Raw genomic sequence first — 144179 nt, forward strand, 5'->3', positions numbered from 1 at the left:
GTAAAATGCCGAATCCGCTTATTGAGATGCTCCACATATGTTAGGAAAGAAAGGAATGATTTTGGACAGTGGTGCTCTCCAAACTTGGGCTTGCTTTGGGCTATAAAAATGTCCACTCACCATTTCAAAATGACTAGTGTTCAAACTTATTGCTAACGACTCACTCTGTTGGTCCTGAAAGACCTCACTAAAGCGCCACTTCAGCCTGTGAGCTGCGCAGCTTGTCTCCATTACGGGATAAAGCTGGGATTCTCTTGACAACTGACTCCGGGCCAGATCACAGGAATAACTGTAGTCAGTGTTTAGTAATGAATGAGTCACACCACCGCGCTGCTGCCGCTGAGGAGGACGGAGGCGTGCGGCCAACTGTAGCTCTCCACACACACCGCGCGCGCTCTCCTCTCCTCTCCTCCTGCTGCCTCTCCGGCCTCCAGCGCAAAGGGAGGGGGGGGGGACTGGAATCTGCGGCTCCGCTCCTCCGCGCGTCGTGTCTTTCCCCGTGGAGGCGTACAACTCACCGGCCAGCCTCTCCCGCCCCACGCCTCCCTCCCCCGCTCAATCTCCCGAGTGTTTACCCATTCGCGACGGCGTTGTGCCTTTTGGTCCATCTGTGCGTGCGCGCGACTGCCTCCTTCCATTGGACTGACTGCAGCAGCGGCGGCGGCGGCCACAACGCACGACCTCGCTTCGAAGCTGGATGAGAAACTTCTACGGCATGCCATCCGTCTCGACTGGGGAGATCGCGTCGCGGACAGACAGACGAGCAGCTGCGTGACTTTGGGTGGAAGAAGTTGCAGCAATGGAGAGGACGCGGAGCGGCGACGCCGGAGTCACGTATTTGGGGAAAGCGGATGAAATAGACGGAGTTTACGATTTGGAACATCTGGAGCATCTGCCGCCGCTGCTGGAGGATGAGGTGGGTGAAAACATTGACTTTTTGGTTCATGAGCTAAGCGAGGAATGTGTTCGTTTTGCTGCGCTGTGTGTAAGTGGGGCAACTGAGTCTTAGAGCGCCCTGGGTTTGCTGTCACCGCCGATGAATTTGTGCTAAGTTCAACTGTGGCAAAACAGGGAGAGAAAAGCTGGATCATCTTTTTCGACAGCGATTAACCCCTTGACTCCCACCTGAACCGAGCACATTTTCTACAGCTTTACCCCAATCCAAAAGCTTCTGGGAAAAAGGCGAGAAAATGGCAACAAAACTGAGACGAAAAGGATGAAAATGTGAAAAAAGTGAGGAAAAATTGACAAAAAAAGTACTAAAAAATTTACCAAAAAAATGGACAAAAAATGACAAAAAAATTAGAAAAAAATGACTTAAAATTGAGGAAAAAATGGACAAAAAAGTTATAGGAATTTGACAAAAACAATCGAAAAATTTGACGAAAAAGTGATAAAAAATTTACAAAAAAATTACAAAAAACGACAAAAATGGACAAAAATTTGACAAAAAAATTAGAAAAAAATGACTTAAAATTGAGGAAAAAATTGACAAAAAAGTGATAAGAATTTGACAAAAAAAATATCGAAAAATTTGACAAAAAAGTGCCAAAAAATCAACAAAAAAATTACAAAAAATGACAAAAATTGACAAAAAATTGACAAAAAAGTCAGAAAAATTTGACAAAAATTTAGAAAAAATGGACAAAAAATGGACAAAAAAGTAAGAAAAATTTGACGAAAAATTTAGAAAAAAACTGACAAAAAAGTGATAAGAATTTGACAAGAAAAATCGAAAAATTTGACAAAAAACGGAGAAAAGTTTGACGAAACGTTTAGACAAAATGGACAAAAAAATGTTAAGAATTTGCAAAAAAAAAAAAAAAAGGAAAATTTGACAAAAAAGTCACGAAAATTTGACAAAAATGAGATGACTGCCCAACAAAAAAAGGGATGGAAAAAAAATCTGATGATGTGAGGGAAAAGATCAATTTAGTTTTGTAGGTCTTAGCTTTCAAATGAGGTGTTGCACTGGCCTACGGGATTTTGGGGTAAAGCCGAACTGGAGAAAATGCTCTCGGTTCAGGCTCTCGGTTCAGGCGGGAGTTAAGAGGTTAAACATAGAAAACAAAGTGCATTTCACCCTCTGCATTCGACCCATCTGTCAGTCAGGAAACCCTGTCAGGAGCAGTGGGGCCAGATCTGGAGCCAGGATCCTTGTCTAGGAGTAACTGGCTGGAGGAGTTTATACTTCAGAGAACCTGTTGGACACCCATCAGATACCCATGCAAACGTTTGCCACCGTGCTGTAATGCATCGGTCCACTCAGTATTCGTAAGTAACTAGGACAGCTGAGAAAAGCCTTGGGCAAATCCATTTCAATTGCAAAGCAGCCTCAACAAAAATATTTTCAGAGTTATGTCAATGTAGGGTTTGCAGTCATTGGCTGCCACTGTAACCAAGACCAGATGGACAAATGCACAGATGTTTGTGCATGGTATCAATGGTTAAGAATGTGTACCATTAACATAGCCTATCAACTAGACCAGGGGTAGGCAAGTTTTCTTAACGGAGGGACAGTTTTTTTCATTGTATAAAGACCAAGGGCCGAAATGAGATAAATGACTTAAAATTGCTTGAATAAAATGTTCTTTATGTTGAATTTGAGTCTGTTTGGACAAATCTAAGATAAAGATACAAATGCTGATGCCAATGAACCAAGCATTTCACTTGAAATTATACAATATAATCTGAATTAAGAGAATAATGACTTGTTCCATTGGTGATAAGATGTTTTATCTAATCTAAGACCAGACCAAATCTACTCGTACTTTAGATTGAATCTCTTAATTCGAGTAGGTTTCTGTCATTTCTTCCTTAAAATTATTTTCATTTTAAAGGAATAGGCCACCGTTTTTACATACTGAGATATGTTCTTACCTTAGCTTTGACGAGTTCTTTAGGACCTGTCTGATCTTCCCCCGTGCCTTCAGTCACGTAAACACAGTGCAGACGGCGTTAGCATTTAGCCTCTCCCTCTCTCCACTATAGCTCCAAAACAGGTCAAGATAGAAGCTACCAAGCTCCTCCACGTTTTCCCTATTTAAAGCAGTACTAAGTAACGTGTTTACCTTAATAAATCCTTTCCGTAGTCCCTGTGGGGGTAATACAAGTGTTTATGGGATGATTGGAGGGTCTTTCATCTCCCCCTGGTGTCTCTGACCAGAAAACCATGTTTGCAACTTGACTGCCACCGGTCCGGAGAAAGCAATACACACTAATGAAATCACGAAGAAGAAGCTAACATGCTAACGGGCAAAGCTAACTGCGGGCTAGCGTCACTTTAAACAGTATTTACAGCAAAGTTTGAGTGAAAAAAAATATTTCCATTGTATAATTGGATGCACAGTAACCCTCTCTCCCTTCGCCTTTCCTGTCGGCGTAGTATTTACTCTCCAAGACAATTAATAAGTTAAAAAATCGTAACTTGCTACTACACCTGCAGTTGCGCTTATGGCCTCTAGGGGGAAGAGTTACTTAGTACTACTTTAAGAATTTGTACCATTAACATAGCCTATCAACTAGACCGGGGTAGGCAAGTTTTCTTAACGGAGGGCCAATTTTTTTCATTGTATAAAGACCAAGGGCCGAAATGAGATAAATGACTTAAAATTGCTTGAATAAAAGGTATGTTGAATTTTAGTCTGTTTGGACCAATCTAAGATAAAGATAAAGATAAAGATAAAGATAAAGATACAAATGCTGATGCCAATGGAACAAGCATAAAACCCACTTTGAAATCAGACAAATTAACTTTTACCTTTAAAAAGATTTGTTTTTCACTTATTATTAATTATACAATATAATCTGAATTAAGAGAATAATGACTTGTTCCATTGGTGATAAGATGTTTTATCTAATCTAAGACCAGACCAAATCTACTCGTACTTTAGATTGAATCTCTTAATTCGAGTAGGTTTCTGTCATTTCTTCCTTAAAATTATTTTTATATTAAAAGAATAGGCCACCGTTTTTACATACTGAGATAAGTTCTTACCTTAGCTTTGACGAGTTCTTTAGGACTAGCATTTAGCCTCTCCCTCTCTCCTCTATAGCTCCAAAACAGGTCAAGATAGAAGCTACCAAGCTCTTCCATGTTTTCCCTATTTAAATATGGTTACGTGAAGTGTTACACTACAAAGTATAATTACACAAAATTAAACAATGTGGATTTTCTAAGCGGATAAAAGGGGGGACTATATTGTAAGGCGTAATAATACCAGGAGTAATTTGGCATCCGCGCAGTAAAGTGAAGATTACTGCGCAGTAAAGTGAAGATAACTGCGCGGATTTCGAACTACATATCTCAGTATGTAAAAACGGTGGCCTATTCCTTTAAGTTGTACATAATATGACCTAATTGGGTGTATTAACAGTATTTCTCCCATTTAACCCTAAAATGTTAAAGTACTTTCTGATTAGTGTCATAATGTTTCTCAAAATCACCTTGAGGGCCAGAGGTTCTGTACTGGAGGGCCGGATTTGGCCCTCGGGCCTGACGTTGCCTACCCCTTAACTAGACCTATACTGTTGTCGGCCGGCAGCCTGGACAAGCCATTGCCAACACAGTCGAATTCAAAGATATTAGAGGCCTAAAACGATGTGGTCAAGATTGAAAGTTTTATGAATGGATTTGTAATGCCCCCTTTGGACTCTTAAACTTTCACAACCAGACATGAAACAGAACTTCTTGGACCTCGTTGAAAGAGTTTCTGACTAACAATTAACCTTCGTCAGAAATGAAAAACAAGGGGAAGTTCTTTGTGATAACCGGCCAGAGGGGAAAAACAGTCAGATTATATAATTGGATTGGGGTTTTATAATTATTACGTTTACTCTTTTGGGTCTACAAACTGAAAGTGACTCACATGCACTCTGTACTTTTTTTTCTTTCTTTCTATTGAACTGTAGTACAGCGAGTGATGTAATTTCATACCAAGCTAGTAATTGAAAACAGTACCAGAATTATGCTAAACAAATGCTTTCAATTAGATCAAATTCCAGCACAGTAACTCTGAGAACTAACTTGGATATCAACAAACATGACAGCACAAGGTTCTCATGTCTGCTCCCCTGCTCTGGATCCAATTTTGAGCTCGTCTCGATCATACCAGCCACACCACAGAGTCATTTCTCTCATCATAACTTTACTGTACAATTGTGGCGAGTCTAACAGAGCACAAAGGGAGCAAGCTGTAGTTTATTTTGTTTACAGGTTATGAATGGACTTGTGGCCCTAATGAGCCAGTGTAATGCTGCCTTATTTGCATATGTGAGGCTAGGCGTATTTAGCATCCAATAATTAAGACTGGACTGGATCTGGAGAAGGTCATTGAAAGTACACCCAAGCATTGGAACATTGGAAACTATTTTCAGCCTTATTCTCTTGAGCCGTATGTCCACTCAGCAAATCCACTTGTCAGAAAATAATACACTGCATGGCCCCCCCAAAAAAAACAAAGGTCACGGACTCTTATATTTTGTAGTACCGCCTTTAGCTTCGATTACAACACACATTCGCTGTGGCGGTGTTTCAAGAAGCTTCTGCAATGTCAAACGATCCAGTGTTGCATTAATCTTTCACCAAGATCTTGTATTGATGATTCCCGCCAGAGAGTGACCTGCTTTTGCGCTGTGTGTGGTTAATACCAACTGTCCTCCATTCATTCTCAATGGTAAATATGGATGCAGTACACTTTTTGACCACCAGCGTCAAATTGGGGGCGCTGTTTCACTCCTTTCACAAAGGTAAGGAAAAATGGTTGTGGTGTCTTGGTGTTTATCAGTCACAGAGCGTTGTAGCAGCAACTTTCACAGTTTTCCCAACTTCTATTGCAAAGGTTGTTGACATCAACAACAGTATATGTTAAAAACTGACTTATAAAAGAATTGATGCTGAACTGACACTTTCAAAATGATCTAATGTGGCATTTTCTTTGAGCAAACAAATGAGGTAAAGTTACTGTAGGTGCTGTCGATACAGGTGTTTTCTCTTTTTTTTTGTACTAAATTGCTACAATGGTTGATTTTGTTCTACTAAAACTAGGCTTTTGCCAGAGTAACCATTTGTTTTAATATAGCATGTTAATTGCATAGATAGAAACAAATGCAAATGTAGGCTATCGAAAACATTAAAAGTAAATAAAATAAAGTAGCTTTATAATTTGCAGTTATGTGTGTTTTTCGTGCTTGACACCGCCGTGTTTGGCCCGCGACTCACAGGCACTTTTTCATTTTGGCCCTCGGAGACAAAAAGTTTGGGCACCCCTGCTCTATGGGGTTACGTTCTGGACTCTGCGGTGTCCATGTGATGATAATGATGCCTCATGCTCCTCCAAAAACAGTACCACCCTCCCCTCCTGTAGCTCGGACTTTGCGGACAAACTTATGTAGGGCAGCGCATTAAAGTTGTGGGGGGTTGGAGACTTTTAGCTTTCCTCTGCACTGTTCTCGAGGGAAGGCATCTATTTCTGGGGCGACTTCTCTTTTTGCCTGTAGTGGCATTTTTTTCTCCCCCCCTGTAATTGAATCGTATTCTACGCTACCACATTGGGGCGATTTGTTTCTGCTGCGGCCTTGCGCTAGCGCCAAGTAATGAGAGATGCAAAACAAGGGCAGGTGCAGTTATGCCGCATTGCATTGCTGTTAGTATTGGTAATTTGTGAAGTGGGAAATCTAAGAAGTTTAAGATGGAGACTGAGTGACTGTTGGAGGCTGAAGCCAATTTACAATTTGATCAGAAGTCCTGGTAGATGGCAGGGGCCTAAACAACTGTGGGTGATTCACAGTTCATGAAAGAAATATTCAATCTTCTGATCGTCTTCTTTACTAATAACTAATAAATGCGCTGTTTACTCATTTCTTTGTGTAAATAATATCAAGGCAAGTTTATTTGTAGACCACAATTCATACACAAGGCAATTCAAAGTGCTTCATAGCATATCATTACAGGAAAACAGATACAAATCAATAAAAACATCTACATAACATTTATTAACCTCTTAACTCCCACCTGAACCGAGAGCATTTTCTCCAGTTCGGCTTTACCCAAATCCCGTAGGCCAGTGTAACACCTCATTTGAAAGCTAAGACCTACAAAACTAAATTGATCTTTTTCCTCACACCATCAGATTTTTTTTCATCACTTTCTTTGTTGGGCAGTCATCTCATTTTAGTCAAATTTTCGTGACTTTTTTGTCACTTTTTCGTCAATTTTTTCTCACTTATTTGTCAATTTTTTGTCAATTTTTGTCATTTTTTTGTACATTTTTTGTCAATTTCTCGCCAATGTTTTCTCACTTTTTTCACATTTTCATCCTTGTTTTCGTCTCAGTTTTGTTGCTATTTTCACACCTTTTTTCCAGAAGCTTTTGGATTGGGGTAAAGCTGGAGAAAATGTGCTTGGTTCAGGTGGGAGTTAAGGAGTTAATTACAGTAAAAGGCAACAGTGCAGATACAATTTTTTGAGTCATATGCACGGGCAAAAAGAACTGTTTTCAGCCTGGATATGAACATGGTCAGCGTTGAGGCCTGTCTCACATCCTCGTGAAGACTGTTCCAGATTTTAGCTGCATGAAACTGAAACGCAGCCTCACCGTGTTTATTATTGACTCTGGGAACCACCAGGAGGCCCCTCCCTGAAGTTCTCAGGGCCCGAGATGGTTCATACGGCTCTAACATGTCAGAGATGGACTTCGGAGCGAAACCATGAAAACTTGTACACACGCAGAGCTGTTTTAATTTCTATTCTCTGAGTGACAGGAAGCCAGTGCGGAGACCGGAGCACTGGACTAATATGGTTGTGGTTCTTGTCAAGACTCGAGCAGCAGCGTTTTGGATGTTCTGCAGCTCTGACAGTGAGCAGCCGTTACAGTCGTCTAACCTGCTGGAGACAAATGCATGGATAAGTCTCTCTAAGTCTGGTTTTGACACTATTCCTCTGATCTTAGCAATGTTTTTCAGATGGTTAAAACATTGTTAGCGCTTCACTCTGTGACGTGAAGGAGTGTCATGGGGATGTTGTTCTGTGACGCTAGAAGTGTGGAGTTTGTTTTTGCTGATAAGTTAGCTGCAGTTTTCAGTTTGGCCGCAGCATCTGTTTACATGCTCGTCCAGGAAAGACCACATTCATTGTTTTTTTCTTCTAAACAAAAATATTGAAGATCGATCAATATGGGGAAAATAATAGTGATTTTTTTTTTTTTTCATAATCGCCCAGCCTTAGATGATAACCATTCTAGGTCAACAATCCACATTTCCACAAGTTAAGCTCTTAACTCCCACCTGAACGGATCCCATTTTCTCCAGTTTGGCTTTACCCTAATCAAAAAGCTTCTTGGGAAAAAAAGCACCAAAACAGCCACAAAAAATGAGAAGAAAACAAGGATGTTAACGCAACCAAAAAGTGACAAAAACTCAACAAAAATGTGACCAAAATCCAACAAAAATGTGACAAAAATTCAACCAAAAAGTGAAAAAAATTAAACAAAAATGTGACAAAAACTCAACCAAAAAGTGACAAAAAAGAAAAGAAAAAAACATAAAAAAGGTAACACAATACAGCAACAACACAAGGAAAAAGATCAGTTTTGTGGGTCTTAGCTTTCAAATGAGGTGTTACACAGACCTATATAATGGCCAAAGAGGACAGAATGCATTTGGTTCAGGCGGGTGGTAAGAGGTTAAATAACAAATTTCCCCGTACAATTCTGACTCTCAGACCACCTTGATATTAAACTACAGAATGCTATGTTGTCACTTGAATGCAAACTGTGAGGCAGCTCAATGATTACACAGAGGACCAAGTGCCAGTCATCATAATACTGTCTACATACTAGAATCAATATCATTATACACAAGTTTTGAGTGTTAGAAAATTCATTAAAAATTCATCAGTATTTCTCAACTGTTGACTTGGGACCCTTGAAACTAACAAATACATTGTTAGCTTTATCATCAGTATTTTACAAACTAAATCTAACTAATATTTTTATTTGGGTCAGGGCTTGCCTGAAGGTTGAGAAGCACTATTCAATGCCATTTCAGATTGTGCATGTGGCAGACAATTCAACATGGATGTCAGAACTATTTGGATACCTTTGAGGCTGTAGCACAGAAATCTCCCCGTTAAAGTTGAGCTGACTTGGACTTGACTTGTCCTTACAAATCCTATTGACAGCTTTAAGTAAGGGATAATGTATAGAACGCTGGTCATTATCGGGAAAATAAGCACCGACAGGGCGAACCGGACCCCGACGCGAAGCGGAGGGGTCTTGTTTCGCCCTGAAGGTGCTTATTTTCACGATAATGACCAGCGTTCTATACATTATCCCGCTTATTATACGGCCATTTGCCAACTGAACACACACAACATTAACTTCGTACACTTTTATGAAGGTCGAAAGGTTTATTTAATGACTTCCGCGACAAATAGTTCCCAAAAGTTTGCGCGTTGCGCTGCAGCGTTTGGCTAGGCTGGAAGAAGCAAGGCTAGCCGCTAGCCCAGCTACTTAGTTGAAGGCGCAGTTGGAGGAATGGTGGTGAATCTTTGGGTAAATTGAAAGTCAGACTCACGCTAACTTCACGAGCGACTCCCCGACTTCTCTCTCAGTGACGGGGACAGAGAGTGTCCGCTACTACGTACGCGCGGAGTGATATGAAAGCACGAACTCCGTTGCCATGGGCAGCGGTCATTATTTTTTTCAGAGGTCCTTTATCAGAAAATAATGACCGGTAGAACGTTGGGAAATCCCATTCAAATCAACGGAGCTTCTACTTACGTTGTGAAGAGCCGTATAATAAAAGGGCAATAAAGTGAACCGTGGACATGGGGAGGTTTGCCAAACAAGCCAGTCCAAAGAGTAAATCAATTTTAGCTCCATCAAAACAATTTGATAATCTCTTTATGAGTGGTAGGTCAGCTAAGGGGGGACCTCAAGGGCCAAACGGTGGGAACATATCCAGGATTTCTCCTTTTTTGAGACACGTATAACTATGCATTATCGATTATTTAAGATTACAGTATATGCAATGATTTCATTTATATGTTAAAGCATTGCGATTTGGTGTTCTAGAATAGTGCTGTCATGATAGTTATTAAATCGACTTGTCGTTCAATAAATAACAGATAAACCATACAGTTTGGGCTCAATATGATGCGTCAGTACATTTATTTGCATTTTCCCCAATTTTTCTAGTGCAATGCTTAACTTTTTAGCCATAAGCTAACTCATTGTATTTACAACAATATAACTAAGCAGCAACCTCCCTTTCTCTTGATACTGCTGCGTTGTTTTGTCCTTTTGTGCAAGCTGTGTTTTTTCTTTTACATTTCTGTGTACCACATTGTTTCACTGGATGCTTTTGTATGGTCCCGAAGACGTAAAGGTAAACAAACAGCTAGCTTATGAGCTAAAGATGTTTGAGACCTACACATTTTCTTCTTCTGAAACACTGAGGAGTCACCAAGAGCCCCCCACACCTGCAGCACAGTGGAGGCATCACAAGAGGCGCAGACAGGAAACAAACAAGGGACAAACGAGGAGGTATGCGGGCGAGACTCACAGCTATGCCACACCTGCTAGTGTTCTGGCTCATGGAGGTTCACTTGAGAATAAAACAGATGAACTGCTAAGCTCTGTCCAGAAGATTGTAAAAGAGTGTTGTGGAGCGGAGGGAGCTGCGAGCTGACCAGTGCAGGGCACCATGCTCTGAAACAGGGACAAACCCAGGAGGCGGTGCAGGGTCTTAAAAGATCAGAAGAGCACTGAATGCAGCCACCCAGGTTTCCTCCGGGTGCTACGGTTTCCCCTACCTCCAAAAACATGCTGGTCCGGACTAACAGCTGAACACAATTTCGTTGTACGATTGTACAATGACAAAAAAAGTACTTACTTATTTCATGTTCATTATGGGATATTTTAAGTTTAAGTATCTTTCAAACAGAAATGGTCAATAATATTGTTTAGATTTTGTTGTCGTGACAGGTCTAGTTCTGCAACTACCGAGCTATCTGCTATGTGCAATTGCTGGAATAAGCTTCATAAACAGCATTTTTTTGGTACATAACGTGTCTGGAGGCACAAAAGTTGTCTTGTTGGAATCCTGGAAAACACTGCCATGGTTGTGACACATCCACTGAAATATATGCCTGATTAATATTCATTACTGGCACAAGAACATTGGAAATAGCACAGGAGCCTCCTTGGTGTACTGTGTAGCTAATACAAATCAAACTAAAAATAAACCATCAACGGAAATGATTACAGGCTAACACTAATGGCAGCTGTGCATAATCCGTAACAATCACTGCTTTGTGCTGGTCCACTCCCACCACGACCTCAGTCTGCACTGCCTTTGTCTCACTCCCAAACTCCACTGAAGATGCTGTCATTATCAGAACAGAACATTACACTGGTCTCTCCATGGAAGCTCTGAGATCACTGCACTGCTGGATAAATGGGGCTATAGTAAATCACAGATGTACTGTGCTCTAGTGGGGCGTATGGATAACGGAACATGCTGTAATGTTGGTGTTAACAATTACTCCAAACTAAAGGCTTTACTAGAAGACAAGGTCTTAGTGTTTTGAAGTGTGCAGTTGTCTGCTCCTCTCAGTATGGCTGTACTGGACGTAACTTTGTCTTGTTGTTGTGAAGACTTTCTCACTAATGCAACCATGATGCAGGACCTGTGATTGATGCTGACAATACTATCAGAGAAAATCAAGCCACTATTTCAATTTAGGTCACCAAAAACTTAAAAGCATTTTGTTTTGTTCTTTAAGTTAAGTTTTACTTAATTAATCCTTGTGGGGATAGTCATTCTCTGTATTTGACCCATCCTCAATGTCCACTGGGGCAACCTGTAGGAGCAGTGAGAAAGACTGGTCAGAAAGACCTGGCTTGAGAATTATTGTACATGTTTTTAGTGGAAGGGGAAACCAGAGTATCCGGAGTTAACCTACACATAAACAATACTTGGTTTACGATACCAGTACCTGAATAACACTTTTGTTTGACACCCATACATATTGTCATCTAGAACCAGAAAACAGAAGAATAATATTAATGTTCTCCATAAAAGACAATAAAAAAGATATACATATAATTTATTTGAGCTGAAACCACCAAGTAACTTCCTTTAAAGGAGCTATCCTTGATTTTTTTAATTTTCTGTATTGGTATAAAATTTGTTTTGTCCTTTAGTATATGGTGAAAGCAGACATCTATCCAAAAAACACTGGTTTTAAAGGCTTTTAAACAGTCATAAAATGTCAGGCTAGTAGGCATTTTTTACAGCGAAGTGACAGTTTTCCTCCCTGAAAGTTGTGAAACCTGGTTTAAACTCAGTCCCTGTGACAAATGTTAATGTTGTAAATGCATTAGGAAAGTTTGAGATGAGTTTGGACCAGAAAATAGCAATTTGAAATTTGAGTGACCCTGTTTCTTTTTACAATCAGGTATAACTCCTTCAATGCTGTCCCTGAACCCCACAGTCATTAAAAACTTGATCTCTAAAGATATAATATTATTCCCAGTAACTGCTTTCGTTTATTTTTTATATACCATACTGGTAACGTTTAACAGTACCAGCCCTAGACATGAGATGCTGTGGCAAAATCCTCTCATCTGTAGATTGAGGCTTGTAAAACTACCACAGAGCTACTTCAAGCAATTGCTTCAAATAACGTATTTTTTTATTTATTTATTTATTTTCTCGGGTAGGCATACGGAGAATTATGCTGTTTTTGCATCAAGTCAAATAGGTTCTGATTTCTGAGCCGCAGCTGTTGTGTCTTGGCACTCTCTGCACAAACCAGTGGCAATCACATCGGGCCATGGCACTAGACGCGAGCAGCCTGGTTTCTTTGATGCTTGTAATACATATATACATGATCTCCTTCATCGCACTCCAGAGGTCTGCGCTGGGGATTCGGCTCTGGAAATTTGGCCGCGTCGCATGTATCTTTCCAACTGCTGCATGTTTTGAAAAGAATATAAGAACGTTCCTGTGGCTCGACGCGATAATTTCTGTCATGTGTCAGTGTTGTGAAAGACTGTTTCACTCACAATGTATTTTCACGGCTAATTGTGCATGACAGGCTCCAAACACCGAAAATAAAGGTGTTTACATTGCTCGCAGGCAAACTTTTCTTGCCAGTGCTTCTCAACTGCAATAGATAACGTAGACGCCGCAATAACGGTGTTGTATTGATTCTTGCTCGTCAGTAGTTTGATAAATCAGAGGCGTGGCGGTGACATTCAGGCCTCGTTTTGTTTTTGTCTTTCTTGTGTTTGTCAGGCTTTATGCTTTGTTCGATAGGTCAGTCTTTCGCCTACTGTTTTCCATAATCAATTCACTCTTGATACACTGTCCCATTGTGGTAATTCTGCTGTGGCCTTCTGTTCTTCCTGAATTCAACCTCATGAAAGGATATTTTAACCGCCAGTTTCGGATCAGAGTTACGGTTGGCAATTATTTATTCCAAAGCATATTGACAGGAGAACATTTAGCCGATATGCCAGTGTGATACTTCATTTAAAAGCCAAGACCTTCAGGTTTCTAAAAATGTGTGTAAGATGTGTGTGAGTGAAACACAACTTACATCACATGTGCTGTTCCTAACCCTACTCTAACCTCTGACTAAGCCTTTTTAAAAGTCCAATGTCATGCAAAGTTGAGTTTTTGGAGCTTTTAGCCATGTTGTTATGCTATTTCCTTATCAAAAAACACCCCGAGAGTGGGTTTTTGGCTTCATTCATACAGTTCTAAGAAATCCTCCAGAATCCTGCTTTATGAGCAGGTGCTCCGCCCTCTCCTGGAAAACGTTGTTGTGACACTGACGTTTTTTGAGTCATAGTGTCAATAATGCCTTACGGCCAGATTTTAATTTATGAAACAGTTTTTTTTTTTCATTATTTCTGTCGTAAGAAAGAAAGAAAGAAAGAAAAAAGAAGGAGCTCTTTCTAACCTTCTCTGGACACGCCTTTTTTCTTACCTAACGATAATGTCATGGAGAAATGCTCATTTGGTAACGAGAGGTGCAGGACTTTATTCAACCTTCCTAAAGAAGAGGCCACTCGCCAGAAGTTGGGATTTCTTTCCGAGGTTCGGCGACTATCAGCCAAAATAGTGTTTTTATGTGACTGTCTCTTGATGGGTGTTTGGTGAACCTTTGCCAGAATTAAAGTGGATAAACTTTTATAACCAACACGAGTCCCATAATGTAAACACCCGATGGAGCGGCCAGGACAGAGCTGTGAGTCAATCTAAACTCGTGTTAGCGTGTGTGTGTGTGTTAGCGAGTGTGTTAGCTTGTGTGTTAGTGTGTGTGTGTTAGCGTGTGTGTGTTACAAAAACAAAATAAAATAAAAGATCCGCACAACTTAGTCGCTCCAAAGCTTATTTAATGCTCACCAGGTAGTGACGTTTCGGGCCTTAGCCCTTCTTTTATTTTGTTTTTGTGACGCTTTCCATTTTTTTGATCCTGCACACTTGTTTAGAACTGTGGATGTGCGTGCCCTCACCCACTAGCGTGTGTGTGTTAGCCATTTATGAAGCTGTGTTGCAGATGTCAACTCCTTATAATTGCTTTGTGAAGTAACTTCACTTATTTCTGTGATATGTATATTTCTTTTAATGCTAATTTTGCATGGGCGGATTAGCTCGGAGAGAGGGGGCGGAGTTAACTGAATCAAAACGTCGTGTCTTCCGGGTTTGCAAAATACCCCCAGAAAATACTTATATTTCTCACAAAAAATAGTACTCCATAGTGGTAGAGGTACAATATTTTATATAAATGCCTATAATTTACTTCGGGATGGCTAAAATAGCATGATACAGATCCCATCGTGGCCAAGCGCAAGAGCTCCACCGCCGTGGTCATCGTCTACGGATTTCCCATCAACCAGTGCTCCTCCTGTGACCAAAACAGTGAAGATGGCGGCCGCGATACAACAATCTTTCACCAAAGAAAAAAAAAAAGAGTGGTGCGCACTGAATGGGTGCTGCTGCCGGATGCTCTCTCATCGAATGCAATTTCTCCATCTGTGAGATCAATAAAGTACCATCTTATCTTATCATATCTTATCTTAAACTCTCTGATCAGGGGGGCAGCAAGTAACAGGTTGAAGTAGACAGTGCGCAAAATAGGCTTTTTCCCTTTTTCAAAAACATACCAAAGGGGTCATTTATGAAGACAGGTGCTTCATAGAGGGTGGAAAATACCACAGGCATGTTGCTCCGATTTTACCATTTGAAATTGCCTGTGTTACGGTTTTAGGGCCCCAAATCTGATATGTAAATGAGAAAATGCTTCAGTAAACAACGACTCTGCTGCTTACCCACTTTTGCATGTCTTGTTTATATTGCACTTGAGCAAACCCTTGGTAAATGACCTGCCTGCATTCGTTCAGTTTGGAATGATTTTGTTCACTTCTACTGCTTAATTGCTGTAATCTATTTAGCCTGGAATTTGCTGTGTCGTATGGAACAGAAAACTGTCCTCCGAGACTTTCAAACCCTTAATCTATCACCGGACACGTGCTGAGCAGTTCATTAGGGCGCCGCCAATGTGCCACTCATTACCAAGCCCAGTCTCTCACTCGGGAACTGTCTGTTTTTACACATGTGCATGCAGAGGCACCTAAAGAAAGCTGCCTCAATTATCCAATACATGTCAGAAATCCTTGGTGAGTAGCTTTTATGAAACAAAATACATGTTTTCGCATAATGTCAACCAGTCTTATTCATTACAATTGTATTATTCTTTATTCCCAAATGGCATCCCTAAGAAATACTATGAACAGCTGCTTACTGACCATCGAGTATGTCTGGATATACGTGTTCCTCTTGAAGAGTAAGTGAGTGCAGGAGTTCATAAGAGGTGCATTACTGTCATCTTATCCATCCTCCACTTTGCAGACGAGCACCAATTAGTCCTAATGTTATGACAGGTGAGGCAGAGTGAATAACCGTGATCTTCTTGTTTCTATGGCACCAGCCTGTGAATAGGTTTGGACAGATGCTGAATGTCTTTGGCACTAAGCCGTTTGATGTTAAAAATGCAGTTATCTTGAAAAACATAGCGCTGTTATGCTCATCAGTCTATTTCCTTCTCAACAAGACACCTAGTGATGTCATGAGGTGGTTTTGATGTAGAGGAACCTACACTGGACTCTTATCAATCATTCTCTATTCAAACTGCTGCTGGATAAAGTTAGTGATATTTAGGCCTGTATACATGAATCCAATTGTAGACATTTATTTTTTAGACTGTTCTTAAACATTTCAAATCGAAATCTCAACTTTGATCCGTCTCATTTATTGTCATGTGGCTTTTCAATTGTCAAGTCCAGCAGTCAAGTTCAATTGTCAATTCTGCAGTAACAGAACCTGGTTTGGGAGCTTGTACAGCGGAAAAGATTTTATTGTGTTAAATATGTGTAAGCATTTGTGTTTTGTTTTGGGTGCGTTCTCCATAGTGTTGAATAGGGCTGCTCGATTATCGAAAAAATAATAATCACAATTATTTTATTCAGTATTGAAATCATTATTCAAACGATTATTTCTTTTTTTATATATATCTTTATTAAACTATGCTGATGTTTTCTGTTCTCATAAAAGTACAAATGATTTCAAGTATGCCTTGATTAAAGACAGGTCTCAGCTTCACACCTGCCCCCACGCTGGCCAGCCCTCACACAGCGCTGTTTGTTTTTATGTCAGGCAAAGCTTGAGCCATGGCACCTGAAATGCGAAGGGAAAATAATCCCAGCGGCCTGAAAAGCAAGTCTGCTTTGCAAAAAAAAACAAGCTCATTTTGTAATCGTTTAGTGTAGTAATCGAAATCGTAGTCGAATTTCGATTAAGCCCTAGTGTTGAATCATGAAAGCTGTATATCAATGGAAAATTAACTTCATTCAACGTGAGCTTCATAATTTTAGTCCTGATCCCGGTGTCACGTGGAAAGACGGCGTGAAAACTATATGAGAACCATCGAGACAGAGATTGTGAATCTATCCCTGTATGTATCTTACTTTATGTTTTATGCAAACCGTGGAGCTGTCCTACCTTCCTGCCTGCCTCCCACTCTTACTTAGAAATTCACTGCCAGCAGAATGTCTTAGCAAGTGTGGATAAACTGCTTCTGCTGTGTGAGAAATGAGCTCTGCAGAGTCAACTGAATTGTATTTGTGACCGGTGTATTAGATTGCAGCCAGGTGTGTCCAGCAGCACATCTGTTCTATCAAGGGACTAATAAATGAGCCGACTCCCTGTTGGAAAGCGATTTTGATCATTGTCAATTGGCATGGCAAAGAATCAAAACGTAATCTTCCGCATTTAATTATTCTAAATATGTTTTAAATATGTGATTTTTTTTGTTTTTTTATTGGTTTGTCAGAATATGTTGCTTATGTGCATTTTACAGTTTGATTTGGTAGTAGGTCTGGGCGATAGGTCTGTAAGGAATGAGTCAAGATCTGATTGTCCAGTACAGCTTTCCTGGCCACAACCCCCAAAATACAGTAACAACCAACAACTTGGGACAGCCTTCTGTAGTGTACATATGCATTTCATAATTTAAAGGGACTATACAGAGTATAAAAATGCTAAAATTATATTTTCCTCGCCCTACATGTCCCAGCCATGTTCTAATGCGTAGAATGAGCTCTGACCTGTTCACCACAACTGCCTCTAAAATCCTGCGATGTCACTAAAAAAGGTGTTAATTCTGGTCCGAAGTGACGTCATGCACAAGCTTAATATAGAACCTGCAGTTGCACATATGACCTGAGGTGGCAGTAGTGAGTATAAAATGGCACACTTGCATTTAGCCCTTTAAGGTGCAAAACATTTAAAATCTGGTTTAATGATATTTGGCTTAATTTCACTAAAATATCAAAAATGCATAAAATTAAATCTCAAAGACCCCCAACTTCAGTGTCCCCCGACCCCCACTTTGGGACCCACTGGTCTAGTACACTACACCAGGGTGCTCAAAGTTCGGCCCGTGGGCCAAATGCGGCCCTCAGGCCAACAAGACTTCTTGTTGAATTGGTACATCTCCAGAGATTGTTCTTTTCACTGCAAGTTTCATTATTCCACACAATTAAAACCTTCTAAACTGACATTTTATGGAATGGAAGCTTATATTCACAAGAAGTTACCCAAAGGGCTTCACATAGTGTCAGATATGTGTAGGGCTGAAACGACTAATCGATTAATCGTCAACAAATCGATTATTGAAATAGTCAACTATTATAGTAATCAATTAATCGTTTTCTGGTTCGCACAGACTCAAATAGAGCAAAAATGACATGAAAATGTAGTATTTTTGATGAAAACCTACTTTGTTTTTCATAGTAAGGGTCTATAGTGTTTGTATATTGTAAATTTCCTAAATATCCGTCTGTGTCTCGTCCAATCAGAAGCAGAATTGGCGCCAAGAGCCTCCAACAAACATTTACTTTAAGTTTCCTCCATCAACATGTCCTCAAGCGGTGCCACTTTAGCTTTATGTGATCATTTTTTTCTTTAAAAATCCAATTTTCCTACACCATTCACAGCCAAGTGATTAATCGATTAATCGTAAAAATATTCGATAGATTAATCAATGACAAAATAATCGTTAGTTGCAGCCCTAGATATGTGTCCTTTTTTGGGAGACAGATCTGGCATTTGGTTCCAAGCCTAAATAAAGGTGTGGGGCATGGTTTGAATCTCTCTTAAATCCACCCAGGTGAAAGTTTCACTGCACTGAGCACCGATATTCTGCCCTCCACTCTGCATACACTTCGATATATGTGGCCCGCGATGATAAAAAGTTGTGAACTGGCTTTAAGAAAATCGTGATATTATTACACATTTTGGGGGGCATATCACCCACCCCTGTTTTTGTTTTGAGTGCGTTATCTAATTCGCAGATTAAGCGCTAAAAAGATTTCTCTAAAGCTATTTGACGCTTTATTATCGCTAATTAAATTCAACCTCAATTAACCTCCGTCTTTGTTCTTGTTTGTTTAGTTGTACAATGACTTGGCTGCATCTATAACATCTATTTCAAGCTTGACAATGAGCAGTGTATTAAATCCCTTTGCCTTTAGTCTCACAAAATGCCAATGTCAAACAATTAACGGAGCTAACGAGCTACGAGCCACATTTAGCTTCAGGTGAGTGATTATAATAACGCTCTTATTATTCCTATTAGCTTTTCACCTTTTTATAAATCACCGTATTGAACCAGTGGACAGAGCGGTCAGAACGTCTGGCTTCCATGCACTATCCAATTAAAGCATTTAAACATATTAATTGCCCATAGCCACTGAAAATGATTGCCGATTGTTATTTACTGCAAGTACATAGTAGATAGAAGAAGTTGAACAAATGAACTGCTAATCCCACGTTTCTATTTCAACCAGGAGAAACTTAAAGGGACTATACGGAGTTTAAAAATGTTAAAACTAAGTATTTTCATCCCCCTACTTGTTCCAGCTATGCCCTAATATGAAGAATGAGCTCAGACCTGTTCACCACAACTGCCTCTAAAATCCCGCACTGTCACTCAAAAAGGTGTTAATTCGGGTCCGAAGTGCCGTCATGCACGAGCTTAATATAGAAGCTGCAGTAACACATAAGACCTGAGGTGGCAGTAATGAGCATAAAATGACTAACTTGCATCTAGCCCCTTTAAAGCCGCTCTCAGCTACTCCGTTTTCTCGGCCCGGAATGGTTGCGTTCCCACATTGCGTTGCTAGATGCGCCACCTTTGAAACAGCGAGCTAGCTTTCCCTGCAGAAGCAGAGATAAGCTCGACCTCCCGGACTCACCCCTCGCACACACCTGCTTTACAAAAGATAGTGAATTGGCATCTGACCGACCTGTTCCAATATCTACAGGGAGCTGGCAGTCATTTTCCTGCTCATGGTTACTTGCGTTGGGAAGATGTGGTGTTCAAGGGTTGAGGGGAAATAAAACATCTGCACTGTAAACTTAGTTCTAAATGGAAGTGTTATGTCCATATTACACAGACTTACATGAAAGTTGCAATTTGTCAGAGGAATAAGGATCAGAATGTTTACTTTGCTAGATATGTTATTTATTCTGCCTGGAAATGTGTGTTGACAACAAGATTAATAGGATTTCCGATTGTCATTGAATCCTTTATCAGTGCAGCATATACAGGGAGAGTGAGGGGGGATCTCCAGGTGAGGGGGAGGGGGACAGAGCAGGGTTCACTACTGACTAGGGCTGCTCGATTATTGAAAAAATAATAATCACGATTATTTTTGTCATAATTGAAATCACGATTATTCAAAGGATTATTTGTTACCTTTAAAAAAAAGTGTTTATTTAATTTACATATTCATTAAAAAAAATAAAAAAAACTATGCTGAATATTTTCTGTTTTCTGAACAGTCATAAAAGTACAAATGATTTCAAGTTTGCCTCGATTAAGGAGAGGTCTCTGTTTCACACCTGCCCCCTGCTGGCCAGCCCTCACACCTGCACAAGTAAACTGAGCAGCGCGGCCTGATGACATCATCACGCAGCGCTGTTTGTTTTTATGTCAGGCAAAAGCATGAGCCATGGCACGTGAAATGTGAAGGGAAAATAGTCCCAGCGCCATTAAATAATGGAAGTCTGCTTTGCAAAAAATTTAATCAAAATCGTAACTGAATTTCAATTAATTGCACAGCCCTACTACTGACACCTACTGACAATAAAAATTCCAAAAGAGCAGCTTTAAAGTTGATAAGCTGGTGTTAGTGTAACATATTCTTTCCTCTAGTATTTGTCTTTGTAACCTCTGAATAATTTCATAAACTCCACCAAAAGGCAGTATTTGCCCAAGGGTTCTCATCGCGGCTCACAAAACCTTCATCGCTGCTCCGTTGTTTCTTCAGAAAATATGTATTCCAGTGTTTATTTGTGATGGAAATAGTAGACGAGTAAAACCAGGCGAAGCCACGTCTTGCGGCCAAACAGAGCTGGGTTGAAGTTTGCTACTACATGGAACACGACAATAGTGCTGTGGAAAGGAGTGGTGCAAATTGTTAATTGGCAGTAGGATTGTTTGTTTCTTCTCCCTACTCCTATTACTGTATTCTCTCTGTAGCTTGTCTGTCAAATAGTATAAATAAATACATGTGAACGCTAATGTGCCTGTAGCAGTAGACCCTGATTTTCCACCCAATTATCGTAACAACACTTCTTTCGTCATGTGTGCAGGAGAACGTGTCTTTGGCGGATATCCTGTCTCTGCGGGACTCCTGTCTGACTGAAGATGAGGTGTGGGCGGTGTGTGGGGAGTGTGCCCTGGCCCTACAGAGCATCAGCCTGTCCGCACTCTTCCACTCGCTCTGCATCACCCCCGACACGCTGGCCTTCAACGCCCATGGCAACGTGTGCTTCATGGAGCAGCTCAGCGGTGAGTCAACACTGTGCGCTATAAACAACTCATGTGTTCATCTTTGTACCTATTAGGGGTGGGAACCTCACAATTAAATACGATACGTGATACATGGCTCACGATGATGATAACCTTACGATATATTGCACATACAAAAATATTCAAGATACATTTTTTTTTAACTTTTATAAACTAAATGTTCCATCTTTTCCCCTTGTCTTAAAGGAACAGGTCACCATTTTTACATACTTAGATATGTTCCTACCTGAGCTTAGACGAGTTGATACGTACCTGTCTGGACTTTGTGTGTGCCCGTGGAAGAGTGTGTTGGCTTCTAACTTCACCCCCGTTTGGAGCTATAGGAATACATTGGGAGACAACATCTTTGGTTGTTTTGTGTGACTGAGGGCACGCACAAAGACCAGACAGGTACGCATAAACTCGTCTAAGCTCAGGCAAGAACATATCTCGGTATGTAAAAATGGTGGCCTGTTCCTTTAAAGAGGGGGTATTGTGCTTTTTTCATTCACATAGCACCAGTCTATAGCACGCTACAATGATGACGAAACCTTCGGTTGGTCTGTAAATGCAGTAAATTAGAATAACTGCCTTGTATAAAATTGCTCTCTCAAAATGGCTGTAGCGAATGTCTTGAAATAGGCCTCTGTCTCTTTAAGAACCTCTGACCCTTTCCGACACGCCCCCTCCACACGCTGTCTGTGGCATCAGTGGGGAGGGGGTTCTGCTGAGGAGCAGTGGTTGGTTACTCGGCTGGTGATGAAAGCTCGGAGGCGTCTCCAGGAGGTGGGGGGCGTTCCTAGGAGGACTCAGGCAAACCTATCCCTAAAATGGCCGCCATCAGAGTTTTTACAGATTACTCAAAAATACGTGAATGTTCCAAGGCAACACTTCAGGCATGTTTTTAATGAGGGAATGACATGATGTAAAGCTTGAAAAAGTCGATTTGGCATAATACCCCCCCTTTAAATAAATGGTCACATCTATATTGCGCCTTTCTACCTGCCTTGGGTACTCAAGGCGCTTTACATCAAGGAACCACACTCTCATTCATACACCAGCGTACGCAAACACTGGAGGCAAGGTGGGTGAAGTGTCTAGAAGTGGCTTTATTTAAACTCGTCACAAGAACAGAAATAACTGTATTTTTAGGTAGATACAATATTGTGCTTATATCACAATATCGATATATTGTCACACCCCTAGTACCTATTACCTGTTTCCATGTTATCTGACATCTTCTGTGTCTTTCAGTTGCTCAAAGCATGGCATTCACATACAAAATAATGCAATACGTCTCACTGATGCAGAAAGATAAGTGCATATGTACAATCAACAAAACACAAAAGATCATCTGTAATCAATTCAAATCAGCCTTTCAAAAATCTACGAACTAACTTTTAACTATTAGCTGCTGTTTCATCCACTTACAATTTGTGTAAGGTACCTTGAATGTCCCCAACTACAAATGAATTAGTTCAGAATAAAACCACCACACTTACATTCCACTGAACGGCCACAAACAATGATATTGGTATAATGAATCCAGACCAGAAATCAAATGCTATTCCTCAAAAATATGATTGTGCAACACTGCTATAACTTAAATCGTAGAAATTCTAGGAAATGTAGTTTATTTTTCTCTCCTCGCACTCTCTTCTCACAAATCTCTTGTCTGTAATGCCCTACAATGAAGACAGCTTTATTAATCCATCAACTCAATCGCTTCAAATCCCCGGCAACTTAATTTACCGTCATGCTTTGCAGACCCGCTTTAGTCCACGGGCTATTATTCATTCTGGAGCAAGAGAAAAGACCCTCCATAGCCTTTGCTGTTGTTGGTTGTAACAAAGTGAACAGCGCCAAACACTAAGGGACGCCATAGTGCTAAAATCCTCCACTAAGATGAGGAATGTAGTTTCAAGCCTGCGAGTGAGATGTTTAGCTCAAGGTTAGAGGCAGAGAACATGATGCGTCTTATATCGTCTGGGAAAAGACCTTGAGCGCTATAGACGCTTTTGAAATGGTGGAACATACAGGGACCTTAAAGCTTCTATTGAGCTACGTACAGACTGTGTTTATAAGCTTGTTGTTAGATATTTGCCACGATATGGATTTAACCAACTGTTCTGATCTGGGGTGGCTGCAGCTGGTCAGGTCTAGGTTCAGCAACACTATGGGTCCGATCTTATGTTTCAAACGCAGACTGTAGTGTAACATTTTGCTCTTAGTAGGAGCGCACTTCGTGATCTTGCCACCCCAGACTTTTTAACCCCTTAACTCCCTCCTGAACCGAGCACCTTTTTCTCCTGTTTGGCTTTACCCCAGTCCAAAAGCTTCTGGAAAAAAAGCTGTGAAAATAGCAACAAAACTGAGGTGAAAACAATGACGGTAATGTGACAAAAAAGTGAGAAAACATTGACAAAAAAGTTACGAAAAATGTATGAAAAAGGGGCAAAAATGTCACAAAAATGTCACAAGAAATTGACAAAAAAATGACCAAAACAATGACCACAATGTTACAAAATGTGACAAAAAATTACAAAAAAATTACAAAAATATGACAAAAATGTGATAAAAAATTGACAAAAAAATTACAAAAATGTGACAAAAAAATGACCAAGATGTAACAAAAAAATGGCAAAATTTGATAAAAAATTGACAATAATGTGACAAAAAAAAAAAAAAGAAGACGAAAATGTGACAAAATGTGACAAAAAAAATTACAAAAATGTGATAAAAATTTGACAAAAAATTACAAAAAATTACAAAAAAATTTACAAAAAATGTGACCAAAATGCGATAAAAAATGGACAAAAAAATTACAAAAAAGTGACAAAAATGAGTTGAATACCCAACAAAAAAATAATGGAAAAAAAATCTGATGACGTGAGGAAAAAGATCCTCTCGGTTCAGGCGGGAGTTAAGAGGTTAAGTGGGAAGTACGTGGGGTGGAGACACACTTTTTTTCTCCTACCAGATCGACTCCACAGCCGGGAAGGGGTGAGAGAGGAGGGGTTGTGGGGGAGTGGGGGGTGAACATGTGCATTTGTTTTGTTTCGTGTTACTAACAAGCGAGGGCAGATCCGCGCCACGGTGGACGGCTGTAGCTCTTTATCCCTCGAGACATGAACATTGTTTAGCTCATGATGGGGTTAATGATATAATATTTCTAACAGGCCCACCTTGATGTATCCATAGGCTCCCGGGGCTTAAACAGAATTGTAGAAACCCCCCCCCCCGCTCAGCGGAAACCCTAACCCTAATGGGTAGGGCGGGTCTACTCGAGCCCCTGCTAGCCCATTGGATAAGGTGGCTCTGGTTAGATCCTATAATGCTTAACCTCTTAACTCCCGCCTGAACCTAGAGGATCTTTTTCCACACGTCATCAGATTTTTTTTCCATAATTTTTTTGTTGGGTATTCAACTCATTTTTGTAACTTTTTTGTCATTTTTTTGTCATTTTTTTGTCAAATTTTTGATTTTTGTAATTTTTCTGTCCATTTTTTATCACATTTTTGTCATTTTTTCGTCATTTTTTCGTCATATTTTTGTCACATTTTTGTCATTTGTTTTGTCATTTTTTGTCACATTTTTGTCCATTTTTTGTCAATTTCTTGTGACATTTTTGCCACTTTTTCATCAATTTTTCGTCACTTTTTGTCAATGTTTTCTCGCTTTTTTGCCACATTTCCATCATGGTGTTCGTCTCAGTTTTGTTGCTATTTTCACAGCTTTTTTCCAGAAGCTTTTGGACTGGGGTAAAGCCAAACTGGAGAAAATGTGCTCGGTTCAGGTGGGAGTTAAGGGGTTAAAGGAATCGGCCACCATTTTTAAACACTGAGATATGTTCTGACCTTAGCTTAGGCGAGTTGATGCGTACCTCTCTGGTCTTTATGCGTGCGCTCAGTCATGCAAAAAAGACCGAAGATGTTGTTAGCATTTAGCCTCTTCTCCTTTCCTCTATGTGGCCAAACGGGGGTGATGTTAGAAGCGATCAAGCTCTTCCCTATTTATCCCTATTTAAAAACGGTTACATGAGGGGTTACACGATCCAGGTGTAGCCAGGTATAGTTACATAAAATGAAACATGTCGATTTTCTAAGTGGATAAAGAGAGGTACTATATTGTAAGGCGTAATAACACCTAAGGAGCACTTTGACGTTCGCGTAGTAAAGTCAAAGTGCTCCTAAGGTGTTATTAGGCCTTACAACATAGTACACCTTTTTATCCGCTTAGAAAAGGCACACGATCTGGCCCAATACGCCCAAAGAAAATCAGCTGACTCAATGAGCAGGTTATTCCATCAATGGATTTCTTATTTCCTGATGGCAAGGGCATATTCCAACATGACAATGCCAGGAATAATTGGGCTCAGTTTCACACATGGATCGGCCACAGAGTCCAGATCTTGGTGAAAAATGAACGCAACTTTGGATCTTTTGGCATCACAGAAGCTTATTGAAACATCGCCGCAACAAATGTGTGCTGTGATCAAAGATAAAGGCGGTGCAAACCAAATATTAGTGTGCGTGACATGGTCGTCCTGTCCCCAAATTGACTTGCGCTGCCTGTGGTCGACTTCACTGCTATCAGTAATTGATTCCACAAGGGTAGTGACTGTTTTCAATTGTATGTGGCGTTGTAAAGTGAGATGAGGCAAGTGTGCTGTCAAAGGAAGTGGAATCCCTCCTTCCATATGTTTCTCATTTGTTTACTTTCAGCCTTTATTCCCAATAATAAGAAATATCTAAAAACAGGAGATACTGCAGGGCATTTAGCAATTTGCTAAATGTTTCTTTGTTATTATTACGGCTGTTTAAATGCCTGTTCAAATCATCTATCCATATCTATACTGTGAGGCAACAGTTATTAAAATATTATTTGAGGCCCTTTTCCTGTTGTAGTTTTTTTTTTTTTTTTTTTTTTTGCAAACAGAAACAGTAGAAGAAGAAAATATAGTAGAAAACAATCATTCCTAATTTTTCAAAAAAAAAACATTTCTAACATCCCACCCTCTTCACAGGGATGTGTTTTACTGGATCTTTTGCTAATGAGGCCAATTGAATAATTGTATGATTGATAATGTACCTTCATTGGATACGGTTAACTTATAAACATGCATGTTGTGTGTATGTGTGCACGCTGCGGCGCCTTAGGTAGCATTATTGTTTTGTATTCAGTGTTACGCCTTTGTTTGTTTGTTTGTATGCTTTATTGTCCCCGTAGGGAAATTTGTCCTCTGCATTTAACCCATCCTTCGATGCCGCTGGGGCAACCCGTAAAGAGCAGTGGTCGACGGCAGTGCCCTTTGTGGTAGATGTATACAGTACATGTGTTACAGTACATGTGTTACAGTACATGTGTTGCAGTACATGTGTTACAGTACATGTGTTGCAGTACATGTGTTACAGTACATGTGTTACAGTACATGTGTTGCAGTACATGTGTTACAGTACATGTGTTACAGTACACGTGTTACAGTACATGTGTTACAGTACATGTGTTGCAGTACATGTGTTGCAGTACATGTGTTGCAGTACATGTGATACAGTACATGTGTTACAGTACATGTGTTACAGTACATGTGTTACAGTACACGTGTTGCTGTACATGTGTTGCAGTACATGTGTTGCAGTACATGTGTTGCAGTACATGTGTTGCAGTACATGTGTTACAGTACATGTGTTACAGTACATTTGTTACAGTACATGTGTTACAGTACATGTGTTACAGTACATGTAATGACTTTTGTAAATGCCATCTGAAAATGGTCTTTTCTACCGTGATCGGATTCTGCGAGTTTGTATAATAGATTTTTTGCTGTTGCTTCCTTTGTTTTTTTCCTTTTGCACTATGTTCCTTTGTACTATTTTATCGTATGGATTTTGGGGGTGGGCGCTTATAAGCTCTTGCTTGGGCCCACTCCTTTTGAGTAGAGTGTTGACTGCTGAAATAAAAATAACGATAGTTCCCGTGCACTGCCAGCCTCGCAAAAATAGTTTATTAGGATCCTAATAAAAATCCTAATCTAATAAACTATTTTTGCAAGGTTGGCAGTGTGCGGGAACTATTATTATTTTTACTCATGTACGCTGGGATTTACGCTCATCTCCTGTGAACCTGCCTCTAAACTAAACTATAAACTAAACTAAGATGCACAGTGCACACATTTCTTTTGTCACAAGTGTTTGCTTTCACAATATACTGAAGGGCAAAAAAACTAAAATTGTATTCCAATAACAGGGAACAATCAGGTACAGAATAATAAGACTAGCATAAATATCGACCAAACGTTGTGTTGAATGAGCCGCTGCAAAATGTTTTACTTAGCTGCATCTACACTGAAATATCCACATTTCATTCTGTGGTTTAAGTGTTTGACCAAAAGTCAGGCTCAAGTATCAACCTTTGAGACACCCATTATCCTTGAGATGCTGTGGTAATTTTCATATTTCATTTCTGAGAGTAGCACTTTTTTTCTTTTCTGGGAAAATAAACTCTTAAATAGCCTAGATAGAAAACTGCGTGTGCTTTAAAAAACCGTGTTGATCTGCTGCTTCTATGACTCACCATCTGCTCCCGAGGACGAATGCACCACACAGGCAATTACTATTTCACTCTCACCTCAAATGACTAGTTTTTTTGTACCTCAGCCCATTTAGAACAATATTAAAAAACATGAGAAGATTAGGATGATAATCATGTGCAATTTGGTTACGTGAAGGATTAACTGAAGTTTATTAACCTTCCATTATGAAACCCTGAGTAATATGAACCCATTTGCTTTCATCACTGCTTCACTTTAAGGTCAAACGAATGCGTAATTTGGAGTCTTTTGTATAATTCAAATGACTAAGTATTCCCTATTCAGCTCTGTTCTTTCAGATGAAGTAAATCGTTGGCACCAGATATAGGGCTGGGTACTGTTAAACTATTCCAGTATCGTATGGAATAAAAGTTTGGATACATATAAAAAAAAAAATCATATATATTTTTTTCTTTTTATATCTTTAGAGACCGAGTTGTGATGCCTGTTTGCAGGGACAGCTTAAAAGAAAGTTAATTAGTTGTTTCAACTCAAATAAATTATAAACATTTAACTTATTCAGGACATACACATAGACAAGAATTTAGCATCAGCTTGAAAGCAAAAACAGATCTAATCTCTGAGTGAGAGGCGGGACATGGCCACACTGCAGACCCTCCAGAATATCCTGAAGGACAGTTCCTCTCCTCTGCACGCCTTCATAACTCAGGCCCCCTCCACTGGATACCAGCTCAGGCACGAAGACCAAAAAAAAAACATGAAATATCTTTTATCCTACAAACTTTAATGTTTTTTGTAGGATTTTTTGTTTTTCTATTGCTGTTTTTATTCTGTTATAATTGACACATTTCAGGTTGAACATTTTGTTTTTTCCAGCTATGTCAATGTTGAATAAGCCTAAACCTAAACCTAAAAACACTGAGAGTATATTTTGTTATATAATTGGGAATAAATTCAGGCGTGAAGGGTTTAACCTCTTAACTCCCGCCTGAACCGAGAGCATTTTCTCCAGTTCAGCTTTACCCAAATCCTGTAGGCCAGTGTAACACCTCATTTGAAAGCTAAGACCTACAAAACTAAATTGATCCTGATCATCAGATTTTTTTTCATCACTTTTTTGTTGGGCAGTCATCTCATTTTTGTCAAATTTTCGTGACTTTTTGTCACTTTTTCGTCAAATTGTACGCATTTTTTGGTCAAATTCTTATCACTTTTTTGTACATTTTTTCTCAATTTTTTGTCAAATTTTTCTTACTTTTTTGTCCATTTTTTGTCCATTTTTGTAATTTTTTTGTCCATTTTTTGTCTCTTTTTCGTCCATTTTTTCCTCACTTTTTTCACATTTTCATCCTTGTTTTCGTCTCAGTTTTGTTGCTATTTTCTCCCCTTTATTCCCAGAAGCTTTTGGATTGGGGTAAAGCTGGAGAAAATGTGCTCGGTTCAGGTGGGAGTTAAAGGGTTAAAGACAATAGTCGTTTATGGAATTAATAAACATCATTGTTGTGTTTTATGGTTCTAGATGACACATATGTTCGTATTGAAAAGGTATTGAAAAAGGAAATGTTCAGGTATCACTATGGAAATCTTATTCAAGTACTGGTATTTAAAAACAAAATAAAAAAACAGTCCCTAGGGCAGGCCTATACACATAATGTACAGTGGGGAAAAAAAGTATTTGGCCAAAATCCAATAGAATGTATGTGAAACTGACCAAATACTTTTTTTCCCCACTGTACATTTTGAGGCTTGAAAACTGTGATGTTCCTGACAACTTACAACTGGCTCACTTTGGAGGCTTATGTCGGGTTTCTCTGATGATACAGTATGTGCAGTATATGGATCCAAGGGATGACTGGGGCATCGCCTTGGGACAGTTCACTTGAGGCTCTATGTTGAAATACTGAGACCCATAAAATGTGTATTCAAACTTTAATAATATATATTTCAATTGTTCGGCCTCCAAAAACGGATCTCTTTTGCTATTGTGTTGTAGGAATGTACAATTATTCCATCTTTCTCACAACATGTTCAGCGGCGCTAAATAGGATACAGAAATCTGAACTGCTTAAGATAAATACAGTATTCCCATACATTTCAGATCATGTGTGTAACGACAGAGTGGTAAGCAGGTTTAAACATATTAAAGGGGGGGTATTATGCAAAATCAACTTTTTCAAGCTTTACATCACGTTATTATGTCATTCCCGTATTTTTGAGTAATCTGTAAAAACTCTGATGGCGGCCATTTTAGGGATAGGTTTGCCTGAGTCCTCCTAGGAACGCCCCCACCTCCTGGAGACGCCTCCGAGCTTTCGTCACCGGCCGAGTAACCAATCACTGCTCCTCAGCAGAGCCCCCTCCCCACTGATGCCACAGACAGCGTGTGGAGGGGGCGTGTCGGAAGGGGTCAGAGGTTCTTAAAGAGACAGAGGCCTATTTCAAGACATTTGCTACAGCCATTTTGAGGAGCAATTTTATACAAGGCAGTTATTCATGCATTTACAGACCAACAGAAGTAGTGTAGTGTGCTATAGACTGGTGCTATGTGATTGAAAAAAAGCATAATACCCCCTCTTTAAGCCATGAGGAAAGCAGGATGTTTTGTTGCTTGCAGAGGATATTGTACTTCCTACATAATCACAGTCTTTTGAGATTTGCTCATCACAATTCAACATTTGTATTCCTCGTTTTAAATCGAGTTACAAGTGATGAAGGCTGAAAACTGACTCATGGCTGTTGTGAAAGTCGTGACAGCGCAGGAAGCACATGCTCACATTCTTCTTCGTGCTTTGCCGTTGCAGATGACCCCGAGGGCAGCTTCGTCCCCCCCGAGTTCGACAGCACGGGCAGCACATTCGAGGTGAGACGTAATGCATGGCTTTCTCACAGACCTGGATCTGTTTGAGCAGCGGCCCCTGGGAACAGCACAAAGTCAAGGGCACTTTGATGGAGGAGACTAGTGGTGCATGCGGTTCCTCCTTGGTTTAAAATAGACCAGACCAGTGCATTTCTGACAATTCAGCAAAATATTCACTTGTGGATACGGATGTTTCTGCCATTCTGACAAATGTGAGGTTTTTTTTGTCACTAATGAAAACCTCCTCACACATTGTCTTATTCAACAACACTTTTAGATGGAAACATGTGATTTATATACGGTAGCTTTCTTAAAACATCTGCTAAAAGAAAGCAAAGAGTGACTTAGGGCTCGCCAAACACTTTCCACATGTGTATATGTACGCTTGATGACTTAAATGCATTTTATTTTTGTTCTGAACATGTTGAACACAATCTGCAAACATTTGGGTCAATAATAAAGTACAAGGACAAAACTCATATTCTATTCTAGGTGAGCTCAGCCTCATTTTACACGAGTGTCTTTGAAGCATACATACAGTAGCTCTCTTACGTTTTTGTGGCGTAAAACTAACTCCCCGGGTAAAAAAGTTTGGAGACCCCGGTGTAGAGATAAGTTACACCTTTCCACTGTTAGTAAATCTGTTTTGCCAGAAGCAACATGTTGATTTAAACATCGATTGATTTCTTAATGGGGCAAGAATGCAAGGTGGCCATTTTACACTCACTACTGCCACCTCAGGTCATACGTGTAACTGCACCTTCTATATTAAGCTTGTGCATGACGGCAATTCAGACCCCATTCTCCTTCTCCTTCTTCTTCTTCTTCTTCTTCTTCTTCTTTTTCTTCTTTTTCTTCTTCTTCTTCTTCTTCTTCTTCTTCTTCTTCTTCTTGCTCTTCTTCTTCCTCTTCTTCTGCTTCTTCTCCTTCTCCTTCTCATCCTCCTTCTTCTTCTCATCCTTCTTCTTCCTCTTCTTCTTCTTCTTCTTCTTCTTCTTCTTCTCCTTCTTCTCTTCCTCCTTCCTCCTTCCTCTTCCTCCTTCTTCTTCCTCCTTCTTCTTCCTCCTCCTTCTTCTCTTCCTCCTTCCTTCTTCTTCTCTTCCTCCTTCCTCTTCCTCCTTCCTCTTCCTTCTTCTTCATCTTCTTCTTCTTCTTCTTCTTCTTCTTCTTCTTCCTCTTCCTTCCTCTTCTTCCTCTTCTTCCTCTTCTTCTTCCTCTTTATTAATATTATTATAAATCACACTCAAACAGTTACTCAACTAGTATTTTCACCAAATACTCAAACCAGCGTAATAACAAGAGATGGTCTGGAAGGACATCTGACAATATCAGCCAGTGATTTTCTGAACCAGCCTCGAAATGGAAGAAGCGGCAGTAAAGAGTCGTCTCAGCTGAACTAAATAAGAACTTCCACTTGTGCAGCTTAAGCCTCAATCCTCAGCAATTATCTGCTCCATAATTGGACATTTGCACCACTGTCTTTATGTGCAAATAGCAGATATCTGTCAAACCGTTTGCTGCAGTGGACTTGCCTCATTCATTATTCATCTGTGGTAGAGCAGGGCTGTGTCAAGGCTCTCAGCTCCTCCGGGCACGCTGTGCACGGCACTCACACACACACACACACACTCACACACACACACACACTCACACACACAGAGCAATCAGTTAATCACAGAGACAGACACTGACTGCCACTCGCTTCCACATGCGACTCTTTGGGCCTGCATCGCTGTGAGTAATTGGATTCACATGGCACTCTTTCCAGTCTTTCCACACCTGGAGACATGACGGAGATACAAGCCCTGATGTGGAGAGGGAAATGTGGATTTAGCCTACAGATTCTCTTTGTTTTCTGCAGCTTTCTTCTTGCGTCGGTATTTAAATAAATAGCTTCCCCAGTGTTTGTGAAGACGCTGAATAATTCCGGAGCAAAGCCTTTCAAGGTCTCTCTGTAACCTAATTCCCAAATCCGACTTGCGTGAGCTCACAGAAGTCCCACACTGACTCTGGGTTTTTTGTGAGACAAGCCGAGCGTAAACAAAACAACGTCGGGGCCGCGTCTTCGCTCAAATCTCGGGCTATTTTCGGTAAGCCACGGTGAGGCCGGTGCGCATCTGCTGCCACGTAATTACAGCCGCACTCCTCTCCACTTATCGGAGATTTTGAGCTGTGTCTGTCATGTGTTGCGAAAAGCACCTGTTTCGAATATAGCTTTGCCAAAGCGCTCGCCACAATGACAAGGGCCGACCGCAGCGCAAGCAAAACAACAGCGGCCGATGCGACACGTGACCGGCGCGGCTCGGGGTACAAAAGTGCATTCCTGTTTTATTTTTACCCGCGCTCACAGAAATATGCCCTTTGATCTGTTAAATTTACAACTGTGGGGGAACCAGCGCTGCTTGAAATCCGCAAAAGTGCTTTAAATGGAGGGCTTTGTTTTTAAGGGTTAAAGCGCTGAGTACAGAGTGAAATGTGATGATTACCATGGTTTTAACCTCTAAACTCCCACCTGAATGGATCCTATTTTCTCCAGTTTGGCTTTAACCCTAATCAAAAAGCTTCTTGGGGAAAAAGAAAATCAGGATGTAAATGCAACAAAAATGTGGCAAAAAATCAAGAAAAATGTGACAAAAACTCAACAAAAAAAAGTGACAAAAATTCAAGAAAAATGTGACAAAAATTCAACAAAAAGTGACAAAAAACTTCTTGGGGGAAAAAAGCACCAAAATAGCCACAAAAAATGAGAAGAAAACCAGGATGTGAACGCGGCAAAAATGTGGCAAAAATTCAAGAAAAAATTGACAAAAATTCAAGAAAAATGTGACAAAATCTCAACAAAAAAAGTGACAAAAATTTGACAAAAAAGTAACAAAAATTCAACAAAAAGTGACAAAAAACTCAACCAAAAATGTCACAAAAATTCAAGAAAAAAGTGACAAAAATTCAACAAAAAGTGACAAAAATTCAACCAAAAAGTGACAAAAATTCAACAAAAATTCAACAAAAAATCAAGAAAAATGTGACAAAAATTCAACAAAAATGTGACAAAAATTCAACAAAAAGTGACAAAAACTCAAGCAAAAAGTGACAAAAACTCAACAAAAATGTCACAAAAATGGAAAAAAAAGAAAAGAAAAAAAAAACATACAAAAGGTGACACAGCAACAACGCGAGGAAAAAGATCAGTTTTGTGGGTCTTAGCTTTCAAATGCGGTGTTACACAGGCCTATATAATTAGCCAAAGAGGACAGAATGCATTTGGTTTAGGCGGGTGGTAAGAGGTTAAAGTTCACAACTAACAAAACACTGTTGATTATACTCCATGTAGTTTGTTAGGTTAGTTAGAGAATGATGTTTATCTGCCTCGCCAGTTGATCATTGAGTGGCAGCGGCAGGTACAGTTAGCAAGAAGGTCCCAGGAGGTCCATAACAAAAAATGAGACTCCATTTATCATTTTTACAATGCACAATCCGACCAAACTGAAATGGGAAACTGTGATCGTCATACTGTACCCGCGACCCGGTGCTTCTCCAGGGGGTGGGTCGTCTGCAGTTTTAGTCTTTCATCATTCTGACTGAAGATTATTTCGTGGATGCTTTTGTAATGCATTTAGGTTGTATGCCTTTAATGGTTTCGACTAGGGCCCGACCGATATGGATATTCAGGGTCCGATACTGATATGAAGGGGGCTGGCATGGCCGATAACCGATATAGGCAAGGCAAAGTTTATTTGTAGAGCACAATTCATACACAAAGCAATTCAAAGTGCTTCACAGTTGCATAAATACAAGAAAGCAAATAGAATCAATAAAAACATCAACATAAAATGAATCAATTACAGTAAAAGGCAAGTGTGCAGATAAAATACTTTCAATCATATGCTCGGGCAAAAAGAACGGTTTTCAGCCTGGATTTGAACATTGTCAGAGTTGAGGTCTGTCTCACATCCTCGTGAAGACTGTTCCAGATTTTAGCTGCATAAAACTGAAACGCAGCCTCACCGTGTTTAGTCCTGACTCCGGGAACCACCAGGAGGCCCCTCCCTGAAGTTCTCAGGGCCCGAGATGGTTCATACGGCTGTAACATGTCAGAGATGGACTTTGGTGCTAAACCATGAAAGGACTTGTACACAAGCAGAGCTGTTTTAAAATCTATTCTCTGAGTGACAGGAAGCCAGTGCAGAGACCGGAGCACTGGACTAATATGGTCGTATTTCCTGGTTCTTGTCAGGACTCGAGCAGCAGCGTTCTGGATGTACTGCAGCTGTCTGATATAAAGGCCGATATTTTAAGTAGTTTAATTTGATGTTGTTGTTTTTTTAAATCTCTCAAGCCTAAAGTTAAGTAGCCTGACACAAAGCCAGACTGACTTCTTTTAATGTATTTATAAATACATATAAAGACAGTCTGGAATTGTGGTACGCAATTTCGAAATTGATACTCGAGGTGGGGCTAACGCTCGCAGTTTGAACGCGAGTGACTGGCCCATAGGCTGTGGTGACTTTATGGATTTGAGTAAAGCCGAACTGGAGAAAATCTTGGTTAAGGTGGGGGTTATTTTTTCGATACTAGTAGTTGTTAGAGGATAAAATTAAACAACCTTTTTTTTTTTTTTCATATACCACACTGATATCGTTAGCAGTGCCCAGCCCTATTAATGAGATGAATGCAGTTAACAAACAGCCAAAGCAGTCTCTTCAGATGTTAAACCAGATGTTTCAATCTCTTTGAACAGAGCTGTATTGTGCTCCCGTTGTAGCAGTAAACTCCCTGGCATCGCCCGTATATCCTGCAAACCTCTCAAGTATTATCGCTCTTCCTGATTTCTTTCGCAGGGCCATGTGTTCTCCCTGGGCTCCACTCTCTCCGCGGCTCTGAGCTTCGTGATCGAGCCCGAGCTGGAGTCTGATCTGGGGCCAGAGCTGAGCGGCCTCCTGGAGCAGATGCAGCAGGAGGCGCCCGAGGACAGACCTGCCCTCAAGGTACCACCGGCAGAAGCATTTACATTTATATCATATCCTCTTCAAAAACATTGTCTGAGTGGTGTTTTGTTCGTTCTAGCAACCCTACATAATCCCCCAGTCACCCTATCTCTTCAAACTTAAATATATGTCATTTTAAGTTATACTAAAAACAATATCAAGGCAAATGGGTGTTAACTCCCACCTGAACCGAGCACATTTTCTCCAGCTTTACCCTAATCCAAAAGCTTCTGGAAAAAATGTGTGAAAATAGCAACAAAACTGAGACGAAAACAAGGATGAAAATGTGAAAAATGTGAGAAAAAATTGACAAAAAAGTGCCAAAAAATGTAAAAAAAAAAATACACAAAATTAACAAAAAAAACCACAAAAATGGACAAAAAATTGACAAAAAAGTGAGAAAAATTTGACGAAAAATTGAGGGAAAAATGGACGAAAAAGTGACAAAAAATGGCCAAAAAAGTGATAAGAATTTGACAAAAAAAAAAATCGAAAAATTTGACGAAAAAGTGACAAAAAAGTCACGAAAATGTGACAAAAATGAGCTGACTGCCCAACCAAAAAAGTGATGAAAAAAAATCTGATGATGTGAGGAAAAAGATCAATTTAGTTTTGTAGGTCTTAGCCTTCAAATGAGGTGTTACACTGGCCTACGGGATTTGGGTAAAGCTGAACTGGAGAAAATGCTCTCGGTTCAGGCGGGAGTTAATAGGTTAAACATCATGAATAAAGCACCACAGTTGCAAAAAAAGGAGTTGATTTAAGCGATACCATTTTTAAGCATGAGCATTTTATTAACCTCGAGCTATTGCTGATGTAAGCTTTAGCCACCTGCAACCTCTGTGCAAGAAGATGAATGAATCTAGAGTGTAACAATGCGCTGTGCTATTTTTACAGTAACCCATATAAGATTTAAAGGTACACCGCTGGGCATTTTCCCTACGCGCTCCTGCGGCAGCATGTCTGGAATGATCGTATGGCGCTGAATCATTATTTTTGACAATACATTTCAATATACTTTCTTGTAAGTCAGACGGTTTTATCGAATGCTCCCAACATCCACATGCATCGTAATTTCTCCCAATAAACATAATTAATACAAGCAATCCATTTACTTTAGTCACTTTAATTAAATTGTATATATAAGCACTTATGTTCAGGGGCTTCGTGCGGTTTCACACTCATTTCACAGGCGATATAAATCAGAGTCATCCACAGGAGTGAGATTTTAATCATCACTAGAACATCTCCTTTAATTATATCTTGTAAATTATGCTCTCACTCACTGCTGCTGTGTGGCCAATGATGACACGAGCAGAGAAAAGCATACGAGTAAATAACACTGTCACCACGGCGCTGACACAAATGTAAGTCTGCCCTTCAGTCTGATGTTCAGGCTGATGATTGGACTGTGACAAGAAGGCGCTTCGATTTTGGCTCTACAACAGCAGCATCTAGTGGTGGGGATGTGTCCGTGCAGGTTAACCTCTTACCACCCGCCTAGACCAAATGCATTCTGTCCTCTTTGACTGTTATATAGGCCTGTGTAACACCTCATTTGAAAGCTAAGACTCACAAAACTGATATTTTTCCTTGCTTTTTTTTTTTTTTTAGTTTGAGTGTTTTTGTCACATTTTTGTTGATTTTTTGTCACATTTTTGTTGGATTTTTGTCACATTTTTGTTGGATTTTGTCACATTTTTGTAACCTGGCTAACACCAGGCTGCTGTGTGCGCTCGAATTATTTCGAACTGCACAACAGCCTGGGGACCATGGCCGAAATCTCCGGTGGATTTGGGAACCAATCACAGAGCGAGGAGGGACGGCAAGACAATGACGCGCTATTCGATATATGGAAGCTTGTAGATTATTTACGGATAATAAAAAAAAAGTTTATTTACGGATCCAACGTGACAGCAGCAGACACAATGGTATTTTTTGATCAAGCTTTAGTTTAGCTCAAAAGTTTACAGCGGGTACGTCATACGTCATCTCATACGATGATACGATTGGCCATGGCTACGTGCAGACGCATGACAGACTTTTTTTTTTTTTTTTCGTATCGCCCAATAAACGAGTATGGACGATCGTAAACCACACCTCTCCTACGAGAAAATGAATTGGTGGTCCCCAGACTAAATATCACTTGTGATTTTAGTCTGGTGTTAGCCAGGCTAACATTTTTGTTGAATTTTGGTCACATTTTTGTTGCATTTTTGTTGGATTTTTGTCACATTTTTGTTGAATTTTTGTCACATTTTTGTTGATTTTTTGTCACATTTTTGTTGGATTTTTGTCACATTTTTGTTGGATTTTGTCACATTTTTGTTGGATTTTGTCACATTTTTGTTGAGTTTTTGTCACATTTTTGTTGAATTTTTGTCACATTTTTGTTGCATTTTTGTTGCATTTTTGTTCGATTTTTTGTCACATTTTTGTTCGATTTTTTGTCACATTTTTGTTGATTTTTTGTCACATTTTTGTTGGATTTTGTCACATTTTTGTTGATTTTTTGTCACATTTTTGTTGGATTTTTGTCACATTTTTGTTGGATTTTGTCACATTTTTGTTGAGTTTTTGTCACATTTTTGTTGAATTTTTGTCATTTTTTGTTGAGTTTTTGTCACATTTTTGTTGAATTTTTGTCACATTTTTGTTGCATTTTTGTTGCATTTTTGTTGCATTTTTGTTGCATTTTTGTTGCATTTTTGTTGGATTTTTGTCACATTTTTGTTGGATTTTTGTCACATTTTTGTTGGATTTTTGTCACATTTTTGTTGGATTTTTGTCACATTTTTGTTGATTTTTTGTCACATTTTTGTTGGATTTTTGTCACATTTTTGTTGGATTTTGTCACATTTTTGTTGGATTTTGTCACATTTTTGTTGATTTTTTGTCACATTTTTGTTGGATTTTTGTCACATTTTTGTTGAATTTTTGTCACATTTTTGTTGGATTTTTGTCGCATTTTTGTTGGATTTTTGTCACATTTTTGTTGAATTTTTGTCACATTTTTGCTGAATTTTTGTCACATTTTTGTTGGATTTTTGTTGGATTTTTGTCGCATTTTTGTTGGATTTTTGTCACATTTTTGTCGGATTTTTGTCACATTTTTGTTGGATTTTTGTCACATTTTTGTTGAATTTTTATCACATTTTTGTTGAATTTTTGTCACATTTTTGTTGCGTTTACATCCTTGTTATCTTCTCATTTTTTTGTGGCTGTTTTGGTGCTTTTTTCCCAAGAAGCTTTTTGATTAGGGTAAAGCCAAACTGGATAAATTGGGATCCGTTCAGGTGGGAGGTTAAATAATGAAAAGAGACTTCTGGCTATAAAGGGCTGAAAATAGAAGGCATTTGATAAGGACAGTGCATCTTAATGAACAGCTCCACCGTTTGAGATGTAATTATGCCAGGTTATAGTAAATGTGCAACAATTGACAATAAGTTAGGCCTAAAAATGTTCACAGGCCTGGTTTTCTTTAGCCACTGTTTTAGGTGTTAGAGTCTCTCTTATTGATAACTGGGAGACTATTCCAGTTCAAGACTATAGGGATGGCACATTTGAATTAGGATGGTCAAATAAACCAATAACACTGAGACAGTATTCTATAATAATTTTTAAATCGCTGTCTGTACTAAATACACATTTGTTGGATATATACAAGCCACAAGCAGTACTTTATTTTACTACAGTCAAATAAAGAACTGTGGATTGTTTTCAGTCACATGACTTTCTCCTGTCGTGGATGCCATTTTGTAAACTTTTGCCCTTTTTTGACGTTTTCAATAGTTTCTGTGGCTTGTAACTCATCACTTTGGACCTGACAGACTATGAACATGGGAAAGAACACCGAGTACTACAAGAATCATCAATCAATTATTCAGATTCAGAAGATTTTATTTCTCCCCGAGGAGCAATTCATTTGCAGCTTCCCAGCTAAAAACAATATTTTTTTTTGCAATGTGTTATCAGAATTAGTATTTCATTATTTTTGCATTTTTGTTACCAACACCTGAAATTGAGACTACTACTTTAATGACACCAATTTCTGAACGATACTTTTCCCAACACTTATACTAAAATATTTGTCATAAAGAACCAAAAAAACAAATAATAATAATAATGTTTGAATGATATGTAAATTTACAATATTGCTTTCATCTCCAATGTCAAGAAATGTGTGAATAATTAGGAATAATTTGGGAAAAAATGGGACAAAAATTCTGGGGGGAAAAAACTAAAACATAGGGAAAAAATAGGATAAATATTAGTCATTAAAAATGGGCAAAAAAATTGGTGGAAAAAAGAAAAAAATGTGTACAAAATTTGGGGAAAAATTGGGGGGAAATTATTTATTTGACCTGAAACAACCAAGTCACTTCCTTAAATTCTGCCCCTGGACCAAAAGCATCAAAACTTGGATCTAAAGATGTAGTTATTATCTTTTTGGTGCCTGCTTTCTATAGTTTTATTTTTCGATACCAGTAGTAACGGCACCCGGCCCTAATTGAGACACTGAAATCGAGATTGCTCCACAGAGGGGCCAGTGCTGTGACTCTTTGTTCAGTGTCTGTTCAATTTGGCACAGAAACAACCGATACATTGTACAATAACTATCAAATCCCTGCACCACAGTACCCCCTGTATTCTTCCACTCTGAATACTCCACACGTGTTTATTGTTTTTCCTCTCCCCGTAGGACGTCCTGTCCCTGGCTCAGTCCCACCTCTCCCACACCTCCTCCACAGCTGTGTGCAGGAGGCTGTCGTCTGCGGGCCGAAGAGTCCTGTCCATAGAGTCCTTCCAAGGTCACTCCTTCTCTCTGTTTCTCACTCTCTCTCTCTCCCTCTGCGTTTGGGGCAGTGTTTGGCTGAATCTGCTGCTAATTACTCTCTTTGTCTCTCCGCAGATGGAGCAGAAGGCTCTTGGGAGGCGCGGTGGCAGCGTCCCAAACCCAGATGTCTGCTGAAAAGACTGAGCTCTGAAGATAATGCCAAAAACCTGTGCGCTGACAGTCCCATTAAGACCAATGGTTTGTCCAGGCAGCAGGTACGTGGCAAAGTTTCACTGCAGCATCTGCCTTGATAAAGACTTTAGCGTTATCTTCATCATGTCCTGGTGTTGTGAAGGCGGCATGTCTGGTTAGCTTCTAAACCATAGTACATGGGTAGGCAAGTTTGCGTCACGGAGGGCCGATTTTCATCACTGCCAAATCACCGAGGGCCGAACCTCACTATTGTAGCCTAAAGTTAAGATCCATTTTCTGTTAATGCCAAAGTTTTACATCAGTGGTTCTAAAGTGGTCCGGCTCCGAGACCCGCCATTACCTTAATGACAAGCTGTAAAACTGTAATTTGTCATATATCGTATAAAATATTGTATATACCACACGGTCTTATTGAACAAGCCGTAGATTTGCCTTCAAGACTGAAATTATGATCAAAACAACCGAATAATACAAATTTTAGCAGACTCCAATGTGTTTCCGTGTAGTTTCAGATGGAAAATATTGAAAAAAGTTCCCTATAGGCTCGTGACCCGCTTTTGAGTCCCCGACCCACCAGTTGAGAATCACTGTTTTACATTATACATGACCAAGTGGGATGTTCTGTAAGGACATTTAAAGAGTACACCATAAAATGACACAATTTATCGCATTTTTAGTGTACTTTAAAAGGGGCTGGATGCAATTTAGCCATTTTATACTCACTACTGCCACCTCAGGTCATACGTGCAACTGCAGCTTCTATATTAAGCTCGTGCATGACGGCAATTCAGCCCCGAATTAACAACTTTCTGAGTGACAGTGCAGGATTTTAGAGGCAGTTGTGGTGAACAGGTCTGGGCTCATTCTACACATTAGGACATGGAGGAACATGTAGCGGGAGGAAAATACTTCATTTTAACATTTTTAAACTCTGTATAGTCCCTTTAACAGGTATTTGATCCCTTAGTTGCATCATAATATTTCTCAAAATCATATTGGGGGCCAGAGGCTCTGTGCTGCAGTGTTAATTTTGACAACATATTTTAATTTAGTTTTAGTCTTAGTCTTTTGACTAAAATGTAATGTAATTTTAGTCGAGATTTAGTCAAAAAAAGCTTTTCAATTTTAGTCTAGTTTTAGTCGACTAAAATTGCACGTCAATTTAGTCGACTTTGCATTGATAATAATCATATTTAATAAAGGTCCTCGACTTCATGGAGCTGCTCCACATGAACAAAGCACAAACCTGTTCATTTGGCAGTGAATTGAAATGATATGAGGATTTTTCAGACTGTCAATAGAAGTTTGGATGATTTTAGTCTCTCCTTTTCATTTTTATTTAGTCTTATTTTAGTCGACTAAAATATCTGGACATTTTAGTCATAGTTTTAGTCTCATGAAAAACTTTTAATTTAGTTTTAGTCCGATTTTAGTAGTCAAAAATATCACTTTGACTAAAATTAAGACTAAATATTTAAGTCTACGAAATTAACACTGCTGTGCTGGAGGGCCGGATTTGGCCCCCGGGCCTGACTTTGCCTACCCCTGCCATCGTATATCTAAAAACATACCACATTTTGTTGTAATTCTATATATCGATGCAAACCTGAACAGATGAAAAGGCTTCATTCATTGGCTTTCCCAGTAAAGTCCATTTATCTTCAAATTCTACAAAATCGCCTTCACTTCTAAGGCTGTGTGGTGTATTTTTGCAGACGTATCATACTGTACCAATACCAGAATACATAAAAGTTTTGGAAAAAACATACCAAGTAAAGTATAATGTTTGACTTTTATGTCACTCAGTGCCTGAATTAAACCTACTGTACCTGTACTGCAAAGAGGATTACGTTGAACTTTAAAACAGACAAAAAAAAAGTATTTGAGCAAGATGTGAACTATAAACTACACCAGTAGGGTTTTCATTTTCATTTTATTCTTATTTAATTGTTGGCCAATTATTGTAGCTGGTGTTCCATCGAGCTGAGCTGCTTTGTTGATCAGTATCACAGCATATCTGCACATCTCAGAGAGCTGTGTGTTTTAAAGTTAGAGCTGTGTTTAAAGTTTGTTTTGCATTGTGCATATTTAAAGGAAAGGCTCCTGCTTCGTATTTAATAATGTAACACAGACACTTAAAAAGTACAAGGTTTCTAAATTCAGTTCTAAATGAAAAATTCAGCTTAACTTGACAGCTGAATGTAAAATGGCCCAGTATTTCTGCACATGCGCACCAAGACCATATAGCATCATTCAATATGTTTTTTTTTTTTTATTGTACACCGACTTGAACCCAAATGCTGAGGCCCAATCGTTATTTTGTTGGCTATTTATTTGTGCTAGCCAAGTACCTTTGTCTATGCCACTGTATCAGGTATTTTTATATATTTTTTTTACCTTGCACAACAACAACCAAAGCTCATTTTCATCTGTAGTCTCAGGGCAGAGGCAAAGTGACAGCAGGTTTATACAGTGGACAATCAGCATTCTTACTTAAGACTCCATTCACAACATAAAATACAGATAATGCACCGGCAAAAGGATCACCTTAACAAACATTCAAATACAACATTAACAGTATTTACATTTGCAATTACAATTATTTACAGTTCTTACATAATAAATGCCCTGATTAACCAGTTTTGTGCGAATGATGGCAGATCTGACCGTGTCTCAACCACTTCTTCAGGTTATGTTTAAACTGTTGCAAGGTGCTACCCTCGAACAGTTAATGGCAACGAGTTCCACATCCCTGCAGCTTTTACAGAGAAGCAATTCTGTCCAAAGGTAGAGGACCTAGAGTTCACATAACAGTCTCCTTTGGATGAGGCTCGTGTCGTTCTGAGTCTAAAATCTAATATTTTGAGTGCCTGTTTGTACAGGCTTTGGAGCGGCTGTAATGTAGTGTTGGTTGACAGAGACCAAATTATAATGGAACATGTAAGATGATATTACTTACACAAAATATGGGACTATACTACTCATGACAATTGAAGTAGCTTGAGTTACAAGTGAATTTAAATGATTTGTTGATGTACGAACTCAAAAATGCCAAACTCCCCCAAAATAAACACTGGTGTGTGTCTGTGTGTGGCTTAAAGGGACTATAAGGAGTTTAAAAATGTTAAAATTAAGTATTTTCCTCCCCCTATGTGTTCCAGCCATGTCCTAATGTGTAGAATGAGCTCAGACCTGTTCACCACAACTGCCTCTAAAATCCTGTACGGTCACTCAAAAATGTGTCACTTCGGCCCGAATTGCCGTCATGCACGAGCTTAATATAGAAGATGCAGTTACACATATGGCCTGAGGTGGCAGTAGTGAGTATAAAATGGCGAACTTGCTTCCAGCCCCTTTAAGTTCTCAAAACAAAACACAACAGCGACTGTTGACTTTTCGTGGAATTGTTACTATTTGCTGTTTTTGTTATGCTAAAAGTATCTCAGAAGTTACTCAAAGTAGTGTAACTCAGCTAAACGTTTGAAACAGTAATATGTAATACAAAACATACTACATTCTTAAAACTGTAACTACTAATACAGAATATATTACAATTTTAAAGTAACTTGACCAACACTGGTAAGATGGGAAAACAGGGGCGGACTGGCCATATATCCATTCTGGAAGAGCACAGAAGGGCCATTGGCTCTTGGGCCACCAGTCTAGCCTCTCACTTTACCTTACCCCTACCCCCGAGCGTAACCGAGCTGTACCCAAATCTAGAAGCTTAAAAGCATCCAAAAACAAAAATGTGCTGGAAAAGCAACAAAAAAGTGACGAAAACGTGATGACAAAGCAATGAAAAAAAACGATGAAAAAACAACAAAAACATGACAAAAAAAAACTGAAAAACAACAAAAAAGTGACAAAAATGTGACGAAAACACACCAAAAAGCAACAAAAACAAATGACAACAAACAAAAATGCAGCGACAAAGTGAAAAAAAGTTACCAAAGTTACCATTCTAGATTTTAGCTTTCAAATGAGGCATTACAGTGTTGCTCTCCACTCAAGAAGCCTTTGGATTTGGGTAAAGCCGAACTGGAGAAAATGCTCTCTATAAGGAGATTAAATGTTAAAACTAAGTATTTTCCTCCCCCTACATGTTCCAACAATGTCCTCATGTGTAGAATGAGCTCAGACCTGTTCACCGCAACTGCCTCTAAAATCCTGCACTGTCACTCAAAAAGGTGTTAATTCGGTCCGTCATGCACGAGCTTAATATAGAAGCTACAGTTACACATAAGACCTGAGGTGGCAGTAGTGAGCATAAAATGACTAACTTCTATCCCCTTTAAGGCGGGTGGTAAGAGTTAACATATGTATTTGTGCAAGTGTCGCATTTACGCTATTTTTTACGCCAGAGTCCAGGGCTGTTTTTCAGTCCCAGTCCGCCCCTGTGTGAAAATATCATTGCATCCATATAAAGCTTGGCTGCATCTGTGTGAATACTGTATATATCTGAACTGGGATGAATTCAAATACTAACTCCACATTTATAATAGAAAGCCACTCTTTTTCATTGTGTCCTCCTGTATCAGTGTTATCATTTAATAGTATCCAGCCCTTCTCTCTTGGCTGGTAATATGCATTTGACCTGTCTTTCAAAGTTAAGTTTTCATGCAGCGCTCCTTCCCCTCTGCAGGTGTGCTCGGGCTGGGACTCCTCACTGTGGGCCGAGGACATGGACAGCGGCATCGGCCACAGCATGAACCTTAAAGACGAGCTGGATTTCCACTCTTACGACAGCTCCCCGGTCAGGAGGCGCAACCTCGCCCGATTTAACCGAACTCGGGGAGCTTTGAACCGCTCCTGCTCGGTCCCGGACTCGAACAACCCCCCCTCGCTCTCGCCCACGTCCTGCGGAGACATTAGCATCGCCGTGACAAACCTTAGCCAGATCGGGGTGGACGAAACCGACCAGCCGTGCAGCAAATCCACACGGAGGCTGGACAGGTTTAACCGCGGAAGCTCTTGTGAATGCTACACTGTTAGCAGCATAGAGGACTACATAAACTCAACGATGGGATGCCACAATTCGGAAGAAAGTCTGAATGAACCGCTGCACATAGAAGAGGTGAGCAGTGAGGTCTGCACAGAAGAGGAGACGGAGAGGAAGGCAGAGGATTTACCCTCGCCGTGTAATTCGTATCAGGATTTGGAAATGGATCAGGACTACTGTGGAAAAACTCTAAACAACAGCCTGAGCGCGAATAACCACATGACCAAAAGTATGTTGTGCCTCAACGAAGAATCTCAGGACGAGGTCAGTATGATTTCTCTGCTGTCATTGTTTTTTCTTAGAATTGGCCATGTGGTTTTGGAATTGTATCAAATAAATATCAGAATAGAGCAGGGTTTTGCATCATTCATACATTCTCTTCATACTCTGTGGTGGTGAGCTACAGTTGTAGCCATGCACACACTACCTTCACACTGGCAAGGTTGGTGAAATGCCCAAGGACACACTCACAGTCTGCACCTGTGGCAGCTGGGATTTGAACAGCCAATCTTCCAGTTATAAGACAAACCTCTTTACAGTAATACTTTTAAAGAGGGGGGTATTTGGCTTTTTCCAGTTATTTGTTTATTATCTCAAACACTTTCTCACTATTATGAGCTGCTTCTCAGGGTGAAGGGGAGTAATATAAAACCTGAGATGTAAATGGGTAAAATAAAAGTTGACAGTTTATTTATTCGAGTAAATATAACAAATAAGAACGAGTGAAGGCTACTTTCTTAATCTGTTCAGAGTAAAAACGCAATAAACCAAAAACAGAACCAAATGAGCGAACACAAATCGAATCCACAAAACGAGCGGCACATCCGGATCGGAGGCGAGCTGCGCTGCTAAGTCCCAGCCGCCGTGAGCGTCAGGTGAGCAGCAGTCATGCCATGATAGGTGGTGGCAGGGTGGTCGGCAGGGATTGGAACCATTCAGCGCCAGAGAGAGAAACAAGTCCACCAATCAGGGGCGAGAACTTCAGCCGCAGCATTTACATGTGGAACAGGGCACATGGATTTCAGCTCACACATGACGGTAGTGAAGACGATAGCGGGCCCTTGCCAAGCACCGTAACAATCGCTAGCTTACACTTTGTTGGTTAGAAAATTCGACATTGATCCAAAACGGCTGAAACAAGATATCCAGTAGTTTTCCTTCCTGATTTTCAGGTCATCCCCCTGTAAGTCCCTCCCACCCTCCCTCCTCTGTTTCAATTAAGACAAAAACAAACAAAGTGTTTTTGATTCACGATGAGCTTGGCAAGAGACTGATAGGGCTTTTCCACCAAGGTGCTGGTTCAGAGCTGGTTCTGGTGCCGGGTTGGTTCCAAACTGACTTGGTTTTCCACCAAAATGAGAGCTGTGCCTATATTGTCATAGCAACGCTTTGGGAAGTCAGCATCAAAAATGGATAGTAACATCTTACTACAGCCACTTCTGGTTATAAAATACAGAAAAATAAGTTTATGTTTCAGTCACAGCAGCCGTTAACATTTTGATTTCTTCTTTCTAACTCTTGTTTTAGCTAAAGAGCATAAAGCAAAACAACAGTTTCCTCCACAGACTGTTTTGGCTTCTCCAGGAAGTTCTAAGCACAAACTAACTAATATTGATTGTTTTTTGGAGGAGAGAGCCATGCCCCCAGCTGCTGACATCACTGGTGCTCGTTTCTTGGTCCAGCTTTTAATTGGTTCCCAACCGGCACCAGATTTTGGAACCAAGAGCCAGCGTTTTTTCAGTGGGAAACGAAAGAACCGGTTCTGAAACTGGTACTGGCCCAGAACCAGCACCGGCACCAGCTTGGTGGAAAAGGGCTATGAGCGGCCTCAGGTGGAACTTTTTGGAAGTTGCCTCCACGGTGCTTGGTATAAACACTGAAGATGATTAAAGATTACTCAAAGAGGCGCGTGTGGATTGACACAGGTCCAGGTATGCATTGTAAGCTCTAAAAAGGCGATTTTGCATAACACCTCCCGACGGCCCCATGTAATAAGTACTTAAATGACATTATAGTCACAGTACAGGAAGGCCTAATCGAGAGTGACATCAATAGTCATCTCCTGCCTATATATTCTTTTTGGTAGATCTGATTTATCAGGGAATAAGTGTGTCAAGGTCAGACTATTATTAAACACTGTCAACTTAATCCGTTCGCGTCTGTTGTAGGAGCCATCTTGGGCGACCCCCGCAGGGCACATTTTCAATTCAAACTAGAAAATATGACTCGCATGTGCCCTTCAAAATCATCTTCCAACTCCCGCATTGAGAACTGCTGGTTTAACATGCATTTTGACTCGTGGGCCCACTCGAACGGATGGTAAACCTGCATTCCACTGAGCTGTTTTTTAAGCCCTTAAAGGTCAAGTGCACTCTGAACACTTTTATATCTTGTTCTTGGTGTTTGCTTTCAGTGGATCCCTCTGCGGGAGCTGCTCACTCGCTGCGGTCGGAGGCTGAGCGTGAACGAGCTGTGGGCCCTGTGTTACACCTGCCTCTCCTCACTGCAGACATACATCGACTTCCCAGGTCAGAGGCAAAATTAAAGTCATCACTCTGTGCAGCAATTCAACCGGGAGAGATTTTGAGAATAGTTTATTGCTCCCTAAAATAACCCAATCGCTTGAGAAACAAAGTTAACAAGCTCGGAAAGTGAAATAAAAAGTCGTCTTCCTGAAACTATGCCGGGAGAAATGTAAAATGCAGTGGGTTTTACAGTAACAACGGCTTTGTCCTTGCAGCATTTCTTTCTTTGGACACGGTGTATGTGGGCTGTGAGGGGGAGGTACTCTTCTTAAAGCCAAAAAACATAGGTATTTTTATATTTTGTCCATTGAATACTCAGGAATCGTTCTTTGTTCTGTAGAGGCGCTCCTATATTCACTTCCATAATGTGTTTAGGTTACTGTGATGAGTTTTATCTCGCTCCTGAATATCAAGAACACGGGATAGTCACTGAGAAGGTCAGTTTGATCACACTTAAAGCAGGAAATGAGAAAAGTATCTTATAATGTTTTTTGGGTTTTTTTAGGTTTGTGTTTATGGCATCGCCGCTATTCTCTGGGCCACGGCAAAGTTCAACCTATCGGCCAATCAGAAGCTGGCGATGCCCCGTAAACTGAAGAGACTACTGCTGGAGATGGCAAAGAGGACGCCCATCGAGAGGCCGACCATCGTCACGGCTAAAAAGGTTCGCTATCTTGTTGTGTTCTTGTTCTGAACCAGTGTTGTCTAAACTAGTTACGACCAAACTGAGCTATGTGGGTTTAGTTCAGGCACTACCATTGTCCCCATATTGAATCTAAATTTCAAATTAACCTGTTATCTGGTAGGTTTAGGGTTAAAGTTATGGTTAGCAATTGACTCTGTGCATAACTTCAAATCATAACAACGCCGCCCAAGAAGTGACTTCCTGTTTCGATCCAGCTCGCCAAAATAAAAGCACACAGCTCGTCTCATTGATTAGTTCAGCGGGTACTTGCAACATAAGCTAGGCAGAAAGAAAGTTGAACTAATGAACGGCTGAACTGATAAATAAGATGGTGCTTGTATTTTGGCGAGCTGGATTGAAACAGGAAGCCACATATTGGGCGTCATTGTTATGATCTGAAGCTATGCACAGAGTCAATTATGCATCCAAATCTCAAAGGGTGTTGACTGGGCAAGAACTTGCAGCCGATATGCCAGTGTGATGCCTCATTTGAAAGCCAAGACCTTCTAGAGTCTAAAACTATGTGCAAGATATGTGTGAGTGAAACACAGCTTACATCACAATTCTCATGCATAACCCTAATCAAAACCCTAGCCCCTGATCCTAAACCTACCCAGACCAGGGGGGATGGCAAGATTTTTTTATAGCCCAATATCATGAAAACACATGACACATCTCAAGGATCTCACGAGATCCTCTAAGTTTCTATTGCAGTACAAACACGTAGCTCAAGTCCTCCTAGTGCAGTACTGCAATCGCTCACTGCTCCTGACAGGGTGCCCCACTTATTTGGAGGATGAGTCAAATTCAGAGGACACATCTCTAAATGAGGACAAATGGAGCAAACTTAAAGTTGCTTTGTATAAATGTAATGATACAAAACATGATTTTGAGCCATTTGATGATATCATAAGTACTTTTATAAATGGATATGGACCTAATATGCAACATAAATAGGCTGCAGAGTGTTGACACAAACTGCTTTGCTAAAACATGACCTTTTGTGTTTTTATTCATGCGCTGACACTTGTTTGAACCGAGCGCCCCATTATTTTCTACTCTGTCCAAGTTATTTATGAGCGGACTCAAGTGCCGCCTCTCAGAGCTCCTGTCGTCACATATATCTGTTGCAGAGCTGTCGTGACTACTTATCCCGTCAGGGGACTAGCGCGGAGACGGTGTGGGACCGGCTCATCCGCAGAGTGCACAAGGTAAAGCACATTGTTTCGATCAAAAACAGCTCAGCGCTTCTGACGACGTCGCCTTGGTCAGTCATTATTGTGTCAGCATGCTCACTCAGTCTATGTTCAGCTCATTTAAATGGCACTGACGTCATTTTTATTTCAAGGAGCATGTTTATGTGTTTCAGCCAGCCTCAAAGTACGTAGAGGAGGACTTGAAAACATCTGACGCTGAACGGTTGTCAAATGAAGAGACGTCTGAACAGAACAGTGGTATGAAAGATTAAGTGAAACGCTCATGCAATTACTATTGAGGCCTTGTTATGTTCTTGTATTAGATGCTACAGTCTGTCTCGATTGTCTATTGTGTCTCCAGAGTCATGTCAGTCACAAGTCATTTCAATATCTGTGTGAATTGCATGAGACAATATCATTGATATTGTGTCTGGCGTTGTTGTAACTGTGCGTAGGCTTTGTGCCCATGGCCACTGAGAGCCGACTGGCTCCTGTACCTGGCCCTATTCCCCACAGTTACCCAGTCGACAGAGATCTACAGCTCCCAGAAGCCTTCACTTCCACCGCCACTCACTTCACACCCATTATTCTGACCAACCAGGACAAGGCAGAGAAGAGTCCCAGTGTTGGAGATGAGCTCGAAGGGTAAGGAGATGGAATGTAAGAATGGTGCTGTTCAGGGATTTTACACGTTCTCAGGGCTGATACAAACCGTGAGACGCAGTTAGGACTCCATCCTTTATTTAGTGTATCAAAGAGTTTCTCCTTCTGCAGGATATTTGTTTATTCTTCTTCTTTTCAAGCAGCAGATTAGACACAACAACTATGGCATATTGCTGCCTCCTGTTGTTCGTTCTTTATATCTTCCTTATTTATACTCTATACTCTGCAGATATTTTAACATTTAACTTGAGAAATAGTGGTCTGTCATTTGGGACTAGATGGAAGTTGTCTTTTCTTTTACTCGCCACTGCCATCTCAGGTCTTACTCGTAAATGCAGTCTCTAGTCTCTAATTTTAACATTCCGATTAGTGCCTTTAATTAGGATTTAAATAATAATATCCCATACAGTAAAACCGGCAAATTTGATCATGAATTTAATCAGTTTGGAAAACGCAAATGTTAATTGATAAAATACTGAGATAACAGAGAGGATAAAACCCTTCCAGGTCCACCATGTCAGGGCCGACGTGGTCGCTCACCGCGCAGACTTTAGTGAATATCTCCGCGAGTAAATGTCGCAGAGACTTGCCTTTTATTGCGTTGGGAAGAAGAGGGTTGAGGCTTTAAAACGGGCCCATCCAGGCCCAGCTAAGCCTCTGGGAAGCGATGTAAGGTTGCGTTGAAAATGTGTGCCTTTGCCGTGACAAACTCGCTAATGTTAATATATAGAGTATTTGTCCATGATTTCTATTATACAATTATGTGATCATGTGACTACAATTTGAACAAGCCCATTGGATTCCTAGACACCCAAAACATGGGGTCAGATACCAAAATGACTTGTCTAGGATGAATAATAAAGGAGTAATGGGCATTTTAAGGATCTCCCCACCCTCTTGGACGCCATCTTGAAAATTAGACCTTTCCAGTGGTCAGATTTTGGTAGACTTTTAGTATGTTAATAAGCACACCTGATACTACAGAAAACCATTGAAAAACCTTTTGTAGCAATTTTTTTCGGGTTAGGTGTTTTGTTTTCATATATGCAGCCGCCTAATGAGCCTCTTGCTGAAGATGCCTGGTATTGTTCATTGCTGCATATGGTCCCTTTTACTTACTTTTTGATGAAGAGTACTAGCTTCATTCAATACTTCTGTTGGTAGTCAAGCAAGTACCAGTTAATGAGAGATTCGCACAGATTTGTTGCTTGAGGTAATTTTGTGTCTGGTTTTGATCAAACTCTGCATTGTGTGCATGCAACGAGAGCTCAGTCCCTGCCATGAACGCTCACTCTTCCTCCTACGCTTTCAGGTACGTGGAGGGATTCATAGACAGCAGTGAAAACATTGCGGAGATCGGCCTGGAGTCCAATTCCAACTCTGAAGACCCCCAGCCTCGTACGGAGCCCGTCTCCTGTCCTTCTGTAGAGGAGTTGGACTGCCAAACTATCACGGGAAGTGCGTCTAACTCACCTCCCAGTGACTCAGCACCTGTGTCTGCTCTCTCCGACGTGTCTCATATTGAAGTCTCTCTACCGTCTCTAAACTCAAACCTCAACAACTGCGGAGTGTTCAACAATTACCTCTTTCGGCAAGATCCCACCACGGGGCATCTCTTCCTTGTCCCCGTTCAAGTTCGAGCCCCTGGACACCAAGGTCTGGACATCAACCTGTCTCTTGTGCCACCGTCGTTAAAAGGACTTTTAGCAAATCCACACATCAGTGAAGATACGAGCATCAATCAGCGAAATGTAAGCCAAAATCAGAAACAAGGCGTGGCGGCTCTGGATAACAACAGGAGCTTTTTAAATAAAGGCGATAAGGCTCGAGGACAAACTGCGGATTCCATGTCTCCAGAGGTGCACCCCGCTCTGCAGGAGGTCATGGATCTGCTCAAAGGAGAGTTTACACTGAATGGCAGTTTGGACAATGGACATGAGGACATTGCAATGGGTAAGACTTGTGAACCAGGTGGATATTGCATGCCTTTCTTATTACATATTCAGCAGCCAGGTTTGCTTTTACTCCCACGGTTATCGTTGTCAGGGTTTCTACAGGCATCAGCATGTCAAATGTAATGTAATCTTTAACATCAGTGGCGAGTATAATACAGTATACCCAAATACTGTATTTTAATGCAGAAATCACAAAAATCTGTGCACATTTTATTTCTCAAGACTTGCAAATATTCTATTAATTTTGAGGAATGAGGGGAAATCTTGATATTCTAAAGGAAACTGCACACAACAAGCAACTTTTGGGCAAACATTTCTGCCAAAACTGCGGCTATAAGTGCTTGACCATAATTTTTCAATGTTAAAAAATGTAATTCCCCCCGCGGAAACCCTGATTGCGTCTGTTCTTGAATCTAGACCAAACAGCAACACTGCAACAACATGAATATGATAAAAACAATCTTTGTGACAAGTGATACGCCCTTTTGCCTCTCCCCAAGAAGGTCCCAAGTTTGATTCCTGGGTTGGTTGGACCTTTCTGTGTGAATTTGAACGTTCTCTCTGTGTCTCCTATTTAGTTATTAGCAGCATCACTAGTAGTACTTACATGTTCTTAAAATTCTCCTCCACGTTTCTCTTTCCCGAGGGGAGTACATCTTCTCTCTTAAGGAGCTGGAGTATGAAGTGTTTGCTGCGGTGGTGAAGGAGCGGTTCAGTGATCTGTACTGGGACCAGGACCTGCTGGGAGTGCTGCACTGCCTCGTCAACTACAGCTCCACCACACTGTGAGTAGCAAGGCAGCGTCAAAAGCTAATTTCATATTCCCTTTCTATTTTCAATGTATTGATTTACAGATTTTCAAAACATTCAGTAAATCATGTTTTAACGTTGTTCCCTCGTCAAAGACAGACCTGAAGTAGTACAACATTCATGCAGTTTTGAGTAATCCTTAGACAAAGCTGTTAAATGTAGCTGTTTTTTCTTCTACGGTGTCAGTGCCTCATTTCGTAATTCCTGATTACAATTGTGAGCTGCTGACTACGCCAATTCCAAACTGAAAGTTATTTTTTAAGAAAAGTATTCCTTTAGCTGCCAGCAGGAAGAGCCCCAGTCAAGATTATCTCCAGCTCTGTCATCTGCATTACTTTGTTACATTCTTACAGAGACATATTTTCAAATTATAACACGTAAAATATCAAAACTGAGGCGCCCAAAATAAGATTTTTAAGAGTTTTTTGTCCACTTTATGAAATGAGATTCCCCTGAAGCTGCCATTTCCTTATACAGTGCATGTGTCCAGAGGAGTTGACTGGGTTTTCACTTCACTTGACATTTTTTTTTAATCTACTGTAATTTGAATGACTTTATTTATACTTTGAATACTGTATGGCATAGTGGTTGGGCTGTCTGTGCTTTTGTCTTACAACAAGAAGTTTCTTTTTTCTGGTGCTCCGATTTCCCCTACCTCCAAAACATGTGGGTCAAGATGGGCCACTAATGGCGGCGCATTGGAATCGCAGGGCCTCAGGACTAACCCTCCATCTGATAAATAAAGCACTTTACCTTTATATACTGTAAACTCTACCTCCTATATCACACATCTGCCAATGAAATCATAAACAACACACTGATTAGGTCTTCATTGTTTGTTTTAAGAGCCTCTCCTCCTTTTCCACATCAGCGTTGCATCTAATTCAGCTTCTGCACAATACCCTCAGTGCTAACTTCCCCCATAACAACACTATCCCTATGGTTACTGTAAACTCACCTGTACAATGGACATCTAACCGTAAATAGACTGTCAGTGTTGTCGGAGCACACAAAGCCCCTTGCCTATTGTCACTGATGATGAACAAGTGGCAATGCTCAAGTGTTGCCGAGACTGACTGAATGAAGCGTGCTCGCTGAACCCCTCACTCCTCTGCTTTTCATTTGAATAGCTTACACACAGAGAGCATCGGTCTGTCTGCTGCTGCTTTTCATCCAGCCGCAGCCTCTCCGCTCTCCGCTCCGGGCGATACATGGAAAAAGCCCTTTAATCTGCTCCAGTGGGGAGACATCACAGCGTTTGTGTGTGTGTGTGTGTTTTTTTTTTTTTTTTTTTTTTGGGGGGGGGGGGGGGGAGATGCAAGCACTGCTCCTCTGGGCAGTGGACATCGGAGAGTGCAGCACAAACACTTTTAAATATGAGGAATATACGGCATGTTTCAGTGAATTTGTTCTCGTTGGCACATGAATTGAGCAGGAGACGCGAGGGCTGAACTCATAAGGTAAAATCCAATGTTTCTACTTGGTCTGCAGGGGATGTGTTTTTTTTTTAATTGCCACTTCAGCTCAAATTGAGTAACTGTTTTTTTGTTAACTCACTCCAAGTTGAATTTGTCATCTAGCATGTTCATTTTCTCCCTTAGTTAGTTGTTGTTGAAGAAACTTCCAAATTCTTAGTGCTTTTACACTGCCTGACCAGAAATACAGTAAGTTGTGATGGCAGTTGTGGCATTGTTTCAGTGAGCTTCTGCAATGTCAAAAGATTTATTCCCATTCAGCATTTCATCAGTTTTTCACCAAGTTGTTGTGACCACTGCTCAAAGCCCGAAGATTCTCGTTGTTTCGTTGATACACGTGTGTTTTGGTCAGGCAGTGTTATGTAGTATTCAGTCATGGCTCACAGAGAGACCATAGAGAAGTCTATCCTGCACCTTTCGGATTGAAATGTAATATTGTGTCTAAAATATATCTGTGTATGGCAGTGTCGACAAAGCTGTTGACGGAAGGGGCTTCTAAATTTTATGAAAAGTACATTTATTACGCCAGTGCTTCTCCAACTGTGGTTTGTGTACCATTTGTGACATTTGTGATTTCGATACGGTTTACTTCCCAGTTTAGACATAATTTCGTCCAAACGAGGCCTGTTGTTTGATCTGGTTTAGTCTATGCTATCACATACTGGATTATTTATTTCATTTGCCTTAATTATATCTTGTGTGTTGTCCAGCCCATACAGACGCTGTGAGGAGCAAGCAACCTCAAAGGCAGTGAAGAGGGCATCAGGGATTGAACCAGTGCCCCCTTGTGTCTGGGGAGAGGATTGCAGGGAACTGTGCCTGGACCTGAATGGGAACATACACACCACAGACGGCCCTGATGCTGTGGACTCATGGGGCCAGGCTGAGCTTCAAACCGAGCAGGGAGCGGGACATCACACTGAGGGTTATCAACAAGAGGCAGAGCAGACCCAACAGACCCAACGCTGCATCTTTAAAGGTAATGATGCTCTCTATACAAATATATGAAGCAATTATATCACTGAACACTAGACAATGAGGATTTATAGTGGCTTAATGAAACGTCTGAGTGGATCCTTCACGATAAGGGTAAAAATCGACTCATGAGCCAAACCATGTGACAATCAGCGCTTCTCTTTTTATTACTTCTTGCTCAATCTCAGACACTTTTCCCACTTACTCCACCTACTGGTCAGTCCTGTCATGTCCTGAAGTGTGAGCTCTCAGAAGCAGCAGATGGCGCGGGTTACTTCTTATCCCCTTGTGAACCTTGTGAAGAGGCTGAGCAGAATTGGGTCTGTTTAGTACCTGGATGGGAGACTGTGAGGAGATATTTGTTAGTTTGTGTGAGTGGTCGGTGGTGGTTTCAGCCTTGTAAGGTTTGTAAGGCAGTTTCTGTCCGTCTGTCCTGGGTACCTGTGTCTACATACTTTGCTTACCACCACATTTTAAAAATGCACTTCCCTCTCCTCTTGCCTAGTGCACATGAATTGTAGTTCAGCAGTGACAACCATTGCACCATAACAATCTACAACAATGTATAATAGTAATTAGGGCTGCACGATTTTGAAAAACCTAATTACACCTAATTACTCAGAATTTAATTAATTCTGAGAAATATTGCCCTCTTATGGAGATTCAGAGTACCTCTGGGGGACAGCCACGTGACTATAATTAGTTTGAGATGGAATCACATAGCATCTATCTAAACACTTTAGAATCTGCCCTACGGAAACTCTGACATTTTATCTATTGCAGCTGAACCTGAGATTGCAAGGCTCAGCATTTGTGATTGGTGAACATCCATCCATCTATCCATCCATCCATCTTCTTCCACTTTTCCGTTTCCGGGTCGTGGGGGCAGCTGTTGGAGCTGCCCATATCACATTGCACCAGCCCCTTATGGCTCCTCTTGCAGGTGGTGGGTCCACAGAAGGACGGCCTCACGATTAACTGAGCCTGTTGGTCTCTCATAAGGGGCTTCTGAACCGCTCTTTGTCTGACCCGTCACCTAGGACCTGTTTGCCATGTGAGACCCTACCAGGGGCACGAAGCCCCGACAACAGAGCTCCCAGAATCATTCGGGTGCTCAAACCCCTCCACCATGTTAAGGTGGCGGTTCCAGGAGGGGATTGGTGAACATCTATCACTCAAACATAGAGACAGAAGAAATAGAAAACTCAGCCTCTTGACGATAGGTTATTGCTGTAGTCAAAACCTCGAGTTCGAGTCAATATCAATAAAGCTGTAGTAGTAGTAGTTCATACTAATGTGTTTTCCTCAGTCGAGCTTTAAAATTAGATGCGTACAGCATTAGATTAAATATCTGCATTGTCTCTGTCTGACCACACATTAGATCTGATACTATTCAGGGTCAGTAGTCTTGTGCTGTGAAGTGCTAGTCTGTTTTCTTGTTTCTTGGCTGCACATGCACACTGAAGTTATGAGCTTTATGTATTTGATTGGCTGTTGGACGCCGCTCTAAAGATTCATTTGCATTCATTTCAGTCCAAGTCTCTGAAAAAGAAAAACCTTCCTTATATTTCCAGCTTCTTCTCCGGCCTCTTTCTCATCAGGGACTTTTGAACAAGACCCAAAGCCATGAAAAAACAGCTGTTATTTTGATATTTGAGTATGCTTGGTCACACTTTCGCTGATACTCCAGATATGTGCCATGATAAAACACCAGTTGATCTTTCGATGCCTGTAAGCGTAAAGCCACAAACAGCGGCCTCATTGTTCAGCCACAGTAGCGATGTTAGCCCACACCCCCAGCTAGTCTTGGATATTCCAGTGTTTTGGCTTCCCATGTGACACTCTGACGTGGTTGACTTTCTTTTTTTTCCTCCTCTTTTTTTTTCCCAGGCATAAGCACAGACAGTTCGGACGCGGGTGCGATGGAGGGCGGTGAGCACTCTGCGGGGGCCGGCGATGAAAGCCCCTCTGAAGCGGAGCTGACGCTGGGCAGAGACGAAGCATCCATGGACCTGGAGGACAGCGACTCCGGGGCGTCCGTACGGCTGCTCTCCCCAGGGACGACGAGGGGTTTTGGGGTCGAGGGACCGGCCCACTGCCTGAGCGCGGCCTGGGACCTGGCCTTCTACGAGGAGCAGTGTTTTAGCGAGGAGGTGATGAAGTATGCGGTGGATCTCGGGCAGCATACCGGAGCGGCGGCCTGTGTGGATGTGAAAACCCAGGTGAGAAGAGTGTAGGCGAGGTCAGGGCTGACCTTATGAGCGTGAACAAAGAGACGGCTGTGTGTGCCGTGTTTTTGATGCTGCTCTAAGCATCATCAATAAAGATAATCACACCAGACAGTTTAATTTAACATTGCTGGTAACATTATATAGGTTTAGTAATCTAGTATAAAATGCATTGCACCACTAGTATGACATTATTTGTATTTGTAGACTTTTTTATTCAGGACACCCTCTAATTATTTTGCCAGGATGTTCAGTGGTTTATCCAATACATATTTTTACTTTTAGTGATGGCGAAAACAAAGAGCCCAGAGGAAACAGACACAGGGAGAACATGCAAACCAAAATAATCTTGGATTAGACTTTTTTTGGGCATTGTTTTTTTCTCAATTTCCTTGAATTTACCCTTACCATTGAATTCACCTTTTTTTGTCTCTATTCAGGAGTTGCTTTTCTTTTAAGTGTAATGTGAGTTAATGTATCTTATTTTAAAGGGGCTAGATGCAAGTTAGCCATTTTATACTCACTACTGCCACCTCAGGTCTTATGTGTAACTGCACCTTCTATATTAAGCTCGTGCATGACGGCACTTCGGACCCGAAGTAACAACTTTTTGAGTGACAGTGCAGGATTTTAGAGGCAGTTGTGGTGAACAGGTCGGGGCTCATTCTACACACTAGGACATGGCTGGAACATGTAGGGGGAGGAAAATACTTGATTTTAACATTTTTAAACTCCGTATAGTCCCTTTAAGCAAAGTTGTTCCATTGTCAATTTTATTAAGTTGATTAAGATTGTCCAAACCTACTCAAAATCAGCAAAACTTACCTTAAAGGGACTATACAGAGTTTGAAAATGTTAAAATTATGTATTTTCCTCCACCTGTATGTTCCAGACAAGTCCTAATGTGTAGAATGAGCCCAGACAACTGCCTCTAAAATCCTTTTCTAAAATCATTTTTGTAACTTTTTTGTCATTTTTTTCGTCAATTTTTTATCACATTTTTGTCATTTTTTGTCATATTTTTGTCACATTTTTTGTCATTTTTTTGTCACATTTTTGTCATTTTGTGTCACATTTTTTGGTCACATTTTTGTCCATTTTTTGTCCATTTTTTGTCCATTTTTTGTCAATTTCTTGTGACATTTTTCCCACTTTTTCATCAATTTTTTGTCACTTTTTTGTCAATGTTTTCTCACTTTTTTGTCCCATTTTCATCATTGTTTTGGTCTCAGTTTTGTTGCTATTTTCACAGCTTTTTTCCAGAAGCTTTTGGACTGGGGTAAAGCCGAACTGGAGAAAATGTGCTCGGTTCAAGTGGGAGTTAAGGGGTTAATATAGAAGGTGCCGTTACATGTATGACCTGAGGTGGCAGTAATTAGCATAAAATGGCCAGCTTGCATCTAGCCCCTTTAATTCAAGCACTTTCTATCAATTAATCTTATTTAAATTGGTTGTTTTACCCAAACCCTGTCGATGGAGCATGTTTAGAGTGATTCAGCTGTGCTTTTTCGGTGATTTGTTTTTCCTTGCTATACACTGTATTGTGGAGAGTACAATCAAAGATGCACAGGAGTCGCAGTGGTTCAATTGTTTGTTCTCAGGTCCAAATGTCAACAGTGCACACACATGCTCTTCTGGCGTCCTTGGGCAAGAATCTCTACCCACATTGTTTATATAAATGTTATGTGTGAATTGTGGTTGGTGGTCACTGGCAGCTTTGGTCTGCCAGTCTACGCCTCATGGCCTGCAGTTGTTGCCACCAGTGAGTTTGAAGCAGCTTTGAATTGTGTCAGTTTTCATGATAATTGTGTTATGTTGCCAAAGGAAGAGTCCCAAAAGAACCATATGCAACAAGCTGGTTCTTTTATTTGTTTAGGAACTCATTTGTAATTGGTGTGATCCAGTGTTAATTTTGACAACATATTTTATCGACTTTGCATTTATAATGTTTATTATAATCATATTTAATCAAGGTCTTCTGTTTTATGGAGCTTCTCCCACATGAATAAAGCTCAGAGCGTTTCCTTTGGCAGAGAATTTAAATGATATGAGGCTCTTTCAGACTGTCAATATAAGTTTGGATGATTTTAGTCTCTCCTTTTTATTTTTATTTAGTCTTATTTTAGTCGACTAAAATATCGGGACATTTTAGTCATGGTTTTAGTCTCATGAAAAACTTTTAATTTAGTTTTAGTTCAATTTTAGTCGTCAAAAATAACACTGGTGTGATCAAGTGGAATACCATATTATAGAAGATCTTTGAAGACGTTCACACCAATTTGCTTCCTTATACTATGGCTAATAACACTATTCTATTGCCTTATTATTTCAAAATTTACATAAGGGTAAAAGAAATAGCCTGAATGCTCAACAGGTTTTCTTTTTTCCAGAGAGAGATGCAAGTTGACATTTAGAAATGGGATAATATGGCTTTTATTGTAGAAACACCGTTGAATTAAAATGGAACCAATGAAGTAGATAATGATTTTTCTAGGTTGTGTAATTATCATGTAATGCAGCAGTGAACGTGGGGAGGGATGGTGCGTATCAGCAGAAAAACAAAGACTGCGTGTTGTTTTGTGTGTGGAAGAAATATGTTGTATGTTAAGTCATATGTCTACATTGTTAGTTGTAGCACATGCCAAAACGAAGTAATCACTATAATAAATACTTTCACCGATTTATCTTGATCCACTAACCCTGCCGCAGAGTTCAAATGAGCGTTTTCCTTTCTGTGATGAAGCATGGAGCGCGTGAGGCTCAGGGGGTGAATAGGAACAGGAACGTGTGCGGGACTTTAAGATAATTGGCGTATTACTCTCTCCAAACTGGATGTGAATATTGATGCGTTTGAACTCAGCCCTGGGCAGAGGATGCCATTATCTTCCACAGAGGCATATTAATGAAGCGCTTTTGTGTTAGCTCGCTTTGATGACTCCCCGGCTCCTTCAGAGGCTCTTATAGGCGCTAATAACACACCTGACGAGCTCCAACAGGGAGGAGGGGGGGGAAAGTACTTTAAAAGATGTGTTTGGTGAAGTCGGTTGCTACGTTGTGCTTTGTAAATACCCAAAGGCTGCACATACTGAGACTTTACTGCCTTTTGAATACTTAGGGGGTCATTTGCCAAGCGTTTGCTCATGCGCAAAGCAAGTAGCACGTGCAAATCTGGATCAGCAGCAGAGCCATTTATGCATTTTTTTTGCTCACGCATCATTGTCTCATTTACATATCAGATTTGGGGGCCCCCAATACTGTAACGCAGGCAAATTCAAATGGTATATCAAGCTTGCACCCGCCTTGATCAATACTTACTGTATGTGTGATGTAGTGTTTCATTTGCCTTGAACAGGAAGTGCAGCAGCAGTTGGTGATTGAGACGAGAAATCTGAGGAAAACAAGGAACTTCTATCACAAGCTGCTTCAACAGGAGAGAAAGAACAAAGGTACTGCCCTGAATAAGATGGTGACTTTATTATGCTGTGAAAACACTGAGATAAATGTTTTTTTCTCATGAAAGCATAAAAACATTGCAGAATTGTATCTTCAAGTAAAGCAAAATGTACTTTTCAGAGCTGTTTACAATCTTACCATGTTGTTCTCTCATCAAAAACATACCTAGATTTTCCTTTCGAGCCACAAGCACATGTTATAATAATATTGAATAATCTTTGGACTTTTACCAGAGGCTATCCTTATCACCATGGTGACAGCTCCAAAAAAAACTCCTTTTCCCCCAAAGCTCCTCCTGAGGTCCTACGTATACAGGAAATACTTTCCTCACATCTCGATCGCTGCAAGCAGGGGAATATTTTTGTTTGTTTCTCTTTGTTTGAAACAGCTGTGCAGCGAAGGGAGGGATGTGTGGGAGGGGCTTGTTTTAGCTCACTTGGGGGACCAGGAAGTGAAGCTATTGGATATTTTGTATCAGCTGTTTTAGATCAATATTGCATTTTCTAAAGATGCGTTTAAGATGATAATACCGCCTCTTTAAAAAGTACTATAACCTATAAGTAACCCGCTTAGTTTTGAAATCTGTATGTGCACTTTTATTGAAGTAAACAATTTCGTCACTGATGCTTCTGTTTTTAGCACAAAATGGAGACAAAAAATTGGATATATCTCCCCGAGGGGTTGGCAAACTATTGTCCAAGGCCGTGCCATAATTGTAAAATTGTTTCTATTGCAATGGCGCATTGATTGAGTAGTTTTAGATGACTCTGACAGCAATAAAGACTACAATCAGGCACATTGTGATAGCCCAGATAGCGCAGCATGAACTTGAAAACCCTTTAGATCAGACGAGAAGCTGAATAAACCTCTTGTTTTCCAAAGGCTCCGACAACAAGCTGATGCTGAGCAAACTGAAGTCTCAGCTGGAGGAGCTGCGGTCGAAAGTGCTCTTCCTGGAGTGTGTCAAGAAGTACCTGGAGGTACTACACCGCCATACTCACAATGTACTTTTTACTGAATCTAAGAACTAATCTTGATTTTAATCGTTTGGATTAGTTTAGACCTGCTCACTTATCATCATTAGGGCCGGTGTCTTTATAACCATGGGCAATATCATATCACTTTGCCATTTTGATCTTGTCATCAGATCGTTGTTCATTTTTCTGTCAGCTTTTGCTTTATGTGAATAGATCCAGTATTTACAGAAGTATCAATTATGAACCACTTCCAAACAACAGTCCTTTCTCAACAAGTTCCTTACACTTACACATACATTTGAATTATAAATTGTAAAATATAAATGCTATAAACATATTCTCTTTGAACAGGTTTTGAGCATTGACCAGTGGGGGTTGGAGAGCTCGCTGCTGCCCTCTCTGGCTGAGTGTGGGCCTGACGCTCTGGAGCTGCAGTCTTCAGAGGACTCTTCTGTTTTATCCTTCAACTGCAGCAAAGGGAAGGGTGCGCTGCAGCTCGGGTCTCCTGCAGGCCTCATGGCTTACCTCTTTGCCAGGTAAACTCGAAAAGCTACCGGGCTGTTTACAATATTACACATAATATGCCAGCTGTATAAATCTATCATATCATATTCAATGGCTGCTGTGAGGCTGGGATCATCTAAGTGGTCATACCACTGCATTTAGAATAGGGATCGATATGGGTTTTTCTAAGGTCGATGCCAATGTTTGGGGATGTTGATTGGCCGATTTTAATGGTTATGATTCTAAACGGTAAAATTTGTCCATGTAGAACTGTGACAGTAGGGGGCGCTTTATTACCGATCTATTGGTCGACCTCTGATTTAGAGTAATAAGGTAACACTTTACAATACGGCCTGGTAAGTCTATGTTGTTACTGTAGTACATCCTATACCTCTACAGTGGAACATCTATTGGACCAGGTACCACGGATGTTCCACTGTAGAGGTCTAGGATGTACTACAGTAACTATATAGACTTACCGGGCCATATTGTCATTATTTGACATTAAAGCAGTACTAAGTAACTTGTTTACCTTAATAAATCCTTTTCGTTGTCCCTGTGGGGGTAATACAAGTGTTAATGGGATGATTGGAGGGTCTTTCAACTCCCCCGGCATCTCTGGCAGAAAACCACAATTGCAACTTGACTGCCACCGGACCAGAGCAACCAATACACACTGATAGAATCACGAAGAGGAAGCTAACAGGCTAATGAGCAAAGCTAACTGCGGGCTAGCGTCACTTAAACAGTATTTACAGCCAAGTTTGAGTGAAAAAATGATCTCCATTGGGTAATTGGATGTATAATATCCCTCTATCCCTTCGCCTTTTCTGTCAGCGTAGTATTTACTCTCAGGGACAATTAATGAGTAAAAAACCACAACATGCTACGACACCTGCAGTGCCGCCTTTAGGGGCATGAGTTACTATTTTAAATCTTACATTGGACATAGAAAAATAAAGTTCTATTGAAATCCCTTTTCAACACTTTAACTCGTTTTATCGTTAGAGACACACATTTTTTCTCTGGTAGATAATTACTTTGAGTCAAATAAAAGTATTCCATTTTTCTCACAGAAACGCTGCAATGGACGGCTACATCCAGCAGTTTTTATACACTTTCCGTTACTTCTGCACCTCAGAGCAGTTACTACAGTTCATTATGGACAAGTTCAACAGCGCTGCAAGGTAAGATGTAACCGCTCATGTCTTATGCACAACTAGTACTCGTAAATAGGATATAATTGGAAGATAAAAACATAGATCTGTTGTTTTTTTTTTTTCTCAGGGAGGGTCCGGACTTGTCAGGGGGCAGTCTTAAGGTGTTCCACAGGAGTTTGGACCTGCTGCTGCTCTGGGTGTCGGACTGCAAACTGGTGGACTTCACAGGGAACAGCAGCCTGGTGGAGACATTAGAAAACTTCATCAACACGCAGGTATGGATACGCTAGGTGCTTCTGTTGTTATGCGAGTGTGTGTTTATAATGGCAGTTGCCTGTTCTCTGTAGGTGATTCCTGTGGACAGTCGAGGCGAGGCCATTCTCTCCGCTCTGCACAGCTCCACAAACACGAGCTGGGCCCAGGACAAAGGCAGTCAGATCAGTTTAGTGGATGAGGACGACCTGGTGTGTCTGCACTCTTCAACAGAGGACCTGGGAAAGAGGGTAATTCAACTTAAAGCGAGATATTGTGCAAAACATGAGCTTTAAAATGTTTGTCCGAGCACCTTCCCCAAGACTCATTTTACTCCATTTTCTGCTGAATGTTGAAACAGGGCATTTCAGTTGTTCAGATGAATGACAGAACCTCAGCCCGCGTGATTCCCCAGTAAATGTGTGACTGAAACCCTTTTACTGTTGGGTTAAGTGTGACGGTGATATAAAGAGGTGAACGTTACACACTCATGTTCTGCTGTTCACGCCCCCAGTGGAGGATCTCCCGCGTGGTGGAGCCCTCGCCCTCCCTGCCCAAAGACAAGTCGTTCTCCATCGCGGCGGCGCTGCCCGTGCCCTGCTACAGCTCCATGTTGGACGACGTGACGGCCGCCTGTGTCCACAGCGAGGAGAGGCTGCCCTTCTGCCAGAGCGACTACAGCCCGCAGCACTTAGCACAGCAACTCACACTACTCCAGCAGGTGGTTTTAATGTATACTTGAACTAAGTCAAGGATCAGAATAGAATAGAATGCTTTTTATTTATTACACACAAGCATAATGAAACTTGTTTGGCTCTCAAAGTCTCTATAACAAATCATAAAAACACTGCAGTGTGGTGCTAAAGTGCTATTAAGGTGTGATGGAGCTAACAGCTTAATGGTAAAAACTGTTCTTCAATCAATAATAACTATTCTGAAACCTAAAATCTTATTACGCATTCACATTAAATGAATGTGATTGTTTCTAGATTTTTGGATTGTTCCCTCAGTTTAGTCAGTTGTTTTCTGTTCTTTAAATGGGCTTGAATTTAAATAATAGTTTATTTGATTTTACTTATTTATTTGAGCAGGGTTTTTTCCCCCCCTAAAAAGTCACAATTATACAGTTCATAGAAGCTCATAGGGAGTAGACTGAAAAAAAACGACTGCAAAATTGCCCACCCCTTGCTCATGTAAATTAAATTACTTTTGCATTTCATAAGCTTACAGTTAAGACATTACATTGACATTATATGTAAACAATCCTTCCTTCCATTATATAATAGCAGCAGCTTTGCTAATAATAAATAAACATAAATATAATAATGGAAGGAAAGATTGTTTATTATAAAATTTTCCTCATTGACATCAGCATTATAGGCTTTTATAAGCTCTCACAGGTCAAACTAAAAACTTTATTTGTCCCACCGTGAGTTAATCTCTTACCCCCTGCCTGAACCGAGCAGATTTTCTCCAGTTTGACCCAAATCTGCAAGCTTCTGGACTGGCGAGCAACAGTGTCAAACCATGCCGCATTTGAAAGCTAAGACCTACAAAAGTCATCGTAACTTTTTCGTTAGGTTGTTGCCGTGCTTTTGTCTTATTTTTGAAGTCATGTTTTCGCCATATTTTTGCACCACTTTTTGCACCACTATTTGTGCCACTTTTTGTGCCACTTTTTGTGCCACTTTTTGTGTGTTTTTGTTGCTTTTTCGTCACTTTTTCGTCATGTTTTCGCTACGTTTGTGTCACTTTCTTATCATTTTTTTGTTGAGCTCTTGTCAGGTTTTGTTTCTTTTTCATTGCTTATTTCATTGCTTTTTGCCACGGTTTTGTCACTTTTTGTTGCCTTTTCATCCTCATCTTTGTCGCTATTTTGATGCTTTTTTTCTTAAGCTTTTATATTTGGGTTAAGACAAGCTGGAGAAAATGTACTCAGTTCAGGTGGAGGTTAAGAGGTTTAACACTGTCCATGTCCGGTGTCTCAAGAGAAAGAGAATATACCGGTTCCGCACTCGGTTCCGCACTCGGTTCCGCACTCAGGTCTGCACGCGATCCAAACAAAAGCATGTGTTCATCCCCACACCCTCACAACCCCTCGCCCCTTTCCGGACGCAAAAAGACTCTGGTTGGAGGAGAAAAGGTTGTCCTACATAACATCGCCAAGACTTCACAATGTGCGCCCCATCAGCGCTATGGGCTGCGTTTATAGTCAGAACATCGGGCCCTAAAACCTGATTTGCCTCAAGGAAGTCAAGCTCACTGTATGTTTCCATTATTACCTCATGTCACACAGACTTTCTTTTTTCATCAGGAGATTTTCCAGAAGTGTCACCCGGTGCATTTTCTGAACACCAGGACACAGGGGGTCACGGACAACATCCTGAGCACAAACAAGTAAGACGCGATCGTGGCACATTAGGCCAATATTTGCCCTGTTTACTTCACACAAACTGCCAATAAAGAAGAAACTATGAATCTCTCGTAGAACAGAGCAGTGCTGGTGACCACACGCTGCTTCAGGCATAGGCACTTTATCAAAAATATCTAACGCGCTTCTGGTTTTATGTTTCTGTTTTCAAGAGTAATGTGACCTTTATGAAGCCTTTGGGTAAAAATGTCCTGATGGAGCCACAATTACACCATATTGTATTCTATGTTAACATTCAGGTGCAAAGTTAACATGCTTAAGTGTAACTTTTCATTAAGAATAGCTCGAGTCCTAATAGCGGAGCAGATTAGGCTAACGATGCTCTCTGGGTTAGGGTTGTACATATTGATTTGAATTTTCAAGGTAATGTTTTACGTGTTCTTGCTTTTCAAATTTCTAAGGTTGGAAAATGTAAAGGAATATGTACAAAAAAAAGTCAGGCTAACATCTCAGGATAGTTCATCTTTTGACAAAGGTTTTGGGGTCCTGGGACCAAATGAGTCTGAATTAAAAACAAAAGAGGTGAACTGTAATTGTAATATTAATCATTACAAATGGAATTCTAAACAGCCTATAGAATAACATTGAGGCAGTTAGGACGTCCTTGATAACTAACTATTACTTTCTCATAAAGGGGTTCAAAAGTGGTGACAATATTCAAAAACATGTGCGAGATGTTGGTCAGATATATGGACTTTCAGCCATATAATTAATATGGAAGTTTTTTTAGTCCAAATAATGATCAATTTCAACATTTAATAAGGATCTTTTTGAAGATTTCTTAAAAAAAAAAAAAAATCCTCAGCCATAGAGTATTGTAGTAGTAGTTTTGATCACTGCCCTTCATCTTAAATGTTGACAGCATCAAATTCTACAACCTGAACGGAACCTGTTGCCCAATGTATAGGTTTCATACATACTAACACAACAATGCAACATTTTAGACAAATAAAGCACTTATAACACAAAGGGCCAGATCTTGTGGAGGCGCACGGGGCGGCGCCGGCTCTTGGCGAATTATTTTCCGAGTGGCGGCGCTATATGTGCCATTCGCCTCCGCCACCTGTGAGGGGGCGTCACAAGAGGAGGTGACTGCACTGATGGAAACACGGCTGACATTCACTTCCTCGTTTACATTGCGCTGTCTTGCGTTCTTTCTTAAGCCTTAGGCTCTCACAGGTCAAACTAAAAACTTTATTTACCCCATCGTGAGCTAAACCATGTTCACGTCTCGAGAGAAAAAGAGCTAAAGCGTCCGCTGTGGCGCGGATCGGCCCGCGCTTGGCGTGAACACGAAGCAAAACAAAAGCACATGTTCACCCCACACAACCACTCTCCTGGACGCGGAGTCGATCTGGTTGGAGGAAAATGTGTGTCTCCACCCACTTAAATGCGCTAAGTCTGGAGTGGCAAGATCACAAAGTGCTCCTACTGAGCGCAAAATGTCACGCTATCGTCTCCGTTTTGATGCACAAGATCGCGCCCAAAGTGTTATAGGCTGCTCCACTATAAAGGAGAATGCAAACACCTCTTCAGTTGTATGCTGTAAAACAACATTTATATAAAGTGCGGCCTATGAAAAGTACTTTGTCACCTACATTCATGAATGATAATAGACAGATCATTGAACAAAAAGAAGCATGTTTTTAAAGTGATTAATTTTTCTACATTTGTAATCATCTTAACTTCTTAACCCCCACCTGAACCAAGCACTTTTTCTCCAGTTCAACTTTACCCAAATCCATAAAGTCACAGCCTATAGGCCTACAGGATCTAAATGGATCGTTTTTCCTCACGACATCGACACTTTTCTGTCGCTCTTTTGTGGCTTATTCATTGCTTTTTCATCAGATTTGTGTCGCTTTGTCATCACGTTTGTTTATCACTCTTTTGTTGCATTTTCATCCTTGTTTTCGTTTGATTTTTGTCACTACGCCAAACAGGAGATAATGTGCTCGGTTCAGGCGGGGGTTAACCAGTTAATTAATCTTCATTACAACATGTTTTGTTTGTCCTCTCTTCAGAAACGTGTCGTCTGCGGTGTGTCCAGCAGAGGGCAGCAGTGCTCTGACGGCGGACCACAGCGCCCTGCACGCGCTGCTGCTGCAGGCGGACAGCGTGTCTCACTGGGTCTCCGCTGAAGTGGTGCTCTGTGACTCTGTGAAGGTGACGCCTCGTCTATCTGTCACTCAGGGTCGGGGCCAGAGGGCGGTCATTACTCTCACAGCGTGTGGGTTCAATTCCTCATCGGCAGAGAGCATCGTGTCAGGCTCACTCCAACTAACTGTGGCCTCTGCTGCCTTCAATAACTGACCGAGACTGACTCTGAAAGGTGGCTTCAAACTACATTTATCGGGCAAAAATAGCACATGTTGAGAGGTCAGTTTGGTCATGTGTGTCTCTTGTATGTTAATAAATAAATGATCACAACCTGGACCACTTACCATAAAGTTGCATATTCCATTTTAGCCTTTTAACCCCCACCTGAACCTTTTCTCCAGTTTGGCATTACCCACATCTAAAGCTTCTTGAACAAAGTGTCAAAATAGCGGCAAAAACGAGGATGTAAACCAAAAACACAACTAAAAAGCGACAAAGCAACAACAAATGACAAAAATGTGGCAAAACGCAGACAACAAAAAAGTCACGATCAGTTTTGTTGACCTTAGCTTTCAAATGAGACATTACTCTGGCCTATCGGGTGTAAGCTCCAGTCGAGAAGCTTTTAGATTTGAGTGAAGCTGAATTGGAGAAAATGTGCTTGGTTAAGGCGGGGGTTAAAAGGTTGAACCTTTTTTAATTTAGCTTCATTTATAAAAATGTAATGGAACTCACAACGCTGATGTCAAATATACGGCCCACGGTATGTAGTATGTAAAAAAAAAAGTACATCTCCTGCCCATTCCTGTGCGGGGTTATGCATTTTTAAAGAATAACCAGAATGTTCAGTCCAGCCACTAGGGGGCATCTTAAATTTTAAAAAAACATGTCCAGCAGAGGGCACTGACAAAAGAAGAGATCAGGATATGAACAACACATTATAGCCACGTGTTAAAGGGGGGTATTATGCAAAATCGACTTTTTCAAGCTTTACATCATGTTATTATGTCATTCCCTCATTAAAAACATGCCTGAAGTGTTGCCTTGGCACATTCACGTATTTTTGAGTAATCTGTACAAACTCTGATGGCGGCCATTTTAGGGATAGGTTTGCCTGAGTCCTCCTAGGAACGCCCCCACCTCCTGGAGACGCCTCCGAGCTTTCGTCACCAGCCGAGTAACCAACCACTGCTCCTCAGCAGAACCCCCTCCCCACTGATGCCACAGACAGCGTGTGGAGGGGGCGTGTCTGAAAGGGTCAGAGGTTCTTAAAGAGACAGAGGCCTATTTCAAGACATTCGCTACAGCCATTTTGAAAGAGCAATTTTATACAAGGCAGTTATTTTAATTTACTGCATTTACAGACCAACAGAAGGTTTCGTCATCATTGTAGTGTGATATAGACTGGTGCTATGTGACTGAAAAAAGCATAATACCCCCTCTTTAAATGAACAGTCTGCCCAAGGGCGGCTGTGGCTTCAATAACAGCCACCACCAAGTGTGGAGTCAATGAATAATGACTATGTAGCACTTTGAGAAACTTGTGGCACAGGCTTGTAAAGTGCAATACAAGTGTAAGCCCTTGTTATTGATTAGGCTAGAGTCAAGTTGGGGCTTTGACCAAATCACAGCTCATTATTATTATTCATTTATTGGAAAAATGTTCTCTATAGTATTTTCTTGTTTACATTACCTGCCACCCACGACCCGCAGTGGGAGCTGAGTTTTGGCCCATGACCCAAAATGAGTTTGACACCCCTGCTTTAAAGCGGACGTGGGCCCCCAAGCAATTTTGTTCGGCCCTTAACTCTTTTCATTTTCACGCCGATAGTGGTGTATCAGAGGCACCATTACCAAACTAACTCTATTGAGGGTAGTCATGTGGCCCCTTGTATATATTAATGGCCCACCCCCGCTTTAAAGACATAACGTAAAACCACTTACATTTGTCTCATGATCAACATTGGAACATTGTGGTTAGCCTCACAGGAAGAAAGTCTCTGGTTTGTCAGTATTTCGGTGTGGAATCTACATGTTCTCCCTGTGGCTGGGTTCAGTTTCTCACAAGTGTTGCGGTTTCCTCCATCAACCTTAAACATGCACAATAGAGGGATTGAAAGGATAAGACAAATGGGGAGCACACATTTCCCCATGGACCAATACAAAATAGAACAAAAAAACATCTAGTCGTTGTTTTGTCTCGTATGACACTTTTAACTTGCTGTTGAGGTTTTGTCTACAGCGCTAGACTAAACATAGATACAGAGCGGATCACACCTGGATTTACTCTGAACAGAGGCAAAACCTTCCCTTTTGTTGCTAAATGTTCTGTTTCAGGGACTGCACACACACAGCATGACTCCCATGTGGTCTTGGGGCGACAGTGGCTCAGATTGTAGAGCTTCACCCGTCCACCCAGAGACCATGTACTCTGCAAAAAGTCATCTAGAAATAAGTACAGTCGCCTTGAAATCAGTAAATTTGTATTTGATTTGAGTGAGTAATTTGAAGAAATCTGTCCGTGGGAAAAGTTCTTTACACTTAACCTCTTAACCTCCCGCCTGAACCAGTTTGGATTTACCCAAATCTAAAAGCTTGAAAAAAAAGCATCAGAACAGCGTCGAAAACAAGGGTGAAAACGCAACAAAAAAGCAACAGAAAATGGACAAAAATAAGACAAAAACGTGGTGAAAACAATGGCAAAAGCAATGAAAAATAGCGCTGAAAAAGTAACAAAAAAGCAATGAAAATCGTGACAAAAAAGCAACAAAAAGCTATTAAGAACTAACAACAACAAAAAATGACAAAAAAACGAAAAGCAAACGACAGCACGAAAAAAAAAAACATAAAAAAAATGTGACAAAGACATGGCGACAATGTGACAACAAAGTTAGGGTCACTTTAATAGGTCTTAGCTTTCAAATGAAGCACAACATTGTTGCTCTCCAGTCAAGACACTTTTAGATTTGGGTAAAGCAGAACTGGAGAGAATGCGCTCGTTTCCAAAAATGGGGTGTAAGAGGTTAAAGGGGCTAGATGCAAGTTGGCCATTTTAGACTCACTACTGCCACCTCAGGTCATAGGTGTAACTGCATCTTTTATATTAAGCTCATGCATGACGGCACTTCGGACCCGAAGCAACAACTTCTTGAGTGACAGTGCAGGATTTTAGAGGCAGTTGTGGTGAACAGGTCTGGGCCCATTCTACACCCTAGGACATGGCTGGAACATGTAGGGGGAGGAAAATATTTCATTTTAACATTTTTTAACTCTGTATAGTCCCTTTAAATTAACCTCTTTACTCCTGCCTGAACCGAGAGCATTTTCTCCAGTTCAGCTTTACCCAAATCTTGTAGGCCAGTGTAACACCTCATTTGAAAGCTAAGACCTACAAAACTAAATTGATCTTTTTCCTCACATCATCCGATTTTTTTTCATCCCTTTTTTTGTTGGGCAGTCATCTCATTTTTGTCAAATTTTCGTGACTTTTTTGTCACTTTTTCGTCAATTTTTCGTCACATTTTTCTCACTTTTTTTCTCCAATTTTTGTCAATTTTTTTCAATTTGTTTGTACATTTCTTGTCACTTTTTCATCCATTTTTTCTCACCTTTTTTTCACATTTTCATCCTTGTTTTCGTCTCAGTTTTGTTGCTATTTTCACACCTTTTTTTCCAGAAGCTTTTGGATTGGGGTAAAGCTGGAGAAAATGTGCTCGGTTCAGGTGGGAGTTAAGGGGTTAAGTAAAAAACCTCTTCAACAAACGTATTGCAATTTATAGTTTAATGTTTTTGGTTTGATTTTGAGTGCATTGTAATTAGAGCTGAAAAAAACTCTTCCTCAATCCCAGCTCCTGTCCCCGATGAAGTCCCAATCGTTAAAGCTCAGTGGCTGAACTCTGGAGAAGCTTAGCTTTCAAATGAGGAATGGCCTGTTCACAGAAACTTGTGCTTGTGTTCATGTGCAGCTTTGAGCAAACCAAGTTCATCTGCAGTGACTTTTTAAAGCACCAAGAGCCTCCTGCAAACATTCTCTTAAAGTTTACTCCATCAACACGTCCTCGAGCGGCATCGCTTTAGCTTTATGTGGATTAAGTTTGGGGGAAAAAAATACAAATTCCATGCGCTTTTCACAGCCAAGACATAAGAAAAATATATTGTTTGTCGCAGCTTTTAATGAGATCAGGAACTTTTTTTTTATATCAAGATTACTTTTTGCAGAGTGGTGAGAGAGTGAGTGGTGGTTGGTGCAAATTACCATATAAGATGAAGCTTATTAGTAACAATTTCTCACATTTTCCACTCGTACAGCCATAATTACCCAGCAGTGCACAAACCTATTTATATCATTTGCCTCGCCTTGCATTTCTTTTGCTTTATTATAATGACCGCCTCCTCCTCCGTCTTTTGTTGCAGGCTCAAGTCTCTTTGCTGACCAAGTATCTGTGGCTCGGGAAACACTGCTACGAGTCTCGAAACTTCGCCACGGCCATGCAGATCCTGGGAGGCTTGGAGAACGTGATCGTCAGGCAATTACCCGTAAGCCCCGGCGTCCCGCCAACGCCAACCCCGAATTTCAGCTCGCGCAATAAGCCGGATGCCCCGGAGTCAAACGTTTCCTCCAGCTGTGATTGGTTTCAGAGCGCGTTTAATTAGTTGCACAAATGAGAAATTAACATTAATGCATTCAAATAGAACAGAGCGGAGCAGAGGAATGAGAGCCACGAGCACGAGTAATTAAAAACACTAGCATAGCAGTCGGGGAAAGTCGACGCGTTTCCCTATACACTGCACAAATGTATATTCGACTGACTGCAAGTGGCTTGTGTGGACAATAATAATCATGTTTTAAGTAGATTTGTCCAACAATAATAATAATCACCATTTGAATGCCTTGGATATATTGTCCACATGCATGTGTAGAGATGGATACCTTAAAACCTGTAGGTGTCAAAAACAGGTACCAAAAATAAATGATACAAATTTGAAATAATTGTTCTGTTTTATGGTTCTAGAAATATTGAAGTATATGTATCGAAAAAAGGGTATTGTTCAGTTATTGGTATCAAACCACGTATCTATAAAATCAATTATCTGTTTGTCACTGTAATATTTAGCTCCCTTCCCCCCTCTTCCTTTGTGAAATACAGCAATGGTACCCAACCTTTTTGGCCTGGTGTATTTTTAGTCCAAGTACCCCCCAGAATGTTTCAGCTACACTTAGATTATCCAGAGTTTAGAAGAGAGTTGTTTTCAAAGCGAAGCTGAAATACTCCCAAATTTGAAGATTTTACTGAAAAACATGATTAAAATCGCCTTTCCCTTTAAGTTGATTTTGAAATTTTACTCTGTTTCACCTTTTTTTAATGTTTTATCTGAAAGAATTCCAAGTAACCCCTGCTAAATGCTCAAGTGCCCCCCTGTAATATAAACATTATCCTGTCCAGGGTTTACTTTGCCAAAGTTGCATTGCCACCAAAGTATTTTCTATCTTTTCTTTTTTTTTTTCTAAGTAGCCCTTGAGAGGAAAAGAGTTGGGTTGAGATGTTTAGCAAAATTGGCAATCAGGAGTCAAACTCACGACACTGAGGATGTCCAGCTTATGTGCAGCTGCCTACAACACTAGGCCAGAGGTGGACAACGTCAGGCCTGTTCCTGCTAGATTTTCATTTTGCATACTGAGATTTATTCTTACCTGAGCTTAGACGAGTTGATGTGTACCTATCTGGCCTTTACACGTGCACTAAGTGAGACAAAAGACCAAAGATGTTGTTAGCATTTAGTCTCTCCTCTATGGGGCCAACAAGGGGTGAAGTTAGAAGCGACCAAGGTCTTCCACGTTTCCCCTATTTAGAAACAGCTACATGAGTAGTTACACGATCCAAGTATAGTCACTCAAAATTAAACATGTCGGAGCATTTCGACGTCCGCGCAGTATTATCTTTACATCGCAGACGTCGAAGTGCTCCTGAGGTATTACTACGCCTTACATTATAGTACTCCTTTTTTTTCGCTTAGAAAATTGACATGTTTAATTTTGTGTAACTAGACTTTTATCGCTCATATAACTGTATTTAAAGAGTTTAAAATTATTCAATTATTCATAATTTATTCAAAATTATGTGTTTTCAATGTCCTAAAGTGTAGACTGAGTTAATACCACCAGGTTAACCTCTTAACTCCCATCTGAACATGTTTTCTCCTGTTCTCCAAATTCTCCAAATCTAAAAGCTTCTTCAAAATAGCGAGAAAAATGAGAGGAAAATGAGGATGTAAATTGACAAAAATGACAAAAATCCAGCAAAAAAATGACAAAAATCCTGCAAAAAAAGTGACAAAAATCCAGCAAAAAAGTGACAAAAATCCAGCAAAAAAGCAACAAAAATCCAGCAAAAAAAGACAAAAATCCAGCCAAAAAAAATAATAATTCAGCAAAAAAGTGACAAAAGAGCAGCAAAAAATGTGACAAAACAGCAACAGAAAAGTGACAATAATCCAACAAAAAGTGACAATAATCCAACAAAAAGTGACAATAATCTAGCTAAAAAGTGACCAAAATCCAGCAAAAAAGTAACAAAAGTGCCATAAAAAAAAGTGACAAAAACACATAAGGGAAATAAAAAGTGACGACAATGGCAAAGAGGAGAGAATGCATTTGGTTTTGGCGGGTGGTAAGAGTTTAATATAGAAGGTGCAGTTACACGTATGACCTGAGGTGGCAGTAATGAGTATAAAATGGCTAACTTGCATCTAGCCCCTTTAAATAAGAAAAACGAGCAAGAGCTTGATCGCCTCTAATTACCCCCTATTTGACCCCATAGAGGAGAGGAGGAGAGGCTAAATGCTAACAACATATTTGGTCTTTTTGCGTGACTGAGCGCATGCACAAAAACCAGACAGGTACGCATCAACTCGTCTAAGCTCAGGTAAGAACATATCTCAGTATGTAAATGCAGTGGCCTGTTCCTTTAAAGCCACATTGTTTCATATTCCATGTTTTGTTGTTGCTGCCTCTGGCCAAAGCAAAGACGGAAACATCTCCTGATATCGCGCTCCCTGCAAGGTTACGAGTCAGATATTGTTACACAGTACGACTTTAAACAGGAAGCTAGATTGTAAGAAAGAAAAATTGAGCTGAAAATATCCCATAATCTTGGTCCAATAACTAAATAAAACTACTCATATCAAGGCAAAAGGCATTTTCCGTCATGTGGGTATTCCGTTTTACAGTGTTATTTAGAATCAGGTTATAATTCATTACTCACTCATTAAAACTGTGATGTAATTAGTCATGTGTGAGATGCTAAATAATTCTCCCTCTCTCTTTCTTTCTCGCCGACAGGCCTGGAAACACCTGCCCACCAAGGTGTGTGAAATCCTGGAGGAGCTGAGAGCGGTGCAGGTGGGTGCCTCCACAGCATTCACAAAGCAGAAACCCCAGCGGGCACAATAGCGCTAAGAGTCGCCTGCGGGGCAAAGAAATTAATAAAAAACAGCTCCCGGCTACTTAACGCTGTGTGCCAAGACTGAACTGAAAGTTGAAAATGAAGACAAAATGAAGTGCTACCTGTATGATGTAAAAAAAAAAGAAAAAAAAAGAAAGAAGTTCAGAAAATGTGTAAAAGCTATTGAAGGAAATTGGAATGAGTGAACTACAGCTCAAAGTCAAACTCCTTGTAGCATTGACTTACATTTAGTTAAGGCCCTATATCATACAAAATCAACTAGTTTGAAGATGATTTTGTCCCAAAGTGGGGTCGGGACCCTGTAGTTTCTGCTGTTGAATTAATGTATTTGTCATTGAAAGCAGCCTTTTTAGTGAAATTGAGCCATAAAAATACTGTATCCAAAATAACATCATTAAACCAGATTTTAAATGCACCTTAAATTATTATAAATACTAATTACAGTTGGGTGAGTGATTTTGGGGGACGCGGCCTGAAAAGTTTAGGAACCCCTGCATTAGAGCATGTGTCAGTCATCCTGCTCAGTCCGTACTCTTTGGCACTAAAGACCACTGGTATACTTAAAGGGACTGGATAAAAGTTGTTTATGTTTATACTCACTACTGCCACCTCTGGTCTTAAGTGTAACTGCAGGTTCTATGTTAAGCTCGTGCATGACGTCACTTCGGACCCGAATGCAGGATTTTAGAGGCAGTTGTGGTGAACAGGTCTGAGCTCATTCTACACCTTAGGACACTGTTGAAACATGTAGGGGGAGGAAAATACATAATTTTAACATTTTTAAATGCCGTATAGCAGGGGCGGACTGGGACTGAAAAACTACCCTGGACTCTGGCCAGCCTGGTCCAAATGAACACAAACGCGACACTTCCACAAAGACATAACCTCTTGCCCCCCGCCTTTACCAAGAGCATTTTCTCCAGTTTGGCTTTACCCAAATCTAAAGGCTTCTTGCCTGGAGAGCAACACTGTAACGCCTCATTTGCAAGCTAAAATCTTGAAAAGTGACGGTAACTTTGTATCACGTGGTCGCTGCATTTTTGTCATGTTTTTGCTGCATTTTTGTCATGTTTTTGCTGCTTTTTCATTACTTTTTGTTGTGTTTTTGACACTTTTTCGTTGTGTTTTCGTCTCTTATTTTTCCTTTCTTTTTTGTCGTGTTTTTGTTATTTTTTCATCGCTTTTTTCATTGCTTTGTCGTCATGTTTTCATCACATTTTGTCGTGTTTTTGTTGTTTTTTCATCACTTTTTTCATTGCTTTGTTGTCATGTTTTCATCACATTTTGTCGCGTTTTTGTTGTTTTTTCATCGCTTTTTTCATTGCTTTGTCGTCATGTTTTCATCACATTTTGTTGTGTTTTTGTCACTTTTTCGTTGTGTTTTCGTCTCTTGTTTTTCTTTTCATTTTTGACATGTTTTTGTTGTTTTTTCATCGCTTTTTTCATTGCTTTGTCGTCATGTTTTCATCACATTTTGTCGCGTTTTTGTTGTTTTTTCATCGCTTTTTTCATTGCTTTGTTATGTTTTCATCACATTTTGTCGTGTTTTTGTTGTTTTTTCATCACTTTTTTAATTGCTTTGTTGTCATGTTTTCATCACATTTTGTCGCGTTTTTGTTGTTTTTTCATCACTTTTTTTCATTGCTTTGTTGTCATGTTTTCATCACATTTTGTCGCGTTTTTGTTGTTTTTTCATCGCTTTTTTCATTGCTTTGTCGTCATGTTTTCATCACATTTTGTCGTGTTTTTGTTGTTTTTTCATCACTTTTTTCATTGCTTTGTTGTCATGTTTTCATCACATTTTGTCGTGTTTTTGTTGTTTTTTCATCGCTTTTTTCATTGCTTTGTCGTCATGTTTTCATCACATTTTGTCGTGTTTTTGTCACTTTTTTGTTGCTTTTCCAGCACATTTTTTGTTTTTGGATGCTTTTCTTTTAAGCTTTTTAAATTTGGGTAAAGGTCGGTTACGCCCTGGGTAAGGTAAAGTGAGAGGCCAGACCGGTGGCCCTTCTGTGCCCTTCCAGAATGGACATATGGCCAGTCCGCCCCTGCTGTATAGTCCCTTTAAGTCATCAGGTAATGTTTTACAATCTAGACATCCTAATCAAACATGTTCTGATCCTGACTGTGGCCAAACTGTCTTCCTTACATGTTTCATTTCTTTTATTTATTCATTTGAGCAGCTTAGTAGTACAAACTTACTGAACAAAACAAGACAATTGCGCTCAGAAGGAGTAGGAGGAAGTTCAAAGAATTTATATAAACGTGCCCTTCTCTCATGCATCTAAAACATTACTTATGTGATGTTAGCTTGTGGGTAGCTGTTTCAAAACATAGCGCATTTGCCCTGCGACACATACATTATTTTAAGGTATACTACAGAAGTGAAACTGTGTTCTACCTTTATGATCACATTTTGCAAACAGGAGATCCACGGATGTTGTGAAAGAGCAAAGGAAAGATGTTTTTGCACGATGCTTTTTAAAAAAAAAATCAATACTTACAACACTGCATATGCCTCCAAGCCATAAAGTTCACCTTAAAAAAGTACGACTTAACATTTTGCATATAATCGTAGTCACGAGCTTGAAGCAACAACGGAAAAACTTTGGCAGGTGAGGGAGTTTTAAGCGTACAAATTGCGAAAGTGCTTTTGACATTTTCAAAACAGCAACAGGCTCCAGTGAGCTCGATTTGGAGGAAACAGCCCTGAAGCGATGCCAGTTCTCACTAAAATATTTCTGGTCGTAGTAGCTGAGATGCACCAAGAGACACAAATTCAAAAGCTGTTGCCAGGGTTCGTATCATCTGAACCATGTCTTTTGTTATTTTTCTGAGGAATGCGGAGCGAGAGAATGTCCTTTTTCTCTGAGCTCTGTATGAAAGTCAGGCATCGTAACGGCACAGGATACTTGCATATGACATGAGGGAGGGGTTTATTTAGTATCGGGCTGCTGCTTTCTTTCTTTCTAATTTCCATCTCTGTATTCTCATTCTATTCCAGGCATATTGAAGGCAAGAAGGGTCATGTCTTGTTGTTGCCCATTTAATTAAAAGTTTTGAGCTGCTGTTTTGGTGTTTCATGGTTAAAGCCTAAATATACATTAGATAATGATTTTGCCATGAGCAGTAGTTTTAGTTGTGTAAGAAGGGTAGGGCCTTATAAGTCATAACAAACTTCTTCCTACTCCCTTTGAGCAGCACTAATACTTCTTATGTTGTGAATAATTTCGGTATGTTATATGTATACTATACCTGTATGCATCTGTTAAAATAAAATAAACTAACTAACTAAGGAGTCTACACAGTTAGCCGCATCGAGGAACAGGGCCATGTCATTTTACAGTGTCTGGACTTCAACCTGAAAAGACTGGTCTCTCCGGGTTATAAAAAAGTGTTTGGGTGTTTGTGGCCTTCAGGATCCTGGCCTGAAGATGAAAGGGTAGTGTTCTCTGAAAGCGGAGCTCTGCAAACAGGGTCTGCAATGCATGTGCTTCTTGTACAGGATTAGTTGTAGTAGTAAGTACAGTATGTTATATTTTTTCAAGTGTTAAAGGAACAGGCCGAGTTTTTCCATACTGAGATATGTTCATACCTGAGCTTAGACGAGTTGATACGTACCTGTCCGGTCCAACACCACCCCTGTTTGGAGGTATATGTTGGGAGAGGCCAAATGCTAGCAAAATCTTTGGTCGTTTTGCGTGACTGAGCGCACGCACAAAGACCAGACAGGTACGCATCAACTCATCTGAGCTCTGGTAAGAACATTTCTCAGTATGAAAAAATGGTGGCCTGTTCCTTTAATGCAGGGGTGTTCAAACCCGCGGTAAATTCTAGAAGTATGATTTTTTTTTAAAAGCTTCTTTTTTTTTTTCTTTAATTGAATATATGAAATAAATGAAAATCCATTAATAGAAAGCTGTGATGAAGGCTGTTTCTTTTTTTTTACTTTAAAGGGGGGGGTATTATGCAAAATCAACTTTTTCAAGCTTTACATCATGTTTTTATGTGATTCCTTCATTAAAAACATGCCTGAAGTGTTGCCTTGGAACATTCACATATTTTTGAGTAATCTGTAAAAACTCTGATAGCAGCCATTTTAGGGATAGGTTTGAACTCTGTAGGAAACACTGAGCATGGTTAACATTTTATTTTATTTGCTAAATTTAATACAATATAGGTGACATGATAAATCTGACCTTGACTGAGTGCGGCCCGGTTGTTTGTAGAATTTTCTGTATATGGCCCTCAGTGAAAAAGAGTTTGGACACCCCTGCGTTAATGCATCAAAAAGTGCTTAAAACGAATGTTGACTTTAAAACACATCTACTTTGTGCAGCCTTCAGAGTTCGGCAGTTATGCTCAATGACTGTTTATTTCCGTTCGCTGCGTGCAGGTGTTTTTGAAGAGCGACGACCTGTGTTTGATGGGCGGCGACCACATGAGGAGGAGGCCCACTCTGCCCTCGGCCCACATCTTGGCCATGCACGTCCAGCAGCTGGAGATCGGAGCGTTCAAACTCACCACAGGAGCCTACAAGTGGAACAAACTCAGGTCAGCGTCGAGTCTCTCCCCTTTTCATCCGGACTTGGCCAAAAAAACAACACATGTGGCTCGGGTGACCACCTGTCCCTCATTTGGTTAAACTGCACTGCCATTTAAACCTTTGTCCCACCCGTCTAACCTGCTTAGATAATGTCACACTTTCTCAATAAAGTTAGATTTACTTGGGGAATGACAAATTATCGACCAATGTTTCTTTGTCTTTTTTTTTTAATGCCTTAAACGTCACTGAAAACCATTACCGTTGTTGCAAGTAGGCATTGAATCTAAATGTATTGATCTTTTATGCCACTGATACATAAAATAATACAAAAAAGTATGGACCAAAGCACATTCAACTGCTTGTTTAATGAAATGTTAACAATTATTTCCCCCAATTTGTCCAATATCCAAATTTGACTCCATTCATCTGCTAGATTTAGTGTTGCTACAGCTTTAGAACTGAAAGACGCATAGATTTGTAGTTTATAAGGCATTAATAACCTTAAAGGGATATTTCACGATTTTTGACATAGGGCCTCATTAGGGCTGTGCAATTAATCGAAATTCGATTACGATTTCGATTATTACACTAGACGATCACAAAAATAGCATAATCGAGAACAAACGATTATTAAGGATGCCCTCCCGCTCGTCCATTCTAAGCGCAGCGGTTTGTGTGACACGTCTGATCAGCTGAAACACCAGCGCAGCCTGACAGAACTGTAAATAATATCGTACTAATATTTTGTTGAGAAAACACCACTGTTAAGAGCTCACCTTGTGCTGAAAGCAGAACAGCCTCGACATCCTTTGCTCAGGCCCTGGTTTTGTTTAGTAGAAAAGTCTAAAACTCTTCTTCAGGAGCAGATCTCAACGGAGCTCAAGCAAACTCTTATTACTTCATGCTGCTGAGATGATTGTTTCTGTTCCCTTCGCATTTCACGAGCTAAAGGCTCAGGCTTTGGTTTGACATAAAAACATTAGCGCTGTGTGATGATGTCATCAGGCCGCGCGGCTCTGTTGGACAGGTGTGAGGGCTGGCCAGCAGGGGACAGGTATCCCTATAGAATTAGTTTAGAAACGTGAGCATATAAAAAAAAAATGCTTTTATTGTCCAAAGAAAATGTAGTCCATACTTGTTTTTTAAAATAATAATCGTGATTTCAATTATTACTAAAACAATCGTGATATTTTTTCTATAATCGAGCAGCCCTAGGCCTCATGTCCTACTTATCCAGAGTGTTGTTCATTTCTGGCGATTTTATATTTGAAGAGTTTAGTGGTGCTAGACTAGTGCTAGGCTAGTGCACGTCTATGGTAGCTAGTAGCCTATATTAAAAACCTCTTCAAAATCACGGGGTGGTCCTCCAAACGTTGCCATATCTGATTTGTAGAAAGCTCCTTTGTGAATTCCACGTGTAGTAATGCCGGCCGCAGGTAAGCAAACTAAATGATTGAGTCAACACAGACATTTATGTGGGTAGTCTGGTGTTATAAGTGATTTGGGTGCACTGTGCTTGGGTCAGATTTGTTTTCAATGCGGGCTACTAGTTACCATAGACATGCACTAGCCTAGCACTAGCCTAGCACCACTAAACTCTTCAAATATAAGGACTGCATTAATTTCTGTCCCTCCATACAAATGCTTTTCACCTTGCTTTATATTTCTTCTACTGCAGAAAGATACTTGAGTAAATACTTTAGCCGCTCACCTCTGGTCCCATGTGAAGCGATTTGTGACCACTGGCTGAGAAAAATGCCATACCCTTCCCTCTAATTAACACTAATAGTGGATTATGCCCAGCTTTATCCAGCTTTGTGGAAAATCCAGTGTTTTGCATGCCATTAGCTTGTCATTGCTCCTCTGTTCTTGTAATGTCATTAACCCCACAATATGCTCACAATCCATCGGCATTATTTTAAGCCTATAATCAATATCCCCGGCTTTATTTTACAGTAGATCAAATTATATTGCAATCCCAGCCTGTCACTTCCCGGCGTCCTTGTGCACACCGCATCATTAACTGTAAATTAGCTCCCCGTCCCACGCCCGTCCCCCCCGTATCCATCTATGACAGGGTTGGCCCGGAGCTCTTTGGGGACACTTCTGCACGCGTCCTTCTCTCGCGGTCCAATATGGCCGACCAGATGCCGGGGTCAGAGCGCGCGCTGCTGGGATGGTAATGGCACAGCTGTCTCGGGTTCGCGGCGTGGTGAGGAGCCAGGCTGACGCAGATGGAGAGCGTGGCGTGAGGGGTTGATTGGGGGGAAAAATAAAGAGAGAGATTCGAGTCCAGATGTGGAGGTCAGGACTGGACACAAACTCTGTCTGGACTTCCGCCTGAACTTTTTAAAATTAGGTCAGGAGACAAAGCAGTGAGTGAGATGTTTTATAAGTGAAGTTAAAGCTAGTCAAAAACGATATCAGAGTGTGCTTTAAAGAAAGGCCGACTTAAAGTTCAAATAGCATGTGTTTATGTTTAGTTGTGTATGATACGTTTTACCTGTTTTACTCATGTCCCTAGAGGCCATCAGCGCCACTGCAGGTGTCGTAGCATGTTGCCTTTTTTTACTTCGTGAGAGTAAATACGACGCTGACAGAAAAGACAAAGGGACAGAGGGATATTGTACATCCAATTACACAATGGAGATAATTGTTTTCACTCAAACTTGGCTGTAAATGCAGTTTAATTGGTTCTAGCCCTCAGTTAGCTTTGCCCGTTACTCCTGTTAGCTTCTTCTTCGTGATTCCATTAGTGCGTATGGGTGGCTCCGACCTGGTGCAGGGAAAGTTGCAATTGTGGTTTTCTGGCCAGAGACACCAGGGGGAGATGAATGACCCCTAAATCATCTCATCAACACTTGTATTACCCCCAGAGGGACTATGGAAAGGATTTATTAAGTTTAACAAGTTACTTAATACTTCTTTAAGACAATACTGATCTCAGAAAGGGAAAATTCCCCAGGTAAAAGCAACTCTGAAAAAGACACAGTCAGGTGCAACAAAAGATAAAATATTGGTATGTCCTATCAGACTTAGTTTTAACCTCTTAACCCCCACTTGAACCGAGCACATTTTCTCTAGTTTGGCTTTTACCCAAATCTAAAAGCTTCTTGGTAAAAATGGTCAAAACAGCGGCGATAATGAGGAACGAAATGCAACCAAAGAGCGACAAAAATGTGACAAAAAAACAAAGAAAAAGTGACCAAAATACGTGACCAAAAAGTGAGAAAAAGGACAAAAAAGAGCAACAGAAAAGTGTCGAAAAAGTGACGAAAAATGTGATGAAAAAGTGACGAAAAAGCCACTAAAGAGCAACGGAAAAGTGACAAAAACCCAACAAAAAAAGGGACATAAAACGTTAAAATTTGGGTAAAAATGTGAAAAAAGTCCAACCAAAAAAGTGACAAAAAGTGGCAACAACTAAAAAACAAAAATTAGATGATTAGATTTAGATGAGTTTTGTAGGTCTTAGCTTCACTGACACTGACACTGGCTGTAAGCTTTTAGATTCTGGGTAAAGCTGAACTAGAGAAAATGCACTCGGTTAAGGCGGGAGTTAAGAGGTTAATAAAGAAGCAAAAATATGTTTGTTTGTTTATTTATCTATCTATCAGGGACGATGTAATCAACATAGTTACAATTCAGGTTTTCAGCTGATGAGACGCATAAAGAGCTGCTCGCTAGTGTTAATTCACAGCTCACGTCCTTGGTTGGGCCTTTCTACACAACTCACAATACTAAAATACAGTAGTACAAAATGTATATAAAACTTTCGCAATCACACACATGCAGTAAACGCATTCTTTCATTCTCACAGATTCAGTTCTATTTACAAATGGGTGCAGCTTTGGTTTATTTTCCGCCAAGTTCGGTGGGTAGTGAGTTCCACAGCGCCGGACCTGTGCATGAAATGGCAGACTGACCAAATAAAGTCTTGCAGAGTGGAGTTGTACAGTTGTGATTGATGGACCCTCTGGTGGCTAGAATTAAGGCTGCTCGATTATAGAAAAAATAATAATCACGATTATTTTAGTAATAATTGAAATCGCACAAAAAAACAAGTATGGACTACATTTTCTTTGGACAATAAAAGCATTTTTTTTTTTTTTTATATGCTCACTTTTCTAAACTAATTCTATAGGGATACCTGCCCCCTGCTGGCCAGCCCTCACACCTGTCCAACAGAGCCGCGCGGCCTGATGACATCATCACACAGCGCTAATGTTTTGATGTCAAACCAAAGCCTGAGCCTTTAGCTCGTGAAATACGAAGGGAACAGAAACAATTATGAAATAATAAGAGTTTGTTTGAGCTCCGTTGAGATCCGCTCCTATAGAAGAGGACGTACTTTTTGCGCTTTGGATGGACGAGCGGGAGGGCATCCTTAATAATCGTTTGTTCTCGATTATGCTATTTTTGTGATCGTCTAGTGCAATAATCGAAATCGTAATCGAATTTTGATTATTTGCTCAGCCCTAGCTAGAATTATTGTAAAATATAAACATGTCCAAATTAATCGTGCAAAGCAACATGGTGCTTGTATTAATCATAGATCTAGACCTGTGTAGTGGCCATTTAAAAATGACGCTGATGCACAGTATGGTTGCACAGAGACGGTTTTAGAGGCTTTACTTTTTTGTGTGTTGCATCATTTGCTCATATCCAGTGGAGGAGTGGAGCATCACATTAACATCACACACATAAAAGCGAAATCTTAACATAATTTTGGCAGCTATGTTCTTCTAAAAATGGTTTGTCTAAGAGGTTATGTGCATTTCATCATGAAAAGAGTTATTTATTGTGGAGGTTTCTGCAAGTAACACATTTCTTTTGCAACAAAGCACAATCTTAGGTGTCAAACATCACTCAAATGTAGCCCATTTATATTAATTATGTTAATATTTCTTATATTGTCTGATCAGTTTCAACTAATGATGGTTTGAAAGTGAAAATGAGATCCACAACGTAACCTTTGCTGTATCATTGTGCTGTAATTAACTTGACGAGGCTATGCAGATTATGTCTTTGCCCCCCACCCCCAGCATGTTGTTCTGGACTAGGTTGTTCACTGGATGCCCTGTGGATAGCCTGTGGATAAGAAGACTGCACATATATGTTATGAGTAAGCAAACAATACTTTTTCCTTCCCTACAGGAGAATAGCGAAGGTTGTGAGCCAGGTGCACGCGTTCCAGGAGGCCGTGTTCCCCTACAGCCCGGACCGGGACCTCCAGTCGTACCTGCGGGTCCGGATCAGGCGCTTGGGCTCTGCGGACATACACCAGCTGGCCACGGGAAACCAGGCCAACTTCCAGCAGTCCACCGAGCGCCAGACAAGGAGGATCCACGACACTCTCCGGAGGGTCAAGGCCAGCTTCCAGTGAGCTCTGGCCCAAACCGAGGCCCCGCTGCTGGGACTAAAGAAGGCACTTATGGCCCCTTGAAGTGCAACGCTAACCTGGACTTGTGGGGAAGGATACACCTATTTTAACAAGCCTATATTTAAAAATGCATTTAGGTAAGAGAGTGTTCTAAAATGGTGCAGAGGGCACTGTGTTTTTTACAGATTATGAATTGTAACGGGGCGAAATGGTACAGGTTGAGCACAACACATTTTTGGAAAACAAGAACTATCTTATGAAACATCAAGTAACATCATGTTTGTTTTTCCTCTTCAAATGAAGGAGTCACTGGAAGATCGACATACAACACATCACCCAGTGTTAATTTATTAACAATGAAAAGGCGTGAAATGCAGATCCCGATGCAAAAGAAAACGGAACATTTATTCCCCGTGTTTTCATAATACAAATGGACCGACTGATTTCTGTTTTTCATCTCATTTTTCACATATTCATTGGCTCGATATGCAGTTTTAGCTTGGCACTTTTCTTCAGGAAGTCTTGCTTTTTTCTGGCTTGGTCCCAGCACAAAAAGTATACCTGACTTTTGAACTCGTGGACTGATTACGTAAGAAAAACATTTTTTTTTTTTTAGCTTACCAAGCTTTAAAGCAGAAGCTCCCAACTTGTTTTCCTTCAAGCCTCCCCTGTCTCCAAATCCGTAGCACAAAGGTATCACAACATGCACTTAACAGCATAGGTTGTGCTCACGTGACATCACAACATTCTAAAGAGCCTATGGTTTAAAATTAAGGGGAGGGCAGCTGAAGTTGCCATGCTGGTAACTATGGGAACTGCCAAATGCAGATTTAGTGTATTTTAGTGCTAATTTCTCTGTAATTCCTGGGCCAATTCACATGAAACCAAAACTGTCACAAAGTTTAAAGTCATCTCTTCCAGCACACATGCACGATGGTCTGATTATTTCCTCATAAAGGTGTCCAAAAGTGGTGACAATTTTCACACAAAAAAATTCACCACTTTCAGCCATAGGAATGAAATGGCAGGTTTGTCTATCATGGAAAACATATGGACATTTTCTTTTGGGAAATTTCCCTCCCATAGAGTTGTATTGGCACTTGCTCCAACTGAAAAGTGAACGCAACCAATGAGCATTTATTTCAAACACATAAACAGAAATTGGAGTGTTTATGTACATGTTCAGTGGGAAGATGCATACACTATATAAAAAGACACATTTGCGTTTTTTTTTCTCACTGTCTCACATGAAACCAAAACTGTCTGTTATTGTTTTAGGTAGATTAGAATTTTATCAATTATTTCTATTCGCTAAATGCCAGAAGAATGACAGATTGATTTTTCTACACGGTTTTATATTACTTTTTACAAAGCCAAAAGTATAATTGTTTGAACCAATGAACGTGGCACCTTCAGGCGTCTTGAAATTCCTATGGTATTTAGCAAATAGAAATTATTTTTAAAATTCTAATTGACCTCAAAAAGTAAAAAGTTAATTCTGGTTTCATGTCTGATAGACCGGGAGCCAGACCCCCTCCTCAGGCACATTTTTGCTACCTTTTCCAAACTAGTATCTTTCAATAGAGTATATCTTGGGTCATTACCAGTGGGGACCCCTCATTGCAACTCGGCCCCGTTCGGCTGTGGGACCCCCAAAAACCACTTTAACGGGACAGGCTTCAGACGGATCTTTGTGATTCTCTGCAAAGTAGTGCTGTGGTCACATACAGAGTCACAGATGAATGAAATTTAGAACAAAGAAAGCTGACATGATGAGGAACAAAGTAATATGACAATTTTGGGGCTTTAGCTTTTTCTTTTTCCATATATTAAACAATATATCTACAAAAATGCTAAATAAATGTCATATAGATTAGAAAAGCGCTTCACAAATGAGTGCATTATTGTATTTTGTGTTTATCTTTACCTTTTCAAATGTAAATAGAAAACTACCCCAACTCATTAGCTTCACATTAAGCCCAAGATGAGCTCAGTACCTCTAACGGATCACCAGCTATAACAGAAAATGTGTTCATGTTCCCTCTCAGAGCGGTGTAATCCTCATGCATTTGTCCATATAGGCCTGTGAGACCATTCCATGGAAAAGTTACAGCTTTTAGGACAACAGTTCAACTTCACCTTTTTGGATTTGCTTCAAACTTGGCACAGTTGATATTGATATACTAAATATTCTGTGAATACAATTTGAGCTGCATATCTTTTTTAATTTATGAGTTTTAGGGGATTTCAAAAGGTGGGTAGGGTTAAAATCAGGCCTTGATGTGGGACCCCGAAAACCACTTTAACGGGACAGGCTTCAGACGGAACTTTGTGAGAAAAAAAAATGCATATGTGTCTTTTATATAGCGTTTGTAAACATCTGGTTCCCACTGTACTCCTTACACAGGCATATTTGATGATTTTTAACCATTGAATTTGTTAAAGCGATATCATTTTTGACCTGACCACTGCTCTACAGCACCCAAGTATAAACTCATGATCCTCCCTGACCTTCACAAAAGCCTGCCTGATGGACCCGGCCTGTACCACGGTATTCATCCAAAACCATTTACACATCAGTCTTGTCTTATACATTTTCAACAACATCACTTGAACTCGGATGCTCGTCTTGTTTCGCTTACTGACATGCTCTTGCTTTTGTGACCTTGTTAAGACTTCTTCATAAAAATAAAAAAAGGTGCATGTTGCAGAAGCCCGGCCTGTACTGCATGATGCCAAAAAGTGGGATTTTCGACAACGGAGCGACCGCCTTAAGCCGTGGCAGACCGGACGTATCGAGCCGCCTATTGTTATCCAAGAACGTCTCCACACTTTATGGATCATTGTTTTGTTCTATTTGACGCACAGCTGTTGTTGCTTTCCATTGACCGAAAATCTGATACATGGCCAGACTTGCTAAATTGATATCTCATAATGATCCCATTCTACGGCACAATGTGGGGTAATTGCATTTGTTATCAAGCGGCCGCAGCGACGAGCCATTGTGTCTCGCTATTATTGAAAAGCTGATGTAACATAATGAGATGACGACGTGTAAAAAAAAAAAAAAAACGAGTCGGTGTCTATTTTTCTAATCCCGCTCTCGCTCTCCTCCGTGGCTGTCGGCCGTGAAAGGCGCCGTGGAGATGCAATGTGACGCGCTGTGAACATTTGCTTCATTTAGCCAAATAAATGAGATTTTGTAAGCCGCGATCTTGCCAGAGTGTGTTGTTTATTCTGTGTCAGGGCTGTGTGGCTAAAGGCCGGTTATCTGTCAGGAAACACGGCCCAAAAGCTTATGTTGGGTAGATGTAAAAACTCCCACAGATGCACGAGGTGTGTGTGTGGTTGGGAACAATAGCCACATGGGTAAAAAGACATGGGGATTTGTTAAATATTACACAGAATTTAGCCAGCAGTGTAGAAGAAGTTGCAATATCAAAAGGAGACACCACTGGCTTTTATTTTTGCAATGTTTTGTGCTAGTGGTAAAAAGCTTTAGAGAAACTGTCCCACGGTAAATCCCATTTAACTATTATTTACTATAATTATGAAAAAAGGTGGTGAGTCAAGCATTGTGTTTACATTACTGACAATTGAAACTATTTCCCTTTGCATTGCATTAAGCTGAGCAACACAGTATTCCATTCTCTTCATCTTTAGTTTATTATTCAGAATCATTCTCACAATGTTATCAGCCATTGTAGTTAACAATGTTTACAAAAAGAGTCTGGCACACTCGCAGATAAAGCCTAGTGTAATTGGGCTCATGGTAAGTAATGGTTATACTTCTAGTACCTAAATTGATGGGATGACTATTGTCTCTCAGTGTCTGTGCCCCTCAACTCTCACTGCGTGTGTGTCCCGTGCTGCGTTACAAATCAGAATACAGTGGGGCTTCCGTGGCGCAGACAGTGGAGCCGCGCTGAGGAAATGGTCGCAGTGTGAAGGCACTTCCCTGGCGCTAAGTATTGTTTATGAAGCAGGATCAGAGCAGCTTCAAAGCCTTGCAGATAAATGGCCCCGAGGCCGCAGGGCTCCGGTCATATAGAGCCGCCCTGGCGATAAGGACAAGCGCAGCCAGCGCTCTTATCTGCATTGTCATATAACTAAACGATCAGTTTATCGCTATTGTCTTGGCTCCGCGCACGCTGTGAGCTCTCATTGGAGGGAGGGGCCCTGTCTGTCTCAGTTACCTGGCCGTTTCTGCGTCTAACCAGTCCTCCTGTTAACAAAAAAGATATTAATGATTTATTGTAGCTTTGACACCCGAATGGTGTGACGGGCTTTCAGTCCATTTGAGGATTATTTGGGTCTTTTCTCGGCTCTGTTTGCTCCTCAGGGGTTTCACAGCTCCTCGCCAAGCTTGTTTTAACAGATTTGCATGTGAACAACTCGACAATCAGCTGTAATTGTGCTGCTACTGTAATACCTTTGATCTGTAATGTTTGAAGCTCGGTGCCAAACGCTGACTCTTGGGCAACTGGCGCCAACGCACCCCAGGGATCCAGCACCGCTGGCTCGGGGTAACCTGTACTGACATATTCCTGTCTTTACAATAAATAATGTGACTGGCCAAAGGAGACGTTGGCTTTCGTTTGTAAAATACTATTATCGCAATATTGTGCGCAATTGGTGGTGATCACATGGATGGTCTTTCCACACAGAAGCAATTAGTCGATGCAAAACTGATCGCGCAGATGGGCTCATGGCCTCCAACAATTTAAAACTGAAGCCAACTACAGCAGAAATAGAATCTTATTGCAATCCGCATATTTCTGTGATAACTATGTGTTGGCTCATCACACTGATGTTACTGGTCACATTGTGGTGCTGGAACAGGCTTTGATTAGGCGACTTTAGCGAATGCTGTTCAACATTGATGAATAATACATTAAAAAGGGATTGTTGAGACTAGTATTTTTGGATCATGGAATGTATGCATGTAATTATTTTCTGTTATGCGTGAATAGGGTCTCTGTAACTTCAATGTAACTGTCAAACAAAAACATGCGGCTGTGGAGCAAACCCTTGGATTATTGATGCTTATTCGTTTCCTTACTGTCTTTTTTAAAGAAACGACTGTCGTAAATCTTGTGTAGTGAAGCACAGTGTCTGTTTTGCGACCCTGACACCTGTATGCAGAGGCCGTATGCAGATGAAAGCCACATCTGCAGCGCAGACACATGTATGAGCTCAGGATGGTTCTCACAGACTCACTGGCGCCAGCTCTTCACACACTCACAGGATATGTGAAGACTTCAATAACGACCCATTAAGGCCTTCTCATAGGGATCGATCAGGCGTTAACAAGCGCGCCCCTTTACATATGCAAACAACTCGCTAAGGGGGGCACCTGGGAGCGCATATAAACCCCACGGGGACCCAGGAAGGACACTGCACTCCTCTCTCGGACTTACAAGCGCAAACATGGTCCAATTCTTCTCTGTGGACTGGCTCGCTCAAAGCCACTTTGACAGCATCAGCTCGGCGAGGGATCAACTTGAAAGCGAAACGGATACAACTTTTAAACCCCACGTTCCCTGCATGGTGCAACCTTCTGCGCCTTCTTATGGGAAAGGATACCTCCAGCCTAAACCCAAAACTGCACAGAATGCTGAAGATACTGCGAAGACCAGCGTCCAGTCCGGCCTCTGCTCTCCTCGCTCATCATGCGCCTCGCCTGGTAAGTTCACATCCTATCATAGCACTACGCAGCACGTCTAATATTACACAAAGTCAGTGCTTTAACCCATGAATTTCCCCATAGTTTCAGAGACGAGCGAGTATTTCTCCGGCTACGAAAGCGAGGCAGCCTCATCTGAGTGTTCAGCTTCGGATGACGTCGAGAAAGACGCACAGAACCAGCGCCGCGTACGCACCAAGTTCACTCCGGAACAGATCAACAAACTGGAGAAGATCTTCCTCAAACACAAGTATCTGGACGCGGGGGAGCGAGTTAAGACCGCTCAGAAGCTCCAACTCACAGAAACTCAGGTAAGAAACACAATCCGGACGCTTCGATGCTTTTTTACGCACGTTTTACGCATGACATTTTCGCATATATATTTGGATGCTAACATTGTTTCCCTTTATTAGGTGAGGACCTGGTTTCAGAACAGGCGCATGAAGCTCAAACGAGAGGTCCAGGACTACCTCACTCCGCCGGTCCCACCGATGCTGCTCCACGCTCTGCCCCCGGCGCTGCAGTACCACAGGCCGCACTACGCTCTCCCTCACCCGGCCGCGGCAGCTCCAGCGCCCGGCTTCTACCCAATGTCTAACCCCCACATGCTGCCGCACCATCATCACCCCTCCCACCCCGTGATGATCCAACACCCACACTTTTACTAAGCCAAAGATACGGACATGATGGTTGATTTAACCAAGAAGTCACTTAGAGCCTTTGCTGTGCAATGTTGCCATATGGACGTTTGTATTTAAGATTTGTACATACAGAGAAATGTAAAGTATATTTATGAGGGAATAAATAAATGAATGAATAAATAAATAATCTTCTATTCTGTGAATCACATTGTGCTTCTTGGTCTTGACATTCATATTTGTCATATGTATATTAGTGTGGTTTTAACTATAGGTCACCGGTTCTCAAACTGTGTACATTTATCTATTTATGTGGAAAGGAAGGACAATACATAAGAATGAACATTTTCACAAATGTAAAATATGACAGAGTATAACCATGGACTAATTTCCATCTGCAGACCCCCTGGCAGGTTGGTGTCACATACGAGTTAGTAAAAATATCCAAAGACTATGTACAGAGAGACAAGCATGAGGACAGTGATCACATCATGTTAGAACAAACAATACCAACCAGAGTGGACAACAGAGGACACTGGTGGTGCTTGGTCTTGTTCACTGTGGGGTCGTCTGCAATAATATACTTTGTTATTTATTTATGCTTTAGTAATGCCCCAAAGTTGGGGTGTAGTGTAATTTTTCTGGTTCAGGCATGGTTTACACCCAAATTAGACCAAATATAATGACATTTGATCTTGGTGATATACTTGACCACACTGAGACTTTTGTTACATTCTCTCCAAACACTGCAGCATCTTTTGGCACCATTGGCTGTGTCCTCAGCCAGTCAGAAAGTTGTGTTATAAGTTATAACCAAAAGCAATATTTTCAGAAAGTATATAGACAGCAAAATCGTTTGATGAGTATTAAAAATGCTACAGTAAGATTTTCACTATCTCATATCGTGTTTTTGTACTATTTGTTTAGCCTTTAACTGTATCAGTGCCTTAGGTATTTATTTATTTATTTATCTGTTTTAAGTAAGTAAGTAAGTGCTTTATTGTCATTAATTATTATACAAGTGTAGTTATCATATAAGTGTACGACGAAATAGCGTCCATGTGTCAGTCCTGAGGCCAGGGGCGGACTGGCCATATGTCCATTCTGGAAGAGCACAGAAGGGCCACTGGCTCGAGGGCCACCGGTCCCGCCTCAACCGAGCTTTACCCAAATCTAAAAGCTAAAAAAAGAAAAGCATCAACATAGCCCGAAAAAGAGGATGAAAACATGAGAAAAACACGGACAAAAAAACACAACAAAAAATGATAGAAAAAATAATAAAAAAAACAAAACAAAAATATGACCAAAATGTGGCGACGGGACGAAAAGTTTCCATCCCTTTTGTAGGTATTAGCTTTCAAATGAGGCGTTCCGTGGAGTATGGTGTACCACAAGGTTCAATTTTGGGACCATTATTATTTAGTATTTATATTCTAATGATTTTGCTTCTGTTTCTACGACCACCTTTCCCGTTCTATTTGCTGATGATTCCAATCAAAAAAATAATAATAAAAAGCCGAACTGGGGAAAATGCACTCGCTAATGTTAAGGCGGGGGGTAAGAGGTTAAAATATGTATTTGTGGAAGTGCACAATTACGCTAATTTGGGCCAGGCTGGTCAGAGTCCAGGGCTGTTTTTCAGTCCCAGTCCCGCCTCAACCGAGCTTTACCCAAATCTAAAAGCTAAAAAAAGAAAAGCATCAACATAGCCAGAAAAAGAGGATGAAAACATGAGAAAAACACGGACAAAAAAACACAACAAAAAATGATAGAAAAAATAATTATAAAAAAACAACAAAAACATGACAAAAATGTGGCGACGGGACGAAAAGTTTCCATCACTTTTGAAGATCTTAGCTTTCAAATGAGGCGTTACATTGTTGATCTCCGGTCGAGAAGCTTTTAGATTTGGGTAAAGCCCAGTATTAAAAAAACATGAATCTAAAAGGAATTCCGTGGAGTATGGTGTGCCACAAGGTTCAATTTTGGGACAATTATTATTTATATTAATGATTTTGCTTCTGTTTCTGCGACCACCTTTCCCGTTCTTTTTGCTGATGATGCCAATCAAAAAAATAATAATAAAAAGCCGAACTGGGAAAAATGCACTCGCTAATGTTGAGGCAGGAGGTAAGAGGTTAAAATATGTATTTGTGGAAGTGCACAATTACGCTAATTTGGGCCAAAACTGATCTTTTTCCTCACATTGTTGCTGTGTTGTGTCACCTTTTGTTTGTTTTTTCTTTCTTTTTTTTTTTCATTTTTGTGACATTTTTGTTGAGTTTTTGTCAAATTTTTGTTGAATTTTTGTCACTTTTTGGTTGAGTTTTTGTCACATTTTTGTTGAATTTTTGTCATTTTTTGTTGAGTTTTTGTCATTTTTGTTGAGCTTTTTTGTCACATTTTTGTTGAATTTTTGTCATTTTTTGTTGAGTTTTTGTCATTTTTTGTTGAGCTTTTTTGTCACTTTTTGTTGAATTTTTGTCATTTTTTGTTGAGTTTTTGTCATTTTCTGTTGAGCTTTTTTGTCACTTTTTGTTGAATTTTTGTCATTTTTTGTTGAGTTTTTTGTCACTTTTTGTTGAATTTTTGTCACTTTTTGTTGAATTTTTGTCATATTTCAGTCCCAGTCCGCCCCTGCCTGAGGCATTTTACTCAGAGGAATGAAATTGATGTTTTGTTTTAATTTTATTATTATTTATTTTTTTCTAAATTATTCTATGTTTGACAAGCACAAGGCTGAACGTCTTCTTCTGTGGGGCAATAAGGCACACTCGCTTGACCAGTGGTTCTGAAGGTGCAGCTTGTAACCCATATGAGCACATTCATTTCAATTTACAACAAAAGCAATTTGTACTTTTGCCCTGTCACCGCAGCTAAGCTCAACTCCAAACGCAGTGTTTCCTCACATCTGTTGCAAAAGACCGCGGGGCTGAAGAATCTGGTCCAGCAGAATAAATTCATGACACAAAGGGTGTTGCCCCCTGTCTCCTCCTCAAGCCTTTTATCAGGGCTCACTGTATGCAGCCTGCATTGATCCCACTGTCTACGCAGATCATACTCTGTCCCAACACAGATGATACCCTCTGCACTAGACTTCTTTCAATTTGCCTTGTGTGCCCTCCTCCCCTCCCCTCCCCTCCCCTCCCCTCCCTCTGCCGCACTTCAAACGCGGCCTAACACGCAGATCATGGACAACAATTAGTCCTAATTAAGTCGCTCAGTGATGAGTTTACACTTGGACCGCGGGGGGTTTCTCCGGCCTGGCTCCACGCAGTCTGGCCCTTTGTGTGCGCACCGTCCCTGGTTTGGATCAGGCCTCCAGGTGAAGCCCTCTTGATGTGATCAGACCGGGAGATAGTAAACGAAATCCGCGACGAGGGCGGGCTTTGTAGTGTTAAACGAGGGCGAGTTATTAGTGTACTTACGGGCTTCTCCCTTAAAGGAATTTTCACTCATTTGTAGGATCAGATCAGCAAAGCAATTACAGCGAGGGCTTTCCTTGAGCCAAACAACACATCAAAACAACCCGAGCTGAATGTAAGCCCGGGTTTACAGAGGACTCAACCGGTTCTGTGTTTTTCTGGTCTAGAATTTGCAGAGTTTAAACCCAAGTTATGATGAACATCCTGCTGATGTTGAACGTTCATTTCAAAATGTATTTACCAAATCCTTAACCTCTTAACTCCCACCTGAACGGATCCCATTTTCTCCAGTTTGGCTTTACCCTAATCAAAAAGCTTCTTGGGGAAAAAAGCACCAAAATAGCCACAACAAATGAGAAGAAAACAAGGATGTAAACGCGACAAAAAATGTGACAAAAATTCAAGAAAAATGTGACAAAAATTCAACAAAAATGTGACGAAAATTCAACAAAAATGTGACAAAAATTCAACAAAAAAGTGACAAAAATTCTACAAAAATGTGAAAAAAACTCTACAAAAATGTGACAAAAATTCAACCAAAAAGTGACAAAAATTCAACAAAAATGTGACAAAAATTCAACAAAAATGTGACAAAAATTCAACAAAAATGTGACAAAAACTCAACCAAAAAGTGACAAAAATTCAACAAAAATGTGACAAAAATTCAACAAAAAGTGACAGAAACTCAACAAAAATGTCACAAAAATGAAAAAAAAAGAATTAAAAAAAGGACATAAAAAAGGTGACACAACACAGCAACAATGTGAGGAAAAAGATCAGTTTTGTGGGTCTTAGCTTTCAAATGAGGTGCTACACAGGCCTATATAATAGCCAAAGAGGACAGAATGCATTTGGTTTAGGCGGGTGGTAAGAGGTCAATAGGCTATGCTGTATTTTAATATTCTATGACAATACACTGTGTATATATGGCAGAGTTGGGTATAGTTTAGAAATTCTCCATAGGATTCCAATCTTTATATTATCATAATCTAGATTTTTTTTCTTTATTTTTTTGGAAACAATTCTGACAAGTAAACTCAATACTCACTCAATACCTTTTTATTTGGCTTGCAATAAACTTTGCAGCTCCATCGTTCCATTTTAATGACTTCATGTGATGGAAGTGACGAATAACAGCCAAGTAGAATAGCTGCGTCTATTTCGTTGTTTTTTCCATATATTTAAAGGGGCTAGATGCAAGTTGGCCATTTTAGACTCACTACTGCCACCTCAGGTCTTGCGTGTAACTGCAGCTTCTTAAGCTTGTGCATTTTAACATCTTTAAACTCTGTATAGTCCCTTTAAAGAAACACGCCACCATTTTTCCATACTGAGATATGTTCTTACCTGAGCTTAGACGAGTTGATGTGTACCTGTCTGGTCTTTGTGTGTGCTCTCAGTCACGCAAAACCACCAAAGATGTTGTTAGCATTCGGCCTCTCCCAATGTATTCCTATAGCTCCAAAGCTATAGGAATACATTGGGAGAGGCCGAATACTAACAACATCTTTGGTCTTTTTGCGTGACTGAGAGCACACAGTTCTTCCATACCGTGATATGTTTTTACCTGAGCTTAGACCTGTCTGGTCTGTGTGCCCGTGGAAGAGCTTGGTCGCTTCTAACTTCACCCCCGTTTGGAGCTATAGGAATATGTTGGGAGAGGGCAAATGCTAACAACATCTTTGGTGGTTTTGCGTGACTGAGAGCACACACAAAGACCAGACAGGTACACATCAACTTGTCTAAGCTCAGGCAAGAACATATCTCAGTATGGAAAAATGGTGGCCTGTTCCTTTAAGGCGAGAAAATTCCCTGAATAGGGCTTTTTAAAATGTATTTAAATATATCATTTTGAAACTTCTGCTGTAGGTTACTGGCATAGATATGAAGAAAAACATTTATTACAAGTTTTCTGTCATTTTATGTGTCATTTTATGTCATATATAAATGAGGTGTTTTATATCTAACATTTTCCCAGCGACGAAAACTGAATAATGGATTGAGCCAGTTTCAAATGTATGGTTTTATTTTGTTGATACATTAGTTACAAAGACTTATTCAGAGGGGATTTTGAATATCTTAAAATAAACAGTTTTTTAGTGGAAAAATTCTGTAAAAATTTAAATTTTCGCCTTGTTTTTTTAACATTCAAAACGCAATAAATCAGGCTAGGAATTAGATATAAAAAAATCCCTCTAAAAAAATCTTCCAAATATTGTTCAATCCAAGGCTGGAAAATGTGAAGTCTGTAGGAGCTTCTGATGTGGAGATGTTGTTGCTCCAATGAGAAAAAAATGCCTTTTGAGGAAATGGCCTTTGAAATTATGATTGCCCAAATATATCTATGGAGTAACATTCAATCAGTGCATTATTTAAGCATGTTAATGTAAACATTAGGTATCATTTTATTTCCAGGTGAAAGTTTCTATGTTCAGAGACCAATTTGGCCCCAAACCTGAAAACTAAAAAAAAAAGAGCTTTGCCTGTAGTCTCTCCCCTTAGAATCAGCTAAACGTCATGTGTTTAATCTGCAAACAAACAGTGATGTTTTTGCCTTGGCTTCAGGGGCGACTCACTGTCAGCGACCCCCCCGGGGCCCCTCCCGCTGCAAATGCCTCGTTAAAACAAGTCAACAGAGATCAAACGACCGCTTCTCACTTTCCGCCGGCCGGTCGCACCCAAAGTCTGTGATCATAACAAGAGCTTCATCAGCCCCGGCGTTTTGATGGGCAGACAGACAGACAGACAGGCAGACAGACAGACAGGCAGGCGCTCCTCCAATATCACCGCAGGAACATCACGGGCAGACCAGACAGCTGTTTGATTGGACGTGATGCGTTTACCGATGATATCATTAACCAGAGAGCCCTGGCTTTTATCGGCTGTTTCTAATATTTATCCGCGTGCTGATGGGCGGATGATCCTTTTATGCATAAACGATGGGAGATGCCAGGTAACTGATACTCAGACTGAGAGGCGCCACGGCTCCCGGCCCTGTCACCAAGGTGAGAAAAGCCACAACCTTGCCTCTATTAAGCTCAATTACAGCGGCCATCAAGTTTCTATCGTTCCGCTGAGATGTCTCCGCGTATGCAAATGGAGAAGTGTGTCCCACCTATATAGAGGTCATCAGCCAGACGAGGCCAAGCACAAACCTGAACAACAGTACCTGCAGCATGGCGAAGTTTACCATTGAGTGGCTTTCACGGAGCTTTTACAGCGCGGAGGGGAGCGAGGAGCGGGGTGCACTGGAGCAGAGAGTCTCGGAGGATTTACCCAAGGAATCAAGCGGCCAGTTTACCAGGGCGTCTCCAAACAGTAAGTTCTCAAACGCGAAAAGCCCACCCAGTGTGGAAAATAGTTATACTGTGCTGGTTATGAGCAACATGCGCTAATCATGTCTTGTTTTCTCCAGACAGTTGTGACTACACCTCCGCCTCTGAAGGCAGTGATGCGGGGGAGGACAGCGAGGGCGAGGCCGGGCGCAGAGTCCGGACCAAGTTCAGCTCAGAGCAGATCCGAAAACTGGAGAGCACCTTCAGCAAGCACCGGTACCTGGGCACTTCTCAGAGGAGGAAGATCGCCGAAAAACTCGGCCTTTCCGAAACACAAGTCAAAACCTGGTTTCAGAACCGCAGGATGAAGCTGAAGCGCGAGGTACAGGACATGCGCACTGAGTTCTTGGCTGTTCCCGCAGCGCTGCTGCCGCCGATGATGCTTCAGCACCACGCGCACCCTGGACAGCTCCCCGGGGTCAACAGGAGTATGTACCCGCTACAGGAGGTGCACAGGGCGGCTGCACATCCCGCTATACCCCGCCACCATCCCTATCATCCATACCCGGCTCTCCATGCGCTCCCTGCGCATCAAGTCATCCCAGCTTTTTATTGACTGAAGTGAAAGTTTGATCATAATTGTCTAGAATCTAGATGTATTCACTGCTCGTTTGAAAAGAGCTGTAAATTATTGGTAATATTAAAGCACTATGTTTATGTTTATGTCTTTGATTATGTGTTAAAATAAAACATCAATCATAAAGTTCTGCTTCACCCTCTGTGTGTCATTGAAATAGAAATATTGGAAAGCTCTTATTTTAGTCATGTTAAAGAACAGGACATAACATCAACTTTTTCCAAGTGGGATCATGAAGTGCGAATTGTCTATTTCTGTTTCCAACGTTAAGGGCGGTGCTCTGTCGGCCGATTGCTACAATATAAACAATACATCAGTCACACATGTTTTTGCTGACGTTGACAATTCGGTGCTATGGGCCACGTGACTGCTTTACATCATGCGACCATTTGCTGCTACTCTGATGTCAACACCGGGCACAGCCGCAAATGGCTCAGACAACCCAGTTTCCTTTCTCAAACAAAAGCCATTTGTTCCGTTGTGTCCAAATATGGTTGTGTTTGATAAATGGATTCAAGCGCTTTTCTACCTTTATCAGGTCCAAAGCGCTTTAGGAACCAGTCATCCATTCATACACCAATGTACACAGACACTGGAGGCAAGTAGGGTGTGTCTTGCCCAAGAACCCAACGACAGTGTGCATTTGCAGGAGTTATAAGATTATAACTGAGTGCCCATTCTGGACCCTCTTATTTATGTGATGACTGCGTTAACCTCTTAACTCCCGCCTGAACTGAGAGCATTTTCTCCAGTTTGGCTTTACCCTCATCAACAAGCTTCTTATGAAAAAAGCACCAAAACAGCCACAAAAAACGAGAAGAAAACAAGGATGTAAGCGCAACAAAAAAGTGACAAAAACTCAACAAAAATGTGACAAAAACTCAACCAAAAAGTGACAAAAAATAAACAAAAATGTGACAAAAATTCAACACAAATGTGACAAAAATTCAACAAAAATGTGACAAAAACTCAACCAAAAAGTGACAAAAATTCAACAAAAATATGATAAAAACTCAACCAAAAAGTGACAAAAATTCAACAAAAAAATTACTAAAATTCAACCAAAAAGTGACAAAAAATAAACAAAAATGTGACAAAAATTCAACACAAAAGTGACAAAAATTCAATTAAAAAATTACAAAAATTCAACAAAAATGTGACAAAAATTCAACCAAAAAGTGATAAAAATAAACAAAAATGTGACAAAAATTCAACAAAAATGTGACAAAAACTCAACCAAAATGTGACAAAAAATAAACAAAAAAATTACCAAATTTCAACAAAAATGTGACAAAAACTCAACCAAAAAGTGACAAAAATTCAACCAAAAAGTGACAAAAAAATAAACAAAAATGTGACAAAAACTCAACCAAAAAGTGACAAAAAATAAACAAAAATGTGACAAAAACTCAACAAAAATGTGACAAAAACTCAACCAAAAAGTGACAAAAATTCAACAAGAAAAATTACAAAAAATCAACAAAAATGTGACAAAAACTCAAACCAAAATGTGACTAAAAATAAAAATAAAAAATGACAAAAATTCAACAAAAAAGTGACAAAAATTCAACAAAAAATGTGACCAAAAAGAAAAAAAAAACATAAAAAAGGTGACAAAACACAGCAACAACGCGAGGAAAAAGATCAGTTTTGTGGGTCTTAGCTTTCAAATGAGGTGTTACACAGACCTATATAATGGCCAAAGAGGACAGAATGCATTTGGTTCAGGCGGGTGGTAAGAGGTTAATGTAGGTTGTAGGAAACAACGACTGTCACGTGCAGTATGTGCATCTTGATAACACGTGAAATGTGGTTTGTTTTGTAATTGCACAGATTGAATCAAACAAAACAACATTTATCAGTGTCTACAGAAAGGCTTTACTGTTAACTTCAAGCTTCAAGTCCATTCGTGTGAGTCGTCAGTCACCCATTAGTCATTTGCGTGCATTTTTTTAAATACAGTTTCTCGTGCGTCAAGACAATGCGTCTGCGGCCCACCGCGGCGCGCGCCACGGACGCGTCTCCGGTCGCTCACTGCGCGTTTATCGTCTCTTGGTTTGCGCGGCTCTCAGTCTCCGGTGACGGTGGCTGCGCGCGGACTCACGCTCATTTGCATCTTCAAAAAGCGACATCAAAGGCCGACAGTAACTGCGACATCATTGACATCAAATGGGCTGCATTGTCTCGCGATGGATCAGTTGGCACTTAGCTGAAAGAGCAGAATCTGATCCTGGCAGTGGTAACAGTAGAGGGAACTGGGGCGCTCAGAAAAAAATGGCAAAAAAAAAAAATAATTAAAGGGGGGGAAAACTGTAGATCTTTTAACCTCTTACCACCCGCCTAAACCAAATGCATTCTGTCCTCTTTGGCTATTGTATAGGCCTGTGCAACACCACATTTGAAAGCTAAGACCCACAAAACTGATCTTTTTCCTCACGTTGTTGCTGTGTTGTGTCACCTTTTGTATGTTTTTTCTTTCTTTCTTTTTTCCATTTTTGTCACATTTTCGTTGAATTTTTGTTGAATTTTTGTCACATTTTTGTCAATTTTTTGTCAATTTTTTGTTGAATTTTTGTCACATTTTTTTCACATTTTTGCCAATTTTTTGTCAATTTTTTGTCAAATTTTTGTTGAATTTTTGTTGAATTTTTGTCAATTGTTTGTTGAATTTTTGTCACATTTTTGTTGATTTTTTGTTGATTTTTTGTTGCTTTTTTGTTGCTTTTTTGTTGCTTTTTTGTTGATTTTTTGTTACATTTTGTCAAAATTTGGTTGCATTTTTGTCACATTTTTGTTGCATTTTTGTTGAATTTTTGTCACATTTTTGTCACATTTTTGTTGAATTTTTGTTGAATTTTTGTTGAATTTTTGTTGAATTTTTGTTGAATTTTTGTTACATTTTGTTGAATTTTTGTTGAATTTTTGTTGATTTTTTGTTGATTTTTTGTCATATTTTTGTCACTCTTTGGTTGAATTTTTTTCACATTTTTGTTGCGTTTACATCCTTGCTTTCTTCTCATTTCTTGTGGCTGTTTTGGTGCTTTTGTCCCAAAAAGCTTTTTGATTAGGGTAAAGCCAAACTGGAGAAAATGGGATCCGTTCAGGTGGGAGTCAAGAGGTTAATAAAGCATTTGCATCAATTTCATTTTTCATCGATTTCCCCCTAGGTTTCCTCCAGGTACTCCGGTTTACCCCAGCATTAAAACATGCACAATAGGTCCCCCCTATGGTCAGGACTCCCCTGAAAAGGACATTCTTAATATCAGTGGGACTTTCCTGGTTAAATAAAGTTCAGATACAAAATAAATAATAATATGAATGTGTAAATTGTGTCACCGCCTTATCATCAGTAATTAGGAACGCAAAAATATTACTTCTTTGTGAGGAGTTTCTACAAAATGCATTATATATATTGTACAATTCCCTCATCCTTCCATACCTTAGCTATTGTGTGGAAATATGGGGGAATACCTATAAAACTAATATACAGCCTATTTTCTTGTAACAAAAGGAAGCAATTAGAGTGATCAGCCATGCAGAATACCTTGCTCCAACAAATCCACTTTTATCATATTAAATATCTTAAAATTGCATGATCTTGATGTTAACACAGCAGTTGTGATGTACGAGGCACTTCCTCAGAGATGTTTCTAATAAAAGAATGTATATACAACCTCAGAGGAACAGATATCCTTCAAAAACCTATGCAGAAGACTAATACAAAGAGGAGTGTTTATCAGTCAAAGGTGTTGATCTTTGGACCATTGTCACATACAGAAACAAACTCATCTCCCACACCGAGAAGAGGACGCAAACACAAACCGACGATCCACTGCAAAAGGCCTCTCCCATTTGAGTTCTACTGTTGTCCCCGGGAAGCCTTGACATGGGACATTTCAAAGCAAGCCATACGTATTGACACGCGGCGTCGCCGAGAGCCACATTGGCAGTAATCAGATGATAACAATCCCATGGCTGAGTGAGTCCTTTAATGAGAAAGCCCTATTCATTTTGAGAGCCACTGGAGCATGTATAGACAGTCTGCAGCGTTAACCAGCCGTAATCACACCTCCGGATGACCTACTGGGGCCGGGCGGAATGACAATGAGGGGACAGTATCAGGTGAGCTTTTGGGCAACGGGGCAGGTAAAGAGGCGCTAACAGGTCCGGACTTGGATTCCCCCCCCCCTCCCCCCCCCCCCACACACACACACACACAGACTCTCGGGAGCCACGGGCTGCAGAGCGGGAGAGGTCCATGGGTTTACCGGGTCGTCGACGCCCATTCAGGGATCATCGTCCGGCCATTGTTTTTGGGGAATTTGAAATTGTACGTTTTGCATTTCAAACACCATGTTCCATTAAATGAAAGTTTGTTTAGACGTGTTTTACTCAAGTAGAAAAAGAAGAAATAAAATCCCTACTCAAGCAAAAGTAAATAAAAACAGTACCTGGTGAAATGACTGCCTGAGCACCGTGAGTACAAAGTGAATGTGTGAATAAAACAATTTTTACCCAAATCTACAAGCTTCTCGACTGGAGAGTTTACACCCTGTAGGCCAGAGTAATGCCTCATTTGAAAGCTAAGGCCTAGAGAAACTAATCTAAGCTTCTTCTACGTTGTGACTGTCATGGTGTTGTCCTTTTTGGTTGTGTTTTCATCATGTTTTTGTTGCTTTTTTGACATGTTTTGGTCACAGGGCCCCTAACCCTAACCTTAATCCTAGCCCTAACCCTAACCTTAATTCTAACCCTAATCTAAACCCAATTCTAACTTTAACCCTAAAGCCACATCTTGACCCTCAAACAGTCCTTCAAATAAGTGAGGACCACCCAAAATGTTCTCACTTTACAAAAATGTCCTCACTCTGTTGAAAACTCAAACAGGTCCTCACAATGTCGTAAGTACAAGTACACACACACACACACACACACACACACACACACACACACACACAAATGAATGAAAAAAGCGACAAAAAACATTGAAAATGATGCAAAAAAGAGCAATGAAAATGTGATTGGAAAACTCAAGAAATTGACAAAAACGTGATAATAAAAACAAAGATGAAGCTTAGATCAGTTATGTAGGTCTTAGCTTTCAAATGAGGTGTTTCTCTGGCCTGTTGGCTGTAAGCTCTCCAGGTGAGAAGCTTTTAGATTTGGGTAAAACCTGAGAAAATGTGCCTGGTTAAAGGAACAGGCCACAGTTCTTCCATACAGTGATATGCTCTTACTTGAGCTTAGACGAGTTGATGTGTACCTGTCTGGTCTTTGTCCCCGTGGAAGATCGTGGTCGCTTCTAATTTTACCCCCGTTTGAAGCTATAGGAATACATTGGGAGAGGCCAAATGCTAACAACATCTTTGGTCATTTTGTGTAACTGAGGGGACGCAGAAAGACCAGAGCTCAGGTAAGAACATATTTCAGTATGGAAAAACGGTGGCCTGTTCCTTTAACCCCTTAACTCCCACCTGAACCGAGCACATTTTCTCCCGTTTGGCTTTACCCCAGTCCAAAAGCTTCTGGGAAAAAGATGTGAAAGTAGCAACAAAACTGAGACGAAAACAATGATGGAAATGTGACAAAAAAGTGAGAAAACATTGACAAAAAAGTGACGAAAAATTGATGAAAAAGTGGCAAAAATGTCAAAAAGAAATTGACAAAAAAAATGGACGAAAAATGATAAAAAATGTGACAAAATAATTACAAAAATGTGACAAAATGTGACAAAAAATGACAAAAAGTTTGATAAAAATTTAATAAAAATTTGACAAAAAAATTACAAAAATTGACAAAAAAATTACAAAAATTGACAAAAAAATTACAAAAATGTGACAAAAAAATGTCACAAATGTGATAAAAATTTGACGAAAAAATTACAAAAAAAATTACAAAAATGTGATAATAAATTGACGAAAAAATTACAAAAATATGACAAAAAATGACCAAAATGACTAAAAAGTTACAAAAATGAGTTGAATACCCAAAAAAAAATGATGGAAAAAAAATCTGATGACGTGAGGAAAAAGATCCTCTCGGTTCAGGCGGGAGTTAAGAGGTTAAGGCGTAGAGTAAAGGGTTAAAAGAAAGCATAGTGAGGCCAACAATTAAACGTCCTCAGTTCTTTTATGAAGAGCCAGCTTTTGTAGACGGGCTCTGGGTGGTGACTCAAAACTTCCTCATCTCAAAACAAATTCCCTGAAGTCCACACAGTGCTTCACAGAGCGATGTTTACCTGGAATCAGTTCTCGGTTAGCAGAAGCAGAGCTCAAAATAAATACACATTTGAAAAAGATGTGCACACGAGAATTACTGCAGATGACCGCGAGAAAATGAGACTTTTCCTCCATGTTGTTTGCACACTGTGTTTCACTATATTCCTGTAGCCGATGATTTAAGTCATGTTGTACAGATGTATATTGTATTGTGACATATGTAATTGTGATCTTTTAACCTCTTACCCCCGCCTTAACCGAGCACATTTTCTCCAGTTCAGTTTTACCCAAATCTAAAAACCTCTGGACTGGAGCTTAAAGCCTATAGGCCAGTGTTTTTGTCTCTTTTTTTGTCGCCTTTTACTCATCCTATTGTTGGTTTTCCTGGGTTTTTGTTGCTCTTTGGACGCTTTTTTTCCCTTTGCCTTTCCATCCCTTTTTAATCATATTTTTGTTGCTTGCTTATTGTGTTTTTGTCGCTCTTTAGTTGCTTTTTATTGTTGTATATCCCCCATATAGTTTTCAGATTTGGGTAAAGTCAAACTGGAGAAACTGTGCTCTGTTCAGGTGGGGGTTAAGAGGTTTAAAGGATCCCAGGAGGACTAGCTGTCATGACAGGGGCAGCAAATGGGGGATCCTAATAAAACAATAAACAATAAGAAACCCTATAATCCATTGTATTTCGTGATCTGTCCAGTATTTTATGAAACAACGCTGGAATAACGTTCAAAGGAAGGCAGAATTTACTTCCATGTAGCACTCAGTTTGACAATAGAAACACTGTTAATGTGAGAGTTAACACTGTAAAAGGGTAGGATCAAAACAAGCTTTGTTATTTTGCTATTCATTTATTTCCGCATGAATAACGACAGAAGCTTTGATAACATAAAAAAAACACAACTAAAAGTGTGATGGACTGTGACAGAATCTCCTGAGGGCTTATCCTAAACATCACATGCTTCCTCCCCCTCTGTTTTAAACTCTGTCTTTTTTTTTTATCCAATATGACCTGAAGGATAACTTGAAATACTGCAGTGTGTATAATGTGATTTTCATTCTTTAATCATTTTTCTTTATTATGCTTAAACATAACGTATAATGTGTGCTATAGCTTCTATTACAACTTGATTGTGACCACGTGTGTATTATCTTGATCTATTTTAAGATTCTTTTTGCCCGAACGCTCTGTTGAACGCGACACTTTGCTATGAGTGAGTGTGAAGAACAAGGAGTGCCATTAAACACAATAATGTATTTTTCACAACTTAAAGCTGGCTATTTGAACTTTCAATTCAAACAAAGTGTTGTAGTGCACAAAATAATGATTCAAAAGGCAAACTATTCCAAAGCAGTAACATTTTATTTTTATAAGAATGACAACAGATCAAACACTTAAACAAACACAAAACTTTGAAAGCGCCTTACACGCGTAGCATCGACTCCCTTCTCCCTCTTTTTTTCCCCTCTCTCTGGTGGAATACCTCTGCAGCCCCATTTTCCCATGCCCTATGCCTCTTTAAAGTTACTTCTCAAAGAGGTATATGCATAGGAAAAAGGAACAGCGAGTCCGGAAGGGTCAAAAGCGGGGTGGAAGGCGGGAGTCCAGACCTGTGGGGTAGAAAGCACAAGAAGGAGACGGATTAAAGAAAAGTTGAGAAAATCACCGGATCACACAGCAGTGGAAAAGAAAACACTGCAATGCATCTGTCCCACAAACCAACTATAACTGTATGAGTCTGAGAAAGTACAAATCTAACGGACAATTGGCTTTGATTCGGAGCAGATCACAAACAGAATGATTGAGTTTTTTGGACTAAGCAGATACTTACAAAGTCTATTTCCAAATCTTCAACAAGTGAAAAGCCAAAGAGAAGTTCTGCATCTCCATGGGAGCCTTAACAGACTAAAGTTTGGTCTTTTTTTTAAGGAAAATGTTTAGCAAATAGGAGCGAGTTTGCCGTGACTTACCCCTGCCAGCTCCGGATCTCCTCTCCCAGTCTCTCGCCTCCTGCGCACCATTTATCCTGCCCCGGGACCTTGAAGATGTTTGAACAACACAGTAGCCGATGCCTGGGTGCCCCGTCAGCACGTCCGGGGTCCCTCCTTTTCGCCACCTGCAGAAAAAAAAAAAGGAAACACGATTGTTACACGTCCTATCGCCAAAGCGAGGCTCGATATCGTCCCGTTGTTGTGCCGAGCGCTATTTTGTTGCCGCTTTTTTTTTTTTTTATCGTTGAGAACGGCCGGGTATCTTGGCGAGTTGTTGAGGGAACGCGGTGTACTTTCAGCCCGGGAGAAGGTTCTTATCTTGTTGCTGTCTCTCCCCAGAGCGAGGCCCCCATGGCTCCCAAGGACTTCAGACAAGGACTCGGGGGCTGAGCAGGGAGCAGGCGGCGGGGCAGGGGAGGGAGGGCCGAGGTATGTCAAGGCCACTGCGAGCTACTCCGTGTGAAACTGTACACACAAGATTCGCCACTCTGGAGATTGTCTGCGCAAGAAAGTTTATGCAGAAGCTAAATTGTAAATGTATTCTTTTTCTTTGTAGCTTTTAATATGATGTAATTATGTCCCCTCATGCAAAAAAACAAACCTGGAGTTGTCTTCAGAGGTGGGTAGAGTAGCCAAAATATGAGAGGAATGAGTAATATACAATGGTCTCAACTTATATAGCACTTTTCTACCTTCATCAGGCCTAAAGCGCTTTGCCCAGTCACCCATTCACTCTCTCAGTCATGCACCAGTGTATGCAGACACTGGAGGCAAGGTGGGTGAAGTGTCTTGCCCAAGGACACAACTTTGAGGGCTGGGATTTGAACCCCTGACCTCCTGACCCGCTCTACCAACTGTCAGCCCTAAATAAACCCCTAAATACTTTGGGTGGCGGTGAGCTAGCTTCACAGAAGGTCCCGGGTTCCATTCCCATCTGAACGGGGCCTTTCTGTGTGAAGTTTGTATGTTCTCCCTGTCTCCCCGGGTACTCTGGTTTCCCCCCGACCACTAAAAACATGTACAATAGGCCAGGATGAGTCCATGTGTGTTTGAGAGAGCGCACGGGGGGCGACGGATGGAAATGAACCCAAGGCTAGAGAGACCCATGTATGTTCGTTAACATGCACTGTCCAGACGGAATAAACCAATAAATAAATAAATAATTCCACTCAAGCAAAAAGTAGTGGCCAAATAATGAATCAAGTAATAGTACAAAAAGTACTATTTACTAACTACTAACTTTTCTTACTGTGAGTACTGAGTAACTGAACGATAAAGTCAGATTTATGTTTCAGTTATGACTTAAATTATGACAAACAAAACATAAAATTCAAGGAAAATACCTTAAAAACATATTAAAAAAATAAATAAATCATAATGAAGTAAAACAAAACAAGAAATACAGAATATATTTATGTGTGACTTAAAATGTACTCATGAGTTACTATGACTTACAGATACTTCCTTAGCATATGACGCAGAAGTAAAAGTACAGTAAATTTATGAATTAAAGACTTGCGAAAGTATAACTACTGTACAAAAAGCTACTTAAGTACATGTACTTGTGTAAATGTAACTGCTGGTTGTTTTTCGTTTCCTTCAGCCTGTCTCCTTTCCAGAACCTCACAGAGGGTTTGTTTCACACGCTGATGTCATAACGTGGTCCTGCAGTTTTTTTCTTCATTTTTTTTCACTTTTTGTCACATTTTTTGTCATTTTCTTTGTGACATTTTTGTGACATTTTTGGCACTTTTTCGTCATTTTTTGTAATTTTTTGTAATTTTTGGACAATTTTTTGTCACACGCTGATGTCATAACGTGGTCCTGCAGTTCCCCTCAGTCCACACTCCTCCCTCTGATCATTTCAATACAAACAATTTATTGCCGACAGTAGAAATAGTTTTTAACTTCATTCACTGAATGTGACTTATCATTCACTTCCTAACCTGTACATCAGGGGTAGGCAAGTTTGCGTCGTTGGGGCCGATTTTCATCATTGCCAAAACACCCAAGGGCCGAATCTCAACATTGTCGCCTAAAGTAAAGAACTATTTTCTGCAAATGCCAATGTTTTACATCAGTGGTTCCCAAGTGGCAGGGCTTTGGGACCCACCATTACCCTCGGATGACAAGCTGAGGACCAGAATAAAACTGTCATTTGTCATATATCGTATAAAATATTGTATTTTCCTCGCAAGTGTTTGTTGAACAAGCAGCAGATAAGCAGTAGCTTAGCAGCTAGGACTGAAATTATGATAAAAACAACCCAATAACATTAATTTTAACAGGCACAGTTAGTGTTTCTACGCAGTTTCAGATGGAAAATATTGAATTAAAGTTCCCTTTTGACTCACGACCCACTGAAAATGGTTCCATGACCCACTTTTGGGTCCCGACCCACCAGTAGAGAATCACTGTTTAACATAATGGCCAAGCGGGATGTTCTGACACTATTTCTTGCATTTTAGACTACTTTACCAGATATTTGATCTCTCTGCACAATAATATTTCACGTAATCATCTTGGGGGCCAGAGGTTCTGTGCTGGAGGGCCGGGCCTGACGTTGCCTACCCCTGATGTACATTATATTTAGTAATAAAATGTGCAAACTATTTTTAAAGTCTAAATCACTTCCAGAGCAGCTACAGTTGGCTTCACTCTGACTTGCACAGCAGGCAACACATCATCAAATCAAATCAAATCAATTTTATTTGTATAGCGCTTTTCATACATGTCATGTAACACAAAGTGCTTTACAGATTTAAAAACATTCTCTCACACCCACTTCCTTCCAAAAAATAAAATTAAAATTAAAATAATAAAAAAAAAAAAAAAAACAGACACATTGTAGCATTCACACTCCCCCCACCCACCTCCCCAAAGACATACCGCACAAGCACACAATACACACTCAAGGTAAAACAGTGGAGATTATGGACAAAAGGCTAAGATAAGGCTGGGTGCAGATAAACCAGGTAAGGGAACACCATCCAAGGAGCCGTCTGCATCGGGAGCGGCACCTCGGCTGCAGCCACAGGGACCAACAAAGGGTGCCCGGACAACACCACACCTCCATCCAGACACCCACAAGACAGCACCCCAGCAGCCACAGCCAATCACCGCTCCCGAGGCATAGGGCTCCTCCAGAGGAAACTTGGAGAGCATAAAAATTGTTAAAATACATAAAAGTACGTAAGTAAAATTGAATAATAGGATAATAAAAAATAAGACCGAGAGGTAAAATACATAAATACAGAATAAATATTAATAACTATTAAATGTCAATTTAATTAATTATAAGGTGCTGATAAATAATAATAAATAGGCCTAGCAAAAATAAACATCAGTTAAAAGCTAAGCTAAAAAGGTGGGTCTTGAGCCTGCTCTTAAAAACATGAACGTTCTCTACGGCCCTGAGCTCCTCCGGCAGGTGGTTCCAGAGGCGAGGGCCGTAATATTGGAAAGACGCCTCACCATGAGTCTTTTTGTTGACTTTAGGAATAACTAGGAGACCCCTGCCGGAGGACCGAAGGGGCCGTGAAGGTTCATAAGGTAAAAGCAGTTCTGAAAGATAAGAAGGACCAAGACCATTAAGACATTTAAAAACCATTAAAAGAACTTTAAAATCGATCCTGAAACACACGGGGAGCCAATGCAGCGATTCTAAAACCGGTGTAATGTGGTCCCGCCTCCTGGTCTTCGTCAGGACACGAGCTGCTGAATTTTGTAAGAGTTGTAAACCTGAGATACTCCTTTTGGGAAGACCAGAAAGCAGGGCATTACAGTAGTCGATACGACTGGTGATAAAAGCATGCATTAGCGTCTCCGTGTTGGCCCGAGAGAGAATGGGGCGGACTCTGGCTATGTTCTTTAGATGGTAAAAACCTATCTTTGTGATATTTTTGATGTGTGGAATAAAAGTCAGCTCAGAGTCAAATATCACGCCCAGGTTCTTCACCTGTGAGGAAGGATTAAAAGACAGTGACTGTAGTTTGGGTAAAAGTCTCTCTCTCTGGGCCTCAGGACCGATGACTAAGACTTCAGTTTTGTCCTGGTTAAGCTGGAGAAAGTTTTCTGCCATCCAGGATTTAATATCTAAAATGCAGTTAAAAAGTGCATCCATTGGCCTGGTGTCATCAGGAGACATGGAGATGTATAACTGTGTATCATCAGCATAACTGTGAAAACTGACTCCATGTGTCCTGATGACATCACCAAGAGGGAGCATATACAGGTTAAAAAGCACTGGGCCTAAAATCGAACCCTGGGGCACACCACATGTAATTTTATGGACCTTAGAGGAGAAGGTATCCACACTTACCATGAATGTCCTGTCTGTGAGGTAGGAAGTAAACCATTTGTGTACAGCACCAGAGAGGCCGATGTGTTTTAAACGAGTTAAAAGAATAGTGTGGTCGACTGTATCAAAGGCAGCGCTCAGATCCAGAAGAACCAACACTGTCAACTTTTTAGAATCATAATTTAATCTAAAATCGTTTAAAATCTTTAAAAGGGCGGTCTCGGTGCTGTGGTTTACCCTAAAGCCAGACTGAAATTTCTCAAGGACATTATGTGCATTTATAAAATCACTAAGTTGGGTAAAAACAAGTTTTTCTAAAATTTTGCTTAAAAATGGTAAGTTGGATACTGGTCTAAAATTGTTAAAATCATTAAAATCTAAATTGCTCTTCTTCAACAGGGGCCTCACCACCGCCCCTTTAAAGGCAGCAGGGAAGACCCCCGTCTGAAGAGAGCAATTCATCATGTTTAAAAGCTCGTCTCTAAAAGATCCATAAAATGTTTTAAAAAACGGCGTTGGGGCCGGGTCTAAAAGACATGTGGTGGGCCTCACTGAGGAGAAAACTTTATCAAGCATCTCAGCATTAACCAGGACAAAACTGTCCAGTGTTTCCTCTGGAACAAGTAGACAATCAGATGTATTTAAAACCGTGTTTCTTTGGGTAGATAAAATATTACATCTGATAGTGTCTATCTTCCCCCTGAAGTGGTCTGCAAATGCCTCGCAAAGGGAATCTGATGGAGTTTCATGGAAAGCTTTAGGATCATGGTGAAGAAGGTTGTCAATGGTTGAAAAAAGAACCTTTGTATTATTTTTATTGTCCGATATGATTTTGGTGAAGTATGAATTTCTTGAGTTTCTAACTGTTTTATTGTATGTTTTCAACTGCTCGGCGTAAATTTGGTAATTGATTGTAATTTTATTTTTCCTCCATTTTCTTTCTAGTACCCTGCAATTTCTTTTTTGTTTTTTGAGGTCCTCATTTTTCCATGGGGGCGTGGGTTTGACTTGCAGTGTTATCCTCCCTACACAGGCTCTGTGTGCGCGGCTTCACTTGTAAAGCTTCTGCAGCTCCCTTTGACTCAAAATATTCACTCAAAAAAGAGTAGAAGTAGAGTTACCATAATTGTATTCAAGCAGAAGTAGAAAGTAGGGACTCAAATAACTATTAACCTCTTAACTCCTGCCTGAACCGAGAGGATCTTTTTCCTCACGTCATCAGATTTCTTTTCCATCATTTTTTTGTTGGGTATTCAACTCATTTTTGTAACTTTATTTGTCATTTTTTCGTCATTTTTTTATCACATTGTTGTCACATTGTTTGTCATTTTTTTGTAATTTTTTTGTAATTTTTTGTAATTTTTTCGTCAATTTCTTATAAAATTTTTGTCATTTTTTTATTACATTTTGGTAATTTTTGTCACATTTTTGTATTTTTTTGTCAAATTTTAATCACATTTTTGTCAAATTTTTTGTCATTTTATTGTCATTTTTTGTCATTTTTTTGGTCATTTTTTGTCACATTTTTGTCATTTTTCCGTCAATTTTTTGGTCAATTTCTTGTGACATTTTTGCCTCTTTTTCATCAATGTTTTCGTCACTTTTTTGTCAATGTTTTCTCACTTTTTTGTCACATTTCCATCATTTTTTTCATCTCAGTTCTGTTGCTATTTTCACAGCTTTTTTCCAGAAGCTTTTGGACTGGGGTAAAGCCAAACTGGAGAAACAGGTGCTCGGTTCAGGTGGGAGTTAAGGGGTTAGAGTAAAAGTACAGAGTGACTGAGCACAAAAGTCAATATTTATGTGCAAGTGTGGATTTATAGAACAGACAAACATAAGGAGAATTAGATATTTCCAAAGAATGCATTAAAATAATATAATATAGATAATTCTTTGTACAAGGTAAAAGAAAATCACGATATGTCAAAATGAAGCTTTTGTCCAGATTTACTCACAGTGGAAAAAGTAATGTTTCACTAAGTAGAAGTAAAGAGTAATGTGGAAGTACAGTTACTTGAAGCACATGCCCAGTGGTTCATCAGACAGTCGAATGTAAAAGACCTGCCTCTGAAAGGAGATCAAGCCTTTTTCATCTGAGCGCCTTGGCTCTGGAACAACCTGTCCGAGGAGATAAGGCTCGCCCCAGTGTCATCTTTGAAATCACTTTTCAAAGCTCACGTTTGCCGATTGTCCTTTTGAGATATATTTGTCTTTGTGACGTTGTTGTTTACCGTATTTAAATCAGTTGTGTGAGGTCTTAGTAAACTTTTTTAACCTCTTTTTTTAACCCACCTGAACCGAGCACATTATCTCCAGTTTGGCTTTACCCAAATCTGAAAGCTTCTTGGGAAAAAAAGCATCAAAATAGAGACAAAAATGACAAAAAGGCCAAAAAAAAGTGACCAAAAAAAGCCACAAAAAAGTTACAAAAAAGCCACAAAAGTATAACAGAAAAGTGACAAAAACGTGTGACGAAAACACAATGAAAAGCAATGAAAACAAAAGTGACAACAACAAGCGCATGCAAAACGATTTGTTCGATGACTTTTGTTGTTCTAAGCTTTCAAATAACCTGTCACCTTTTAGATTTGGACAACTGGAGAAAGTGCATTTGGTTAAGCCAGGGGTTAAGACTGTGGCGCAGACACAGGTAGATCGGGTCGTCTCATGATCGGAAGGTTGGGGGTTCGATTCCTGGCACTTCACCCAATGCCAATGTGTGAGTGGTCGGTGGTCGGAGGGGACTGTTGGTGCAGATGTGAGCTTCTGTCAGTCTACAAATGTAGCCTGCCACCATCAGCATGGAGTGAATGACCCCCCACCCTCCCTTCCCTGTGTGTCATATGAAAAGGCCTATACCAATAAGATTCCCTCCCCTTAAGAGGTTAAAGGGCCACATAAAGAATAATTATCATTGCTTTTTTTTACTTTATAGGCTCATGTTTTTAACCTCTTAATTCCCGCCTGAACAGAGAACAAAACTCATCTAAATGGATCTTTTTCCTCACGTCATCAGATTTTTTTTCCATCATTTTTTGGGGTATTCAACTCATTTTTGTTACTGTTTTGTAATTTTTTTTTCTTCATTTTTTTCACTTTTTGTGACATTTTTTGTCAATTTTTTTGTGACATTTTTGTGACATTTTAGGCACTTTTTTGTAATTTTTTGTAATTTTTTGGACAATTTTTTGTAATTTTTTTGTTGTTTTTTTGTCAATTTTTCGTCACTTTTTTGTCAAACTTTTCTCACTTTTTTGACGCATTTCCATCCTTGTTTTCGTCTCAGTTCTGTCGCTATTTTCACACCTTTATTCCAGAAGCTTTTGGATTGGGGTAAAGCCAAAATTGGAGAAAATCTGCTCGGTTCAGGTGGGAGTTAAGGGGTTAGGGTTACTTTCCCACACTATATTTCTAACAATCAAAAACAGCAGTTTCTTTTACCATAGTACACACAACTTTCCCATTGACCAGCAGGTGGCAGCAGTTCCCAGGCCTGCCTTGTGGCGCTCACCTGTGACATAGGATTTGATTCAATTTCCCTGGATTAGATTGATAATAGCAGTGATAACGCAGCTCAGTGTGAAGGGTTATAGAGTGTGAGTGAAGTGTGTCTGAGAGCAGGCTGCAGCTGGGCTTACGCTGAATGTGAAACGTCCTTCAGACACACAACACATCTTTGGTGCAGCACTGAGGAGGCGGGCCACGTGTCTCATGGAGAAAAAAAACAACATTCATATTACTTATCAATCAATTACTTTACCATCTTTTCCTCTGCTTTTTGTTAATTTTCAGTCTGCGACAGGCTCCGAAGGTTACGCTTTTTTTTTCCTGGTTTGCTAACAAAGTTCTATAAAGGACGTGACATTTCAGCAAAAGTTACTATCGAGCCACAAGGCGGTACATTGAATATTGCTAAATGCCATTGCAGATTTCGGGGGAGGCGGAGGTGATAAAGTGGTCGTCCCTTAAACGGAGAGTTGGAGGTTCGTTCTTTGCTCCAACTAGTTTCATTTGTCGTGTCCTTGGGTAAGAATCCTCACTCATTTAGCCCATCCTGCAGGTTTAAAGGAGCTATATCATGCTATTTTAGCCATTCCAAAGTTAAGTATAGGCATTTATATGATATATTGTACCTCTACCACTATGGAGCACTCATTTTTGTGATAAATATAAGAGTTTTCTGGAGGTATTTTTCAAACCCGGAAGACACAACGCTTCGATTCAGTTAACTCCGCCCCCTCTCTCCGCGCATACAACTTTACCGTAATATAAATAAACAGCAATAAGTGAAGTCACTTCACGATGCAGTTATACGGAGTTGACATCTGCAACACAGCTTCATAAATGGCTAACACACATGCTAATATGCTAACACACATGCTAACCCGCGTTTGGATTGACTCACCACTCTGGTCCATCGCTGTTTACATTGTGGGACTCACGTTGGTTATAAAAGTTAATCCACTTTGGTTCTGGCGAAGGTTCACCAAACATCCATCAGAGACAGTCACAGAAAAACAATATTTTGGTGATAGTCGCTGAATCCCGGAGAAAAAAACAGCTGAGTGGCCTCTTCCTGAAAAGGGTTGAATATAAACTCCTCGTCCTCGTAGCCAAACGCACTTCTTTTTCTCCGTCCGTGACATGATCGTTAGTTAAGAATAAAAAACAGGTGTGTCCAGAGTAGGTAACGAGCTCCATCTTCACAGCTTTTTTTTTTACTTTTTCATTTTTTACTCTTTGTTTCTCTCTTACGACAGAAATAATGAAAAAGCTGTGTTACAAATTAAAATCCGTCCGTAAGCATAGAATTAAGACATTACATTACAGACGTCGAGCACTTCCGTTCCGTTGTTACGACACAACTGAACACTCAGCCGTTCACCAGGAGAGGGAGGAGCAGCTGCTCAGAGAGCAGGATTCAGGAGGATTACTGAGAGCTGCGTGAATGAAGCCACAAACCACTCTGGGGGTGTTTTTGATAAGGAAATAGCATAACAACATGGCTAAAAGCTCCAAAAAGTCGATTTTGCATGATATAGGACCTTTAAAGGGGCTAGATGCAAGTTTGTTATGTTATACTCACTACTGCCACCTCAGGTCATACGTGTAACTGCACCTTCGTGTCGCCTTCGCGGGTCATTTTGACCCGCTGTCATGTTCCGGGCATTTGGATGCAAGGTGACACAAGGGGGCGCCCTTCCAACCTTCTCAGTGTAAATGTGAGTCGACTTTCTTCAGAGTGAGACTTTAGGTCAGACACCATGAGTGACAGTAACATGACGCTAAATACAGTGAGCTCTTTGTTTCCAGTAAAAAGGCTGAGGCCTCATTGCTCTTCAGTCACAGACTGAGAAGTGAAGAAGGAAGACATGGAGCTTCTGCTTTAGACAGAACTTCAGACTTCTGCTGCATGTAAGAGTCATATCATATCCTGAAACTCAAATATATAGTAAAAACATGTGGAAAATTATTATTACAATTACAAAAAGAAAAATATTTGAAATTCCTGTATCTAATCAAAAAAATAGTTTTGTTTAATATACTCTCATTCTAAAAAAGAAAACCCAAACAAACCCTAACAATTTGTATCTGCTGTAAAGTCATGTGTGTCCCAGTTCCTCTGAGTCGTGGTGGGTTATGGTGGACCGTGACAGATGTGGACAGGACTGTGGTAGATCTACTTTTACTTTGGAGAAAATAGTTACTATAGTAACTGTTGAAGAAATGAACCTCACAAGCTTCTTCTGTAACATCTGTCCACATCAGTCCTGCTGCACCACGACTCAGAGGAACTGGGACAAACATCACCTACAGCAGATACAAATGACCTGGGTTTGTTTGGGTTTTCTTTTTTCGAATGAGATTAAATAAAAAACATTTTTTTTAATTAGATACATGATTTTCAAATATTTTTGTTTTTGTAATTGTAATAATAATTTTCCACATGTTTTTACTACAGATTTGAGTTTCAGAATATGATATGACTCTTACCTGCAGCAGAAGTCTGAAGTTCTGTCTAAAGCAGAAGCTCCATGACTTCCTTCTTCACTTCTCAGTCTGTGACTGAAGAGCAATGAGGCCTCAGCCTTTTTACTGGAAACAAAGAGCTCACTGTGTTTAGCGTCATGTTACTGTCACTCATGGTGTCTGACCTAAAGTCAGACACCATGAGTGTCTGACTTTACACTGAGAAGGTTGGAAGGGCGCCCCCTTGTGTCACCTTGCATCCAAATGCCCGGAACATGACAGCGGGTCAAAATGACTCGCGAAGGCGACACGAGGGTTAAGCTCGTGCATGACGGCACTTTGGACCCAAATTAACACCTTTTTGAGTGACGGTTCATGATTTTAGAGGCAGTTGTGGTGAACAGGTCTGGGCTCATTCTACACATTAGAACATGGCTGGAACATGTAGGGGGAGGGAAATACATTATTGTAACATTTTTAAACTATGTATAGTCCCTTTAATTTAAAGTTTAGCATCTTAACCTCTTGACCCTCACCTGAACAGAGTACATTTTCTCCAGTTTGGCTTTACCCAAATCTAAAAGCTTCTTGAAAAGAGTGTCAACAAAAATGAAACGAGGAAGAAAATCCATCAAAAGATTGGGGAAAAAAGTGCTATAAACAGCAACAGAAAAGAGATGAAAAAGTGATGAATAAGTGACAAAAGGTAGGACTTAGCTTTCTTATGTGGCATTACACTGGCCTATAGGCTGTGATGTTGTGGATTTGGGTAAAGCTGAACTAGAGAGTTTAAGGCAGGGGGTTAAGAGGTTTAAAGTGATAGTGAAGGGATTTGTAAAATGAGGAGAGCAGGAACAGATTTTTCAAAAGTAGACCATCAAGCTCCTCCCCCACCTCTTCTGATTGGTCCCGACAGGCTGATTCACAGGAAAAGCTCGTCTCATTGGTCAACGTGGGAGGATACTAGACTATGATTAGTTGCTGAGATCCGGGAAGGAGGGACTTTACAAGAAATAACATATATGTATTATTACTTACTTAACATCAAAGGTGATCAATTTTGCACATTTATAACATTTGTAATACATTTAGACTTCTAGATATCACTTTAACCCCCACCAGAACTGAGCACATTTTCTCCAGTTTGCCTTCTGTAGACCTGGCTTTAGGGCTGCAACTGACAATTATTTAATCGATTAATCTATGGATTATTTTTACGATTAATCGATTAATTGGTTGGCTGTGAATGGTGTATGAAAATTGTATTTCCTCATTATTTTGTAATCACCTGAAGCTAAAGCGGTGTCGCTTGAGGACGTGTTGATGTAGTAAACCTAAAGTGAGTGTGTTTGGAGGCTCCTGGTGCCAATTGTGATTTCTGATCGGATGAGACACAGACAGATATTTATGACATTTTCAATGTACAAAACACTACACACCCTAACTATATAAGCACAGTAGGTTTCCATCAAAAACAAAAAAATGTTCATGTCATTTTTGCTCTATTTAAAGGGGCTCGATGCAAGCTATTTTATGCTCACTACTGCCACCTCAGGTCTTATGGTCTAACTGCAGCTTCTATATTAAGCTAGTGCATGACGGCACTTCGGACCCCAATTAAGAGGCAGTTGTGGTGAACAGGTCTGGGCTCATTCTACACATTAGGACATGGCTGGAACATATAGGGAGAGGAAAACACTTAGTCTTTAACATTTTTAAACTCCGCATAGTCCCTTTAAGTCTGTGTTTTGTAGAAAATGATTAGTTAATTGCTAAAATAGTTGACAACTATTTCAATAGTCGATTAGTTGTCGATTAATCGATTAGCTGTTTCAGCCCTACTTGGTTCAGTCCTGACTTGAGCTTAATCTTGGCCTGGTGGTACTTGGAATGTTGAATACTTTACGAGCTGGTGCTTGGTGTATTACTGTAGGAGAAAACTTCAATCATTTTCTTTCTGATTTGTAATAGCACCATGGCGACTAACCTTTATAGTTACCTCAAAACAGAAGAAGTCTCTGTCTTTGTTTGTGGCTTGGTGGACTAAATGCTGGAGACCCCTGGCCTACAGGAAGCCCACCTATATAGAAGGAGAACATGCTCAACATGGAAAAAACCCACATGTTCTGGAAATCCTCAATCTTCTTGTCGTGAAGAAAGAGGCCAAACTGTCAACCACGACTTCTACTATAGTCACTAATCACTTCCAAACCCAACGTCTCAAACATTATAGATTTATACCAACAGAGGCTTCAATAATGTCTTTCCTCTTTGCTTTTAGCTCGTGCGGCGGGAGCGTTCTGCCTCCAAAATGCTTCCGTTGATTTCCTGTGTCTCACGAGGGACCGCTTTTAATTGGGAGCACTTTAACATGCAGCTTTAAAAGTCCTCGCTTGTTGTTTTTTTTTTTCTGCCGAGTGTTTCATTCGAGCGTGGAAATGTGCCGACTTAAGCAGAAACGTCTCACTGAGAGGCAGCGAAAAGGGAGGCAACAAAAGCTGCTTGTTCATCTAAACATTTGTGTACAGGAGAGAGAGCCGAGCGCAAACCGAAGACGGCGGCGAGAGATGGGAGAGTGAACCTGCTACTGTGAGAGTCAACAACAAGATCCTAATCACACAGAAGCACGGCGGCCTCTGCTGCTTCCTCTGCTTTTCAACATTGTAATGATACAACAATGCATTTCAGGTCTAACAGTTGTAGGCTTGAATTCACGTTTTGGTGAATGGTGGATAAACAGCTGATTTTTCCCGACATGAAGAGCTCTTTCATGTCCATTTATTAAAGGACTTTTAACCAGGTATCAGAGTTTTTTCCCTTTTTTTGCCTATACTCATGTTTTGATCCTGAAGAGCACCTGACCTTCATGCAGACTATTCTACCCACTGTAGCGATCACTTTGTTTCCTCTCTAAAAAAAAATCAAGAGCTGTTTAAATGACAGATCTTTTACAGCACAGAACCTTTTACAGAAGCAATGCTCTGTTTGTGAATAATGTTTTGACCCACCATAGAACTATTATTATCTATATATTGCATTTGCGTTTGCCCACCAGAGCCTCGGAGTTTACCATTATCCTTCATTTCGCATCGTCACAAAACTGCCACTTTTGTCGCATCCATTTAGGCTGATTCGGTTTGACGCGGAAAACTTTCTCCTTTTTGTTTCTTCAGCACTGCACATTGTTACACTCCCACAAACTTGCTTATCACTCAGAGAATGTCAAGGCCATAAACAAGAGGCAGAAAAGACAATGAAGTTCTTCTTCTGCACCGAAGCAGTGCTACATCAGGTGAAGTATTCAAGTTCAATCTTTAATATTTGGATTTTTCTAAAGGTTCACACTGGATAAATGCCAGACAGTCCCTGAGCTGACATACAGTAAACATGCACAGTAGCCTGAACCTATTTAGATGATGCTGAGTTTACCTGGATAAAGAAAAATCCTGTTTTCAAAACTTGGGTTAGTGAAAACCATGATATGCTTCTTTTTAGGTCACTCAAAGTCACAGCTTGTTTTCTTTTTTTCCTAAGGATCAGAGTGGAGCGACATCCACCCTGGAAACGGAAGCAAATGCTTTATGTTTTGTGTGATAGAACTCAATCTGATTCAACTGGACCCTTCCTTTCTTCATATCTTCATGAATTCATTTATTTATTTCTATTTGAATCCACTGAATGCATTGGTTTTATTCTGCCTTCATATCTTCATTTATTTATTTCTGTAGTTGAATCCACTGAATGCATTGGTTTTATTCTGCCTTCATGTCTTCATTTATTTATTTCTGTAGTTGAATCCACTGAATGCATTGGTTTTATCCTGCCTTCACATCTTCATTTATTTATTTCTGTAGTTGAACACTGCAAAAAATCATTAACTAGATCAGTATAAACATCTCAATTTGAGCATAATAATCCAAATTTTAGTTGTTTTGACTAGTAAAGAAGTTCTTGGGCATTTGTCCCAGATTATTTCACTGGTTCTGAGATGTTTCTGACTCGTTTCGATACATTTCCTCCTTATTTCAGGTCATTTTCTTTGCCAATGGGGTAAGAAAAACGGTCTTATCTCATTGGCAATTTTACCGTCTTATTTCAAGCGAGATTTACTCTAGAACTGGTGTGAAATGTCCTCAAACAAGCAAAGTAAACTTGGTCTGATCAGGAAAAGTGTCTAAATGAGTGAAAACCGCTCAAAACAAGATACATTTCCTCAATTCAAGTCATTTAAGCCAATGCTTGATATTTGCTTTTTGTAGTGAATCCACTGAATGCATTGGTTTTATTCTGCCTTCACATCTTCATTTATTTATTTCTGTAGTTGAATCCACTGAATGCATTGGTTTTATTCTGCCTTCATATCTTCATTTATTTATTTCTGTAGTTGAATCCACTGAATGCATTGGTTTTATTCTGCCTGTAGATCACAGCCTGGACACAGCCTGGCCTTGACTCACTGATTCGAAAACAGTTTACGGTCGAACTTGTATCTCACCCGCGGCGCTCGCTTTTATTATTGCAACAATGTGAGCGTTTTCTTGGGAGTCACGGTTCAGCCTTTTCCCAGAGTGCTCCTGGTTAGACGTTCCCCTGCCTGTTTGTCTCCGTGCCGCCGCTGTATTGGGAGTTGGTGGCGCGCTCTCAGACAGATGGAGTGGGCGCAGACTTGTGTGTATTGGGGAGGGGGGGGGGGTTTGTCTCGTTTGGGCCTGACAGAATAAGGCCACGGTGCTGTGGGTGGTGGGACAGTGGATCCAGAGGAGGCTGGGTAAGGGCACGGGGCAGCACCTGTGTCCCAGCAGAGGAGAGGGGAGCGTCGGGTAACAGCTCTGCTCACTGTGGGATACGAATACATTTACATTCTGATTCTGATTACATATAGCTATAATGGGCCAGTATGGATGTTATAATAGTGGTGCTGCTGAGACTGGACACAGTATTGGTGTTGATTTACAACAAAACAATGTATCAATCAGCAGCTGAATTACATTAAATAAGCTACTTTGTAAGGCTTTTTTGTATTTATTAGTTATTTTTTTCTTGCATATTCAGTAACTTTGAACAAAGACTCAATGATGCTTTACAAGAGTTCATGGGGACAGTACTGGCCTAATGAGCTTTGGTGCAAAATAGAATACTAGAAATTGTTGCGCAATAAAGATAGATTTGTAGCAGTGCTTCTAAAACTGTGGTACAAGAACCTCTAGTGGGACTTGGGCTTCTCCAGGTGGTTCTCAGGGTCATCTGTAATTTAAGGTTTTATGTATTTGATTACAGAGGGAGTCCAGAGCTTTGTCTGTTCATAGGGTCAGGTCATGAGCAGGAGGCGGGTCTTGTTACGTCGACTTGAGTTAAATTATTACTTTTAGTACCTGTACTCTTACGTAAATACAAATAATTGTTACTTTTTTCCGCTGTGATTAAAATTGAAGCGGCAAATGCCTCATATAATCTTTCTGAATTTTTATGCCATTTTCTGGGATTTTTTTCTTGTCCACAGCACTTTGGTCGACTTTGGTTGTTGTAAAAGTTTCTTGATTGATTTTCTTTGGAAATATCACAAATTCCAGGGAAACAAAGTTTGGGAACCACTGCTTTAGAAGAGCATTTTTAAAACATGTTTTACATCCAGTTTAAACATAATTTAGTCACATTTAGATCTACTTTTGACCTGGTATAGGCCTGATTTGATCTTAATCTGGCCTTAATCTGGTGACACTTGGATGGGGACATACTTTGGCCACACCGCCTTTGCTCTGCCCAATCCCGTCAGACCTTGGAAGCTAAGCAGGGAAGGGCCTGGTCGGTACTTGGATGGGAGACCGACACCAGGAAGCCGAGCGAATGTTGTGAGTGAGTGGTTGGTGGTGGTCGGTGGGGCCGATGGCGCAGACTGGTTGCCTCGCTTCCGTCAGTCTACCCCAGGGCAGCTGTGGCTACAATAGTAACTTACCGAGTATGGAGTGAACAAATAATGCAATGTATAGTGTCTTTGAGTGTCCAGAAAAGCGCTATATAAAATGCATTATTATTATTATTAGTGTTACCTGGTGTTTGGGCACCACTGATATATACATAATATATACATTAGTCACAAGGGAAGTGTTTTTTCATTGGGTGAATGAGAATCAAATGTCCCTGACTCATGTTCAGTTTGGCCATTTATTTGTTTATTTATGGTTGCCAGCATCGGACCAGGCCACTCTATTTCAGTCCCAACACCGCCCTTGCTTTTGGAATCAGAAATAAAATCTTGGTTTATCAGCAAGTAGAGGACTTCCTAGTTAGGGCTTTCTCTTTGTACACTTTCTGGGTTGGAAACCAGAGCCTTCACCCCCAGGGACACCCATCCAGACATTTGGAAAACATACAAACTGGAGACAGAAAGGTCAAAGAATTGACCTTATCAGTGTCGTATCCACTGAGCAATTGTCTTCTGCTGTACTAAAACACTCAGATATTATAGATACATCTGAATAAGAAACTTTCCTCAACAACACGAAGCCTCTCCAGTCGGCGGTGCGTTTATGCGGGGAGTGAGAGCGGAGAGCGAGCCGTTTGTGAGCGTGAACTCTTTTTGTCCTCCCCGAGTTGCCGTCCCGTCTCCTCCCCTTGTCCCGTGTTTCCTCCTGAAGCCTGTCTCAATCACTCCGCGGCGCTCTCAGCCTGACGTCGGACAAAGACATTTCAATTTCCCCCCCGTCTCCTTTGGGTGCAGGTGCATTTGCATTTCAAAGACGCCGAGTCCCGGGTCACTCCCAGTGGGCGGGACCAGATCATCTCCATTTCCTCTACACGCCGCACCTGTCTGCCTCCGATGATGATGAGGCCTGGAATCTCCAGCCTTTTGCCTTTTATGAGATGCAGTGCAAGGCTTTGATTCATGGTTTGATCTTATAGCATAGATACCCTCTATATGGACCGTTTAAAAGTACAGTTTGTGCAGTGGAGTAGATAGTCAAAACTGTGCCTTTTTGGGAAATTAAATAATATGCTATAAGGAAGGCTAAAACTTCCCAATGAAAACCAATTACTTCAAGTTGTTGGAGTAAAAGGTTTTTTTTCTTTTTCATATTTAATCCCTAAAAGTTTAATCACTGAAGTTACTCTAGTGTAAGGAACTGATGTAATCCTACAGTAAGTTTCAGGGCGACTGTTAATTGTCTCTTTCGGGATTTGTGACTTCTTGTTCAGCGACGCTAGAACGGCGTGTCAAGTGATTGTCATTAGGGCGCCGTTTACTCAGCAATTGTCTCCAGGAAAACGCAGCAGTCACTTCCTCTCTCGATCTGCTTGAGGTGTCAACAGATCCAATGGAACTGCAGTGCACGCCTTTGTCCAGCGAACGGCGCTGTTCTCCAAACACACGCTTTTCTACGTGCCGTGAGAACACAGAGGAAGAAGTTTATCTGTTTCTGCTTCCTTGGTTGTTGTTACCTTTTAACTCTGAGGCTTTCTAAAGTAAAAGTAAGTCATTACAAATGATTTACTGACCATTTGACTAAATCTAAACATGAGGAGCTTCACAACACAATATAATGAACTTCTGAGGCTGAGGCTCTTGCTAAGACATGAAACTACCTCCTCCAGGGTTTTCAGTGAAGCCATGTGTCAGTTGATACAATGTGCATCGTAATGTAAAGGATATGGGGCTCTGATACCAACAACACTGGCCATATAAACTGTGCCGATGTGACAGGACAGGCCTTTGTGCTCCTGCAAGTAGTGGCTGATGAGGCGAGAGGACGTGGTGCCATGTCATTAGTCCAATGTCTCATTAGTCCAAAAATTTACCAGTCAGCAAAGGTGCCATTAGTCCTAAATCTCTCTAACCCAGTTGTGTTGTGGATTAGAGAGCCATACATATACAACCACTTGCCCTAACCTTAAAGAGGGGGTATTATGCAAAATCGACCTTTTCAAGCATTACATCATGTTATTATGTCACTCCGTCATTACAAACATGCCTGAAGTGTTGCCTCGGCACACTCACGTATTTTTGAGTAATCTGTAAAAACTCTGATGGCAGCCATTTTAGGGATAGGTTTGCCTGAGTCCTCCTAGGAACGCCCCCACCTCCTGGAGACGCCTCCGAGCTTTTGTCACCAGCCGAGTAACCAACTACTGCTCTTCAGCAAAACCCCCTCCCCACTGATGCCACAGACAGCGTGTGGAGGGGGCGTTTCGGAAAGGGTCAGAGGTTCTTAAAGAGACAGAGACCTGTTTCAAGACATTCACTACAGCCATTTTGAGAGAGCAATTTTATACAAGGCAGTTATTCTAATTTACTGCATTTACAGACCAACAGAAGGTTTGGTCATCATTGTAGTGTGATATAGACTGGTGCTATGTGATTGAAAAAAGCATAATACCCCCTCTTTAAGGTCAGTGGACTCTTGCCTAAACCTAGTTTTATTTTTCCGCCCCTACTCAATGGGACATTTTCGGATTAATGAGACGTCGGACTAATGGGGTGGGGTGTCAGACTAATGGGCCGACCCCGAGGGCGCACTATAAAAAGGAGTATTCGCTACGCATCCTGACCTCTCACCTCTGACGTCGCTCACTGCACAGCAGGACATAAGGAAGCAAAGGCTGCCGCTGCTTGGCCAGGCTGCTTTTGGCCAAACATGCGCTTCAGTTGCCGAATTTGTGTGTGTAAAGCCAGCAATTGAATCATGCTTCTCAGTGTGTTTGGTGACAGCTGCCTATTTGAGTGTGTTATTTACACATATTAGTCTTTAACCTGGTTGTTTTTAGTGTGGAGTCCAGGGCGCGCTCTGCCTGCTGTTGATTCTTCACTACTACGACCAAGCACATCCAGAGTCAGAGACCTCTTGATATGAACTGACTGTTCGGGCAGAGGACTCAGACCGCCCCTCGTCAGCTCCTTCCTCAGTTGTTTACCGTTACTCAAAGTAAAATGTGTGATGGGTTTGCGGGTCTAATGAATCTGGCCGGTCAGCCTTTCTTCAGACTTAGTATTTAATTGTATTTTCATTTTCAATATATATGGACAACAAATGCTTTTAACAAATGCTCAGATATTAACTAACACGGTATTTAACTCTAAATGAATAAAAACAATATATGTTCTTAACCTGTCTCTGTCCAACCTATTGTCCCAAGAATCTGTGTGACCTAAAGCAGGGTGAAGTCAGTACTGACACAAATGAAGCCTAGCCGTTAATTCAACCTGGTAGACTAATTTCAGCATCACCTACCACCAGCCAATGATCGCTTTTGTGTAAGAGCCGCACCTCCGTAGCAGCCAATCATCGCCCTCGGTCCCGCTTCTAAGCCCCATCAATCATGGTTTGTTCCCTTCCCAGCTGTGCGGCGACCCACCTCCGCCACCATCTCCGCCTCTTCCATCAACGACTTATACCTGCTGCATCTTCACGGGTCTTTCATACCACCACCAGTGTCCAGGCTCCGGGTAAGACATCCCTAACTCCAGGCTGTTCATCCATACTGACTTTCATACATACTGTACATCCATGTCTACCGCTGGGTCTGATCGCCAAAACTAATATACCGTAAATTCTCTAATACTGGCCTGTATTCCATTTGCGGCCGGGTCTCTAACAGAGGCCGGGTTTGCGGCTGGCGGAGGCAGGCCGGGGCTATTATTAGAAACTATAGCGATAGAAATATTCCCCATGTTAGGAATTTGTCTCATACTGGTGTAAATGAAAACTCACGTGCAGGAAGTAAACAAACGGGAACCCGGGCCGATGGGGACGCTGCGGAGTTGAGCTGATCCGAGCGTAACTTTAACACAGATTTAGCCACTTTTCAAACCTCCTGTGACGATATTTGGAAACAGGGCAAACAATAAATGTTGTGTGACCCTCCAGGGTTTTAATAAAGTCACCATCGCGTCTTCAAAGCACGTCCAGCTGCTCCGGGTGCAGGTCAGTCCAAATAACTCCTCCGATCAGCGCGAGCGTCTCGTCTTCTCTCGGGTCAGTCTCATGATCGATCACAAACACAAACGCTCCGTCTAAACTCGCCTTTTACACAAGATAACAACAAATAATCTGGTCCGTGGTAAAAACGAAACAGAAACCTGCAGTGACATTGATGTCAAAGCTCCGCTAACAGCAACGAAACACTTCCTGTTGTCCCGACAAAATAAAAGGCGTCAATGTTCCAGCCGCTGGGAGAGGGTTTGAAATGTTAATTAATAAATAAACCTAATATTTTAGGTGCAAATGGACACAAATCTCGTTTTTCTTCATTTTCCTGGTTGTCTGTTTTGCTCAAATAGAAATAAAGGCCTGTCTCTAATTGTGGCCTGGTTCCAATAAATCTTCCTAATCGCTGCTTTTGTTTGTTTGAGTCACTCCAGGTTCAAATTCAGTTAATGTAGTGGATTAACTATCCAGCCACTGTCTTGACACCTAGATCTTGCACTTGGAAACCAGTGCAGCGATAAGAAGAACACGGTTTTGTCCTCTCGTGCTGCTCAGAGGAGAGATTACAGATCATTTTGCGACTGGTCTACCTGTGAGACTGTGGCTGTAATCTGACACTGTCACAAGATTCCACCAAAAGCACTCACTTTTTGTTCCACTGCATCCCTCTTTATTCATCCATTTGTTTGAAGGGTTCTGTTGTCGTGGTTGGAAAGATCACAACAGGTAACAAGTCTATTTGTGAAGCTGCATGAGAAATCCCACACACCGAATCAGACTGAGATGGAAATGTTTTGAAATTGCAAACACAAGCCCATAATATACTTACTTGCAGCAAACATGTTTGGTTGCCAAGAGTCACTCGGAGATATAATTTCTTCTCGGTGAAGGCAATTTAGAACTGAAATTAGCCAAATTAATCTTCACCGGGTGGGCTGATTGGACTCCTGGAGAAGAAGAGAGGCAGTGGGATAGACGATTGTACGGAAACGGGATATATCAGGTTGTGCTGCTTGGAAAAAACAGCCACAGGATGCATGAGAGCTCCAGCATGTGAATGAAACAAAGCACTCCATGGATTAACACTTTATTTTTTCACTGTTATGTAAGAGCAACGTTATAAACAGAAACGTCTGGCCAGCTTGATGCAGGACCTTGAATGGCAGAGCAGCAGAGTCCACGGGGACGACGGGGTGATAGATTTGTAATGGACTGATTAGGAACACAGTGGGAGTTGACAGACAGTGACGGCTCTATTGTGGAGATGACTGACACTGACTCATTCTGCTTCAGAGGGCAATTACACTTCTGACGGAGGGGCTGAAGAAACAAGTTCAAAGCTTCGTGCTCCAAAATAATTCATACTTTGCAGAGGCAGAGGAACGGACTCGTGCACTTAGAGCTTTCCCAGATATAATAAGACAGGCAATGTAATCAACTTTAATAGAGAGAAGAAAGCATGAGCAATGACTTCTGTGTGAATTACTTGTTGAGCAATACATTAACCTCTTAACTCCCACCTGAACCGAAAGGATCTTTTTCCTCACGTCATCAGATTTTTTTCCATCATTTTTTTGTTGGGTATTCAACTCATTTTTGACATTTTTTTTGTGTCATTTTTTGTCACATTTTTGTCTTTTTTTTGTTGTCTTTTTTTGGTCATTTTTTTTATTTTTTTATTTGGTCAAATCTTAATCACATTTTTGTCATTTTTTGGTCATATTTTGTCACATTTTTGTCATTTTTTATTTATTTTTTTGGGGTAAAATTTGTATCATATTTTTGTCACATTTTTGTATTTTTTTTTTGTCATATTTTGTCACATTTTCACTGCTTTTTTCCAGCAGCTTTTGGACTGGGGTAAAGCCAAACTGGAGAAAATGTGCTCGGTTCAGGTGGGAGTTAAGGGGTTAATTCTTCACAAAAAAGCTTTCCTTTTTACCCCTTTTACCTTAGGAATTTCTTACATTTCTGCTTGAATTTGTCATATGCTGCACCAATCAGCGAGCCCAGGGATGGGGAACCTATCAGAGCAAGAGAGGAAAGCCAGTCCACCAATCAGAGGCGAGAACACACAGAACACACGCATTTACGGATCAGTAACACATGAGGGGAGTGAAGAAGTAGGCGGGCCCTTGCCAATCGCTGTAACAGGCACTCCTGACCATAAACCTGACTCAATACAGAGGACAAATGTCTCTTTGAGGACAATTTGTTGGTAGAATTTTTTAAAGTTACAAAATGCATTGCTCTCATAATAACTATCTTTCCCAGAACACCCTTAATCTCTCAAAGGAGCAGGCCACAGTTCTTCCATACTGAGATATGTTCTTACCTGAGCTTAGACGAGTTGATACGTACCTGTCTGGTCTGTGTGCGTGCTCGTGGAAGAGCGTGGTAGCTTCCACCTTCACCCCTGTTTGGAGCTATTGGAATACATTGGGAGAGGCCAAATGCTAACTTCTGGCACTGAGGGCACGTACCAGACCAGACAGGTACACATCAACTTGTCTAAGCTCAATCAAGAAGGGGTAGGAAACATAAGTTTTACTTGTACCTACTCCCCTATATAAATAAAGATCTTCTTCTTCTTCTTCTTCTTTTCGAATTATAATGTTTTATTTTTGTTTGTTAAAGTATGCATCCACAAAAGGAAAAAATTCGAAATAAAGACTACTACAACTATCTCAGTATGTAAAAATGGTGGCCTGTTCCTTCAACCCCCAGTTTAACCAAGCACATTTTCTCCAGTTTTGGCTAAAAGCTTCTCCACTGGAGGGTTTAACATACAGCCTACAGGCCAGAGTAACCCCTTCATTTGAAAGCTAAGACCTGCAAAACTCATTTAATATTTTTAGATCTTTAGCACGTTTTTGGCACTTTTTTAACCCCTTAGCTCCCACCTGAACCGAGCACATTTTCTCCAGTTTGGCTTTACCCCAGTCCAAAAGCTTCTGGAAAAAAGCTGTGAAAATAGCAACAAAACCGAGACCAAAACAATGATGGAAATGTGACAAAAAAGTGAGAAAACATTGACAAAAAAGTGATGAAAAAAATTGATGAAAAAGTGGCAAAAATGTCACAAAAAATGCCAAAAATGTGACAAAAATGTGATAAAAATGTGACAAAAAATGAGAAAAATGTGACAAAAAAATGACAAAAATGTGATAAAAATTTGACAAAAAAATATGTCAAAAATGTGACAAAAAATGACAAAAATGTGATAAAAATTTGACAAAAAATTGACAAAAAATGACAAAAATTTGATTAAAAAATGACGAAAAAATGAGAGAAATGTGACAAAAAATGACCAAAAAAATGACAAAAATGTGAAAAAATGTGACAAAAATCTGATTAAAAAATGACGAAAAAAGGACAAAAATGTGACAAAAATTTGACCAAAAAATTATAAAAATTTGACAAAAAATGAAAAAAAATGTGATAAAAAATTGAGTTGAATACCCCAAAAAATGATGCAAAAAAGAAATCTGAGGACGTGAGGAAAAAGATCCTCTCGGTTCAGGAGTTAAGTGGTTAAAATGTTTTTTTGTCGTCTGTTTAGTTGCCTTTTTGTGTTCTTTTGATGCTGTGTTTTCATCCTCATTTCCATCTCGTTTCTGTCACTATTTTGGCGTTATATTTGGGTAAAGCCAAACTGGAGAAAACGTGCTCTCGGTTAAGGCGGGGGTTAAGGGGTTAAACACTGGCTTAGCAAGTGAGCAGTAGAACCGGAAATACTGCCTCCATGCGCCTGTAGTGTTTAACTGTTTACTGCGCAGTGTTGTTGTATAGGCTATGTACATTATGCAGTACTTCAAGTTCACACTAACTGCATTATTCAGTTATTAAGATATTTTAATATAGTTCATGAGGTTGGAGCTACAAGTTTATGTGCAGTTTAGAGCCCGGAACATTTGGAGTCAGGCAGTTATGCAGTTATCTCCGTACAACAGTTATTTTTACGAATACAAGAACTGCAATCTGCACGTTGACTCTGTCCCTTTGGTTTTAAGTGACTTGCTAATGTTCCCTTTAATTTGTCAGGAACATTCAGTCATCTACGCCTCAACAAAGTAGCACAGTTTCTTTTCACAACTTCACCCCGAATATTTATCGTTCAAAGCATTTCCATGTGAAATCATCTCGCGTCGAGTGGAAACGGCGTGAGAGAGTGCGGTTTCAGAGTTGAACCGAGTGGACACAAAGCGCTGTACTTCAAAGTGCTGCCTGGACTTTGCTTGCTCTGCTGAGGTGTGGACTCGGCGCACAGAGGCCCTGAGAGACGGGAGAAAGAGGCTTCAGAACCGGCGGTAAATTAGTGCAACATTTCCAGCTATATTAAAGTTCAATACAAGTATGGCAGCGTGGTGGCTTAGCGGTTTTCTCTCTAAGCGTCTCTGGATGGGCTTCTTCTGTCTGCATGGGGCAAGAGTGGATGAGTGTTGCAACATTCATTTACAGCAGTGGCTCAAAAAGTGGAGGTCGACACTCCCCAGGACACTGAACTGGGGGTGGCAAGATGATTTTGAGACAATATTTTTTAACATTTCTGACATTGAATTTTATGTTGTTGTTTTTTTTATTGAAAACAGCATATTTTAGAGAGAAATTAAGCCAAATTTCGAAATACAGTATAGATGCAGACGGCAGCGCGTCATAGAAGGGGGCGTGGCTTCACCGAGGGGGAAAATAGATGTAGCATCATGTTAGCATTCGCTGTTATTTGTGTGCTTTTTTAATTAATTAATTAATTAATTGATTTATTGGTTTATTTGGTCGGGACAGTGCTCTTACCACCCGCCTAAACCAAATGCATGCTGCCCCCTTTGGCTCATTTGAAAGCTAAGACCCACAAAACAGATATTTTTCCTTGTGTTGTTGCTGTGTTGTGTCACCTTTGTATTATTATTATTTTTTTTCACATCACATTTTTGTTGAGTTTTTGTCATTTTTTTGCTGTGTTTTTGTCACATTTCTGTTGAGATTTTGTCACTTTTTGGTTGCGTTTTTCTCACATTTTTTTTCAAATTTTTTAGTGACTTGTTGGTTGACTTTTTCTCACATTTGTGTTGAAATTTTGTCACATCTTTGTTGAATTTTGGTCACTTTTTGGTTGAGTTTTTGTCACATTTTTGTTGAATTTTTGTCACTTTTTGGTTGAATTTTTCTCACATTTTTGTTTAATTTTTGTCAAATTTTTGTTCAGTTTTTGTCTTTTTTTTGCTGCGTTTACATCCTTGTTTTCTTCTCATTTTTTTGTGGCTGTTTTGATGCTTTTTTCCCAAGAAGCTTTTTGATTCGGGCAACGCCAAACTGGAGAAAATGGGATCCGTTCAGGTGGGAGTTAAGAGGTTAAAGAACATACATGGGTCTCATGCATGTAAACAAGCCACACCGGATTGTAGCCTTGAACTAATATCCATCCGTCGTCCCTCAGGCGCACTCTCAAACACACTCGCGTTCATCCTGGCCTATTGTACATGTTTTTAGTGGTAGGGGAAACCGGAGTACCCAGAGGAAACCTACGCAGACACGGGGAGAACATGCAAACTCCACACAGAAAGGCCCCGTCCAGGTGGGAATCGAACCTTCTGGCTGTGAAGCACGAGAGCTAACCGCTGTACTACTGTGCTGTTGAACTGCTTTGCTCCTCCCCATGTCTTTGTATCTTTATTTAGTAGAAAACTATGTTCATAATTCAGCATTTGTTAAAGTTGTTTTTGAATAAATAGAGAAAGTTTAGATTTTTCCTTACCCTTTAACTGTTTTCAAACATGACCATGTATGGGCCATTCCAGAGATGCCGTCTATCCAAACTAAATGTTTTGCACCTTAAATTATTATGAATGCTCACTAAGGGGGTACTGAGTTTTTGGTTGAGTGATTTTGGGGGTCGTGCCCTGAAATGTTTGGGAACCCTTGATTTACGGGACGGAGACAACAGTGGTGCTGAGGAATTAAAGGGACATTTCAGGATTTTTGATATAGGGCCTCATTTCCTAGCTATCCAGATTTTGATTATTTCTGGAGATATATAGATATATATATTTTAATTCCTGCAGTCCTTATATTTGAAGAGTTTAGTGGCGCTAGGCTAGTGCTATAGTGCATGTCTATGGCAGCTAGTAGCCTGCATTAAAAACTTATAACACCAGACTACCGATATAAATGTCTGTGTTGGCTGAATAATTTTTGAAATAGAACCATTTTGCATTTAAAAGAACTTCTATTTGAGCAGCATTTGCGCATGAAAAAGTCCACTCAATTTTTGGGGAATGCAACGATGTGGAGCTAAGACAGCGATAGAGTGACACATGACACAATATTCAGTTAGACGATAAAAATCTGCAAGGTTCAATGGGTGGGAAAAAGTAGTGGCTTGGTCTGGAAACTATGGTAATCCAAGTGACCCCAAACTATTCTAACCAACCTTAAAATATTGGTCCTTCAGAACAACATATGAATCCTATAACCCTTGATTTTACAGAGAACAATTTGGATTGTGTGAGAAATGTTTTGAGTTATACTTATCATAACTTGACACTAAACCCTAAAAAAAACACCACACTTCCTGCTGCTGATTTATATCCACTGTGGTCTCCAGGTTGTGTCCTTGCTCTTGAGTAACTCCTCTCCTCCTTTCTTCCCTTACCTCCTTCCTTGCCTCCTTTGTCTGATAGTAGAGACCTTGATCCAGTGGGAGAGTGATAAGAGTATAGGCCTTCTCTTGGGAACATGGTGTCCTCTCTCTCTCACTCTCTCTCTCTCTCTCAGTCTCTCTCGCTCCGGGAATGAAGGTTCGAGCTCCACGGGAATGTGGCAGATGTTACAGAATCACAGCCTGTCAAAATAACACTTTCACTTGAATTTCCGTCTCAAACGGGCCCAAAATAACCTCCACAGACAGTGCTGATCGGAGCTGTCTGCTGTATCCTTGAGGGTGGCAGTAGCTCATAAACAGCTGATAGAAAGTTAAACAGGTCAGGACGACCCAACCAATCTTTTTTTTTTTTTTTTTGCAATGCTTTTCCTTACTCATTCACAAAAGCAAGAGCAAATCTCTGACGATAGAAGCGAGACATCCTCAACCCAGTCCAGTCTACAATAATGGATCTACTTATTTGTTTAAAACGGACTCTAGCATGCCTGATTTTCTTGTTATGCACTAGATTTAATTCATGAATATATGTCTCAAACTTTTTACACACCTCATAAAGTATCTGAGCCGTCACCAGGTCAAACTCAAGATCAAAGCGAGTCTTTACAGCAGGGGCAGGCAAGTTTTCTTAGGGTAGGGCCGATTTTCTTTATTGTAAATAGACCGAGGGCTGAAGGCGCTGATTTTTATGATTATTAGCCCAAAGTGAAGCACAACACTGGAAAAATGACCATCTTAAATGTGAGAAATGACTTAAAATGGCTTGATTTAATCAAATTCTATGTTGAATTTGAGTCGGTTTGAACTAATCCAAGAGACAAATGCCAATGGGACAAGAAAAAAACCCACTTGAAATCAGACAAATAATTGTTTTTCCCTTGAAATGAAAATATCTGAATTAAGAGAATAACTACTACTCGAGGTTCTATCTCATCTAAGACCAGACCAAATCTACTCAAACATTAGATGTAATCTCTTAATTCAAGTAGATGTATGTCATTTCTTCCCTTAAAACGATTATTCTTTTTCCAGTGCACTTCCTTCAAATGCCGGTGTTGTCATTAATATATGACCTAATTGGGTGTATTGACAGTATTTCTACCTTTTTTCTCCCATTTAACTCTAATAATGTTAAAAGTACTCTCTGATTTGTGTGATAATGTTTCTCAAAATCATCTTGAGGGCCAGAGGTTCTGTGCTGAAGGGCCGGATTCGGCCCTCGGGCCTGACGTTGCCTACCCCTGCTTTACAGGCTCCAATACAACATAAACCCCAAGTGGTTTTAGCCATGAACCCTAAAATGTGTGATGTAAAACATTAATAGTAGAAATGTTTATGCAATAATGATAGTAATTCACACATCCACAACCTTCAGCTTTCATTGCTTTAATTCGGCATCAATGAAACACTATTTCAACAGACAAAAGCATCTGAGATCACTTATTTTTTGGGAATAATTACCCAACCCAATCTTTTATAAATAATAAAGACTAAAATTCCTACAGCAAACGCTTGCCCTTGAACACATCGAAGCCCAGCCTCACCGCTTTTAGTTTGCCGTTCTTTAAGAAATGAAAAGTGGATTGATGTGCGCTTCTCATTATCTCCCTCATCTCAAGTTTTGGGGACATGAAACAATGGCAAACTTTTTTACAAGGAAATCAATTAAATCCTCCCCAAAGCTGAAGCTGAAGAGTTTGAGCCTGAGAATCGTGCGCTGAAATGTGTGTGACAAGGATCGGAAAGGTCGCGATTCAGAAGGTCCCGGGTTCTGTGTGGAGTTTGCATGTTCTCCCCGTGTATGCATGGGTTTCCTCCGGGTACTCCACTAGAAACATGTACAATTGGCTGGGATGATGGAGAGTGAGGGACAACGGATACAAATTAGCTCAAGGCTACAGTCCAGCGTGGTGATTTCTTGTTAATTTGTAGTATAAGCAAAGCAAATAACAACTACAACAACATGAAGCCTGCCCTCTGCACTTAAAGGAACAGGCCACCGTTTTTCCATACTGAGCTTAGACGAGTTGATGAGTACCTGTCTGGTCTGTGTGCGTGCCCGTGGAAGGGCGTGGTAGCTTCCAACTTCACCCCCGTTTGGAGCTATAGGAATACGTTGAGAGAGGTCAAATGCTAACAACATCTTTGGTCGTTTGTGTGACTGAGGGCACCCACAAAGACCAGACGGGTACGAATCAACTCGTCTAAGCTCAGGCAAGAACATATCTCAGTGTGGAAAAATGGTGTTCCTTTAACATGCAATCCCTGACAAATAAACCATGAAAAAAATATGAGATTGAAACAAACTAAAGCCTAAATTTTACTACTTATAGTCATATATTAGTTATGTAGCACAACTTTTCCATTTGGTCAAAGTGTAACTTTATTATTTATTCACCACTCGCACTCTGAAGTAAATTGTGCATGGAGCCACAGCTGTCCTGGGACAGACCAACTCAAGCATAGCTGCCGATCCGTGCCATGGCCTCTCTGACCAATGCCAGCTACTCACTCACCACCACTCGTCAAAAATACCTCGTATTCCCACATAGTTTCTAATCAACCATTGTTAGCTTCTGACATCAGACAAAATTGGGCATTCTCAAAGTGCAGATGTGCTCACAAAACAAAGCTATTAGTCGAAAGTGTGCCTCTGATGTCAGAGCATGGTTACAGCATTGCAAAAAACCAAAAAAGAGTCAACATTGAGATATGAAATGTGTTATCATTATTATCGACACTAGAATAAAAAGGACAATAAGATTGGATCAAAATCTAAATTAAAAGAGAGGACTATTCCCACCGCTGCTGGCTCTATTGTCACTTCTCAAGGTTGTTGTGTGAGTTAAGGGTATAGAGATAATGAGCTGCCAGTTAAATGACCAGGCTTTGATCCATGGCTGGCTTCCAGGGAGGACACAGGACTTTCCGTCCGGCTGACAGCTGTGGCTGGCGGAGACAAAACCGACAACATTTGCATCAAGTCTGGAAGTGCCAACGCCTATTCAGCCTGACAGAAAACGTGATTATCTAGCCCCCGCTCTCCTGCTGCACATTTTTTTTCCTCTTCACTAAGCGCATCTTGTGTGACACGCGGACTCATTATTGGCTACAGCGCTCCCCGCAGCGAAGGCCAGCAGGTGTTGCACGAGACTGTCAGACAGGGAGAAAGAGGACAGAGGAGGAGAGAATATGTCAAGTATTTATCGCCCAGACGTTATAACACATCAGAGGTGTTACATTATGAAACTAACTTCCGTGAGGCAGACCAGGACATGGCGTATGGGCCGCTGCCGTCTCGAGGTGTGGAAGTGTGGAAATAGACAAGGCTATAACCGGGAGTCGGGGGTTGGTGCAAGGACATTGTTACGCACAGCATTAGCAGACTGGTTTTGCAAAATGTCACGCAAAACATTTGTGAAAACTAAAGTAAACACCTTGTAGTCTACTTGTTGCATATCTCTCTCTTTTTTTATATACAGTATATATAATTTTGTCCATTACAACAAAGCTGCTTCCAGCTCAAAACTGTTTAAAATTCCATTGACAAAAACAACAGAAACAACTTAATCAAAGAAACCTTTTTGTCTTAAAGAGGCTAGATGCAAGTGGTCATTTTATACTGACTACTGCCACCTCAGGTCTTACTCGTAACTGCAGGTTCTATACTAAGCTCGTGCATGACGGCATTCCGGACCTGAATTAACATCTTTCTGAGTGACAGTGCAGGATTTTAGAGGCAGTTGTGGTGAACAGGTCTGAGCTTATTCTACACATTAGGACATGGCTGGAACATGTAGAAGGAGGAAAATACATAATAACATAACATTTTTAAACTTTTAAACGTTTATATTTTTTAAAACCACGATCCAAACAAAAGCACATGTTCACCCCCATCACCCCTCTCCTTTGCCCTCGCCGTTTCCCAGCTGCGGAAAGGAAAGATTTTGTTCTATTTTGTTTTGTTCATCGCCATTGTCCATGGGTGTCTGTCCAGCTCATGTACAGCCCACTTTAATTCAACAGGTCTGGAGCTGGAAGACCTCAGTGTGATCCTTTGTCAATGGCAAAGTCTACACTGTCAATGTCAATGTCAATGTCAATGTCAATTTTATTCATAAAGCACATTTATAAACAACCATAGTCGACCAAAGTGCTGTACACTGAAGATAGAGCAAAACATCCTCAATTCAACTCACTACAATTCCTGGACCACTAAGATTTTCTGACAAATAAGCAGCAAAGGGTTTTTGGTTTGTTTATTTAGTTGAAGGCCGTTTGCTTCTTATTCTAGAAGCGTCCTCAGCTGTGACTTTAGTTGACCACAGACTTGTTGGAGACTTTGTAGTTTTGAAAAAGTTCTCCCTAAATTGTGTGTTTTCCTGATATTGTTTGCGGCTCGGTGAATTGCAAGTGGGTCATGGCTGGATCAGAGGCCTGGCAGTAACAGGAACTTCAAACAGAATGAGCAGCGTCTGAATGCACACGGGGGACACGGGGTTAGGAATAGAGAGGACCATCTCACCGGCCCACGCATGTCCACACACGGCGCCAATTACACACATGGTAATGTTACGGCTTTTACTGCCAGTCACTTCTGTGATTCTTCAAAACTCTTTCTTTAATGGGCACACGCTCCAGGTGACAGGCAGAAGAGGTGGTTTTTGAAACACAAAGGTAAGGAAACGTCTTGATAAGTTGAGGTTACAATCAGTGTACACATACAGGAAAAGATAAAACAACTGTTAAAAGAATAATTGCTAGATATACACTACCCGTCAAAAATTGGGAAACACTTTTAATTCAACGCCATTTACACTGTGTGATTGTTATTGAAGACTAAACTATGAATGAACAGATGGGATTATGTTATGAATTCTTCAATTTTGTCACCAAGTTTCAAGTTTAATGCTTATATATACCCCAATATCACAACAGAAGTCGCCGCACAGGGCTGCACCAAACATTAAGGCAATAAATACAGTCCACCATGCAGTGCTGTATATTTATTGGCATTTTCTCATGAGCTTCATCAGGTGGTCACCTCAACTTGTTTTCAACTGTGAAGTGAAAACTATTTATGGAAACTACATTGTGAAAATGTCACAAGGTGCAAAGCAGTAATAAAAGCAAAAGGTGGCTATTTGTAATAATCTGTCAACTTCTTTTGTTAAAAACATTATTCCTTATATGTTCATTGCTTCAAAAATGTAATATTTAAACTTGACTTTTTGTTTTGATTTGATGTTGAATCAATAAGACGTTTCGACAGAGACTGAGCACTGGTCTTATAGGCTGTAGGTGATGACCCATAGGCCACACCTGTGTCAGTCTGTGTTGCCAGATAAGATAGTATACCTCCCTTTGAAGCAATCCCCCTTTAATCTAAAGGGGAAAAGAGGTTAGCTCTAACCTCTGAGGTATTGTCTTTAGAACAGCGCTAAGCCCACCCCCCCGTTCAGAAAGGGCTTCTCCACTTTAACACAGATCCTTTACGCCCCTCTCAAACCACCTCTCCTCCCTGTCCAGTCTATGGACATCCTGGTCTTGAAAGCTGTGCTGATGTTTGTGCTGATGTAAAAACACTTCAGAGTCCTGTCCAGAGGAGCTCGGGCGTCGATGTTGATACATGCGCTTGTGTAGAAGCTGCTGGGTCTCACCTATGTACATGTCTCTACACTCCTCACTGCACTGGACTGCATACACAACATTACTGCGGAGGCGTTTTGGAGTGCTGGCTTTAGGATGAACCAACCGCTGTCGGAGCACAGACACAGGCTTAAAATATACAGGGATTCGATGCTTCGAGAGGACCCTTGTGAAGTTTTCTGAAACCCTGGAAACATATGGGATAACCACATGCTTCCGACTTATTTCTACTTACTTACTTACTTCCTACTTAAAAATGAGCTTACACAGATCTTGTGACTGGCGCAGTCCGTGCGCAACTCTAAACGCAACATAGTACACGCGCGATCTTGCATGTGGCGCAGGGTTTGCTGCGCCACGAGGGAGAGGGCTTTTTTTTAAGAGGCCGACTGAGGCGTGGTTCATTATCAATGTAAAGGTGGCTCTTCTATGGCAACCTTTACATTATATTCCTCTTTACATCGCGCTGCCTTGTCTTCTTCCTTAGAATCGACATCAAATTGAAAACAAAAGCGAAATTGCCTTGAAAAGTCTGTTTGAGCGTCGGTAACGCACGGTTTACTTTGATACAGTAGATCAACGAGCACACCCCTAACACCAAAACAACAACAGTTTTCCATAAATAAACCACACACGCCTCAAGTGCCACAACACCAGGTCTAATCTGTGTCAGTCTTTCCATCGTGTGTCAGTGTTTACCTCCTGATGATGCTTTTTTTGTTTTCAAATTCAGCCGCTCCAAGACTCCTGCAGCTGGAGCCCAAATGTTCCAATACGCTACAGTTTTCTTGCAACTGTTGCATAACTCTGCAACTCCTCCGCAGCCAATGTGACAGTTTGTGATCAATTAAATCCTGTACATTTCGTAACTTTGCGCATTCGAGTCCAGCGCGAGGCTGCTGCCTCTCTGCCCCGCCCGCTCACCTTGGATCTGCAGCGAGTGGCTGCAGGAGCGGAGGGACACTTTTATTTCTTTCATCTTTATTAAACATTGCGCGCACCCACCGCCTTCCGCAGGTCTGTGGAAAGCATGGGGAGGGGGCGGCACCACAACATCGCAATGTGAGTCTGTCCCCCCCTCATGTCCTGCCCACTTTTTGCGCCAGGTATGACACTGAAGATTGCAAGGAGTGTCACCCGTCTATGAACCACAAGATCTGGCCCTAAATTTTCATTCATGAATAAATGCCTTCAGTGAGAATCTGCAATTCAAATAGTCTTGAAATATGAGGTACTGTGTATGTTTTGTCAATTATCACAGGTCCGACATTGTGCTTTTGTTCAAGCTTTTACAAACTTTCCGTCTCTGTCACTGGCTTTACATGGCCTTTTTGGAGAAAAAATAAAACAGTTTACACCACCAAAACATTGAACCGATTTAGTTACAGAATTTGTTTTCCAATGTGTCTTTCTATGGATACCGTGTTCATGTTGCCATTCAATAAAATGAACAAACAAAGGAGCAGAGAGAAAGAGGGAAGCCGAAAGTTTTACAGTTCCATAAAAAAACAAGGAAAAATTGATCTTTAGATACTGAACTTGACACCTATAGCCGCTCCAGTGTCCCTTATCATCCTCACAGTGTGATCCCCCATCATGCAGCTGTGTGACGTTTGGGTGGCCAGGTAAGTGGAGTACTTACAGTATATCTTCCATAAAACATTTCCGAAGGCCAACAAACACATATGAGCAAGTATCCGATTATGATTATTTTCTTGTTTAATTCCACACAGTTTAAAACATTTCATAATCTCTCCCTTCCCTTCAGAGCGCGACTTGGGCTATAAATAATTCTCATTTGCCGCTGCTTTGCAAGTGAAAACAGCTGCGAGGAGAGGAAAAAAAAAAAAATCACTCCCTCTTTCTGGGTCTTTGTTTCTGTTTAATTGACTTTTTAACAAGACCGCGTTCGACTTGACCAGCTTACACCCCGCCATCTCCTCGCGCACGCTCCGGCTCCTCGCTGATTGGTCGAAAAAGGAAACTCATTAAAACGGGGCTCGCGTCGGGGTTGCTGCAGCTCTCTCTCCCTCTTCCCCAATTTCCAAATCAATGGAGTATGTTGCGGGGAGCATAAATTAATGTTTATAGCAGTGGTCAGCCGCTAACGCGCTTTGACTGACACACGGAGCCTCTTGGGTGGGTTTAAAATGAGTTATTTTACAGGATTGTTATGATGTCCGTGCGGGAGCGTGAACCAGCTGCTTAATTTGGTGGGCAGATGTGGTGTGTTTAAGCAGCGAGCGCTCGGAGGAGAGGATAAATCACAGCGCTAAATAATTGTGTCAGACGGACGGAATTTAAGTAAACAGACCTCCCAAAGCAGCAACATTAATACTGCATTTTGGTTCATATTTAGTTAGAGGGTTAATAGCATAGAGATATTACATCATATTTGGACAAATTCTCTCTGCTTGTAAGGTTTAACTCAACTGAAATAAAATAAATAAATCATTTACGCTTAACCCCCAACAGAACCGAGTGTATTTTCTCCAGTAGGGCCGACCTCACCCAAATATACAAGTTTCTTCACTGCAGAGCTATGGGCCAGTGTAACATCTCATTTGAAAGCAAAGACCAACAAAACTGATCTAAACAGGTCTTGATCGAAACGGGTCCTGAAAGCCCACACTTTGGAGTATGTAAGTAAGTAATGTGTCTGCTCTTGTTTTTAAGTTTTCTTAGTATTATGTTATAGTCTAATCCAGGGGTAGGCAACGTCAGGCCCGGGGGCCAAATCCGGCCCTCCAGCAGAGAACCTCTGGCCCCCAATATGATTTTGAGAAATATTATTATAAATATTATTACAAATAAGGGATCAATTGCCTGTTAAAGTACTCTAAAAATGGGAGAAATAGTGTCTTTGTGTATTTAGTTTTAAATGTCCTTGCAGAACATTCCACTTATATAATGTAAAACAGTGATTCTCAACTGGTGGGTTGCGACTCAAAAGTGGCTTGAGTTCCTATAGGGAACTTTTTTTTCCAATATTTTCCATCTGGAACTACACTGAAACACACTGGAGTCTGTTAAAAATTAATATTATGGGTTTTTGTTAATCATAATTTCAGTCTTGATAGCAAATTGATAGAAAGTCTTATAGCAAAACATTTTTACAATATTGTACAACAAATACAATATTTCATACGATATATGACAAATTATAGCTTTATTTGGGTCGCAGCTTGTCATTAAGGTAATGGTGGGTCTCAGAGCCAG

At 40.5% G+C, this 144179-nt stretch overlaps 3 protein-coding genes across 3 annotated transcripts; all 3 read left to right on the forward strand.

The window, feature by feature from the left end:
• Window positions 1-783: 783 nt before the first annotated feature.
• kndc1 (kinase non-catalytic C-lobe domain containing 1) lies at window positions 784-86798 on the forward strand. Its single transcript, XM_079560562.1, has 31 exons — window positions 784-916; window positions 21232-21430; window positions 30782-30840; window positions 35676-35822; window positions 40525-40633; window positions 40735-40874; window positions 45458-46078; window positions 48228-48342; window positions 48555-48626; window positions 48715-48776; window positions 48845-49003; window positions 50158-50235; window positions 50394-50478; window positions 50676-50865; window positions 52196-52836; window positions 53485-53623; window positions 55834-56102; window positions 57989-58320; window positions 61679-61772; window positions 62662-62759; window positions 63108-63292; window positions 64337-64447; window positions 64548-64695; window positions 64768-64923; window positions 65187-65393; window positions 66987-67069; window positions 69128-69269; window positions 73617-73739; window positions 76543-76602; window positions 81063-81220; window positions 86370-86798. Exons 1-31 carry the CDS (start codon window positions 800-802, stop codon window positions 86596-86598), a joined length of 5328 nt encoding a protein of 1775 aa, XP_079416688.1. The 5' UTR covers window positions 784-799; the 3' UTR covers window positions 86599-86798.
• Window positions 86799-91738: 4940 nt separating this feature from the next.
• Window positions 91739-93050, forward strand: vox (ventral homeobox). Its single transcript, XM_079560230.1, has 3 exons — window positions 91739-92281; window positions 92366-92592; window positions 92695-93050. The coding sequence occupies exons 1-3, from the start codon at window positions 92026-92028 to the stop codon at window positions 92947-92949; spliced, it is 738 nt and encodes a 245-aa protein (XP_079416356.1). The 5' UTR covers window positions 91739-92025; the 3' UTR covers window positions 92950-93050.
• A 6093-nt stretch (window positions 93051-99143) lies between these two features.
• Window positions 99144-100235, forward strand: vent (ventral expressed homeobox; the record flags this gene model as incomplete). The annotated part of the gene is made up of 2 exons (XM_079559339.1): window positions 99144-99662; window positions 99760-100235. Exons 1-2 carry the CDS (start codon window positions 99521-99523, stop codon window positions 100233-100235), a joined length of 618 nt encoding a protein of 205 aa, XP_079415465.1. The 5' UTR covers window positions 99144-99520.
• Between the last annotated feature and the right edge of the window lie 43944 nt (window positions 100236-144179).

The sequence above is a fragment of the Gobius niger genome (genome assembly GCF_951799975.1).
Source record: "Gobius niger genome assembly, chromosome: 7".
Lineage (NCBI taxonomy): Eukaryota > Metazoa > Chordata > Actinopteri > Gobiiformes > Gobiidae > Gobius > Gobius niger.

Bases quoted from the DNA above. Each gene is read 5' to 3' on its own strand.
- kndc1 (XM_079560562.1), top strand. From the start codon at position 800: ATGGAGAGGACGCGGAGCGGCGACGCCGGAGTCACGTATTTGGGGAAA. The intron at 63,293-64,336 runs GTAAACTCGAAA...TTTTTCTCACAG, and splicing joins ATGGCTTACCTCTTTGCCAG to AAACGCTGCAATGGACGGCT. The intron at 67,070-69,127 runs GTAAGACGCGAT...TCCTCTCTTCAG, and splicing joins AACATCCTGAGCACAAACAA to AAACGTGTCGTCTGCGGTGT.
- vox (XM_079560230.1), top strand. From the start codon at position 92,026: ATGGTCCAATTCTTCTCTGTGGACTGGCTCGCTCAAAGCCACTTTGAC. The intron at 92,282-92,365 runs GTAAGTTCACAT...ATTTCCCCATAG, and splicing joins CTCATCATGCGCCTCGCCTG to TTTCAGAGACGAGCGAGTAT. The intron at 92,593-92,694 runs GTAAGAAACACA...TCCCTTTATTAG, and splicing joins TCCAACTCACAGAAACTCAG to GTGAGGACCTGGTTTCAGAA.